Genomic DNA, 144,179 nt, shown 5'->3' with positions numbered 1-144,179 from the left:
ATAAAAGGAAAAAGGAGGCTGATTCGCGGATGAAGATGTTTTTAAAAAGAACATGCAGCTCCAGAAATAACCAAAACCGAACAACTGATCGTGTCATGATCTGACTTGGCTTGGAGGTGTATTTTGAGTTTCAGGCTGGGTGAACAGGTTTCCCCCGGTTACCTGGGCGGAGTCTGGAGGCTGCCTGCTGGCACACCTGTTGTGCATCTACCGGCCGCGGGTTCAGCGCTGCTTATGGAAACCCCACTTCTGTCAAAATAAAATCCTTTTTTTTGTCCATTGAATCCTGCTATTGAGTCCTACCTTTGTTTTGGCTGTCACCCCGTGACAGATCGGATCACTTTCTGCACTTTCACACTTCCGTGTTTCGGGTTCGGGCACCTTTCCGTAGTGGCACTTCCACTGTTCTCACATGACACCTTACACAGAATCCAAATACACACTCCTCTAAAAATATTTGAATCTATGTAGCTTTGTGACGAGATTGCACTATTCTTTTCCACTGCCAAATAAAAAAACAAAACGCATTATGCAGGTTGCAGAGATTGTGCAGCACCAGACTGGGCCGACATTTTGTTGAACATTGACATTCTTGAGGAATCTGCTCCTTCTCCCCTTGTGAATATTATTCATAACTTTAATAGTGGTTTAAGCATGGCTGATCCATTAATTGACACATGACTGCAGCATGTAAATAATGCAGTCTACGGCCATGTGTGTGTTTTTCCTTTCTGAGGCGGGGCGGCCGTTGCTCACAGATTAATCGGAGGAGATGACGCGTCCCAAAGTCACCTGCCTCCGTTGCTGTGAGCAAAATCCTAAAGTCGCCCTCGCTTAGACTCATACACATCTTTTTTTCCTGTCCTGTGGACACTTGCCATATCGACCCTACGGCGTGCCGCAGCTGCACACATCTGCCTCCCGCCTCCCGCTCATTAAACTGCTTTCTTTCCCGTTAGCCCACAGACAGGAAGGGTGCTTGAAACTAATCCCACACCCAGAATCAGCCATTTACATAATGCAGAGGACAGCGTGGGCGGAATGCAATCTGTTCGCTACCTGGCTGCTGAAGGTGTGTCGCGGTTGTTGTTGGAAATGGCATGCAGCGCTTTTTGTATTCATGCTGCGGACACTCGCTTCCTCTGGCTGCTTCGGCGAGCGGGGAACAGTGGGTTACTCTGAGGTGTGGATGTGAGACCTGTGGTTGACTGCTGGCCGGGGTGCTTCCGTGCCTTCCACGCGGTGTACTCTGGGGTGTAGGCCGACCCTGGAAAAAAAGAATAAGTGGGTTTTCAAAAATGGATAAAAAAGCTGAAAGCGCCGCGTGGCGGGACGTGCGTCCAGGCAGGCGTCTGGTTGTCCGCTCTGCTCTGCCCGGCCTGTCTTTGCACCGAGGGAGGGAACGTAAGCTCCACACTGAATGCATGAGTAAACCCAAAATATATGAATGGGTACGTTGACTGCGCGCTGATTTTCCTCACCTCGTGAATGTATTGACCTTATTTTTCCATGAATTATGTGAGCTCAAACTTTCGGTTTCATTTCATTGCCTGCAACCAGGCTGCTCCAGAACGTGCAGAATGTTTTAATTGATCGATTCATTTTTAGCACCTACATGACAGATTCAGATTTTCATGTTCATTCTTGCTTTTTCTCTGATGTCAATTCAACCAGCGGAAAGAACAACAAAAGGTGTTAACAAGTAGCCAACTGTTACATTTTGATGTAAACATATTGATTTGTGTATTTATCATGTGGAGCCACACACACTGAGCTTCCACTTTTTTATGCTCACTTGCTTTGATGCATTCCAACATGCAGGTCTCTGAGGTTGGGAAGGATCCATAGTTTCCATTAGGAATCATTTCTTGTCTGATCATTTGCTGAGTAAACATCCATTCCTTCCAAGCAGCCCATTATGACCAAAGACAAGGCCAAACTGTGTAAAAATCAATTCATCGAATCAGGTCAATGTAAAGCACATTATCTCTGATGGCAAAAGAAGATGCAAAGTATGGCTTTTATTATTGAACCGCTTTAGCAACATTCCCCAAGTAATAGCATTTAATGTCGTTTTAGTGGACTACCGTGAGACATTCAATGACGGAGGGACCGTTATCAGCAGCTTTCTCTGAATTCCAATTTGTTTGGAAGTGGGTCATGTGGTGTGCTGGGCTCCGACCAGGGAGGACACCGCATGTTATTACCAGAACCATCACAACCGTACAGGCGTTCTGACCGCGCTCTGTGGCCTTTACATGGCTTCCTTCGTTCACAAACAGTGGAACCCTCACAGAGCAGAACCCTTTGGGGTTCACCATCACAGGGGGAATGAAAGTGACCATAGTTATCCATCAACTTTCTGTGAAATATGCAATGAGGACATGGCTATGTACAGTGCAGGGCTCATTTTTATTGTCACCTTCCTAAAAATCATTTAAACAAAGTTATCCTTTTACTTACTTACATCGTATACCCATCATTACAAGCTGCTATTTGTAACGATGGGGTTGTCAGATATGTGTGAAAAGCATACAGTATGCTTTTATATTCACACATGTGACAACCCATCGTTTTCCCAGCAACATGAATAGATAGGGAGGGAATTTCTAAGGTTATAATACATCAATAAACATATTTTAAACATATTTTAATCCAAACAAGATATTACATCCTAATCATTACAAGCTGCTATTTGTAAGTAAGTAAAAGGATAACTTTGTTTAAATGATTTTTAGGAAGGTGACAATAAAAATGAACCTTATGAACCAACTTAGACAAAAAAAAGGGATCTATATCTACCAATTTGGATCATCAATGGTAATTAGTGATCAGGGAGCTCTTCGGGCTCTTTTGCTGCCTTTTCTTTCTCTTGGTCCGAGCGGTGACTCTTATGATCTCTATCTCCCACTTTTCACTGTGCATTTACTACCAATTTCTGCTTTGCTCCGATTGCCAACACACGTTCCGCCTCGCTGACTTGCTCCCTCTCTCAAGCTGCCAGACAGAATTGATTGATCGAGGCAGCTCATGGAGTTGATGTGTAACAATTTGGTGTGAATTGTGTATGACTGCACATGTTTTTATTGATGGTTATCGGTTGGAATATTGTTGCTGACGCAAATAGTGTTAGCAGCAGCTTTCAGATGTGTGGCACAGTCCAATTAGAAACTTCCTGGATGTGTCTTACCAAGACACATATTGTTTTACCAAGAACACACCCCACTCTGTTTAAAACACACCTCACTTGTGTACAGTGACCGCATTAGAAGAGTCAGGGCTCGGCTAAAAGTACCCCATAAGAAATCAGCTGATAGTTTGAGAGGGAAAAAAAACATTTTGTAAACATGATCTAGTAGAAACACAAAATCCACGCTAAAAAATCATGCCCCTTGTAAATAAATAAAAAATCCAGTATGAGTGTGTGATGTTTCAGTCACAACAGCAGTACTTCCTGTTTCCTTTGATGTTGTTCTTGCCCTTCGCGCCACCTCTCAGATGGCACGCTGTGAGCTAAACTTTGATGCAACTTCATTCCTGAGAAATAAACCATTTGATGTTTTGATTATGATGGTGGTAAGTGGTCTCTGGAGCAGACTGTGGGTGAGTGGGGAGCACGGTCGTCCTCCAATCAGAGGGTTGTCGGTTTGATCCCAGGCCCTGCTAACCCGCATGTTGATGTGTCCTTGGGCAAGACACTTAACCCAACATTGCTCCTGTAGCTGCGACTACAGTGTGTGGATGTTAGTTACTGATGGGCAGGTGTCACTGTGTATGGTTCTCCTGTCATCAGTGTATGAATGGGTGTGAATGGGTGAATGATGTCATGTAGTGTTGAAGCGCTTTGAGTGGTCAGAAGACTTATACAAGCTATACAAGTACAGTAAATTTACCATTAAGAATGTACTGTAACTGGTATAGAACTTTAGTGGAAAACAAGTACTGTGTGTAGACCCACTGAGCCAGCTGCCATGTGCACAGATTACTAGTCAGTTTGCTGGAAACTGTGTGTGTGTTCGCTTAACCCACTGTGAGGCTACCACTGCTCCAGAAAGCAACACTCGTATTCTATTTTTACAGTTTTAGTGTTACTTTGATTACCCTATTGCACAAGTTCTCCCTTTTCCACCTTCTATGTTCGATAACCTGATCAATTGTATTTTGGCACATCAGTTACTTGTCAGGACTACGTGAGCACCAACTGCGTCTTTGTAGGTTTTTTTTAACATTTCAGTTAAATTTAAATGATCAATTTACAGAACCATTTCATGCAATAGTTGTCAATCCTCCACCTCCGTCCCCGTCTCTCTCAAAATCTCAAGCGCACACACAGTGAGCAAGTAATTTATTATAAATAATTTTGCTTTAATCCATATTTGTCTGCATTTTTACTTTCAAATCCGCTAAATCCAAACACTGATGCTTTTGATGTCAATGTCAAAAGCTTTATTGGGGATTGGTGTGTGTGCTTGTGCACGTGCATCAGCACACAGCTCCTTTTGAACTCGCAACATTAATTGTCACTTTGCGCAGTGAAGTCCTGACAACGGTAAGTGAATTATTGACATTAACATGACAAAAGTCAATTTGTACACCGAACTGTAGATTTCTTAATTTTGCTTCCTACATCCGCCGAATTCTAAAGCCTCGGTTGGTTCCGATCATTAATGTCATAGCTGACTGGTTGCCGGCTATCTGGTCTAATGGCTACGTGACATGGTTTATACCCGTTAATTATAGAGAGATTATTTCCCGCCTTGGCGGTTCTGCAGAAAGCCGGGTGGGGGGGTGTACCAGCGCTGTCAGCTCTTTCTGCCTCAGGTCTTTGAATTGGCAGCTTCATTTGTTGTTAGGTGCAACCTATAGAAAGCCTCTTTCTCTCCCAGTAGAACAGTCAAGCCGCTCTCACCGCCTCGGCACTGTGGCTGCCCATCGCCGGGAATGACGCACTCCGTTCCTCGTCTCTGGTAGACACGGGACGCAGCTCATGTGACAGGAAGTGAGACAGTACTTCAACGGTCGCCATCAGAGTCCCACATCCACGGGTATTGGTGGATTAAGTTGTTCCTGTGAGACAATAAAGGCCAGACAGATCGGCCGTATATTACATTTCATGGACATTATTTTGCCGTTGAGCCTTGGCGGAGACAAGTGGGAGGGGGCAGGATGCGACACACCCGCAAAAATGCCGGCCGAGGCCCTGTACGTGTTCAAGGTTGATCCACCTCCTTGGGGACCATTAGAAACAACCTTTCAAACGGCCTGATTGGAAAGAGAGGCGCTCTGCATATCAACAGGAAGTAGCATCCCCAGAGGTTGGCGTGAAGAGAAAAGGTGTGAAGAGGAGCTGACGGAGGGAAGAAGTGCGAAATAAATGAGAGGTGAGGTAAGATGCAAATGAAAAAAAGACAAATAAACAGATGCCGCAGAGGAAGTGATTTAGACACATTTAAGATTATTTAAGGGGATTAGGACGGGCGGTTGTGAGGGAGGAGGCAGGTAAGAAAGGTAGGAATCACTTCATCTTCAACATACAGAATCAAACAAGGCCAGTGTGAAGGGCCACACTTCACTTCACTCAAATTACTGGCAATGAACTACATTTTTTTTGACGTTTGGATTTGATGCAAGTACGCTAATGACATCTATATCAATTATAAAGTGTCCCAAATTGCAATCCACAACATCATAACTGGTTGTATTGTAATATTGTGTGTAAGGGTTGTGTAAAAAAATATGCTACGTATAAATATTAATAATTAAGTAAATACTTGGGCAAAGGTTGGATGAACGTTGGTTTGCAAACATATCATTAGCACTGCAGGGGATAAAAGGTCTATGATATTTGCAGGTATTTTTCCATTTAGACACATCATTTCAAGTGAGAAGCTTTGATATTTCCTCATATTCGCTGCACCAGAAGTAGCCGTCTGATCAGTGCGCTTCCTTCCTCCCCGCACTGATTCACCTCAAACAGACCTCTGTGCCTATTTTTAATACAGGTCACACAACGGCCTGCTAAATGGCATAAGATATCCTCGTCTGAAGCTTCCTACGCCATTTGAAACGGGGAAAAGGCAAAGAGCAGCGGCGCCGCCTTTTGCTCAGCAGTCACAAAAGAAGAGAAAATAAATAATGGAGAGATGTAACTTAATGAAGACATCTGCAGCCAGAGGCCGACACCGCCGCGCTGTGTCACAGCAAAAGGGTGAAATATCACCTTCGGTAGGAGGAAAGTGAATTAAGCAACTCACACAGCAGACCTGAAGAAGAAAGAGTTTGGGAGGTATTGGTTCATCTATCAACACCATCTCGCTCTCTCTCTCCAAGGCGCAGGAGGAAGGAAAAAACCATCAGTCACCATTTTTAAACAACACTCTCTCCATCTTCGTAACGGCTTTACTTCATACGTCTACTGAGGAATCTGTGGGGGGGGGGCAGGATCATTCGGGGTCAATCTCAGAAAGCGGACAGAGGGGCTCGTCTCGAAAGGAAAGAAGAAAGTGCAACAGGCGGATCGGAGTCAGCATATTGACGGCGCGATGGATTGGGAGAGGGCGTGAAGACCTCCTTGTGAAAAAAGCCTTGTGTAAAAGTGCATTGAGTCAGCAGGGTTATCGCGCCGCTTTCTGTCCAGGCGCACGCGCTTACGGGGCCAACGAGAGAGAACACACGGCCGTGTGGAGAGTTTCAATGGAGACACAAGGAAGGTAGCGTGAGCTTCCTCTGCATCCGTCCTCTCTGCCCAAATAAGAGCCGGGAGGCAGCAATGCACGCACTAAAACCTGTGATCGACTGCAGCATTTGTATTCTCCCTCTGAAATGTGCCAGGATTCATCAGTCCGTGCATAACACCGAATCATTTCCCCAAACGGTAGGTAAGAAATATTCCGGTAAATAAAGCACACTATAACCATGGGCCAGACAAAATAAATCAAACTCCTGAGTCTGGAATAGAGGAGAGACTGACTTGTGGCTTCAGGCCCTGATTGGACTACAAAACAGATTATTTGAGGGGCACAGACAATGCCACCCAACCTTTCGCCAAAGTTTCTAGCAAAAGAAAACAACCACAAAGGGTGCCACGCTTTTGGTTATTAAGCTAAATTTACGGAGCAGAGGGTTGTACAACGTGACCAGGTAACTCTGTTCTTTTGGCTTATAACACAACTGTGTGTACTCTTGGCCATCCACATAGACCACAGCGTATGCGTATATGTGATTGGCTGTTTTACAGTAATATAATAGTTTTGTTTCTGTGGATGAAACCTTGAGGCAGCTAAGGTCGCACATCCTCTAGAGGCACAGAGTTAAAAAGACATCCAGTGCTCGGCCTCGGCCCCAATGGGCAATGTGAGTTGCGGAGGGGGGGTTGTGACAGCCTAGAATTAATTGACATGCCTCCGAGTGGTTGTTCTCTAATAACATATTGATCCACCAGGCTTGATATGCAAAGCATCTGCCAGGGAGTGTCGCTGGCGAGGTGAGACAAATGCCCTCAGAATACCTTCTTTTGCACAGCCGCGTTGATTAAAAGGAAGCATTTGAGCCTGTGATCACATGGTACCACATGATGGAACCACATGGAACCGCATGCTACAACCTGTCCTCATTAGCACATGACAAATGCCACAAGCTGTGGCGTCAATCACAAGAAGTCATTGACAAGTTCAAACCTCCAGACTGGAGGTGTTGTAGTTGTTGTTTTGCTCGTGGGTCTTAAGAGGAGACAATGTTCGCTTCGCTGCGGGCAAATAAATCTTTCTAATTCTTGAAATTCTAACCCTACTAAGCAGAACAAAGGCTCGCAGGCTCGAAGACTACACCCAACCCAACCCAAACGTGATGGTCACAAAACCGCTAGTAACCTAAATCTCAACAGCTTTTTTTCTTCTGCAACCCAATAAAGCAAAAAGGGAGTGAATAAGACACTACACACGAGGGGACACCATCACCAAAAAGGGTTCACCAGTGAGGCACTCAGCACCTGGAATCACAAAGAGGGAAACCGTCAAATGAGATATATAATATATTCAAAAACAAGAATTTACAGGTTCAAAAGACAAATCCAAAAAGAATATCAAATGATACAGGGTAAACGCAAGAAGACTAATCAATGATCACAATAATAACAAAAATAATCCAGGAAAGTCTCCCTTGTCATCAATCCACACAAATCAGCAACGTCCTTAAAAAGGGTCATTTTATCCCCATAAAAAGAGTTTGTTTTAAACCTATAAAAAGTAGGTTTGTTCTATCCCCGTAAAAAGCAGCAGCAGTCCAAAAGCAGTACGGTTCGGGATAGCCGGATGCCGAGCCCTCAGTGTGACATCGCTCCAGCACCGAAAGGGAAACTATCCGACACGCACCGTCCAACCTGCCACCGCCTGCACTATGGTACACAATTTTGCGCCACACCAAAGACTGCAGAGCGTCTGCAAAAACCTTCAGCCAGGCAACCCGGAAGCAGAAAGTTCGCACCCGCCGCCAGAGAGAGAGAGAGCGCAGATCTACCGATCCCTTATAGGGCAGATAATTAAAGGGACAAGACCGCGAATGCGCCAAGAGCAGTCGTCCTGCTACATTTACAAGAGCAAGGTCCTCCGAAAAGATCAAACATGACACTCTCCTCTAAATGAGGGCAAGGTCGCCATGGGTGAGGGCTCACTTAGGCAGAGGGATTGTTTTGGTGAACTCGGCCGCCACGGAAGCGCTCAACGTGACCTTCTCTAAACAAAGACAGAATACGGAAGCAAACGCTTCGTCCAATAGACGGTAACCAATAGGGTCGATCTTAGAGTCGGTTCTACCTAGGCACGGCACTGGTGTCGTAGGGGAGCGGGTACCATGCTGTGGATCAGCACCGTCAGGTTCCTTATTGTGTTCTGCCTGCAGGATCTGAGATGGACCATAGTGTATAGTCTAGACCAGCGATTCCTAAAGTGTGGGCCCCCTGGTGGGCCGCGAAGGTATTACAGGTGGGCCGCGAGAGGTCATTTACAATAAATAAATAAAGTTTTTTAATTTTCAAGTTTGAAATTAATATAAAAATATTTATGATGCGGCACATTAGTTATGTGAAACATTAGTTGATGAAGCACGGACAGATTAATAAAACAATAAGGCTCTTGCTCGAAACGGCTGCTCTTGTCCGCCTGTCGTTGTTCAACAAACGGGGCGCCCTCTTGTAGTATTAAAGTAAATATACCGCATTTTCCGCACTCCAAGGCGCACTTAAAAGCCTTTAATTTCCTCAAAAAACGACAGTGCCTTATAATCCAGAGCGCCTTGTATATATATGGATCAATTGGTTAATCGGTTGATCCATACTCGTTGTACACTCGGTCTAGGACGGTGAGATGCTGAGCGGCGTCTCCACCTAACAGCGAGCGCGTAGAAAACTCCTTCGAGCGCGAGCAGAGATTCTCCTTGGGAGCAACGAAGTTCACGTTCCGCAAGCGATCAAATAACTCGCGGAGACGAACTTTTGCTCGCGCGAGACGGACTTTTGCTCGCGGATGTTTGAATTTGGTTAAATTCTTAAGGTCATTTAATCATTATGTTTTGATCAGAGTTGTGATTAGAGGTTTGGGTGGGCCGCAAAAGATTTTCAGATTTCAAAGTGGGCCGCAGCATTCCTGAGTTTGGGAACCTCTGGTCTAGACGATACTCATTTAGGTTAGAGTGATATAGCAAATGAATGAATACCTCACGTTAAATTGCATTTCTTTGTTATTGTGTTATATGTGTAGTACACAGTACCTCCTGCAGATCTGGTTCAGGCACAGGTAAGTTACCTGTAGCATCCCAATCCTCCAAAGCTGATTAGTGTCGACAATAGTACCTCGGTCGGAGAGAACCAAGCCCACATGGTTCATTTAAATGGTTTCATTGATGCGTATGACCTTAAGCCTAATTTATGCTTCTGCGTTGAGCGAGTACCCTATAAGAGCGAGGGAGATCTCCGCAAACGTCGGTTTGCCGGTCGAGGGGAGCAAAGTTGTGGAGTAAAATACGGGACAAATTTATCCGCGATGAAAAGCAGCAGTGGCGATGCGCGGGGCAATAAAGTGTATGATAAATAAACAAACCAACGACTTCCACACACAAAGACGTGACTCTCTAGGTCATCTTCAACAGAAAAACGTTACTCCATCTATTGTTCTGGCGGTGAATTGCTCTGCAACACACGCAAGACTTTTAGAACCATGAATTGAAACGAGTGCGTCGACACAACGGTGCGTAAATACGCAGACGCAGAAGTATGCGCCAGCCTTTGCTCAACATGCCTCAGGTGCGTGTAACTCACTGTTAGCCTACTGCGGGCTAACGTGGGCTAACGTGGACTAGATATTCTAGTCATAAGCAAAACTTACAAATCATGTATTCTCAGTTTATATATTTTAACTTACAAACATGATTTGTTTGCAATGCAAGAAGTATGCTCTCAAAACAGTTTTTAAAATTTGCATAATAAAGACACAAATCTAAATTCATACATATGCAAATCAGTAATGAATTTTCCCACAGACCAGATGACAAAACACATTTTTATAAGCTATTGCATAAATAAAGTAACAGTGAGTAAATAGAAAGGTAGAACTCTGCATTAGCTGATGAAAGATGGCTGTATGTAACTTCCTCATAGAACAACCCCAAGGTACTGTATATTTGGATGCTAAATAATGATCACAAATCAATTGTTAACTTGTGTTTTCCTTTTAAACACAAGGGATGGACTGACAAGTAAAAACATCTAATTCAACTAGTCAGTGGTTTCCCAAAATATGTCTTCTTCTAAAATTGGTCCATCAGGCTTTTGCTAGCTGCACCGAATGACCCATGATCAGAACGGTCACGCTTCCAGCTCTCGGTTTCCGCGGCTGTGATGACAACAAAGAGCAGGCGGCCAATCTGCCGTCCGCGGCTGGGGTACAAAAGCCCCGTGAATCAAAGTCTCTCCGCTCCGCACTCCTCCCTTCGCACACAGCTCTCATTGGACAGCCCTCGCTTCTGCATTCCGACGTCTTCATTATAGTAATTGCCCGTTGAGTTCTCCTGCATTATTGATGAGCCCACACGATAAAAAAGAAAAACAAAGCAAAGAATATGCATGCTAAACAAACGCCCTTCGGCCTCCACGGCCCAGTAATTCTTACGTGTAGTGTCTGGTGGTTATGCACACAAGCCATCACCTTTGGGTGCTTCGTCGTTTTCTGACTGGAGAAATAACCGGAGGTGAAAAGGGAGACAATTACACACCGTCTCTGTGATGGCGCGTTTACCGCTCGCTTTTGTGGCCGAAGCGACACGGTACGTGTTGCGCTTGATTTCTTTGCACGTCTGCGACTCTGTGACAGTGAGTCCTAAAGCAGCACTCGGGTCACTGCCCGAAATCACAGACTCACAGTTGAATGCAGCTGCAGGGAAACAATGACTGGCGGGCCAAGGGGCAGCTCAGTGTCCAGAACCAAGACATTGCGACAAGAACCCTGGAGAATATCAAAATAAAAAAAAGAATCTGGAGCAGGCGAGAGCAAATGTGCAGGCAGTTAATTCAGGACTACTCGATTGGTTCATGAATACATCTTTCATCCATAGGTCTAAAGTCACCAAACGTCGAGAAGCGCAGAAGTGTTTCACTGCCTCCAGAAGCCTTCTCGCCCTCACAGGGAATAATATTCTGGCACGTACACAGCGACTGCGGCGCGCTGACACTACATTTGTGTCAGCGTTGCAATGGATTCGAGATCCCGATGCAACTCACCTGTCATGCCTCGCGCCGGGCCCCCGTCTGCCAACTCAAATTTTCAGAAGTCATAAAAAGTGGCTCTTATTTATGCGGAATGGCGGATTAGAGCCGATTGATAATTGTTTATGCCCTCGGCAGTGGTGGATATGTGTATTTCAGGGGGAAAAAAAGATTCACAGAAGGCCGGGGCTACAAAGAGAAGCAGGCAGCGGCAGGCGGGCGTGCAGGAGTGGGCGGGAGGTTTAGAGACGCGGGATGCTTGGTAAACAGAGGAGGTGCGCGCCTCCTCCTCTCCCCCCTCCCAGGCTCGGCAGAGACATCGAGCACGGGTGTGATGGCGCGGACACACGCGAGGTATGTGATCCACAGCAACGGGCCACCGGTGCAACCGCCGATCAAAGGGAACCCGGAGCGGGCCGTCCATAGGAATCATGAATATTGTGCACAAAACATACTAGTTTGCAATTGCGCATGCCTTTTTGAAGTAAAGCGACACTAAAAGCTACGATTATCTGATATGTACCTGTTTCTCAATTAGCATCATCATTGGAGCGCTGCGACGGCAGATACGGCTGTGGAGGAGTTTATTGACGACATTGACTTTAAAGAGTGCTTTGAAAACAGACGGAAGGAACCAATGTCCATGTTCTTATCCTTGTTCTTATGGGCTGATGGAAAAACTGAACCGGGGAAAAACTGGGCCAAATGCTGGGAAATTAATTACAAAAAGGTAATCAAAAGGGATTCTTCACAGTTATTAATGTCGAGCATTTTGTCAGAAATGACCGTATCATTCCATTTCCATTTTTACACCTCCTGTGGTTTCATCCAGACGGGGGAATCTTGAGCCGCTTAGTCCCTGCAGGAGGGCCCAGAGGAAAAAGGTTCACAAACTTCTGAGCCAATATATCATCTTCAAAATAGAGCCTCACGGACACTTTTGCACTGCGTGGATGCTGCAGCGCTCCCGCTACGTCTTGTGTATTCAATGTCTTTGACTTTCTGCCAAACACAACAGCAAACAAAGTGTTCTGCTCTTTACACACAGGACAACATCCGGGATTATTTGGCGTCTCTGTGCTGTTTCAGAGAGCAGCTTATGCGGTGAGTCACTTTTGAGCACAATGGATGCATATGCTTAACTTTTTTTCCTTTTTCTTGTGGACCAATATAATATACAATTTGTAATTGAAATATTTCCACAAAGATGCAACACATCAATACGTGTAATGTATAAGCCTTTTTATAAATAGTCTTGTTCCGCTAATGCTGTGGCACCTCGATCTGTCTGCACGACGGCGTCCACACTCTGGTATCAAATATTGAAAAATGACAACTTCCAGTGTCGATGTAACCGTATCTTCTTTTCTATCAATAGCGCGTGTCTCGGCTCCACCTCAAAGGTCATGGGGCGACTCCAAACGTCTCAGGTGCCGGCAGACTTTGCTAGCGGCCTCACACCCGGCCTCCGAGAAACTGAAGACCGGGTCCCACCGCTGATCAATGCCTTTTTCAGCGTGCCCCCCTCACCGGGCACAGAAACCACACGTGGGCGGCCGACTGCCCGCCCCCAATCCATCGCTCTCTGTGTATTTACAGCAAATGAAACATGCAGACGGAAAGACGGCCGACATAGATTGGCTTGTGGCTACGCTGTTTTGAGTGACATTTCATAAATGGAGCCGCCTCATGAAATAGTAATGAGCCAATGGCGATTAGCATTTAACTTTAATATGCCGTGATTGATCAGATATTCCAGTTTCACGAGCCCAAGGTTACGTATACCAAGACAAGCAAATAAATCCCACAAACAATACTGAAACTATTGGATGTTTTTGCTTTTAATGCCGCTTATAGGTCAATCAAAAACAACTTCTGCCTCCTCGCTAAAGAAACATCTGGGCATGAATACATCTGTTAAATAGGATGCGTTTACTTTTCTAAAAGAAGCGGGTCCATGTGCATTGGTGGGTACTTTGGTCACCGCCTACCCATGTTCACGTTGCCTAGCATCGGGTGCACGTGTTGCTTTAAAAATCCAAGGACGCGGCGTAGCTAGTACACACTTAGTATTCCAGCCCTGCACGCAGAGGGAGATTGCACCTGTACAAGCTGTTAGGTGATGTCTGTGTCACTCGGATGACCAGGATCTGTAGCCAAGCATTTCCTTGAGGTATGGAATTGGTTGTCTAGGGGAAAATCTGATTAGTCACCGCTGACAATGCAGAGACAAGGAAATTACTTTCTTGTGCATATCATTAAGGGAAAATCAATATGACGAATGTGGTGGGGGCCCGGGCCATTTATTGTGTCTGAGCTGAGGCCAAGGCGGGCCCTCTTTGCAGTGGCCTCTTGTCATTCCTTTAATTTGTTCTTCGCAGAGGGCTTCAGGTGCATCCTGCCATTTTCCTCCCCTCATACGACTGTACGTCTCCGACCTACGACTTAATTATCTCAAAATCAATTGTCTCATGAGGGAATTCAAGTGGTACTTCAAGGTGAGACTGCCTAACACATGACTGCCTAATGTTTTCATTACCTGCAGGGGATCTGGATTCAATTCTCGCACCACAATGGTGCAGAACAAGAAACTCGCCAACAAGAAACGGAACCAACCACTCAACCCCAAAATATTCTATGGCTCAGGTTTTTGAGTACTTCTCTTTTGCATGTGAAACGTTACAACAAGTAATTCAAAGAAGTACAATTTCAAGGACATGTCGAGAACCGGTTGTGGAGAACTTTTTAAACGGTTTGATCTTCCTTCTTCAAACTGAGCTGTCGGGGATTCCGGGCTGAGCTACAATGCTTTTAAATGAATTATACTACAAAATAGCCCATTATCTACAGTATCATTAAATTGATCCAAATGTGAAAGCTATTTTAATGCAAATCGCATGAGTAGCATTTTCCACCCCAGCTGTGTCTGAGGATGCTCTGGATTTAATATCCTGTAATCCACGCAGCAAAGTCCTCCATACGCTCTCCAACCACTTCTTATGACTACACCTCCTCTCCCCTCGCTCCGATTGAGCTCCATCCGTGTCCACACCCACCTGATACCTTCAGTGATTATCCTGAGATGCTCCTCCACCTGTCTCTTTATTCCCTCTGCACCCGTCGCCGACAGCCACAGGACACAAAGCTATGTCATTCAGCTCTGCTGCTGCTGGCACCACGTTAATATCCACATCTTTATTTGTTGACCTGTTTACATGAAGTGCTCTTGCAGCTTGCACTGCCCACAAGGACAGCAATAAATTTGATATGAATACGTTTTTTTCAAAAAGAAATTAGCCTTTTTATTGTTACCCAATTTTATAATATCCCTGGTACCCTGCAAGCAAAATATGTTGTTTTGACAGTGAAAGTGAAATCTTCCAATAAAAACGGATTAGCATCAACTATTATTGCTTATACATCTACACACATGAAATGGTTTTTCATTTCAACTTGAATTATATAATGGGACGGATATAAATCTTTTCAGCGTTTTTCATTAGTGTGTAAAATACAAGCTTTTCTCTCATGAACAGTTAAATTGTTAAAAGCCACATATTAATAAACAAATATACAGCTAATTTCTATTAATAGAACACTGATGCTATTCATCTGTTCCCTGTTCAAATATGTAAAGAAAACAGCTGTAGGATTTCCCATATTCTATTTCACTCTATTGAGAATCTTGTGTAAAATATAATAAAACCACACATCATCTTAAAAGATTAAGATGATATTATAGACAAGGCAGGGAAGCTGTCAGAAAGACGGCCGACTATTACATAGAGCTTGTTCTTGCGAAAGTAAAGAGTTCATCCTAGAGATTAATTGGTTTGAGAGAAAGGCACCATGTTTCTGGTTCAAGCTATGACATTTAGAGCCAACAAGGGAGTGAACTTCATTATCAAGATTTATGAAAACGATTCAGGTAGAACATTCCATTCACCCGTCCGATTATTAATCCCGTCCTAAAAAGTAAATTGAATTAAGTGGCGCATTATTCTCTCTATTTATAATGTCCATATTAGTTCTTTTATTGAGCATCAGTCACTTTTTTTGAAAAGGAGAGGCAGAACACAAAGCACCAAATGGAAAATGAATCGGCTTTGTACTGGGACCTCTTTGTTGGAGTAATAGCGTATAATTGAGCACGGAAGCTCACACTGTGGTTTTCTTTCTCAGCACAGTACTGTTTGTCTCTGTAAAGCCGGCTCTGGCCATTAGTGCACCGGGGAGATAAGGAGTTATTGAACCACTATTGATCGCACACTAGGAAAGTCTGGTGATTTATATGTATAACGTCCTTTTCCAAGGTAAGCAACCAATAAGTATCCAAAGGGAGGAATTTGGTGGTTGCCTGTGTGTTTGTGTTATGACGGTTCATCATGTTTCTTCATGGCAGTGAGCCGATGAAGACGATGCTAAACGATAGAATCAAAAACTGCCTTTTTGCATTTGCAAGAGCAGCTCGTGTATTAGCATGCTGTGATCATGAATACACGTGTCAAAATGTGTATTCACCTCATGCTGTAACAGTCCTCCAGTTCAACACTCCTCCACAGCTGGGAACCCGTCAATAGGTGTGGTAGCAATGTCAACATGAACATTATAGAGAATATTAAAAGATAGAGTTTCTAATGTTTACAGAGGGAGGAGGTGTTTACGAGAATATGGAGCCAAATCCAGGTCAAACGTTTGGTTCATTTGAAAAACAAATTTCAAATGAACAAAGTTTTATTGTTGAATATTGAAAAATGTCTATTCAAAATAAAAATAAGTGGATGAAAAATATTTTCGGGATGAAAATAGTTTTAACTCCGCTCTACATATTTTTTGGAATAAAAATGTATTTTTTCAATCTTTACTTATAATAGAGTGAATATCAAAAAATATATATATATTTTGGTTGCAGATTTTATTTCTTTTTGTAATTCAAATCTTATATTTTCAGATTCAAAACTTATATTTTCACTGAAGTCACTAAAATGCTCTTGAAAATGCTACCGAATGAAACACACACACTAGGACAGACCAACAGCAGCCATCAGCATAATGAAACCAGCAAATGTGTCCTAAATTATCTCATTTTGATACAATATACATTAATGGCAAATTGAACCAGACTGTTTTCTGAGCATTTTAGAATGTAAAGCATTATTTTCTGTCAGACACAATTCAGTAGAAGAAGCCAAAGTTAACTTTGATTCATCTTGGTCCACATTTGCCATAATTTGCCATCTGTGCTTGTTTAGAAGGGGGTGTCTGGCCGGGGATGAGAGCGCCTACAAATCCTCCTCAAAGTGCTGCTTTCAAAGCCCTGGACGGCCCAGGGAGGACTGACATGTGGGCGGTTTCCCTTCACACAAAAAGCCAGCAGACTTTCACATGCGGGTGCCCCTCCCTGACTCAACAGTTGTTTAATCACCAATCCTTAATCAGCTTTCCCCCCACACTTCCAAAGGCATGCATCATTTAGCAATGACACATAATCGGCAGCGAAAAAGCAGCGACTTTTTGAAGGGAATCAAAACAGAAAATCTCTTTTAATCACATTGTCGCGTTTCCCTCCAACGCACACAGGCGGTAGCGTGCTGGACTAAGGCACAGACAACAGGTCTGTGCTGAAGAACCCACTGGCTTCCGTTTCCCAGTTTCAAGGTGAGCATTACCGTGGAAACATCAGGCGTCTTATTACTCAGCTTAGCAGGCTCCCTTATTAAGGATTCTGGTTGGAAGCATCTTCTCTGAGAATCCTAATTAGTGGGACTTCAACAAAAGACGGAGGATTGTGCCATCTGCCTTACAAAACGAGGATTCCTCACTAATTAAAGACACCTAGGAGAGCAGTGGTACCTGGTTAGGCAGGCAAGGTGAGGGAGTTCATTTGAAAAACCTGCTGTATGTTCCTCTTTTACGAAGCCGGGTATGTTTCTTTAAGAAAGCATTTGTGTGTGTCTGTGTGAGAGAAACCGATCCTCCTGTCGAGTTGTTGGACAGCTGAAATATATCAGATAATAACACAATACATCCAATTTCAAATATGATACATTCCATTTTTACCAAAAAGTTATACATTTCTAAAAAATATTTATTAATGTCCAATGTGGGATAACTGCGCATTGCAATAACTTCTATTAAACTTAAATAAAAAAAATCAATTACACAAACTCAGCCCTGGAGTGCCTTTTACCGTTAACATCTGTATATGGTGATGTGACACCTTCCCAGCTACTAGCCATTCAAATAATAACAGGAGAAAACAGAGGTCTTATTATGCAATGAACTGGCCCCAAAATTATTTTTCTTGTTGAGGAGCAAAATAAATTTACTTAATTGATGGCTGTGAATAACAATTGTTCCACTTGAAAAAGATAACTTGTTAGAATTGAATTTGTCACAGTGTTCGGTCCTCTCTGCATGTCAACATTAAAAAAAACGAGGGTCAGTAACCGCGGCGTCCATTTCATGCCCATTGTACCTCTATCCAACAGGAGCGCAAAGAAATCGCAACGTTCAGGATTCTGTTGACAAATAAGTAACGCACAGGGACACGCAACACTGTGCTCTACACAAGTGCACCGCCTACCTCCCAAATGGACTTAGTGACATCGCTATTATAATACTATAATAGATGTCATGTACAAAGGCCCTCCTCTTTCAGTTATCTTTGGAACAGGCTTAAAGCTGTCCAGCAGACTTGCAAACACACACACACACACCTAAACACACACACACACACACACACACACAGTCACATATATCATCTCCACCATACACTGCAAATGCCCTCCAGACACAGGTTTCATTTGAACACATTCATTACCTTTTAATTGCCTCTAAATTGCAATGTGACCCATCACATCAATAACACTATCTTTGTAACAGCAGAAATGCGGAGCAACGCTGGGTCTGCATGCAAATAATTACGTGTGTGTGTGTGTGTGTTTCACGTGGAGACGCTTAACTTGTGCAGACATTTAGACTGTGTGTGTGTGTGTGCAGGGTGTAAACAGTAGCCGATGCTCTGTGCCTTCAGCTGCAGGAGTCAGCTTCTTTGTTAAAGGAGCGGCCATCAACCCGATGAAGGTGAATCAAAACGTGTTTCATCTCAATCCCCTCGTATTACTCGCTGTTGCTCCCCTAAACCTGCACTCCACGTGACCTTCAGGCCGTGCAGAGGTGACATCCCGCTGGCTGAAAACCCTACAAGGAAATCGCATTAAAGTGGCATTACCAATCACCAGGAATCTATTTGCCTTATTCTCACTATAATGTGCAGAGAATATGTTGAAACCCGGGAAACTTTTTGCCAGAGTGGAGCCGTACTCCTGAAAATAAACAAACAGCTCTGCCTGGGTGGTGCAGGCAGCTGTGCAGGGAGATGATAATTCCACATAAGCAGGTCTTTGATATACAAGTTAACCTGTGTGTGAACTCTCAGTACTAAACAGCTGGGATGCTTGAAGTTGCTTCAACTTTTCAAGCTTATTGATGTTAATACTACTTCTATAACTAGAACTAATGGTTCTAGTTATAGAAGTAGGGGTGGAGTTGGCCAGAATTCATGGTGCAGTAGGTAAAATGGCTTTGGGGTCTGGCATATTTTGGGCGCAGCCGTAAAAATAAAAATGATTGCGTTGTTCATGCTCGGGGCAGAGTTGGGCCGTGCTGCTGAACGCTGTGGGGAGAAGGACGCCGTTTTGGTTCGTTCCATTAATGGCATATTTGCTGATGCCGTCTGAGATCAAATACTTGCAGTGTATCCTCAGGTGCACAAGACTTCAGGGGAACAATATCAGCGTACAATAAGACACAAATCGTTGGCTAACCCACCTAAATAGTCTTTTGAAAGCTATACATCTCAACTGCACCAATCAGATGAAACATTAGGAATGTGAAGCATCCAAGGTATCAGTCATGTTTCCCGTCCGTGACTAAAGAGGCAAAACGTGCAATGGTGTTGAGCCAAAGCTTTGGCTTTGCTGTTGAATAGACCCTATTGGATTCCCCTCAGAAGTTGTGATTCATCACTTCCTTTGGGAGGAGAGTCGTTCATGCCCGACAGCAGGATGTGATTCTGACGCAGCCAATTCGTACTGTTTCAATTACTGGGATCGGGACCATCCCCTCCGAGGAGACGCGTCATGAATCGTTTTTCTGCCATGAGAGTAGTTCACTCGCTATCTCAACGCGTCGTGGAATACAGTCGGCATTAGGAGCCTACATGGAGGTAAGGCCAACAGTTACCTGAACACACAATAGCAGATCTAGCGGTTCACAATTCAGAGAGACATAACAACGTTCTCTTTACCGAAGGCAGCTTCGAAAGAGCGCAACCCCCCCCCCCCCCCCCAAAAAACAAAACGTCCCAAAAAATATGCTGCAGCAGCCTCTGTTCCTGGGCGGGGTAACTTCGTTTTGCTACAGCCAAGCGTGGAGCTGAGATAACGGTCCCCGAAGCATTCCCTCAAATCACACACCGACTCTGAACTCGGGCCATGTTGTTCATCCCGGCACTGCAGACCTGTGCTGTGAGCTGCATACTCACATGCCCATTACCTTTTTTGAGCATCGCTCGCCTCGGAATTAATTAAAGTCCAACACAGCCTCGTCTGGAGAGTGAAGGCGGTCCGAGCTGTTGTTAACAGCAAATCAAGGCCGCAGCACCTTCTCGGATCAGAGAAAATGACTCTTAACTGTAAGGCACAATTAAGTGGCAGAGCGCTCGAGGGTCTGCGGGGAAATCTTCAGTGAAGCTACACTTTTCCACTCAGTCTGTCAGCACTCATATCTCTGTGTGTGTGTGTGTGTGTGTCACAGGGGTGACAGACTGATTGTTCAGGTTGGGATGTGTTCTGGGGGATTGCGTCAGTGTAAAGATGTGGATCCCATGATGCAATGCTACACAAACTGGCACGAAAAGCGCATTCTGCCATTTGGTGAGTTCTATATTTTGAGATTTAGCTCTGCAACTCTGGGGTTAAGAGCTGATTGTTGCGATGCTCTCAACTTCCCAGGTATTGCCCGTCTATCGTCATGTGCTGTGTCATAAAATAGTCAAACTATAACTATCTTTTGACCAACTGATACCATCACTTCCCAGGAACTTCAGACTAATTTCTTGGCTAAGACCTACCATACACTGAGAGAGAGAGAGAGTGATCTAAATGATTCATCTTTGAGAAATCTATAAACAAATGTGGCTGTTTTTAAATATCTGTCATTAATCAAATAGGATTTTTTGTGAAGGAGAAAGTCCGAATTACACAAATGCATATTGTGTCCTGCAGAAGCTCGGACTGGAGCAGTTGGGGAAACGTGTGGCAGTGATACTACTGATGAAAAGACAAAGTTAGTACTGAAGATAATGTATGATTTTAATGCACACAACACCACAACCCTAAAGGCTCATATTTGTTTTAGCCTTTCCTTTCTTCAGCATTCATCAATTCTGCGTAAAGTTATCAAGGCCAATTGCACTCACTTATCGTCTATGGAGAGTTCAGGTTGGATTAAGAGTTTCTTTTTCAGAGCATTTTACACCTGCAGTGGTTGAACCTTTTGTTGGGAGCAAGGTGAAATTACAACACAAACGTCTTTTCTATGGCTTATTGCACACAAACTGCTAGTGGCTCAGCCAGTTATTTCATCACTAATGCAATGCTGTAATAAGATGATGTCTGTTTGAATGCACGTTTCCACATTGAACACATTTCTCCTGGGGCACATCGGCGAGCAGCCTTCAGTTTCTGTCATCTCACAGCTCCCCCTCGCTGCAACATTTGATCACGGACATCAAAATGATTATGACACATTCTGAGCTTTGCACAGTTTAACTGACTGCTTCACTTTTTGAATGTGTGTGGATTACAGGATTTCATTTTAAAATGCTTTTTAGGGTTTTTGAACGATGCATCAGCCAATCAGATGAACCTTATGACTTAGTTCTATTCTATTTAGAACATCCTAACATAAGTAAAAAAGTCAAAATTAGACACAACAAAAACTATACTCACACAAACCTTTACTGTAAATAAAGATCTACTGTTTTAACAATGAGAAGGAGTCAACACACCTTCTTTTATTTATTCCAAGAAATTATTCTATGAGTGCACCTTTTTGGATGTCAATCAAGCTGTAACATTTTATAATAACTTGTATGAAATATATATGTGTAGATCTCCAACTGCCATATCGAGTGCATTTATGATCCTTCAACCTATGAGTCACTCTTCCATTCCTTTTTGTAAAACCCTGTGAGAAAGGTGCGTTTCAAGGTTGAATAGATACTGGACCTGCTTGGAATTAGTATGTAGCGTGGGTCTGGTCCACAGCTCAGATCTTACTGATAGCGGAGTTAAGGCATCAGTTTGTTTCTAATAGTGCTTTCATAAAGGAGAAAACGACTGAAGCACAGTACGCTCGTGCAAGAAACACTGACTGTGAATTAGCTAGCAAGTGATCAACCTCATGCTAATGTCATTTCACACAATTCAATGGCACCAATAACCAGATGGCTAAAGAGGATTGAAAACTAATGCACTAAGACAATTATTTAATAAAAGATAGTACCACTGTCTTCATTTCACAGAGTGGACACTATCCAAGCCCTTCAGTCGGCTTAAGCCTCGGCCACATTAGCTGATTACCCGTTTAAGTCTCGCTTGGATCAGCATTCAGATCGATGATCAGCTGAAAAATCTTAAAAATGAAAGCTCAAAATGAATGTCGCGAGATTGTTGATGGAAAATCAAATTAGTAATTTGGGCAACTTCCTGGTGGGATATTACTTTGTAGAAAGGCCCTAAGCGATTAACTCCTATGTCTAATATTTCCGTAGTTGCTTCAGCCACTTGCACACTTAATTACTGCAGTCTGTACTCCACTTCTACATCCAGCTGCTCTTAGAAATCCTCTGAAATCAGTTAGACTGCCTGAATGTTTAGCCATAGTTCGTGGTTACTTACACCACGGCGCACCCCACCCGCCCTCACGCCCTCCACGCACACACACTCATCGCCACCATGACTAAGTAGGCAGCTGAATATTTTATTCATCGAGCGTTCTTGTCATCATGTAAGTCTGGGGGAAAAGAAAAAAAAAGGCAATGCCGGAATCAGGAATCATGATCCAGGAAGAGTGATAAAAAGGAGGCTATATATAGATGACAAATTACTATCCCAGAGAAAAACAGCTTTTTTGAATATTTCATGCGACAGACCTTCACTTTTCTGGTGGAGAGAAAGAAGAATTCCCTGCATTCGTCAGGAAAAGTTCAAATATAGATCAGTTAATTACTCCCTTGTCCTTGCGATGTGCGTTCTGTAGATCCGGTAACTCAATAGAGACGTGGTCTGTCGCGCACACACACACGCACACAACTACACGTGCTGCATACTGCACCTTCTCCTATTCCATTGTTTTTCAGAGTGTTTTTCCTGCACGTCCCTCAAACAGAAGTAAAGACTCTCCTTTGTGGATTGAAACGGCGGCGAGTTTGTGGCCAAACAGCAGAAGCAAACAGGTGTTTAGAAATCTGCTGCCTGGTGGCTCGCTGCCTAATTTCCATAACATGGCGTATTAACATTTTTAATGAATATTCAGCCTTTTTCTGCGAGCACCCGCTTGGTGGGTCTTGTTAAGTCATTCAAATGAAATTATAAAAAATGCAGTGGAGTGTCCTACATGTAGGCAGCATATGGTATTGGGAATACTGCTCATTCAAGTGCTTGGCTGATTTTTTGCACCACTGCCATCCAGCTGTCAATCACACTTTTGCTCCCGTGAACGAGACCACCAGATTCCAACGTTGAAACAATTGCAGACATTAATATTCATGAGAGGCCGATGATTTTCACTGCCGCGCTGACTGCTGGGCTTGAGTGAATGTCAGGAGTTTGACTTTGTTGTCCTGCCAGCTACTTCCGTTAAAGTTGCATGCAGTTTTTTTATGCTACTGTAATTAATAAGAGTTAAATATTTTTACTGCACCGGCACTGCCGGTGGAACATATGCTATTTGTCAAAACATGTTAGGCTCATCTTTTGTCACTCCGAAATATTGCCGCCTGTTAGAGTATCAGATGGAAGGGTGTGGGTGGGAATACTTGCTGACACATGCCTGTTGGAAGTTCCAGTGTGGTATAGTTTCCTTCTTGTGCACATGGCGTGGCGTGAGGCCACCTGGTACAGCAAATACAAGAAATAAAAGCCACTGCGTTCATGCATCCCTCTGAACGGTGCAATGGTACCCTGCAGCCTCGTTAAAACCCAATGCAAGTTACTGCCAAGACGAGTTGACATACACACACACATACACACACTGGGAGCCTTCTCTCCTTCACTGGTTTGTCTTGCAGAAGACGCGTCCCAGTTACCGCGGCGCCCTCCCATCTCCGCCCAATACTGCCATCTCTCTCCGCGAGGGTCTCCCCCGTATCACATGGGGATCATCCACGGGCTGCAGGGGCATGAGGGAACCTCTCACTGCTAAGTCATATCGAGTGATATAAGGTGACGATAGAGTGTAATAGCATCAAGGCCCCCATAAAGCTGCATTTTTGGTGATTAACTTGACCTCAAGGGACACTTACCATTATCCATAATAGGATTGATTTTACACTGAAAAGCCAAATTAGTTTGTTATTTAGATTAAACTCAATGTGGGCATCATAATCTAAAATTAATCTATCGAATAAAAAAAGGGCCTCGAGGGATGATGAAACCAGGGCCAACCATTGAGAAGTGGGTTTTCAGTGTTTGAGGACACTTCGACCGGATTTGAGAAGGAAGTTGTGAATACAGTGACCATACATCCAGGTTTATTCCCAATCGGCCTGGTTTCTAAGCCGGGTGTCTCGGTTTTTCAAGCTAAAACGCAGCGGTTTCAACACGATTGCAATGATGAAATGCTTTGAAGATAATTTTAGCACTTTTAGCACTTCCATAGACATTCCTCATGCTCAGCCCCGCTCGTAATTATATGAAGCTATAAAAAAAAAAAGCACCAAGTGTCTGAACACTGATTTGTCCGTAACACCATCAGCACACTAACGTCTAGCTGTTGTGCAGAAGAGAAAGTTGTTCTCCAAAGAGCTTTACAGTAGTAATTGTATCAGGGAGCAGTTAGCGGCGAGGTGTCTTGCTCAGGGACACTTTGACGTGGAGCAGCCGGGTTTGAAACCATCAACGCTGTGGGTATCGATGCACCCTCTGTAACTCCATGCGTCGCGGTCGCCCTATCCATCGCCAAGTCGCCCTTCTCTTCTGTCGCCGATCCATATGGTGTTTGCATAATGGTTCCGCTTTGGGTGTTTAGACAAATGTGGTCACCCTGGTCTATAAATCAACACTGTTCTGTATGTCAAATTCTTCATTTTACAGTTATGTCAAAACAGCAGCTTTTGAAATAATTATCAGCACACGAACCAATAAATCTGCAAACTGTGGTTCAGAAATGGTTTTGTGTCGTTTCCGCTGCCTTCATCTTCTTTACCTCATCACTTGCCAGCAGAGAGAAAAAAAAGCCAAATGATTTGGAAGGGAGAGTACCGCCGACTGGTTGACGTGGGAATTGCCGCGAGAGCTGTAGAGACAAATGTTATCCATCCCCATTGATCCGATTCCTCGCAGCTGGTGTCCTTGGCCACGAAAGTTTGTGTGGACGGTTGTGGTGCAAGCAGAGGTCCCCCGGGGGCCTCGGTGGCTTAATTAGGGCTCAGCCTCACGGCCAGTCTCGTAGTCAATCTCTTACTCGCGTCACCTTTCCTCCTGTGCCTCCTTCTAAGCCTTAATATGATAAACGGTTTCTTTCAGTAGGACACTGGAGCTGTCTGTGCCTCGGGGCGGAGGTACTGGTATGATGTGTTTCAGGAGGTTCAGTTGAAAGAAATTTCAGAATTTATTAGGAAAATTTGAAATGTGTCCATTTGTAGGTGGCAGGATGTTGAATCGTCCCCTCCTATGCAAGTGTCCCATACATTCAACTCTGGCCTTTTGATTCAATATTAAGATATTAATTTCCTAACTCATCAACCAGAACCATCAAGTTCAATGACGAACGACACGAGGGCCGTTAATCCAACCTTGATGAAGTCTCACACCAAAACACAGCCAGATATCTGGCCAGAAATTGTCCTCCCTTTGATAAACAGGTAATTATTGAGTCATTGTTGTTGTCGATCTACTATCCAAAGTATTACGGTCATTTTGTTCAATTTTGTGAAATGGAACCACATTTGAGCTGTCATTTTCTTCCTTTATGAAATTGTCTCTGTACCTCGGGGGAGTGGGGGGGGGGGGTTGCTGAGCCATCGTTTTAGAAAGCCACACACTTCCCCTCCAAAAACACACTCTTCTACTCTTAGACACTGACAAGCTCAGGAGAACAAATGGGAGCGGGGCGCCTTGCTCTAAAGCACTCCAACAATACGGAATAGAAGGGAAAGTTGATTTGCTCTGATATCTCAGTCTGGCAAAATCAAGTCTGAGCTGATAATAACTATCACATCGTCACTCTCCAAAACAAAATTGAACCACCGCTATGATATATATAAGACTGACCTTGGATTTACATAACAGGGTTTTTCTATTATTCAAAGTTCCTGCAAGAACACACAAGAAAGCTCTGGCACAAGTCCGGTGGTGACATGCAATCAGCTGCTGTTAATTCATCGTATTCATATTCCCTGGAAGGGTTCAAAGAAAAGATTTCCTCCACACGATTAGTCTTCCCTGGGCGTGCCAACTCTGCGCTCGTATTCTACAGGCACATCTTATCGCAACCCCAATCTCCATCTTAAGTACCCTCAGGTTACGTTCACATTAAATTAGCTCACATCAAAGCAATTCCGCGTCACAAGCCTTTTACGATGAAATGCTCTTTTAATTCTCTGATTACAAACAATTTACTTCATTGGGACGCAGATGAAAAATGATTAAGAGCCTATTTGTCAATGAAAGAATATTACATCAAAATAAGACGTTTGAGCAGATCGGGAAGACGGAGACCAGAGCTGGCACAGTGCGTCTCAAATGCCCGTGGTTCAAAGGATTCAATCAGCAACGTTGCGGTCAAAGCAGGTCGGCAAGGTTCCAGCGAATCACAGCGCACAGCGCGTTTAGAGGGCCCTGAGCGGCGGGCTTTCTGTATTTTGGTACACTGTGTCAAAATCTTGGACAACTCAGTGGAGTCTAAGTCTAAGACTAAAAAGGACACCGAGGAACAGTCCGCTTCAAATGAGATACCACAGTGAGGAACCGCCCGGCCTTGATTTTATGATTTATGAAGGAAAAAAAACGTGGGCCTTTTGAAAAGGCTAATGGCATTAACTGCCTATGAGAAACAAATGCAGGTGGAAGCCAACATGTCGGTATTGTCTTCAAAAGATGGATCACTTAGCTGTCTAATCGGTGATTTGGTATGAGCCTTGAATATTTGTCACAGTTGGTTATAGTCACTTGGGTGGCATCAGTCGCATTCAGTGAGATGGATTCCTTTTAAAAGGCAGAACTGGGCTCCACCGGTCACGTAATATTGATAGATGAGACAGTTTTGGGAAAGCCGAAGAAAAGAGCCCAGACAGATTATTACGGATTCATATTTTTTTTCTGATGCCGCCTTCATTGCAGACCAGCAACCGAGGCACTTACACACACACACACAGTTCCAGAAGAAAAACGTACTTTGGATTTGCTAAGTAACATATAAAACGCCCCGTCTCCTTCAGCCGCTCTCCTCCCTCCTTGTCATTAAGTTGCCAATCAGAGTTAGGGAGTGGCCTGGGATCCAATCAATCAAGCTGATTGGGAGTGTCAGGAAGTAGCTGCTTTAAGCAGCCAGAGGTTGCGCCTGTTGCAAACGCCATTTATCCGACACAGCATGTTTGGGCGGCATGTTAATTAGGGCGAAAGTCCTTGCTCATCTCCTCTCTTTAAGCCTCGGACTCGATATAACTCAAACTGCAAATGGCTGAGTCTATGGTGCTACTGATATGGGTTTCAAATGCCAACACTGACACTGCATTCTGACATTTTCAGTTGAGTGTATACTGATGTACACACACACACTGGGAAGAGACGGTGTGTGCGCTTGTTTATGTGACTGATTCCATTTGGATGCTGTGGTCTGTGGAGTGTTTTTAAAAAAAAAGCTTGTTGCGAGTGTAAAAAATATCTTTGCCAACGCACAAAACAAAATATTGTCTTTGCGTCACTCCTCTGCATTCCAAATATGGTAACTTCTTTTTATTGGCTGAGTAAAAAAAAAATTTGGCAACGGCCGTATTCCAAGAGAGAGAGAGGCGTCAAAATCACTGACCTCCAGGCTTCATAGCGGCAGGCTGCAAATCAATGGGTGATGTCACCATGACTACGCCCACTTCTTCTCTGCAGGCCACGCATGAGGCCAGATTTTGTAAAAAAAATAAAGATAATGCAGGGCCGTGACAATGACATGACAGACGATTTTAATAAATTGCCCGTTCATGAGTCAGGCGTCACCTTGTTTCACTGAAGAATCCATTATTTTTATTTTCTGCAGTACTCAAAATATCTCAAATATCCAAACAAATGAGAAAAAGCATAGTTAACCTTATTCAGTATGCCTCAACACTAGTTACGATCAGGTATTTGCAGACACAGAGCACAGATATGGTGTGTGTGTGTGTGTGTGTGTGTGTGTGTGTGTGTGTGTGTGTGTGTGTGTGTGTGTGTGTGTTGTCCCACTACGAAACGCAGCAAAAGAGATCGATGAGACAGAAACTCTCAACCGTCTTATTTGTTGATTTGGCTTCATATGGGCAAGTTTGTTATTTTGGTTTATTGCAGTTATTCATTTGATGTGGTAATTACACGTGTTGTAGCCGTGGGATGCTTTCATGCATCAGGATGTGATAGCAGGGGGGGGGGTCTTTCAATAAAACCAGCCGTTAGAAAAAGTAAATCCGACTGAGATGAATTCCTCGTACTGACTGGATGACCACGTCAGGGGGAGAGGTAACTGATGATGTTTTAATATATTTATTCAGTGCACACAAGGATTTATATGAGAAATCACATCAACATTGGCCTTGTTATTGCTTATTTAGTAATAATTACTTATGTACAGTAGGGTGCTGCTTAAAATATTTACATATTTTGTATTAAAAGTCATCTACAACCAAGATAACCACCATCAAACTACAAAAATGGTTCACTCAACGGTTTCTCAAGTTGTGTCTCAAGCAGCGTAGCTTGATTACTGCTCTTATCTTAGGGGTCGACCTTCATTAATAACGGTAGAGCAGGTCATGTACATTGATATGAAAAGCAGCGCCTACAGCCAGAGAGAGCAGGTTTGCATTGATTACCAGTGGGCAGCTCGAGTGGAGAATATGACCCGAGCCCCCTGAGCCACCTCTCCATCACCCCCCTCCCCCTTCCTCTGAACCAGTGCTGTCTGTCTCCCTGTGCTGTCAATAGAGCCTGATGGGCCTTTTAGACACTTATCAATATTTAACCAGCCTCCCCCATTGACTCAGCAATTACTGCCTAATTGATTTGAGATTGATTATCATCAGCACCATAATGGCAGTGTCGGTCAGCTGTAAGTGCTGATGGAAAACCTTGTTGTAAATTAAATGATCTTTTTTATGTCACCAGTTTGTGAAGTAGTGTGTGCGTGTAGTGGTGTGTGCGTGCGCGCGCGTGTGTGTGCGTGTGCGTGTGTGTGAATAAAGAATGAAAAGTCACTGTACCATGTCACAGTAGAACCCTGCAGACTTGTGTTGCTCCTCCTCCAGACACTGTGACACAGTTCGCCGGTTCCGTGGAACAAAGGCAAACATTTACATCAGAGAAGTCGGTGGGTAGCGACTTTTCTTTTAGATGGTGCAAAACACACGTTTAGACCATGAAGTTCATCATCTAAACTTTATTAACCCACAGCGGTTCTTTTTAAATGATCATTTAACAAGCAATAGATCCATATTGCCGGTAAAGTCTAGTGACTGCTCAGCTAACCATTACTTTTGCCTGATAAACACACTTAGTGAGAGCTACCTTTTCTAAAGCATGTTAAAGAGAGAGCACGGTTTCAAATGCTATCTTACTTGTTTGCACTACCAGAGACATATTGTCCTTAATTAGCCCCTAATAATAAGTTTAAAGTTCCCAGAGGGCCTTATAATGGAACTCGATAGCATCTTTTGTGCAACTCTCTCAGCCTGATAGACAGGCACATTTTCAAACCACATGCTTCCGGCTCGTATTGCATGCTTCCAGTAAGAAATGTATCACAGACTCAGAATAATACTAATTAAGGGATGCCGCTGGAGTCATTTTCTCAGACCCTAATGTGAAATCCATTCAAATGAATAAATCAAACTATTATTATTATTATTATTATTAAAACAATAATGCAAGAGGTTGCATTTAAAAACTAGATTGTGCATCAGATTGAACGTCATTAACTGGAGTGGACGAGTCATCCTCTGCTGGATATCCAGGATGAGAGGTCCCACTGTCTGCTCCTAATACATGAGTGAGGAACATGACGTGAGAATTTTCTGCTTACATCATTAGTCCAGTGATCCCACAATCAACTGAATACAACCGATTGGGCTATTTCACCTCCGGCAAAAATGCAAAGCTGGATCTTTTCACTCGTATGGGCCGCGAAAAATACTCTGTAGTTGATGCCAGTAACACTAATTAAGGGCGTTCTACAGTGTGTGTGTGTGTGTGTGTGTGTGTGTGTGTGTGTGTGTGTGTGTGTGTGTGTGTGTGTGTGTGTGTGTGTGTGTGTGTGTGTGTGTGTGTGTGTGTGTGTGTGTGTGTGCATAATATGCATATCCGGACAGCAAGGGGAGGTGCGTGAAAGCTTTCCAGGAAGTAAATTCATCACATTCATTCCAACGCTTAGGATGTTACTTTTTAAATCTTCCGAGACATTGTGACATTTGTCATTTCAGCAAGAATAGTTTTCACTTCCCGAATCTTCTGTGAAACTGTGTGAAAGTGTAGAATGAACCAATGGTCTGTGGAAGAAATTAATATCTCATTGATTTTGGTGCAGAAGCTCCTGATGTTGTGAATACAATTTCATTTTCCATTCCAGAAAGACGCAATGTTTCCAACTAGTCAGATCAGATTTGAATCTGTCTTATCCGAAAGTTAAGCCAGACCTATAAACATTATGCAGTAACCACTCTTTCTGTGGCACAGGCGTAAAATAAATACACAGAATGCTCAAAGAAACAAACCGTAGAATGTAAATTAGAGGGATATTTTGAGGGCATTTCTTTCAAAACTATTTTTCACATTTCTCTGACAAATTAAATAGGGTGAAAAAGGTTGGTGCCGGGAGTTTCATTCAGAAACAATTTCATTCAGCATGCCAAATGCCAATCATTACTTGGTCCAACAAAACACCTGCAGCTGTTACCTTGGCTTTTATTACCATTTTATTTTTGTTTCTTCATTCTATTAACTAAGGGGCGGCACGGTGGCGTGGTGGTTAGCACCGTTGCCTCACAGCAAGAAGGTCCTGGGTTCGATTCCGCCCAGTGGCCTTTCTGTGTGGAGTCTGCATGTTCTCCCCGTGTCTGCGTGGGTTCTCTCCGGGTTCTCCGGCTTCCTCCCACAGTCCAAAGACATGCTCTGGGGATCAGGTTAATTGGTGACTCTAAATTGCCCGTAGATGTGTGAACGTGAGTGTGAATGGTTGTATGTCTCTGTGTAGTCCTGCGATTGGCTGGCGACCAATCCAGGATGTACCCTGTCTATCGCCCGAAGTTGGCTGGGATGGACTCCAGCCCCCCCGCGACCCTGTGTGCAGGATAAGCGGTTTGACAATGGATGGATGGATTCTATTAACTAGGCTGCATAAGCATAATCACAAACTCGATCAGATACTAAACTATAATTATTAGATTGATCAATACCGATAATGACAATGAAAATAAATGTGGCAATTGCTTTGGTAAATTACCTGCACCTTTTGAATGTATTAGGTTAAAATTATTGATTTTTACCAATTTTCAAAACCGCCCTGTAACTGATACATCCTGACTTCAAGACGAATGCTGTAATACATTCTCCCCCTCTTAATCATGATTAAATCCTCACACACTGGTGTTCTCGATGTACCTGGTGCATGAAACATTGCCTCAAATATCAAACATTGTATGTAAAAATGAATAGACAACACAGGCCGATTGTGAAAAATACATCCAATTTCAGAAATCATACAGGCAATATGTACTAAAAATAGTGTGATTAAATCATTTTGATTTACTATTTGTTATTTTCAGATTTTCTATAATGGAAATACTATGAAATATTTAAAAACACACTTTTACTAAATGTCTTGCTAATTCAACTAAAGGGTTTCACCTGGTGAGCCAGCTGTTGATTCAGAACCCTATTTAAGTCCTTCCTTGATGCTCTTGACTCATTATTTATATGTGCAAATTATAAATAAGCTCCCGAACGTTTGACCCTCCAGGTAAAAAAAAAGCTCAAGGAAATCAACTCAACAAAAACAGATAACGTTAAAAAGGCACAAAAGGTAAATATTCATGACTTTAGTGAAGGGCGAAAATGCAAGTCGACCTAAACTGCTAATCACTACACAGAACAACGTGGAGGACGTTTATTCATGTTGAGAGAGAGAGAGAGACGCTAAATAGTCCCAGCAGGCCGAGGCGGTGACGTCATCGGGTGGTGACAGCAGACGTTGAAAGCTCGGGTAATAGTCAGTTCTAATGTGTTTTTATTTCACCTACTAAAGATTGGCCTGCTAATTACCAGTAGATCAAATTAGGTATAAAACCGTGTTTAAAGTTGTTGGATTTAACTCAATTTCCAGTCCTGCAGGCTTGCGTGCATCACTAATTCGCCCATGTAATGAATATTAACTAACTCTCTAAAAAGGGGGCCAGAGGTCATGAGCGTGTCAGTAAGGTGTTCTGCAGCATGCAGGACCGTGGAAAGCACAAACCTGCATTAAGTCCAAATTGCTTGCAAATCGTATTTCAATCAAACAAAGTAAAATCGAAGAGGAGCTCTCTGCAAAACGTTTGCCATGGTCTTTTCTTTACCCACGGAGCCGCGGGTCAAAAGGTGAGGGACAAAGCAAGTGCTCCCCTTTGCTCCCCTTTGAACATGACGCCTCGGTAGAGTGCGAGGACCAATGCAGGTCATTAGCCCGCTGGAATACCTTCGGCTTAATTCATCTCTGAAGTGATTATGACTGCACGGCAGGCTAATTAGGAGCTCTGCCTAACATTTTACATGCACTGTTTGTAAAGCGTTCACTTCCACTGATTAAATACAGACCCCCCCCTTAATGAGTGCTTCGCCTCCGTGTTTGACAGCAGGCCGACGACGCACAGTCAAGTGCGTATGTCTCAATTAGCCATGCAAAGACTATTGGACGTGTACATGCGGGCAATAGCGTCAATCTGAAACTTTCCATCTCAGCAGGAAAAAGGATCTTTACGTCACCGTTATTTCTTATTGTCTCATATTTTTGTCGCCAACCTTTCCTGCTTAACCTGATTTGATTTTTGTCCATTCCGCCGTCCCCCCTTCATCCTCCATCTTTTCCTCCCTTCCATGCTCCTGCTGTCCTTCACTTACGCGTTCTTTAAAAGTCATCCCGGGTTAGCTGGAATGTCACATCGCTCAAGTGTGCCCTCCGGGGCGGCTCCTGTTATTTTGAGGGGTCATGTACATTTATCCAAGCAATGAATGAGGAGGCACCCACAGGCAGGAATGAGAGGCCTGAGTGGAGCCGCAGCTGAAAGGACAGAAAAACAACCTTTACTTTCAGAGGAGAGGGTTTCAACATGAAGCCTTATTTTTTTTTTAAAGGTTAAAGTTAAAAAATGTCCGTTACTCGTCAATAGCCGCCTTTTGGCCCCGGCTCGATGGACTTGAACTTTTTGGCCACTCACCCAAGAGACTTACACAGATTGTTTTTATGAAAGGAAACTGTTGGAGTGCTTCAATCAGGAGAATGTATCCGCTTTTCATGTGGGACCAGGAAAATTCCCTCAAGAAAAGCATGTGCAATTGCATTGGGAGCGTCCCGGCCCTCTGAAGGTCCACTAATGAAATGCCTTCAGGGTCCCCAGGTTCACCTGTCAGATCCGAGGGGAAAGTCTGTGCTTGTTTCTCATTTCAGATTATTCCGACACCCAAACAATTACATCAAGTTGCATAATTTACAGTGTAAAGATTTTACACTGTACCTGCCGACACTGTTTTACACACGCGGGGGAAAGAAAAGCCAGCGAAAGAAGGTGGAGGGTTTTTTTTGTGTTGCCATTAGCCGCTGCCTGGAACGCTTGCAGCGGCTTTAGTGCTCATTAAGCGGAGATATAAGGCACTATCTCATAACGACTAAAGATCTGTTGTCTGGTAAGCACTAACAAAACGATTGATTCGTAAGCAGAGGAAAAGAGGAGGTCAGGAGGAAAGGGAGAAATTTATAATGAGAGCGTGAGAGGGGGAGGGAGGGGGGAGCCGTTTAGTTGGCAGACAGTTTCCTGATTCAGCCGGGCTGGGGAGCAGAGGTAGCTGTCTTCCCCCATGTACCTCATCTATCACTGCCTATTTTCTAGGAGACTCACCCGTTTCCAACCCCCCCTCCCTCCCCCCTGCACACGCTCAGGTGGAAGGCAGCGAGAATTCAATCTCTGCTCGCCTCACAGTCATCTGCTGAAATGCGTCCGTTCCTCCTTCGTGACAGGGTCCCAAAACTCAGCCACTAATGGTCTGCCGGGCCGGGGAAGGATCACTGCGGGAAGCAGAGCTTTTCCTCGTGTGATCTATTTCCAATCTGTAGTGTGGCACGGGTAGATCAGGGGCAAGTCGGACCGGGCTTCAAGACCCGCCGAGGGCTTCAACGGCAGGATCCTGAGGAACTTGTGATTGATTATATGTTTGTTTTTACTTTTTAAGTAAATAGTTTATTGGTTAAACGCTTTATTCTCAAATATTAGTTAATGCAGAACCGATATATGCATTTTAAAGTCATATCTCCAGTACAACCTTTGTGAACTGTCCAAAACCCATAATATACACCCATAATATTCATAAATGAGACAACATTAGTCCTTTTATGTTGATATGGCAAAACTTTTCACCGGCTATTAATCCATTGAAACCACACTAGCAGATCTGGACACGTTTCTGTTAAGTTGCCAGCACAAATTTTATTCACAGAAATACGGCTAAACACGCTGAAAATCAGACACCTTTGACATATTATGGACAAAAAATAATGTAGCTGCACGAGTTTGCACAAAGATAAGGAGCAACATGAGCATTTATTTTGAGCTGTTTTCTGGCTAAATCATTTCTTGTGGTTTTTCCACAATTGTAAAAAGCATCCATCCATCCATCCATTGTCAAACCGCTTATCCTGCACACAGGGTCGCGGGGGGGCTGGAGTCCATCACAGCCAACTTCGGGCGATAGACAGGGTACACCCTGGAGTGGTCGCCAGCCAATCACAGGGCTACACAGAGACATACAACCATTCACACTCACACACACCCATCTACGGGCAATTTAAAGTCCCCAATTAACCTGATCCCCAGAGCATGTCTTTGGACTGTGGGAGGAAGCCGGAGAACCCGGAGAGAACCCACGCAGACACGGGGAGAACATGCAGACTCCACACAGAAAGGCCACTGGGCGGAGTCGAACGCAGGACCTTCTTGCTGTGAGGCAACAGTGCTGACCACCACGCCACCGTGCCGCCCTGTAAAAAGCATATATATTTATAAATGGTCTGTTTTCTGGTGCCGGGTGGGTTAAAAACCTTTTTTTCAAATGAATGAACAGCAAAACAGCAAATTTGTCAGACCGGAGAACATAAACGATAAGCTAAAAGATGTTTTTTGGTGCTGCGTAGATCAGCGCTCGGGACCACTGCGTTCCATGCTTATTCGTGCATTTATGCTTTCACCGATTCCTGCAAGCAGTCGCAAAGACATCTGCTGCACGTCAACTACGAGTTATTCCAAAGGGAAATCCTAATTAATGCAGATCTTGACTCTCCCCCCGCCGGTTGCCACTCTGGCAGGCCTCGAGTCCTTCCACCTGCAACGCGACCTTTAACACCGGGGCCATGGAGGTGGTGTCAGAGCAGGGTGAGGGAGCCTGATCACACCCTTTCAAACTAAACCTGCCGCCTCTAGAGAATGCCAGCACAGGTTTCCTGGAATCCAGACTTTCCTCCTCTGTCCCTCGCCGCTCTTTGTTCATTTGCATAATCCCTGTGACACTGTGATTAATGACTCTGCTGTGATTTGCATATCTGTGTCTGAAATTGAGGACAGACTTTCAAACAGTAAACAGTCCAGCGAGGAGCAAACGTGTCCCAACGTGGTGTCGGTGGGACATGGGGGACCCCCCGGGAAGAGGGATGAGCGTTCTGCGGGTCAGATCACGAGCACGAGAGGCAACGCGCACGCGCACACTCACACACACACACACACACACACACACACACAGACAAGGCCTACAGGGGGCTTTATAACCCTCCATCTCCTTTTCTTTGGCTCTGGGGGCCCCGGTCGAACACAGGAGGGCTGGGAAAACGGGGACCTTACTGGTCCAGCTGCTACAAACAGTAGTTCAAGAACATGGAAGCCCCCCCCCCCCCCCCCCCCTCCCTAAAGAAAAGACCATGGCAGAGCTCTGGTTTAAGCATTCCTTGGACAGTGGCGGCAGATTGGGTGTTTGAGGCTTGTATCTGCTTCAACAGCGCCCCCAAGTGGGCTCCTTGTGATTTCCGCCTGACCAGATCGTTCAACGCGTTGAACGTCAATTTAGATTTTACTTATTGAAGCTGTATAGAAAAAGCTGTGTTTTTGTTTCTTTCTTGGTCCAAAGAAAGATGTGGAAAAGAAGAAGTGCAATAGAATTGTGTCCTCACATCAAATGATATGGAGCCTGTTAGAACTTTAACCAATTCCAATACAACACAGAATTTGATGCTATTAAAATAATCACAGTCATTCAAATAATGATGGTCTGCAAAACATAAAACTTTTACCATCAAAAAGCCCATGAGTGAATCTCCCCCAACGCTGTGTAGACCTTGAGGCTGACTGAGTTACACACACACACCTTGACATGCATACAAATCCTCACTGCCTCTGGGAGACCAAAGTCTGGAGACGACAAGCCTGCAATGAGGTAATGACATTTCCTCCTGCGTAATGTGGCCAAAGGCGTCTCGCTCTCTCTCTCTCGACAGGACAGAGATATCTGGGCAGCTCCGGTGACGAGCCTCGCTCTAATCGGCAGGTACAGCTTTCACTGCAGCTCAGGTCCCAACCACAGAGTAGCAGCTAAATAATTGAACAGGTGCAATATGTTGAGGCAGGATGGGGGAGGGAGGAGGAAGACCAACCCAAAATGTCTGTCCACTGCTTGGAGTGAAAGCCCTCAAATGTTGGTTTGGGCGAAAGTCTCTACTTTCCTCGCAGTTGGTGGTCCGGAGACATGCTAGCCTCCGCTCGAACCCCCAAACGCAGCCGCTGCTCTTTGCTGCTGTTTGTTTCATTAAAAATGTAATTTCTCAGCTTGGCCCACCGCACAAGTCTTGAGGTTACCATGACAACAAATTGAGATGTCATGCCAGCGATCTCACCCTTGTCTTACCTGATGTGCACAACAACTTCACGGCCAAACCGATCCCTGATTTCACAGGGGTGGTGGTCACCGGCGTGAAGTGAGGCAGAATGTGTGTGTGTGTGTGTGTGTGTGTGTGTGTGTGTGGTGGGTCGACTGACCTTGGGAGACGGTCCCCTGTGCAGGGTTTAAGGAGAGGGAGGGACGGATGCTGTGAAGCAGGTACACATGGCGAGTGCCACGACTGCAGTGAGCTGAAACCGACGCGGCGTCTTTGTGAAGGCGAGGCGCTGCCCTCTGACACAAACAACCAGCGCGCCGGTGTGCAGCCGCAGGTATCTCTGTGGACACGACGTTAGCGATCGGGCTCGGCGACGGGGGGGGGGGGGCGCCAAGGCAACCCGAAAAAGCATCAACAAAAGCCAGGAGAGAGAAGATGGCAGTTTAAAAAAAAAGAAAAGGAAACGCATTTAGAATTTCAAAATGTCAAAACATAATTTAGCTCAAAAGCAGCTAGCACATGAATTTTAGGATTCATCTAGTGTACGTTCATCTCTGCACACTGATTCACTTTTGCATTACAACTCTGAAAATATTTAAGGCAGGGATTTTTATGTCATCCCATCATCTGGCATGTATTCCCACTGCAGAATGCCGTATGTCGCTTCGTTGGCTCTATTCACCGACATTTGTTTTAGTTTTTTCTTCCAGAGAGTGAATGAAATAAATAAATCTGTGTCAAAGTCCTCTGCGCAGCCACTCACTCCCAAAAAGTTTGACTGTGCCAATCAATCAAATAATGTGTGTGTTTCCTCTCAAGAATGCCCGTCAAAGGAGGCATTATGGTGGAAACCTCCCCTGGCCCCAGAAAGGTGTCACAGTAAGCATCGGTTGTCAGAGACTTGTCACTGCCGGGTGGTTGGAAAGCATGAAAAAGACCCTCTCTGGGGACGAGAAGGAGGACGTGCGTGGACGTGTGTGTGTGTGCGAATGTGTGAAGGCTTTAACTCACTTTAGCCTGTTGCATCAACCCGTGTCAATCCTCCAGACAGAAGGTCTCCATCCACAGGGAGACTGCCGTATTATTCGCCTGGACGAGCCGTGCCAAGTGGAGATCCAAATCTGTGCCTAATTGAATGCTGACAGTTTTGGCTGACTCACATTTTGAGCTATACCCAGATTATTTCACTGAATAGGATTATTATGGGGTGAGGATTCCACCAAAAAGCAATTCTGGCAGACTGAGGGTTCAGATGCGACGTCGCTCACAGCTGACAGGAGGGCAACTCGGACACAGCCAAGGGACCCGTCTTAAAAGGCATTGGCCACCTGGCGGGAGATCCAGCATGGGGTCCTTCTCCATTCGCCTGGGGACTGCGTGAGGGAGCCTCACATTTTTGGCAGCGCAAAAGTGGCGGTGACCGATGGCAATTTCTGTTTTTAGAAGACTTAATCACGCATGGATCATGCGGCATTAGAGCAGACTGCCCACTCCTCCTGCTTCACGGGCTGAAACGTCTTTTGGGGTGGATTTGATTCTTTCAGCAGGGGGGGGGTTGAATCTAGCTTGGTGCACGTTCAGATAGTCGTCTGGAAATATCATTCATACACCGTGGAAGGATTTGGGGTAAAAGTAAAGTATAAGGCATCTGTGTCTCCTTTAGTCGGGGTTTGCATGATCACTTTGTGATGTTTGATGATGTGTTTTGACTTCAAATCTTGGCCCTTTGCAGCTTTAATTCCAATCCAAAATTATTTGTTATCGCCAACTCCCCCAACATGAAATGAAACAAGCCTCATGCCACAGGTTGAGTACCAACCATCACATTGATCTGTCACAGTATCCTCAAATTCAATTCATCACAAACAAACAAACTGAGATAGCACAGTGACTTCCTCATTTCCCCCTACGTCATCTTTTTTCAACGCAAGTGATATAAAATTATCATGTGCAAACAGGAAGTGACATGGTCAGCCAGGTTCGTCCGTCTTCACAAACCCACAGTTTGAACAGTTAGTGAAGAGTTGAACATTTAGTAATGCAAATGGCAATTCTGTTTAATGGCTACTAACAACAGAGAAGATGTTATTACGGAGAGATTATGGAACTATCCAAGCAGGTCAAACAACAAGCAGGCATCATTATAGAATAATATTCATCTCCGAGCCCAAACGACAGCAGCGTCTACCACGGGAGTCCTCCTCCTCCAGCCGAGCATGTGCTATTTCGGTGTGTGTCAGTTTTGATAAGGGACCAGTGGAATAAATTATGCTTTTCAGGGGTCTCGGGGGGGGTTGGCTTGGCTTCATTTAGTTCAGATAGCCTCTGTAGATTATCCATGTTTTCCAGGCCTGTGTTTCTGACAGGTCATTATTGTACAGCACACTGGGACCTACTGCAGAGAGCCTCGCGCCGCGAGCCCCACCGTGCACACACACACACACACACACACACACACACACACACACACACACACAGAATCAAACAGGCCGAACAGGGGGTGAGATATGCCCGCTCGTCTCATGTATCGGTACTTCGGTGGTGGACCTGATAGATCTACCGGCCCGGTTCTCCACGTTCATTACTGCTGCTTCATAGACGGGGGCGGGGGGCGCGAGGGGGGCTAAGGAGGACTCACTCTGTACCCACCGAGAGCAACGTGCGGAATGCTTGATGAATCGACGCCAAGCCGGCATTTTACTAATCGGAAACCTGTCAATATCAAAGGAGGAAGAAGGAGGGGGCAGAGGTTGACAAGGACTCCGTCGTCCACATGTATATTCTCTCTCTCACACACACACACACACAGTCCAGCCCTTTTTGCAGCTATAAAGCTAGAACTTGATGAAACTCAGATCAAAGTATAGCTTTTTCAGAGGAAGTTAAGTGCTATTTTGGCATAATACCACACTCACTCTGTAAATAAATTAAGAATCATCCAGTTTTGAAGGTTATTCTAATGTAAAAACATCTCGCTGAACAATATCTCGCCGATCCGTTTCATGCTTAGAAACCTTTTAGGGAAGAGAAGATGTTCGTAAAAACGGTGCCTCTGCAAAGCGGCTGTGTTTACTTTTCCACATTGCAAAATAAATCCCAATTACTCCCAGAGAGGCAGACAAGGGGATAGGAGGGGAGGGAGGAAGAGGCGGGGGGGGGGCAAACACAACTCCACTTGACCTCTCATAAGCCAAAATGATTGGGGCTTTGACAGAGCCCCGACCCAGCTGTCCGGCGGGTTGACTGGCAGACGGACTTTGCAGGGGGAGGAGGATGCTTTATCTCCCCTTCAAACCGAGACGGGCTGAAGAAGAAGAACAACAGCAGCCGTCTCATCGCCTCCTTGGAGTGAAGGCGCAACCGGTCCTCCCCTCAGAGAGTCTTGCTCTGCAGACTATAGCTCCTAATTAATGAAACAGCAAAGAACCGGGATTTATGTGAAAGCTCGATGGGGGGTGCGTGCACGGAGGGCCATTCATTGAGCGCCAGAAGTGCTAACAAATGACCTGACTCCCATTAAGGAGCATTAGAAGAGAATTTCCACAGCCGCACACAGCTAATATTTACGGCTAATTAATGAGGGTTGGCCGACTGTTTATCAAAAGCGTGACAATAGAGTGGAATTGCAAAGAGCTGCCATGGGAGTGAGTGGAGATCTAGATAGGATTAATGCAAACAAGGGAGAAATTGTTGATGATGAGGTTCCTGGCTGCCGAGGGACCATTGCCTGACATTGTGGTGCAAAGAATTAGGTAGCTGGAAACTACATTGTAGCATTGCAAATTGTGTCCCTGAGTACACATCCAGGAAACCGAGACGCCTGTTGAATGTTGAAACGAGCCCAGACGGAGAACCGGAGAGAGGATCACTCTGCAAGGTCACCGCTTCTGAACCTTCTGGGTAATTATTCTTGATACAAGGATTAATATCTAATTCAAGACGTAGGCATGTGTGACTCTTTTGTTATTAACTTTGCTACTGCGGGGAAACCTTTCAGGATTATTTCAATTCAGTGATTACTTTTGGCCTAGCAGCTGATTGCAAACTGTGCTGGTAGGTTTACTTACCACATTGATTTCCTTGCCAATATTGAGGGTAGAGCTCCCAGGACGTATCACCCTGCTTTCACCGCAATACTCTGTAAATCTTATTAGAGATGGAAGTTGATGGAAGCTCCATCCCTGCGCGATGCTGAGAAAGTGCACGAGGTTAAAAAGAAAGTTCAGCCGAGGTTGGAAAGATGTGGTCTTCAACTTATTTCTGATATAGTGCCGGTAGGACTGACACGTGACATAGGATGGTCTTTTATTGTGATAAAACTGTGAATTGTAATACACAAATAGAGATTCTGACACTATTTCAGATGTCTCTTATTAGTTTTTCAATTTATATTGTTGTGAATTATACGAACACATGTCTTTAATTGACTGTAATCAGTTGAACAAATAAGAATAATGACAACACTGTTTACCAATTTCATCAGCTAACATTAAATTGGTTTGTGGTTTGCGTCCAGAGCTGTTTGATATTTGCTTCTTTACAAACTTCTTCTCCTTGGTCCTTACTGCTACTTATATTTACAACATCCATTCGCACTCACATGGACATTCAGTAGAACGTGGAAACACCCTGGACAAAATTGCCAAAAGTGTTTGTTTATTATTTAGGGTTATTATTATTTGTTGTCTTTATGTTGTATGAAACCAACATAGAACACAGAAAAAACCCTCTTGTGTTGAATTATCAATGCAAACCAAAACCATCTTGAATTAATCTCCACCAATATTTATATATGCACCTCATCTTAGCTAACATTCCTTCAAAAGGCCATTAATTCTACCGCAGTAAGCTAGCTAGCTCGTGTGCTAGCTACTTCTGCTACCTGACAAATCCAGTGGCAATTTAAAGGAGCACAGCAACCTGGTTCACAGCAACTCAGTCTCACAGCAAAAGGTATAGTAGGGAAGTTGATAGTCACGTGACCTAGTTGCAACTAAAACTTTGTATTCTCACGCTTTCTCCCCAAAAGCGTGAGAATACCACGTTCCACAACGTAGCTATTACACGTTTTGCTGTGAGACTGGGTTGTGCACAGAGAGATCCACAGTTAAAGGCCCAGCTATTCCAATGCTTTAGATGCTGACTGTTACGGGCCTCTGGCCCCGCGTCTCCTTCTCTATGTTCTTGTTTGCAGATTGGAGACGGGTGGAGCTGGAGGAGACCTGTTAAAGTGACAGGTTGCACCTGTGGGTGGAGCTAGCCAGGTGTTAAAGTTCCTGATGCCCAGCCTGCTCGCTCTCTCTCCCTACCAGCACCGTTTTGATTCAGTCTTTGTTAAGAGTATGCGTTTTGTTTAAGTACACCTCTCACCACCTACACTTCTTATATGCATCCATGCAGTTCCACTACACCCCTCATATTCATACTTTCACACTTCACCAGTTTATTTTCCATTGTATATTCATACTTTGTTAGTTTTCGAATAAAACATTTGTTCTTTCTTTAAGTCAACGTGTGGACTTCCTTGTTTGTCACCTTCCATGAGCCGGGTTGTGATGACACTGCAGTGTAAAAAAGCAACTCTTTGCCAACAATATATATCAGATTGTTCCGACATATCTGCCACCTAGTGGCCATTAAATAATTAATGCTGCTGTAACAGCAAGTCCCAGTTAATGTAAAGTAGCACCATCTCTCTCGTGCGATATGTTTGACCTCTTAGCACTTTTTTTTTCTCCACAAAGCTCCAGCCTGTACGTTACCTATGAACAATCTGAGGACAGGATGCAGAATGTGATACGCTGAGTCAGGTCTCTGTTTGGTGTTAATGGTACTGACTCACACGGTGGATGGATATCCAGGCGGTGCCTCGCTTCACAGGCGAAGGCCGGCTTCGCTGTATCGTAAGCACAACAGTGTGGCCACGCACTGCTTGGCATGCTGCTCGGCCTCTGCGCGTTAGTCACACAGAGTCACCAGGGGAATACTTTCCACCTCTACTGATCACCGGCCTGCACCTCCCGGCCCTGAGAAATCAACAATCGGGATTTATAGATTTACCTTAGATTGGCTGTCCCGCATTTGTACCCCCATAAATACTTTTACAGCTTTGCTAATGCCACTGTTGGGAATAAACAAGGTTACGGCGGACAAGATGAGGCTGAGATTTAGCTGGCAACTCTGAGAGACGAGGCGTAATGTCAGAAAAAAGGGAGGAGAAAGCTCGCACTGGGGATAAGCACTTTATTGGGAAGCTGGGTGTGCTTTAACATACCGACACGGGCTTTACAAGCCCATGCAATAAGTGATAAACATCTTGTGCTCTCCCCGTTTCCACTGCGTGACAAAAAGCTGAACCATCAAGAGTTCAGGTGGGATGTCAAGATTTGCCAAATAAACTCCATCCGTGGGGCTCCTGATGTAAACAAGTTCAATAAGAAATTAAGATTAATAAATGAATCTCCTGGCTTAAATAAAACTGATGACCACGGTTGTAATTTTCAAAGACATTATAGATCAATTATTCAAGCACATTACTTCACTTCAGTTTTAAATGCTACTCATTCGGACAACTTCATGAAAGTTGCAAGGTTTAAAAGCATGAAATATGCATGGTCAAGCCATCACTCTCTCCATAATGAATACGCGTACCTCGGAATTGACACATTTGCTCTCGAAAAGTACACGCACACACTCTGGAGTTGACTAAGCACCGTGTGTGTGTGTGTGTGTGTCTTCTCACTATTTGCTCCTTCAAAGTCAGCGAAAGCTCACAGTAAAGTTGGACCAAGCCGGATGAAAGTCCCTGTCTCAGCAGGCCACTAACACAGCTGCAGAGCGCCGTCACCTCGATGCTCCAACGTCAGTGTTGAGGAACACAAAAAGGATTTCTGGGGAAATGTTGAGGGGGGTCATTGATTCGGTTTCTGTCGCCTCACTGATGTCTGCGTGTGGCTGGAATTGCCCACAGGCTCGAGGGGATTTAAAGCATTTCACTGAAATGCACTTTGATCACACAGCCTGATGTAATCGATCTACCCGGGGCCTGTATTTTTTAATCTCACGTCACCTGACCGTGGCGACAGTCACGCGTTGATCACTTTTAAGAAACAATTGATGATCCAATCGTCTTTGCCATTACGAATGACAAACCAGGTAGGAAGCAGCAGCAATCATCTAGATGCTGAGGAATGCTTAAAACACGGCATGTGCTTGGATATGTATGCAATACAAGCTGTGGCCCACAGGAGGCCCGTGCGTCCCAGCATGTGAACACACTGCATCAATCACCAACGTGAATCCCCCCCCCCAACGCTCACTGTCGGTCTTATTATCGCTCGAATGACAGATTTACAGCAGCGACACGCTGACACTCGGCATCGAATGGTTTCAATGACGTTTTAATTAAAGTGTCAGCACAGATTGTGCCACACAGGTGTTTTAGTTCTTCATCTTTAAGCTTTGGCCTAAAATGGCAAAATGTACAGTGACAGAGCGCAATACAGCTCACTAAGACTACTACTACTGTGTGGTGGGTTAATATCGGCTTGCTGTGATAGTAATGGTAAAATGAGCCAGGATGAAAGTGTTACATGTTGTTTTTAAAATCACGAATAAGACCCCATTGCGTTTGAGTCGCTTTGTACGTGTTGGCTCGAACATGAAGAAACAGAGAATCCTTTCCTGGTTTGAAACCTGGTTGGGCCAAATTCACCTTACTAACAACATGTACAAAGAAAGCGTATTTGATAAAGCATTTTTTTTTTAAAAGGTACACATATTTCTGAGTAATGGGAAATTTGATCTCCTTCATGAATCTCCATGAATGCAGCGCAAAAAAATGTCAGCGAGCAGAAGCCTAACGTGGCGTTAGAGCTCCCTCTGACAGCGGGACCTTTTCCCGCCATATCGCACTTCATCGATAGGCCGAGCCCCTCGTTAGTGCCTCTGACGGACCCTCGGGCCCCCCACAGCAACACAGCAGCCACGCTCATAGTGACGGAGTGACGTGTGCACGCCTGCGAGTTCAATAGTATTCAGTTTATTGGGGGGGGCACAAGCTCACTTTGCACCGTGGCCCAAAAGAAAACTTGACGATACAGCACAGGGGCCCCGCAGGTAAACTCAAGACATCAACGTCGCGACTGCAGGCGCCTGGAGACCTCGTGGCCCGGGGCGTGTTTGTGTTCCTGGCCTGTTCTTTAAAAAAAAGGATGGCGAGCAGAACGTCGCGCACTATTTCGTGCGGGTGACGAGCAGCAGTGAAGACAAAAAAGAATGAATAGGCCACACGTGCTTAATATCGGCACACCCGGCGGATCCCCAAATGAGAAACGCATCACCAGCGATGCCACCGGTGGGCGTTGAAGCCCTCGGGGCGGGACTATACGTCTTTATCTACGTCCACTTACAAAAGGTTATCGCCCCTATTGCTCAAACGCTACCCGACCGATGTCCTGGGAACTCTCAATATTTCCTCGGCGGTGGGCCCATTTGTCATCGTTGAGATGGCGGGAAGAGTGTGTGGGGGTTGGGGGGGGCACAGATGGGACCCGACGTGGACCTGTGATTGATAACCCCAGTGTGCGTGGATCTTAACCGGTGGGTTTTTTTTGTATTTTTTTTTAAGCAGAAGACATCACACAAAAGGAGGAATGCAATCATCACAGTAAAGAAACGGTCTAAAGCTCATCATAAGGAGCACCCAGTTCTTACATAATGACATTGAAGGGGGGGGGCAGAGGTAATTGTTTGTGGCCAGTACTCCCCTGGAGGATGTAACAATCACACCCCATTACCCCACCAGTCACGTGTGCAGATTACAGTCCTGTTAAATGAACCGCAAGCTACAATCTCTACGCCCTCACATTAAGGGTGTGTGTGTGTGTGTGTGGGGAGGGGGGGGGGGGGGGGGGGGTTAGCAGTGCATGCTTTGCATTGATTCGTTCTAAACAGCTGGGGGCTCAAATCTGGCCCGGGACATGTGTTAATGAAGAGGCCGAGGGGGGGGGGGGCTGCAAGCGATTCGATCAGTCCGGCCCTTCATCCTTCTACCAAACATTTAGAATACTGTTAAATATTACGAGCTCCAGACATCCCATTCGAGAAAGACAAAAGCCATAGCAGCACTTTATAGGATACTCACATTCCAGTCCAACCACACTCATAACAAATAACAAAGATCAGACGACACGAGCGTTCATCTAACAGAGCTCCTCACCAGTGGCCCCCCCAGTATTGCGGAGTCCACTAAGAGGCCCAGACACAATATGATTTTCAATATGATGGCTGCTGAGGGGAGAAGTTCACCCTCCAAAGGTTGCTCTCAATAATCACACCGCTCAGAGATCGTGAGCTTCATTCATGTTCCCTGCGGTGTTGGCAGCAGAGCCCCTCTCCACCCCTGCACAATAATAATGCGTAGTTCCCCGCAGCGGTGGTTGTGTTGCATTACGACCTGGAACTCACGTAGATTTTTATGTATGTTTAATTTTCTTTACTGGGGGACTTTATGTGTGAATGTGTTCACTCCGCCATCAGGCCTTTCAGCTCCTGACTAAAGATAATCTGTTATCATAGTGTGGTGAAGTGATTACGAGTGACATGTTTTAATCTGTGGTTGGAAGAAAAAACAAAAAAACAAGATTTCTTAATAAAATAGCTTTTTATTTAGTAAAAAGACGAGGGTGACATCTGACGACCATCCCCTGAAAATCAGTCAGACAGGGTAGAGAGAAATGTAAAGAGATGTTTGACACTCAAATAGCACATTCCTACTTAGTCTACACTTAAATTATTGTACTGTAATACTGTGAGAGACGATGGACTACGGGAAAAAAATGGCATTCAGTTCTCTTTTCAAAATGTAGATTTAGATCTGCCGATCCCGGCTGCCACAACAACTACAAACAAACTGTCCCCATTTTCTGGTTCTTTTTATTTCTCTCTTCCAAAGGATATGCCAGAATAAGGATACAAATGGTTCTGCTGGGCCACAATATCAAGCCTTGGCATCTTGAATAAATAAAGTGTAAACACAAACGTGAAAAGAAAACAGTTACACAAATAATAAGGCTAGTTCTATATTCACAGTACAGATGGCGTCGCGACAAGATGAGCGATCGCTCGTCATTCGAGCATCGTCTCCTTGCAGATGTGCTCGCGTCTCACTCACCTGCCGAGCTCATCGTGGTTTCGCTCCTCTCTTGGTAACTGTGTTGTCTTCTTTTGGTTTGGCGGATCGGGCGAATTGCTGAGAGTTTCATAGTTAAGGTCTGTAAACATTTTGGTCATGCATGTTCTTTTTTCAGGCAACACGTTTCAGCTTCTCTTCAGATCAGGAAAGGACATGAAAGACACAAACCGAATACCCATCCATCCACAAAACGAACAAGCATCACAGACAATATACAGCAAAACAACAACCTCACGGGGGAGGAGCCAGATGCATGAAAGGCTGTTAGACCCTTCTCTTTAACTCATGCAGTTTTGTGTTCTTCTTCCAGCTCCCTTATCTTTGTAGCAGTTTCTAGATGGCACTGGAAAAAATCATTATAAGGACTCTGAACTGGGACCGGATGTCCTCTGCCCACAACTGCTTAAGACAAATGTACCATATGAACCTTCCTCGCCCCCCCCCCATATTCCAGAGCGAACAAACCCAAGGCCTTAAAGCGGAGTGACAAACAAAAGCCATTAATGAGACTTGTGTGATATATTTTGCAAGTCGTCGTCGATTTCAATTTACAATGCTTAAGATGTCGCACTGTGTTTGAGCCTCTACATCAACCTGAGCAGAGTGCGCGCGCACACACAACACCTTAAAATCCATCAGCCACTGTGCCCCCCCCCCCGCGTTAATGGCTGAATGGCGACTAAAATACCCCTGTCGCCCGACATCACGCGGGACAACAAGGCACACCGCGCGGGTCCTTCTTTGAACCGGAAGACTAATATGTCGTCGGCGAGCGGATTGGTTATGGGATGCACATTAAAACAGCCTCAAAATCAATGGCGTTGTTCCATTAGACGAGGTCAAAGGACGATGTGCAATTATCGGTGCTGAGCTGAGGAGGAGCAGGTGGCGGTTCGGGGCTGCCAGGAAATGAGTGGTTTGCCTTTGGAGGGCCGATGCCAGCAGCACATCGGGGATGGGAGGTGTCCAGCCTTTATGTGACTCCAGTGCATCGTAAACAGAGTCTACTGCGTTCTATTCTTAAGGTCACTTGTGGGGAAACACTCCCCATATACGACGACATATTGCGCTTTTATCTCCGGGATTTAACAGAAAACGGCCTTGTGATAATGAACCGGAGGTGAATATTACGTCACATAGTGACCCGAGACGTGCTCGAGAAGTGCACCACAAACCTTTCCTTTGGGGTTTAGATCGATCTACGGATCCATCCATAGAATCTGTGTCCCAAACGCTACTCATAACATAACAGGAGGTGAAAGGATACGACGACGAGGGGCTTGTCGAAGAGAACGTAGCCGTTGGTTTCCCGCAGAGCTTTCTCTGCACTCTGCTCACTGGGGAGTCCGACGAAGGCCTGCCCTTTCATCCGCCCCTCCTTCATTAACATAATGTCAAACCTGAGGGAGAGAAAAACATACATTATTCGGTACGAGAGAGAGGTTGGAATGTACGACCTGTCCGTCAGTTCCAAGAAGCTGCAGGTTTCGCCCGAGCTGGTTAATAAACAATCGTGAACACCACATTCAACCGTGAGCTGTTCATCCAAGATTTGGTCCGCGGTCGCCCAAAAACTGGTGACTAAAACCCCTCCAAAGATCACAGCTGGATCTTTCGGTTCATCCTCTAGGTTAGTGTTCTCTACTCTCTTCGATGACTCAGGTGGAATATTCATTTGAAGCACTGCTGATGCGCAGAACATAAAGTGTCCCCCGTGACCTCTGTGTCAGGTTAGCTACTTATTAATAACACAACACACAGTCAGCATGAATTACTAAAAACTCTCAGAGGAAAGTGACAAATTGCTGAAGTGAAAAATAGCTCGACACGCACGCCATGTCAATAAGAAGTTTGTTAAGAGTCCGGCGGGTTCACGTACATGTTTCTCTCGGCGTCTGACGAAGGGTTGACGTATCTCCCATAGATGTACTTCAGGTCCTGGAAGACAAATGAGGAATATCACGAAGAAGAAGAAGAAGAATGCAGTGTGGATTCTGTTGATGCAGAAGTGACACGAATACATGTAATAAGAGGCGACATATGATGGCGTCTAAGGATATAAGCTGACCACTCCGCAACGAGCATCGTATCCAGTGAACCAAAGTGGGTCAAGTGCTATAAAAGTACCTACTTTCTCTTCCACTTGCTTTGCGATGTTCTTCACGTACAGTCTGCAGGTGGGCTCGCCCGCCTCGTAGTTTTTATACACAGACATCCTTCTGATCTCTGTTTGAAACAGAAAAGGGTTGTTGATCGGTTCTCTCCACTTCAAATGCCACTCAATTGGACCATACTTAGCTTAGAGAACCAAGAGGAATAAAATGATCCGGATTAAATATTGACAACAGTCCCGGTAATGTCAGTTTGGTCCCAACTTCACATTCGGTTTTGCTTTAAATATTAAAAAGGTATCAGATTCAGATGACACTACATCAATGGTACTCTACTACCAGCCGCTAATCACCAGCAGCACGATGTGTCATTCCAAAAGCCACAACTTCAGTTCTCCTCGTCCCCGGGGGGGGGGGGGGATTGTAATCTTAGGAAAGTAAAGCCCATCTTGAAACTTTTAGCTTGTCTCCCTCTCGGCGGATCAATCGGATTCTTTTGTCAATTTAATTCTCTGTACTTGGCCCTTTTTGTTCAGGGCTCTCACGCTAACAGCCACATTTCAAACAGAGTTCTGCGGCTTGCATCACTTGTACACAGGATGGGACGGGGGGGTTCTTTGAGAGGAAGGTTGACGTGTTCTGGTATATGGCAGCAGCAGCATCATTAACAAACATTTGCCGCGGTTTAAGACCCCCTCCTCTGATTACCATCTCTTGACAGCCGTCCTTTCTCCAGCTCCTTCCTGGAGACCACGTCCGAGGGGAGGTCCTCCTCCTCGTCGCTGTGCTCCTCCTGCTGTTGGGACGCCCGTGCGCTCGGGTAGAGCTTCCCGAAACCCTCGGCCTCGCCGGCCGCCGCCTCCTCCTGGCTGCCGCTCGGGGGCGGGGGCTCCTTCTCATCCGCTTCTGCTCAGGACACAAGAGGTTGAGCTCATAGTCTGTACTCATGGCTCCCGGACAGGGAGGGGGACACTTACACCCACCCCGCCTCGGAAGCGCCTAACAACAGCAGATGGTAAAGTCTGTAAACATGAGTTAGAAAGGCGGGGGGGAGGAGGAGGAGACTCGGGCAGACCTGTGAGGGGGCGCATGCATGTGCACGTTGTGGATGGAATTGCTAAGAGCAGTGAGTCTGGACAGATCAGAGGCACGGCAGACAAAACCCGTCACATAGCTGTGTGTGTGTGTGTGTGTGTGTGTGTGTGTGTGTGTGTTGGGGAGCTTTCCTGATACACTCTCAGCACACAACTAGATCACTGCTTTCAAAACCCTCCTGCCCCGTATCTGCCCCCCACCCAACTCCCCTTTCCATTTAAATAGCTTGTTTATCGGATCCCCCCTCACGCCCTTTCCCCCAAAAACACGACTAATCCAAAAAGCCACCTGTCACAGTTTATCTTTCCGCTGCCTTGAGGAAATCTTTTGTGTTTGACTTTGAGATCTATTTTACTTCTCGGCGGCCTGCCAGCGAGTGAAGTCGTAGCTGGAGAGAGGCGGCGATAAGGCGACCGGGGAAGAGCGCGGCCCGACACGCAACACCGACGGGGGCCCCCCCCAATGACATTTCCTCCTGCAGATAATAGCGAGACCTTTCTGCTGTGCAGCACCTGGCTCCATGGTAAGGGCTTTAAGTTACGAGTGTGAAAACCTGCTTCTGTGCGATAATAAACAAGATCTCTAGTCATAATCAAAGCCTTTATGGTGCTTTTCTTCCTCAAAAGAGAAGAGGGGTGCACTTTTCTTATGTGCTGCTGTGGAAGCCGCTCCTCCGCTGATTGGACGTTTACATTAGAAGGCGGCGCGTACGATTTAGTTTAATGCGCATTGGCACAAAGTTCCTCCCCGAGCTGCACGCCATCAATAACAGAAGAACGGGTGGATATTAATGGCGATTAAAGCGGAACGACCAGCAGATTAATCCTTTACCCAGTCGACAGGGAATTGATTAGCAGCTATTTATCATTTCATTCATTTATCACGCAAAAACTCCACTGACATGAAAATGTCCGTGTGAGCCCGACTACCACTCCGTTCGCCCTCCTCTAGAAAAGGTCGGTCGGACAAAGCAACAACTTCAAGGACCCCGCCCTCGGGCTTTGGGTAATTGTGATGGACATTTCTGACATGGATCCTTAAAAAACAAAAACAAAACAAGCAATAGGTGTCAGGAAGTGAATATCTGGGGTCACACACGGACACAGGGCTCTTACCTCCGCCTCCATCATCAGGCTGACCTGGCCCGCTTTCTTCCGCTGTGGCCGCCCCCTCCGGAACCGAAATGTGGAACTCAATCCTCTTCTGCCCGGCCGGGTGGGGCTGCTCAAATACATCAGAGGGCTGCAGCACCGGAGCACTGAGGACAGCAGGAGACAATCATCACTCCCCTCAAACAGCAGCCTCAAAAAAAAAGTGCCCACAATAAACCCCGGCTCCAGAGAGGCTTAACGGTCGGGATATTTCGTTCTGGTCGGCCGCCGATATTTCCCCCATTCCACAAACACGCAGCCCGGAGACACCGAGGCGTGTTGTGTAGTTTAAAAAGTGAGTTTGCTGCTTGTCATTAAGGAAGTGTGTGTGGCGCAGAAAAAAATACGCCTCTGAGCGGCAAAAGGGCTGTCTTCATGAAGAATATTATCTGGAGGTTTTTTAGCTGCCTGAGAGCTCCGTCTATGTGTGAGGGCAGCGACATGCGCAGGGGCCTCTGCTGGTACCTCTGAGAGTCTGCTTTGGGAGCGTAGAGTAGATCCTTGATCCTGGGCTTCTTTCTATTCGAAGCCGTTTTTGGTCTCATGGGTCTCTTGCACGCTTGGTTGACCAGGCCCATCAGACGAACGATCCTGAAATAAAGCAAAGAGAGGCAATAAGTAAAGGGAGGAACTAAGGACAGAAACACAAGTAAATACGAGGTCTACGCAGACGCCGGTCCTCTCCGACTGCTGCCCACCTCTCTTTGTCCTCGTCGTCCCCGCTCTCGTACTCAGACTCCTCTCCACTGGACAGCTCCATCTCCTCCTCTGGTAGCGGCGGGTAGTCGGGAGGGAAGGGGGGAGGCATGGGGAAGTGCGGCGCGGGAGGCTGGAGCTCAAACTGCGGAAACGTAACAAGCTGGCTGAGCTCGCGAATGCCTCCGGTTCACCTGGATAAAGACCAGCTGCTGGGGGGCCTGCAGCTTACTGGTAAAACGGGGATGCACGGCTTTTGCAAATACTAGCAGTGATGCGAGTATTAAGACATGGACAGCTGCATGTTGATCACTGTATGACCCCCGCCAATAATAGAGGATGACTGTGATAAGTGGTGTAGAGCTGTAACTGATGGTTACTTTATCAACTAATCTCATGATTATCTTTATTATTAACATTTTGGTTAATGTAATAGTTAAAAACATTTATTTATTTATATATATATATATATATATATACGCACACACTCAGTAGTTGAGTTTCTCTCCTCAAACACATCCTCTCTTACACGTTTGATTATTGGCCTCTTTAAAATAATGCAGATTGTCTGTCAAATGGATCCAAACCACCTACAACCTATTCAGCCATTAGCCCCGCCCCTCTGTCCCCAACAACCACGAGCTTACCATGGGGGGCCTGGCAGTGACCTGGCCAAAGGGACACGGTAAGTTCATCTTATTCATCAGATGCAGTACCTGTACAACAGGAAAAAAGAGAGTATTACAAGGGTGATGTTTGCTTCTAACGACGCATATCAAAGGCAGGCTGGGAGCCGGTAATATAAATACACTGCTGCTCTCACACAAGCAGCCTGGAACTCGGGCTCTGTATGTAAAACAGATTGCGAGGATTTTTGCATTTTCATTTGAAATACGCGGATCAAGGTAAGGTAGAGGCTGACGCCAGACAGCAGCGGAGACGGCTCCTCCGCGACGCGCTAGCACCACCAACACCCCAGAGGAGGAGCAGCAGCAGCAAGAAGCAGGCAGCACGGCTCCAAGGGAAATGTTAAACCTATAACTCATGCCTCCCACTTATGGTATATTATTATTACTTGCTCCCCAAATTTAAATTTAAAAGGCAAATGTTTGCCGTTTGATCTTTAAGAGGATGGATGGCGTTCAAAGACCTCTAGGATATTCATGTTTCCGTTTAAAAACGGGATCCTGAAGGCATTTTTTTTGCCACAAATTCACACTGCCTCCCAAAGAAGGAAAATATGAATACAGTATACAATAGAAATACACAAAGATGACCATTATAGGCATATTAAAAATGTGCCGGTATTGGACAAGGAATCAATTGACATGACAGAAGCAGGAGATACTCACTTGAACGTAAAACTTCGGTACACTCATGAGGACGTGTGTTATATTTGTCAGAATGCCATGAGAAGGTGGTGGGTATAAATATTTCAGAGTGGGATTCGATTGAAACGTCAGCCTGTAGGAGACACAAGCAGCGGAAAAGACAAACATGACTTGAAAGGAAAACGCTGCAGCTGCAACTGGCTGCCTCAAAAAAAAAAAAAGCTGCCGCCCTCGCTTCACAACTCACAAAATATACCAAAATAATGGAGACGCGTGAATTTGTGCTGCAGCCGGCGAGCTCATTCTGTAGATGACAAGCGCAGGGACGACAAAATGTAAACGGCCATTAAGGGACGTTGGGAGCAGCATATCGCGTCAGCACCAAAGCTTGGTCCTCGTGTAATAAGGACTTTTATAAGCCGAGACTTAAGCCTAATAAACAAAGACTTCAAGTGGTGCGGAGAGGGGGGGGGGGGTCCGTGTATGTTGTTAAATACATTGGCAAGATGACAAAGAAATCTCGTTAGCACTTCTGCTGCGGTTGTGAAAAATAGAGAAAATAAAGCCTTAATTCATAGACATTTAGGAACGGTTAAACTTTTGGATTTACCTTATTAAAAAGAGGATTTATGGGGATTAGAATATCGTAGACATGTTACATTGAGAAAATACTTCGGAAATCCAATTACGCCGCCCTGTTTATCCCAGTATAACGTATGTCAGAATGAAAACATCCCTCAGCAGTACTTCAACTGTAGGATTTCATAATGATTTACTGCTACGCACAGTACGAGTTTAAAAATGTACGAAACCCAATCAAGATATCACTCCAGAATATATTCACCATAAAGGCGCTACAAGCATCAAGAGGTGGCTGGTTTAGATATTATTTTAACCTGCGGTATCAAAGACCACCTGGTGCCACCAACCAGAAGAACAGACGGCCCGTCAGGAGCTCAGTGGCGACTCCAGCGTCTTGATTGGACGTGAGATCCTGCCGATTGTTTATTATCAGCTAGCCTGCAGGCACACCTGCATTTGTAATCCAATGTATCATGTGGGCGCGCGCCGCCGGAGAATGTTATGCGATTTAGTTTTAACCTTGCAAGATCGAACGAGAACATATACAGGACCTCAACGTGATGTTTCCAGTATGAGGAACGAGAGTGACACACTACATGACCCGCTGAGTATAACTGAAGCCTTTCAATCTCATCACATCAAACACGGGCAAGCGGCCCGACCAATTTATCAGCCAAATAAGCACATCTCAACAATGCAATTGAGGACTCATCTGACAACAACGAGATGGCCAATAACGCTTCCCAGGCATTCATCACTCACCCGAGGGTCGGTGCGATGCCCGTCTCTATGAGTGGAATGTTTGGCTGCTTGGTCTCCTGTTTCTTCTGCTCTTTCTTGACATTTTTACCTCTGTAGAGAAAAAGTGCACGTTACAAAATGAATGGGAATGTGTCATTCATCACCGGTGATCTTGTAATGAATGAGTGCTTGATTGCTGATCATTGAATTTAGCTTGGTGCTGGGAGTGTGTTCACACTGTAGCACTCGGTGTAGATTGCAGTTTACGACATGTTTAAATTGAGCTTTTCTCAATTTTGAGTACGGTTACACTGATTGCTGTTATTTTTGCCAACTTATAAATAAAAATCCACGTGTGGGGAAATCCGTGCTGGTCTGCAGGGCTCACAACACAATCTCAAGGACACCAACACAGATGCATTTGTTGCAAAAGTAACATTTGTCACGACTACGGCCTGCGCACATCAACAGCATTTCTTAATTCATATAGATCAGGCAACTTACTGGTCTGACACTGGTGGGTCCTTCAATACTGTCACATGATCTTGGTTTTTCGCAAACTCCACAACAAGTGTACGACCAAGGACCTCTAACTGATGGAGCCTGCTAAGAGCCTGAAACAGACGTAATAGTAAAAATGTTTTTTAAACATAACTTCGTACAACATCAAATGTCATACGAATACAAACCGCTTATTTAACTCGCCTTTGCTGCGGACTTCTCACTTCTATAGGTCGCAAAAGCGGCATGTTTCTGTGGAGAAGGAAGAGCGCGTTCAGATGAATGAATGTCAAAGTCACAAAGCTCAGTTTCAGTGAGGCGCAACCTACCAAACGACCCGTGTTGGAGAAGACCCTGACCGACTCCGCTCCGAAATACTTCAGGAGGTCCTCTTTCTCATCCTGCTTGAGCTCCGCTGGCAGGTGGCGGACGAGCAGCGTTTTGCTGGAGCTTGTTTGGATCTGGTCCTCATTCTTGTCCATTTCCCTGCAGAACAGCGGACGGTGAGACAGAACCATAACAGCACACACCAGTCTGGACCAATCACAGAGTGGGATCCTCTTCGTCACCATCCATTTTATTGACCACTTGGATAATATTTAGGAGGGACCAGAAGGTCAGCACTTTTACAATACGGCAATAACCACTAAAGGTAACCCGAGAACTTATTTCCTGATCCTCTGTGGTTTGGCCGGGTATGAAATGAAGTGTGCATCTTTCAGTAGGGTGACACGTGTTACTGTGATGCCGTTAGTTAACGTGCGAAACCTTTTATATTGAAAACGTGAATTTAGATCACCAATACTGTTAGATGTATTATAAATTAATATTCCTCAAAATAAATTATTTTATATTAACGGATTAAAAAACACTCCCAACGCTTTCTTAATTATCCGCGGCTATGGTCTATCAGACGTGTGTGGTTTCATTGATTTGAACAGAGAACGTTAGCTCCAGCCTTAGCTCAGTGCTACATCCCAGCTAAGCTAACGCGCAGGGAACCCCGGGTTAACTTTACCTTTTTACCTTGGCGAGGCCCACTTTGAATTAAGTTATGATTCCAAAACATTAGATGCAGCCACTAGTATAGTCCAGTAATGTTTACACAAGTTATTCGAAGCTACATTGACACCTTCCACGACATAACGTAGCATCAGCAAGCTGCCTCGCCTGCAGCCAGTAAACATGCACACTTCCGCCCACCCCGTCTTCTTCTTCTGCGGTGATTTCTGGTAGATGACAAATATCACCGCCACCTTCTGGACTGGAGTATGGATGCATCTTGGAGGGGAATTTCTCAACATAATGTAGTCATACATACTAATTTTGTATTGCTTGATAAAATGTCGGTTTTAGACATGTTGCTAATTGAGAATGGGCTCTTAAATAGCCACGCTCGATTTAGTTAATGGAAGGTAATGCAAGGATGCCTTCCAGTGGTCAAAGTAATCAACTGAAATGACTACATAATGGATGATAACCTTAAACATAACCCTCTAGCTAAATGATTCATTGTGAATGCATGTTATCAATAGTATTAAGTCGTTTTAATATTAAATATTTCAAATGCATCTTGAATTGTTGATGTGTAGTGTTATTAATAAAGCCACTATAAAGCCATGCCATGTGTATAAATTAGGAGGTTCTTGAAAGACTGCTAAGGGAAACACTTTGGGCTCTAATGTGCCAAACTACCTCAAGTACTGACAAGGTGTTATAACTTATTCTGATTGAGTGTAATTCTAACAGAGTAAAACAAAAAAATCAAACATTAATATAATTATTAACATATATTGGTTTCGATCTCCGCTTGTTGTCTACAGTTATGGTCACAAACTCTCCACATGACTGACATTCCACCGGTCACTCGCTTTCATACTTCACATGTCACTTTAACTGTCATTTTTCACTCGTCACCTTGTCACTTGTTGCTAGTGCATTGTATTTTTTAATATTTTTTAACTTTTTAAATATTTTTAATTTTTAACTTACTTATCTTATTTTATACTAACCCATAGCCTTATTCTACTAACCCATAGCATTAGCATTTCATTTTATTTTATTTTATTACTTGTGCACTGCTGTCTCGTTGTCTATTGTTACACTGTCTACTGTCACGCACCAACCGCCAAGACAAATTCCTTGTATGTATGACATATTTTGGCAATACATGTTTCCTCCTGATTCCAGACATCCCAACAACCCAGGATACTATTCTGAGTGTTAATTCATTTTCCAGAAAATAAACAAAAAACAATTTGACTACATTATTTTCATGCAAGCATGCCCTAATGAATGTAAAAATTGAATACAGCCCTGTACCAGTTTAGTTGCTGTCTTTCGCCAGCAGGTGTCAGACTTCCCATACAAAATAACAGCTCCTGCAGCAGTTATGCATGTGACATTTCAACTACCATCTGTTATCATATGTTATGTCTTACGACTGTGATTCCCTTCCAATTAACCTTGTTAGAACAGTAACCATGAATATATATTTAAAGGGATCACTTAGTGGAACATGTCCAGCTCTACCCCACAGACAGATTGGGTACCACCTGTGGAAGGCCTTGTCCCCCTCCTGCCCAGACTTATGAAGGCCCGTAGCTTCCCACCCCCACCCCGGAAAAAATCTGCCCAACACTTCTCGAGATGCCTCCAAATTCCTGGCCAAATGAAGCCCTTTCTTTGAGGAGAGACGCAAGGGCATTCCTCATCGCGGGGACACAATACCTCCTTTCACCGTGGCCTGGCTCTGAAATTTCACAGGTGATGGGAGGAACGGTAGACACTCGATACTCCTGCCTCCCTTCGACATAACGCATCACACTGAGGGAGAGGAAAGGAGAGAGAGGGAGAGAGAGAGAGAGAGATGCTGATCGGGAATGTGGTGGCTTGGGGGAGAGAGAGGAAAAAACGTCCGACTCAGTCTGTGTTGGTTCGGCTGTCTGTAATATTTGGGGGGGGGATGTAAAGCTGTAGATAAAATCCCCTCATAAAATGAGTACAATTTTAATATTTGTATGTTGAATAGGATTTCTGCCACACCAGAGGAGGTTGACAATGACAGCACTAGAATAAAATACAAGTTCCAGCCTCCATTTCCATTGAAAGGGGTTGGAGTACACGAGTGTTCAGGAACTGAAAAAGTGCAGTTTAGGGCTTCTGCTGCCTCTGCAGGTGAGCTGAGGTAAAGATTCTGCCTGAGAGACATTACAAAGAACAAAGAGGTCCCCAGGATGAATATTTATGTTAGTATTTAGATTATGCTCTCAAATCTGTAGAGACCATGTCTTATTCCATTGGTTTGGCATATTTTGGCAAATAAATGTTTCCTGATTCTTGTGATCTGTCTGGTGACAACATTCAAATATCTTCATCTTGTAGTGGTCTGACTACACTTCCAGCAGACAACCAGCAACCGTAACATTATCCGGAGTAGTGTTTCCGTCCTTTAATACATGTTGGGTCCACATGTCACATTCCTTTAAGCTCTGTTCTGGTCTGAATAAACTCCCAATGAAAATGTTTCTCTCTCTGTCTCTCTCTCTCTCTCTCTCTCTCTCTCTCTCTCTCTCTCTCTCTCTCTCAGCGTTTATGTGAAGAAACACCTGCTGATGCTACTGCTGAGAATACAACTAATGATGGCACTAAGAGTGAACCACAAACATATGCTGGGTAAAGATGCAAAAATGCACTTCAGAGCCTTTAGAAAGTGCAGGGTTGAGGACATTTTTCTGTGGATTTGCCCCTATGTTGTTTCAACCGCATTGCATTAAGCAGCTTAACATGTTCGTGAAAGTCTACCAGAAGACAAAAAATATATACAAAAAATCAGTGAGTGAAAAATTCTGGCTGGTTAAAAATATTTACATCTCGAAGTAATAGAGTGTGTTGGCTACAAGCAGAAATGGAATAAAATATTCACAAATATGTTTTCATTGACCAATCACCCGGAACTAAGGACAGCTTACTGTAGAATGGAGGTTTTATTTAGCCCTGCCCTCCTTTGCCACTTCCGGTCTAAATGTTTAGACACAACATCATTAATTGTAGTTTATGGAACAGAACATAACCAGAGGTTTAGAGGAGCAGCCCTCATCAGGTCCACATGGCCTCTGTATTCCCTGACTGGGCACAGAGGGAAGGCTAATACACCCGAGACAGTAAACTCAGGTCATGTCCAGCCTCCGAGGCTTTAAATGGACTCTTTCATGGTCGGGCCAATGAATGGGGCAGCAGGGGCCTCTGTGGTCGGATAGTGTATATTTGCAGCAGCCTGCATGGAAACTTCATTGAAAAACTCCGGTCCTGAGTATATCACGCCTCCATTGTGCCTCCACAAACATGCCATGTACAAGACGCGGTTCATTTCACTGGAATTCCCTATTTTTTTAACAACTGCATCAAAAGTCCGGCGAAGAAGAAGCCCCAAACACAACTCCCGTGTAGAACAGAAAGATGTCTTTCTGGGTAACATATAGTATAAATTGGTTAATTAGTGAGCTTTAAAGGTTCTGGTACAGGAGCACTTCGGTACTTTTTGGACACAGCCAGACTATTGTTTCTATTCTTGGTGCTAATCCAAGCCGAGCTTCACGTTAAAGAGACAAGTGTCGGGGGAAGTAGCAATCATCCCGTCTAACTCTCGTTAAGAAAATAAACTACAAATATGCAAAAAAGCCCCCAAATTCCGCTTGATGTCGTCTGTCCTTCTTAACGCTGTGCATGTGCGAGTGTTTGATAAAGCCCATCTGTCAGATTGGTGTGGAATGTCGGTGACTGTAACTGTCACTGGTTTCCAGACCTCACTTCTCTCCCTTTATAGCCTGTGATTATTCAGTCCAAGCTTTTATGATTACAGTAGCACACATGCCAAGCCGATTGTTCAAAGAGACAATTCATGCGTGCTCAAAGTAAGAGGCTACATGAGGCAAAAGGACATTTTGTCCTGATGATCGCATAAGACCAAAGCTCAGGTGTATATACATCCAAAAGTTGTCTAAATATGTCAATCCAAATCATAAATGTCAACCTTCATAAAAATCGATGCCAATGCCAAGATGCTGAATAGATGGCATTCGTCACATGTCTGTCTTTGGACGGATTATGTCCATATGATAGAGTGGAAACCGTGAGGATGCATTCATAAAACTGTGTAGTTGAGATCAAACTGATTGCAGAGTTTGGAGGTTGGTGTGGTCCAAGCACTGGGCACCAGATAAAAGAACATCCTATGCGAACAATACCATTAAAAGCAACTAATATTCAATAAATAAGCCATAGTGCCGTCGTCTTCTTCTACTAAATAAGTCTTCAAGTCTGAGTTCAAAATAACATCTTTCACTTCAAAGATGCATAAAATGCACAGTTATATCTCAATCAGCTACAACAGACACAACATGCTGTAGACTTATGGCCATTAAACTCTTGCATAACTGCATTGCGTTCATGCCAGAGTGGATAACAAAGCCCCCCTGCAGACACATTTATGGTATGACCCATCTAGAGTAGAGCATTGAAGATGAATGTGGTCCACAGATGTGCCCAAGCTGAATATTTCATTGCCATTTATTTTTCACGCAACAGTTCTTATTGCGTCTGTTTCAATGTTAAAGTAAAGTTACACTGGTCACATCACACATGTTGTCTTATACATATGCAGAGACGCTCTTTGTTAATGGGAAGTACTCCAGATAATTTCTGTTTCCCCTCAAACCTAAACAGTGCTTTCATATGAGAGGTGTGGTGTGCAGCAGCATATTCTGGATGGCACACAGGTTGATAATCATTGCACATAGTGGATATCAGGCAGAAATAACATGAAATTTGCCTACTCTCTGTTTAATGAGCACCTCCCAGCAAGCATTTGATAGACGGTGAAGAAGAGGAAATGTCCAACTTCAGCCTGTTGGGTTAACGTGATGTTTAGGTTCAGCATCAACCCAAGCCGCCACAAACTATACCTAACAACGACGTCGTAGGCGTATATTAAAACAGCTTATGAAATGGACCAGCCGTCAGACATCCATGCAAGCAGCAGCTGCAGCTCGCGTCGCTCGCGGCGTGATTTGGTTGATGAAGCCAACTACCGCGATCGGTCTCAGGCTGATTTGCAAAGTAAAGTATTCCCAAAGTCTTGCATATTCTGTTTGAGGGACAAGAAAGCAATCATCTGAAATGTTGCCGGTGAAACTGAACACCAAATTCCTCCATTTTAGGATCACCAGAAACAGGCATCCAACCGAAGAGATCATTTACATGTGCACACACTTCTGCCCTGCTCACCGTGATTCATGATAATGAGGCCTCTGTTTGTGCGACTTGCGCTCTCATGGCTTCAACCAGAACACTGCTTGACTTATCTGCTCTCTTCCTTGCCACGTTGGCGAAAAAAATGGCTTGGAAAGGTAAAAAGTGGGCACGGATCACACATAGTGTCACCCACCCCGAAAGGAGGGTGAGTGGGGCTCAGAATGCGAGGAATGCCGTCTGTAGATCCCAACACTGAAAACCAGCAACTACGGAGAGATACAATCAAAGGGTCCGCAGAGTAATGGCTCAGGGTCAAAGTGACATGGGGATTTATACAGGAAGCACATCTGCACGCTGCAGCCAGTGAGTTCTGAAGCACTTTTTGTGACAGAATGCCTCCATCTCCATCTTAAAAGGAAGCGTGGGGATTGGATCAAGAGCTGCAGACTTTAAAGACGATCCCCGCCCACTGCCGACCAAACAGCAAGACATGCACGACCTAAGGCCACCAAACTCGGTGTGATTCCAGCCGCAGCCACGGACTCATAGTCAGGGCTTCTCCCAGAATGCACAGAGTAACGCGGTGAAGTTGGCAGTGCACTGAGGGAACAGTCAAGCTCACTCCTGTCATTCTAACGTGGGGAGGATGTAGGAATCTGAAATTAGGATGCCTGTTACTTACACACGTCTCGACTTCTAGTCTCCACCACCTCTCATTGCTGGCTGCAATTCCTTAATTATAGAAGGCATCTGTTTCTGTGGGGGCATGATTTCTTTAAAACCAGGGAGGTGAAACCAGTCAGCCACTAGGCTACTGTACAGTGACATTAGTGAGCTGAACCAATGATAACAGTGGTGAACGGTAAGATGTAGAGTAAATTACTTATAAGTGCAGAATATACAAAAACATGAGTGAAATATTATGCTTTTTACACCACTTTACTCCGCATTCATCACGTTCTTAGCCAATAGCTGACAGTCAACTCTAAAAGCCTATGATTGTGAACAGTTGACACCTATTTTTACTGCTGGAACTGCTTTCTGAGAGTTTAAAAAGGGTCAGAGACACGAGCGGTCGGTGCTAAGCATTATGGACAGGTTATCAGTTTGATCTTTCTAGTTCACCCAGCAGCATCAGTCAGACCAGCGGGCCGACCGGCTGTGAGACGCATTATGCAGGACATGATCAAGCATCAATGGAGGGCAGCCGCTTGTGTGACAGAGATATGATGCTTGATGGACAGTGAGTAATTCTCTAAACTTATCTCCGTTTGTACGTGTAACAATTATTGTAACATTACCAGCCAACCTACTGTGTTTTGGTTGTGTAGCCTATGGCTATGAGCGTGTTGTTTCATCAGTCGCACACAAATGTCAGAATGTTAAGAAGTAAAAATCTAAACTTGTAAATAGAGTAGAAAAAAACTGTCAGCTTCTAGTGGGTTTGCAAGTAACGAGCTACTCGCATCATGCTTCAGAGACTCATTTTAATCACATTGGTATCTATGGCTAACAATGGCTCCATTGTATTGACGCGTGTTAGTAGCTATGCTAGCACAGCTAGCACAGTTAGCACACACAATGGACTTCTTTCCACATAAGCGACTTTTTGGGCTTTTTAAATGCAGGTGTAACCTATAGTATGATGATGAATAGCGACAGCTGTACTCCGTTTTTGTGTCCCAGGCCGCTGAATTTGTAAATAGAGGTCAATGTGAATACACACAGCTATAATAAAAGTAGACGACAAAACCTTCATTTTTGTCTGAAATTAAACGTGACATAACTGTTATTGAATAAGGTCTGTGGTAGTCCTGGTAAATGGTGACTCTATGACTTACATGGGAAAAGACTAAGGTTTTTCTCAAAGTCAAATAGAATCCTTAGTGGCTTGAAATGCATGTTTAAGCTGCTTTGAGTCGTTTTTGGTTTGCATACATCTGCTATTAATCAATAAAGTGATCACAGCTGAAGCATTTTAGTCAAATCCCCAATAGGTTCGAACTGAAACTCCCCCCCCCCCCCCCCCCCGTCTCTATTCTTACGACACGCTTTTTCGCAGCATACCTGAACGCTAAGGGTCTGTGCTGCCTTCAGGAGCTGTGCTGGACGAAATTGAAAAAAGCACGAGCAGCACAGAACAGGCAGCTCCGGCTGGAGGGGAGCGCTGCACAACTGGAGTTGTGACCTCTCCACTGAACTACCTTAGTGGTCAGACTTCCAACAGGACGTCAGAGAGTTCAACGGAGAATAGCACCTGAAATATGTTGAAATGACTGAAAACAGCACCGGCACCACTTCGGATCAGTGGTTACAATACATGATTGTGTGGTATGTGCACCAACTTGAAGAAACCTGTATCCTGCCCGACAGAATTTGAATATAGTGACGGATCACAGTGAATGCTGCGTCACTTTTACTCTCTGTCAAAAAATGAACCAACACTTATATTGGTACATAATATGGTCATCATATTTGAATGTTGATCCCTATCAAATAGCAGCTATGACTTCTCAGTGCATTCTCATGTATTTTATTCATACTGGTGGAAAACTCTGTTCTTCTCAGTTTTTTTACAGTTCTGAAAAATGACTATATGTGTCGTAATGACACTGCAATGCATGTATACAAACTGCAAATGCAAGAATAGCACGCTGGCTGCTTGTGCGGATGTACATTTGTGTAAATTACTGCTTTTGTTCTTCTTTTGTTTTGCACAGAATATATCAAAGGAGCCTTTGGTGTGGCTTTAGAGCCACACGGCTGTGTGGTTAAAATGACTCCATGGATCAGCATCTAGGAGGTAGTGGTGTACATGGTCTGGAAATAAAGCTAAAAAGGACTGAAGGGGATATGTTAATGTAGAGAAGCAAGGATCTCGAGGAGAAAATGAAACAAGCTGGAACATGCTAATCTATTCCCTTACATTCTAAAGCAATACGGCAGAAAGAGTAAAATAGACTTGCATTAAACTCAAATCCAAACTCCCGACACATCAAATGCCTACAAAAGCACACACGCCCTGTCATTCATAATATGAATGGGACATACAGTTTACCTCCTACAATGCATCACTCAGCCACACTGAACCCTGTCCCATAGGCTTCCATTTAGAGGCCTCAGTGTTTCCCCGCTGCCCCTGTGGGTGCACACTGCATGCTGTTACAGGGCAGTTCTCAACAACTCACTTACAGGGTGGGAGGGGACCACAGAGACGTATGAAAAGGAGCTCTGTGAGGGAGGCTTGACTTCTGCAGCCCACAGAGCAAACCAGGAAATGTGAGAAAGAAGATTTTAGTCAGTGCTGGCTAGAAGAGCAAACATATGCTCTATATTGGTAACAGCGCGGCGCTGAGGCACATTGTGAGTGTCCTAACTGCTCCATAACGGGAGTCATTACCAAAATAAAATTCTGCTGTTGAACTGTATTGTATTACACATACAGGAGTTTATCTTATTAATTTATATAATTGGGACAAAAGGATACACAAAATGATTCACCTGTCAGTATAATGTGATTCAGTGAAACTGCAGTTGAATCAACACCTCTCCGAAACAAACTGGAAACAGACAATATGCACAATAGCTGTACTGTAAACTGAGTTATACTATCCAGTTAAACGCCACATTATTAACGCACTTAATTGAGCACTTCTCACTTCACAGTTCCCGCTCCCTTTCCCCACTCAGCCGGGGTGATGCTCTGCTCTCTTCCCCCCTGTAGCTGTCGACACCCAGCGTCTGGCCGCTGCAGCTCCTGTAGACTTTTACTAAACGTCTCTTCTGAGCCGTGCCGAATCAGTTTCACAACACATTATATTCACAGTGTAAAACCTCTAACCCTCAGCTTGCCTCCTGTGTCGGGGACGTTGCAGCAGAGGGTGGACGCTACATTTGGGACAGGACATGTCTGCTGCCTTTTTTTTTTCTTTTCTAAACCACAGCCTCACATGCCGAGGTCACGCAACTATACTAAATTTACAAATCTTTCCTGAGGGCTTACTTAGGATTAACCGTGACCAGGTGGTGCAAAGGTAGAGCTTCACCTTCAGCTTTTTATTATTGGGCTGGAAAAGAGAGCTGCAGAGAAGGTAAAGTATTGTTGAGGGAGGGAAATTGCACTGTAACTATTGTGCTGTATCAGTTATGCACCGCAAACGCATAGATTGTTAAACTAAGTCAGTGTAAACCGTCAAATATTATAACAATCCTTTTATTGTTGTTGTTGTTATCTAGTGGCTACTCGCACAGATATGAATATCCTTATTACAATATGTCTAAATTAAATGTATTTCCAGCTGAAAAAAAACTAGTAAACGCTCTTTATTCACAAATTGCAGAATGATAAATAAATGATGTACGACACGTAACTCGCAAATGGCAACTGTGTTAATAAAGACTCTCTGACAATGCCATGTTGTAATGCTACTTTAGATTATCGTCAATACATCGGTCTTAATATTGTTGTAATATTCCTGCTGTTTTTCTGAAATAAAATAAGCACCAACCACCTCCATCGCCATCCCCATACATCCAAAATAGAGGAAGCATTTAGTGAGATGTGACTTCTGCAGTGCCACACACGGTCGACCACATTGAAAATACATGGTTGTCCCGGTCAGATTGCAGCGTGTGACAACAGAGAGCCATCGCAAGAGCACAAATACATCTACAAAACACCAAAAACCCATGACATAGAAAACGTCCATACAAATGAAGCACAGGCTTTCCCACACACTGAAAAAAAAAGTCTTTTGAATTTACATGAAAAAAATATGTACATCGGTTGCACATATTATATTCATGTTTAGTCAAAATGATTCATTTCTATTTAATGTACTTAATTTTTATTTGTAAAACAAACATGATTTTCTCATGTAAATTCAAAATATTTTATTAATGTTAATTGTATTAAATTATTCTGATAACCCAACTTATTTTTTTTGTGTTACTTTAAAATGTCCCTTTTATGTTAAGTGTATTCAATTCTCACCTATTGAAGCAACATGAGATTTTAATGTGACTTTAAAATGTCCCTTTTATGTTAAGTGTATTCAATTCTCACCTATTGAAGCAACATGAGATTTTTATGTGAAGTATATGCAATGTTGTTCTGTTAAATTAACTTCCTGCTTCCTGCTCAAGTTAGTCTGATAATGATCCTGGATACTTTTCTGTATAAATTCTACATGCTAAAATTATTTCTGTATGGCGATTTCTACTAATCTCTTACCTACAGAATTTACTCCTTTAACATTTTTAAAATAAATAAGGCAAAACCAAAACGTTTAGTTTACAACTGTATTGTCATAGAACAATAGAAGATTCAGTGTAATGTATACACAAACACATGCACACATTCACAAACAAATCTCATATTAGAACAAAGCACCTTTTTCTTTCACAAGAAACACTTGGTATGCAAGTTATCAAGAGTGTGTAGTAAACATTCATGACTGCTACAACCTGAGACAACATTATTTTGGTCCTTAAAACACCTTCTGAGTTACATCAAGCCAGCATCAAGAGAATACTATACAGCCAGGCTAATGCAGGAATGTCGTGCAAAATATGTGCAAAAAACATTACATTTACAATTTCTTAACAAAAGAAAAGGACACATGTAACAACCATTATTGTCCTGGCAAATGTAGATCTTGTGCTTGAAAACTACATTTGGTTTTGAAAATAAAGTAATACAATTAAGAGTTATGGCTTGCTTTCCCACCACTACTATAAGTCAGTTAAGAATGTGCAAAATCCAAAAATCACCTCCAAATTTGAAAATAGGGTAAACGGTTAGAGGTCTATTAAACACATCTGACAAATGCTGACACTTAAATGAAAAAGGCACATGACCCTGCGAAAAAAAAAGAAAAAAAAAATACACTACACTTGGTAGCGGCCCATCACAGAACATGCAGGTGACTGGTTCCAATAATCCTACTGAAAAAGCAGCAATGGTCCATATTCCAAAACAAGATGGTGAAACGGTTGTATCCATTTTGCCATCAAATGGCAACAGTTCACTGATGGAGTCTGTTTTTGAGAGCCGGGGCTTTCTTTGACAGTGTGTTGCCGTCCAGCTCCATCACAACCTTCTGGAGCACTTCAGGAGCACTTCAAACGAGTACTTAAGTTCAGGAGGGTAGTTGAGGTTCAAGGCATACATTAGGCAAAACAACATGGCAGCATAGTGATATAACTGATCATGTATCGGTATACATGTTAGAAGCCCTGTTAGCGGCACAGCTTATTATAAGCACGATTTGGGCTACATCCGCCATTGCACAGAATTGTCAACAAAGCAGTTAGCGGCGCACATTCTGACGTCAAACACAGCGGATAAAGGCGTACACTCTGACGTCGCAAGGCAAAAAAACGGTTATACTGTCCACACAACACTGCAACCGTCGTTTCTGAAAATGCTCACCCTGGCCGGAGTTTTCAAAAATGTTCGGTTTCTGTGCCCTGAAACTGCCTTTTCGTGTGGACTGAAGGCCGAACCGCGTAAAAAAAGTCACTGTTATAAAAATACCCGTGTTCGTGTGGACAGGGCCCAAGTCAATGACGCGCAAAAAACTCCCATGCTGGTATAACCGAGCAGTTTAACATTACCTTTTTCTCAGCTTTAGTTTAGAAAACATGAGCAAGTTGCCCTCACTAGCATAACGCGAGTAGAAACATTAGCTAACCTTTGCATTGCTCATTTTTGCTAGTCATTTAAAAATCTCTGCTCGACGAAAATAATGCCTCGAACAGGACTATCTTTAGCATAACGTTAGCTAACGCTAGCGAGTAGCAACATTAGCATTACCATTGACTATCCATGTAGCGAGTGGTAACGTTAGCTAACTTTGACTGACATTGACTAATTCCTGCTCGATGTTATACTGGCAGATAAAAACCTCAGTTTAGTCAAAATTGTGCGACTAACGGGACTACGTCTGTCTTTGACTAATAAATGATACAGTGTTATTAACTTTACCGTGTGAAAAGCTGTCCAGACTTTTATGGTCCAGACGGATGAATTCCTCCGACTGGATTGAAGAAATGGCGCACAAAGTTTTCCCTTAAAAAACCTGCTCCTAATGGGCGGAGTTTCCAGATGAAACATAACAACTTCCTTTCTTTATAACATGACTGAAACATAAAAATTAAACATCCCTGAAGATTACAAGAATTCTACACGATTTACATATGTTTAGAGGAGGAACATAAATCAATTGTGTTATGTATACGAACTGTTCATTTGTTAAGTGAACAACCCCCATTTCCCCCTTTTTTCAGTGCAGACGACCTAAAAGTACCAAAACAAAGTCTGTTTAGGCTTCTTTTAAAGAGTTTCATTCCCATGATAACTAAATTCTGAAGTGTAATCATTCTTATTTAATACTGCGGTAAAGCCAAAAATAATGTTGGCGAACAGAGGGAACTTTTTCTTTGCAGGTGAGTAGAGCGAGTGTGGAGAAAGAGCTCTTTATGCTGTCCTCCGTGCAGTGTGCAAACAGTGACAGACAGTGGCGGCTGGTTGGCTTGAGTGTGCCTGTGAAAAGTGCTTGTGTTTTGATACTGTGTCAGGTAAAACTCATGGCAAGTACAATAACTTTTCTCATTTTAACATGTGTACAGTATTCGTGAAGCGGGTCTCGCAAGAATATTTGAAATGAACATACATTTTAAGAAAATGAATTAAAAATCATGACTGGCCTTTATATTTTTGTTGTACAAATAGGGAGACCAGTCACATTTTGCATCGACATGCATGCATATGCATGCACAACATGGAACCGTGCGCTGGCAACAAATGAAAAGTTATTGAGGCATTCCTTCAGTTTTCATCCACAAAGAAAGCTATTTCTAGTCTGCTTTCAGTGTGCTTTTGATCATTAAGACACCTTCCATCCATATATTTTTTTTTTAAGTAGTAAACAATAAAACCAAGAAGCACTTTTCTCTCTTCTTATTATGTCAACTTGTCTTCTGACCTGTCTCTTGGCCGTTAGCTGTCACAAAAGCGTATTAAAATGTATCTCAAATAGCTATGGATGTTCCTTTAACAAAGTGCAGTTATCATTCCAACCCACAGCACATATAATATGACACTAGTTAAAAACAGGAGTTAAATAATGTCATATATCACAACTTGGAAACAGCAACAGCACTGTGACTATTTTTATTTGTAAATCAACTTCACACAGTATTGGACTATTAGACTAGGTTGTTAACATATACAGCAGTCTTATCATTTTGCATGCAATTGAAAACTGTTGGTACAGCGATGAGGAGTAGAACTGAACATAATAGTTCTCCTAAAAGTACAGCTGCTAGTGCATCTACTGAGCTAACTCAGCTGCAGCCAACATGAAACCTTTCTAGAAGATCCCCAACCCCGCATATACTGGTCACAATGTTAATCAGACTCGCACCATTGTCATTTTCCCCATCTGAGAAATCAAATACAATTGTGATTTTGTATTACGTTCTGTTTACTTCTGTATCATAACGGGGAAATTGCTATTTGTTACGCCAAATCTCATGGACAACTCCCAATTTCCGATGTCACCACACCATCTTTCAAGTGCATCTCCCCCTGCCGTCAATTATTTTATGAATGGGTATCTAAGAGAGGGAAAGACCGAGAAACCACTTCCACAAGAGCCTAAGAAGCTCACGATGAGAATCACTGCGCCTGCTCCCTCAACCCAGAGAAAACGAGATGTAGACCCCCTCTGCCCGGACACCGATTGGTCCCAGAGAAATGTCGCTGCCTCCTGCCACTGGCCGTTCAGGAGGAGCATCTGATACTGTTTGGCAGGAGACATGGTGAGCCGGGACGGCAGGGGAGGACGAGCTGGCTGACAGACGGAGCCTGGTCACGAGCCATGAGTTCACTGGAGTGAGCCAAGAGGTACAAGGAGCTGACTGTCCTCATCGAGCGACCCCTGTTTCTGAAAGGCCAATGGATGAGGGTTCCTGGAATCTTTTGGGCCCCCTGCCATCACTCTTACAATCACAATCGCATTAGTGTTTTTTTAAGTGCAGTTCAACTTGCCTTGTTGTGTCTTGTTTCAAGATAATCACACAATCACTTGAAACAGGGTAAACCACCGGGATCATGTGGAGTCATTGCACAATGTTGTCAGATGATTGCATTTGTTCTCAGTGCAGGTACATTTAAAAGGCATAGTGACCCTTGAGTCTGAAATAAAAGTTTGATTGATTGATTGAATAACAGTCCGTTAAACAACTTAAACAAGCCATCATCTTGAGTCTCTCACTAAATGCCTCATGGCAGCTAAAGCCATCTTCTTAGTTAGTAGTGCATGCTGCAAACTCTTCTTTTGTATAGGAGATGATGCACTCTTTTGTGCCTCCATATCCTTTGCACATCTGGCACCTGAGGGAAGCCCATCATGGCATCATACTTAAAACATTTAGTGCCTCATGGCCTGAATGGAAGCATCTTCCCTTCAAAGACGCTGTTGTCTGTAGATTTATTTTTTTATATCGTCTGTCCTGATTCATTGAGGTGCTTACTTTTAATTTGTCACCCTGGCCCTGCAGGACCAAATTTCACCTTTCCCTGTTTCTTCTTATTGATGTGAAATTGATACTTGATTAACATTTGCATTCGGGTTTAGAATAGTGACATATTTATACTAATTCTCAACCTGCTGGATTATCCCGTGTTTGTACAGTGAACTGCAAGGATTTCCTCACACCACACGAATGCCAAGACGCAATCAATCTCAGCATTACGTTTCCAATTGCATACAATCGAGGCTTGCTCGTTCCTATTTGGCCAATGTTCTACAATGTGATATGGCTACTATTCAATTCGTCAAATTCAAATGTTTGTTCTTTTTCAGTCAATGATTTGATGTAGGATCAGTAGGAAGAGTGGGCCACGCTGAAGTTTGGGTAAATACTGTATTCATGCTGCAAATAACAGCAATTATTTCCAACAGCTAAGGCGGTGTTAGATAAGATATTATCCCAGAAACACCCTGCATGCGCAGCTTCGTCCTCCCCAGGTCGCCACCGCCTTTGTCGCGGTGTTGTTTTGCGTCTCTCTCACCTCACACCACTCTGGAGAGACTCGAGGGCGCATTACAGGAGCTAATGGGAGGACCCGAAGGAGAATTTCCAGCCCCGTGATTTGCTAATCGGGGGCTGGCTCCCTTGTCATCTCCCTGTAATCGTGGCTCTCCGGTTCGTGGAGCTCGCCCAGCCCTCCTGCCCGCGGACGCACCAAGTGTACCGACTGCACTCCGTGCGTTTTGGTTAAAGCCCGACTACCTTCACTGTGAAGGCTGGGCACTGGGAAGTAGGATCGGGGCCCTCGGCGTGCCAAGAGAGAAGAGGCTAAACTCCCCCACTTATGGCTTTTTTGTAGGACCTCTTTTTTTCCCATCATCATTGGGATTGTGGAAGGGACGTCGTTCAAATTCACCTCAAGTCGCGCAAAACGTTTGATTCGATTGTGGGGCGCCCGACCATGGAGATGTGGTCCACAAGGTGGAAAACGAAAAGGTGGTTTATGGATTCCACTGTAACTGCATTCGTCACTTTAACGCTGGTTCTACAAGGCGCCAATGTCGGAGCAGGTAAGATTCTCAGCACCGAGGGTCCCAAATAAACTTTATCCAGCTGGAGAGCGGGTGGGGCGACGCAGCGCCGAGCGGTACCTGATGATGGAGATAGGGGGGTAATCAGATTCACCTGGACACGGTGGCGTCTCCTCTGTTGTACTTTGGCTTTTTCAGCGCAAACACAGTAGTTACATTGAAGCCAGATTCCCCCTCTAATGCCCCCCCCCCCCCCATCTAATCGAGCGCTATCGTGAAAGCCTCCAACAAATAACTTACTCCAAACAAACGGAACGCTTAGGTACAGTAAAACGGGCAACCCTCCCCCACCCCCCACCTGTTTAAACCATACATTTTGCCACATTGCGGGCTGCTGTTACGCATGAATGGGAAGCGTCCGCTCAGAAGGTAAAACACCTCGCCAATTAAATCCATCCGAACTGCCATGTGCCCACGGTCACGCAGCTCGCGCTTTTTAGGATTCACTTGGGCTGAAAGGAAGCTCATTGTTTTGGGGGGGATTTGGTCCGCGAGGTGGATGTGGACACGGTTAGCGGGGTGGATTTCCCCCAGCCAGACGGCACGGGACGCACACCAGACTCTGGTGAGTGTCTTTGCGTTTACGCATTAGTGCGAGGATGAATATGTGGAGCCAAGTGACGGATCTCGATATCTGTCAGTGCAAAGCGCCTCTGGGTCTGCAGGGGGCTGAGTGGGCAGGCAGGTTCACCCTATCTCCACACAGCCCTGGTCCACACTGAAGCCCCACTCTTGCCCCCCCCACCCTCTCTCCCCTCAGCCCCCTCCTCCCCCGCTGTTGCCCAGCTCTTCGCCGCAACTTTGCACTTAGATGTCTCGTCGGCTGCAGGACAAAGCTGTGCTGTGTGAGCGGTGGGAATGCTTCCCCTTTAAGTACTGAGCAGTTATCTGATGATGGTCCTTGTTGCACTTCCCTATGATTTCAGAGCCTTCAAAGAGCTTCATATCGGCCCAGCCTGCAGCCACATTCAGTCATAGGGTTCAGGATTACATAGACATCACACTTTGGCCAACGATCAACTCTGAGAGGGTTTACTGTTGCATACAGACACGGGCAGAGGAGAATTTAGTTGTTTTAACGTGAGATGGAGTAGATTATGCTACGGCTTCTGAAAAGGGTTCATGAGGAGATAACTTTACGTTTAAACCAAATAAGTTAAGTTAAATTAAGACATCTAAAAAATAACCTGATGATATGATTAATACTTAAATGTCTACAGCACAAACGATAATAGTTTCTTTTCTTTCATTTACAAACTTAGAAAGTCCTCTTTCTGCATGCTCAGACAGTCATTTTACCTTAACATTGAGAAATGTCACTTTTCCAAAACACATCGACTCCTGCCTCCTTTCAAAAATATTTCAAACAATTAACCGCCCTTTGTTGCGGGGTGTCAGTCAGTCAGAGGTGTTTCGGCAGGGTGCCCTCCTCATGTGGCAGTGTACAGACACGTTTTTCTCAGCCCCCGGGGCGCAGGCATGTGCATTCCAGCAGACAAAGCGAGCATTTCCCCAGACCTCTCCCTAATATTCCCGGCGAAGAGTGTCAACCCATCAGCTCCTTGCTGGACGTTTGTTGTGTGTAGCTGTCACATTTTCATATCCATTGACGGATCGCACAGTGACAGGCCTCTCCACTTCACAAACCAGAAACTTGAAATTGTGCTAAAAGCGACACTTTTATGCTCAAGTTCTCACAAGAGATCTTTTTCTTGACCTGTACGGATTTAGGAAAAACACCATGTGATGTGACTTTTTTCTAATTCCATATGGAGGCATTCAGTAAATGAGTTAATGAGAGGAAAAGCAAAGGGGTGCGGATGCTTTGAAAAAGTGGGTAGGTCTCCGTGAAGTTTCTTTGGTATGACACCAGCATAAAGCTGTCTTGTTTTAGCCGGCAGCATGGTGGAAGTTAATGGAAGAAGAGAGCGAGAGTGGAAGGGGGTGGGGAGGGAAGGGGGGGGTTGTATAGAGAGAGATTCAGGCTGAAGATATTATTAGAGTCTCAGGGAGCTGCAGGCGAAAAGGTCTTACCTGGTTTATTAGCCAATGTCACATTTGTGTAACAAAAGCTGAGCGCAGAAAATGACAAATGGCCGGAGTTGAAGATATCGTATCAGTTTACTTAAGCCGTACATACCATGTGACAAAGGAGGAGCTCTGGGCCTCTGTCCGAAGACAGGTGGCATGTCATGTCGCGAACACACTGTTTACATGTACGCTTGTGAACACGATGGAGATGACATCAAATGACTTGATTTTTGTCCATTGGAAACGTCTCCTGGCTCCTTCCTTCCCCGCAAATTAATAATGGAGGCTGGTTAGCATGAAGTTAGGGTTGGTAAGTGTTTACGCTCCACTGCAGACTCAAGAAGGTCCATCTCCTCATGCCCTGAGCCCTGCTGGTGGCTCCATGGCCTGTTTGCTCAGGCCCGAGGGCGAACTCACACCAGCTCCTCAGATGCACTCTTTTAAAACCTGTGCACACTTATTTGGCCACCTTAATGGATTGGCCCGTATTGACGTTTTCTCAGCACCTCCGTGTGAGGGTCGTAGTCCGGCCACATCTGGAACATATGAGTCCTGGAGTTTGAATTGAAAGCAGCTCGGCAGGAACTCACAATGAGGTCCTCAGTTCACTCTCCAAAGTAAGTAGCCGGTGGATCCTCACAAGCTACAAAAATGCAGAGTTGTCCTTAGCAATCGCCCTCTTACGGAGAGACCGTCTGATGTTTTTGCATAATTTTGTTTCTCTTTGTCTCCTCTGAGTCCTGTGTTGTATTCCAGTGAAGACCCTCATTGATTCTTACCTGGATGATATTTGTAAAATGGCTTGCTGGGGGCGTTATGCTGATTTCAGTGTTTGCTTTACTGGACTGCTTACAGTTAAGAGTCCTGTTTAAGGTGCTAGAAGATAAGGACACCACATGGCAAGACAATTTATAGGAAAATACCTCCAGCATGATAACTTATATTCATATATTTCAAAAACCTCAAGTGTGACAAACTCAAAGCGATGGAAGGATTTTTGTCCTTCCATATTCTGATGCCACTTGTTCTGAATAGTGAGCTCAAATGCTATTGTGATGTGCACCAGCTATCTGGTGATGTTGTATATGATCTGTGGGAGGAATGCTTGAAGCAGCTTCATCTTCAATAGCATGAATTCATGTTGGAACCAGATGTTTTCCTAGAGAGATTGAAACGGGATTTGCCTTTTTCCTTGCCAAAGATGAAATGTTGACCAGAGAGTGTTGAGCGTGGCACTTATTGTTTTTTTTTTTTTTGTAAAGATCTCGCTTGTATCAAGCAGTTAAAGAAACCGAGTGATTTGAACTCTGCTTGCCAAACAAAACAGTGGCTCCGGAAAGGTGCTTGCTGATGCTTTCAGACCTTTATTTACCTCACAAAAACAGATTAGTGTTATTTTATTTAACAAGCTGCCATTGTACTGCCTGGTTTAGTCGGACATTGCGATACTCTGTGGATTGAAGTGAGCACCTGTTTTTATTTTTTTTATAGGCTTTATTTATAATACTCACATACCTTATGCCCAATGAACCCTCTCTCTCGAATTGTGGTCTACAACAATAGAATAACATTAGCTTCGTCTTGTATGATTGTATTGTTCTAAAATGAGGCTTGCGAATAAGGTTTATAGTCTTATTTTGCATTCATTTTCAAATCAGAATCAAATGTCTCTAACGTACAAATGGCCCCGCTAACAGGGTTGGATTTGTTCCATATCCTGGTCATCAAGCATATGACCTTCATGGTGAGAGTGCTGTGATAAAGAGGTATAACTCTCTATGGGCACCATCGCCACACAGGCTCCTTTATACATTAGTGCATCTGATTGAAGAGGATGGAAAACCCAGTGAGCCTCTTTGTGAACGTTATCACGGTAAACCTATCCAGGTGTTATGGAGATCTCTGTTGGCACATTGTTCATCTTTGGTTGACAGAAACACTTCCTGTCAGACGAGCCTTCAAAGCCACAGGAAGGGGACACTTAACTATTCAGACATGTGTTGTTACTTAATGCTAAGCTAAATCACAGATCGGGCATATTGTGTCCACGATACTGTTGGCGCCATTTTGTTCGGTGATGGTCATGATGAGGGAACCTGTCTATTTTGACTGCGCTGTGCTTATTTACCATGACAAGAAGACCACGACAAATGTATTTGAGTTTGAATTGAAATGAATACCAGCTGAAAATAATCTACTTTATTACAGAATGCATTTCGTCTTCCATGTACTGCACCAAATGTAGCTTTCAGAAACCAATGCTATGAGCTAACTGATGTTTTCTGTGCTCCCCTGATCAGCAGAGCCAGTGGACTTACTAAAACTATTAGGATTTCAAAATGACCCCGAAGGAGTGACAAAAACATCAGGAATTTGCACAAACCGAAGAGCGTCGAAGCCGGACTTGGCTTACAGAGTTACCAAGGAGATCCAGATCAGTGCCCCCACCTCACAGTTATTCCCTGGTAAGAGAAACCTTTGTACTAGTCTGCAGTTGGAGGAGATTAAATTGGCTAGTGTGTTTAACACAAGTCTTTTGACAGTGGATTCTTTGATTAACATTGTTAAATAAGAGGCATTGCTGAGCAAAACTTTGTTGTCCCACAAAAGCATTTAGATTAAATGGTAGACAAAGAACATAACATCACAATTAGTTGATTTTCGCTTTACATAAAGACACTAAAGCAGAGGTCCTGCTACATTAACGTCAATGGGTAATAAACAATATACTGTATTATGAAATAGAAAGGATAGTTCTATTAAAATCGTGTCTTCTGTCACAATAACTCTAACCCCTCAACCCGCCCCTTCCGTCTTCATTTTGGTTGTGCAGGAGATGTTTTCCCTGAGGACTTCTCCATCCTGACCACAGTGCGCCCCAAGTCAGGCCTCCAGTCCTTCCTGCTGTCCATTTACAACACGGAGGGAGTCCAGCAGCTGGGCGTGGAAGTGGGACGTTCACCTGTCTTCCTGTATGAGGATCAGACTGGCAAGCCAGCGCCGGAAAACTACCCTCTCTTCCGTACTCTCAACCTTGCTGACGGAAAGTACGTCAACCCTCAAGCATGCACTCACACACTAGCACACTGCGCTTCCCTCATGGCACTGCGGCGTGCCATGAGGGAAGCGCAGTCGTTGTGGGTCTGGGATGAAAATGCTAGATGGTGCAAGGGGAACGTGGAAAGTGTATTCCAAACGGATATCAAACGTGTCTATGCCATCCAGGCCGGGCCAATTTATAGCAGTGAATGATTTCAGACAGAATTTCTCTTACTTGCAGCTGATACAGTTTGACCAAGTAACTGCAAGACAGACAAAAGCAGACAAGAACACAACTCAGATCTTCCCATATTTGCGCCACAGGTGCTCATGACCGGATTATCCATCTCGTCGGGGGTCCATGGGCACAGAGGCGGGTCAGAGACAGGGAGACACTGGATTATTGGGGCACAGCAGGGACTGCTGTGGGCAACCCGACCTCATCCATGAACTCAGTGCCTCTGTTATTTTAGAGAAGGGGGAAAGAAGGAGGGGGAAGTGGGCAAGTTGTAAACTTCCTTTTCACCCCCTTAGATTACCCCACCCAACCAGAAACAGCGCTGCTAACCTTTTAGCATAAACCTGATTATCTGCTCCCCCGGCTCAGAAATCCCAGGACTCTCACTCAGAGCTGAGGTTTAGCTGACATGAGCCAAAGGGCAGGCGGCGAGTGGGAACAATGAAGCTCATAGGCTGTTGGGGAAAATGCACCATTTGAAATAACATATGTTTGGTCTTTCAGCGTTATTAAAATTAGTTTTCACTAACTAAATGGGCTCTGTGAGGATAGTTTGCATTTTAAGCTCCTTGAAGGAAGTCACAACTCGGTCACAATATTTATGCGATTCTTTGATTTAATTTAAATTAATTTATATGGATTTGATGAGATGTATTGCGTACACAGTCATGCTAGAGGGAGGCTTAACTCCTCAAAAGTCTCTTTTCAGGAATAGTTACTGTGAAGGTGGCAACAAAGAGAAGGAGTCCACACTCACCATCCAGCTTGGTCTTAGTCTTGCAGGGCTGTATTGTCCAGTGTGTACTTTGGTGACACAATGTCTAAGGTGCAGTGTTCTCTTTAGATGATTTTTAACACTTCTTTGATCCATTCCAGCTCCAGACCATGTCCAAATCTTCATTGGCTACAGCTCTGGCTGTTTACAGTATGCAGCCCCTGTAGATGTATTCATTGTTACTTAGCAGCATATGCCAAGCTTGAAAAGAGAATCACAAAGATGATATTCATGAGGTGAAAAAGAGCATGATCCTTTATTCTAAAGGGAAGGGTTAGGGGGGTGAATGGGAGGATTTATAGTGACCTGGTACAGTGCAAATCCACAGTGAGATCTGATTTAATCATTCCTTCCATTTTTTAAATGCATTTAATATATATTGGACTTTTCAAAAATAACGTTCTTCTTTCATCATTATGCATATGAGAAGGTTGCGAAACAGTTTGCAGCTGTTACAAGTTTGTTTTCCTCTGAGCTCTACTGCCCACATGGAATGTGTCCGTATGATCTGGCGGGGTGTTCGAATGAAGCGGACATTTTGTCCTTTTCCGATCACCATTGAAATGTATCATCAGATTTATGAATATTATATCTGTGATAAAGTATATTGCTACAGTGAGCTACAGTGTTGCCAGGTCTCATCTTCCAGCTCAAGACAATGTTTTGACTGTGTGTCTCCTGCTCTGGCCAGGCAGGCCTTCCTGGATTCTGACACACACTTTCCACAATGTTCACCATGTCTGTCATGCCGAGTAACCCAGGAGGAGGATTAAGTTTTGAGTTTAATGAGTGTAATCCCGTGTTAAACAGGGCCAGAGTGTGGGGGCAAGAATGTGGTCCACTGCTGCCTGGTATGCAATAGCCCTTAAGTGCAGTAGCAAAATGGTCCAGAGGTGAGGGAGGTGTCAGACTCACCTGTGACCTTTGTTGACCCTTGACGTCTAAGGATGTTGTTGAACGATGTGGGTCCATACATGACTCCCAGGTTCGGGATTCTTATAGCATTCGGTTCTGTGAGCCTAATGAATTTCTCTCACCTCGAGGTGTTGTGATGTATAAGCGGCGATTGATAATCCTATTAGAAGTGCTGATAAGATTTCCACAGAAGGTAATCAACCACAAAAAGATTGTCTAGAAAGGAACTTCATGTTGCCGACTAAACCTCATAAATAAGGAATTGTCCTAATTCGCACATGTTTTTTAGATGACATCATCCTCTGACATGAGTCTATTCCTCACCTCTCCCTGTTTTGTCGTTTACTAGGTGGCATCGTGTGGCCATCAGTGTGGAGAAGAAGACGGTCACAATCATTGTAGACTGCAAGACGAGGATCATCAAGCCTCTCCTCAGGAGTGACCACGGCGCCATCAGCACCGATGGCATTACCGTGTTCGGCACCAGGCTCCTGGATGTGGAGGTTTTCCAGGTGAAGTTTTCAGCGTGTATGATGATGCCCATGCTCGTGATGGATTTGCATGTGATGCATGCTGCGACGTTGCTTGGTTACCGATTGGCAATTGAAAAAAAATGTTGATATTTATTGTGTGAGAGATTTAAAATGTTGCTTTGTCTACGGGAACTTTAAATTAAAATCCCATCGAGACACTCTTTGAGATGATACTGTGGAACAGACCTGGTTTCTGGATGCGTTCAAGATTTTATCTGAGGGCTTTCCACTAGGTTGTTAGTGATCCAGTAGAGATTGATAATAAAGCAAACCACTTCTCAAGGTTTCCAGCTTTTCTTGGTTTTGAACTAATGCTTAAGCGCATCGGCCATTTGCTCAATGTGCTGTTGGTGTGAGAAGAAGTTACTACTGTATACTGTATTTAGTGATCAAATGGGCACATAAGCAGCGTATAAAATCACAATTGACCAACTGCGAGAAAGAACTTAAGGATCAAATCAAAGACAGTTAAATGAAAGCCGGATGACTGATACTCATCAGATGCTACCACACAAGCAGTAGAGGCTGATACCATGGCTCTCAGTCTAAGTGAGATGCTCCTCACAGAGTTATTACCTCGTGAATGCGTTTTATGATATTTGGTCAGATTAGGTCAGATTTGGATCGTGACCAACCAAGCAGTTGGTTGTGGCCACCTTTGTGCATCATTGTTGGTTGTTTGTATGTGTTTCTCTGCTAACAACACACAGGTTCTTGGTTAACTTCTCAGCTCCTCTTTACATTGTAATTAGAGGCCTTCAGTGCCATGGGCCTGTCATGTGTTTCAACATAACTGGCGATTGTTGAGGTATTCTCTTGGATTGACTTGGATTGACACCACTTGATGGTTTGCAAGTGGAGAAGGGACCCACCGATCTATAACTTGATGAGATGGATTGCATCCACAATAGTATTATATTAATCGAGAAAAGACAAGTGCACTAAACTCAGATGCAGCTTTACAACCCTTTCTTGGCCATACAAATGTGTCCAATTAATAACAAGTGTGAAGTGCAACAGCAGTAATGTATTATCATTGGTTGAAGTTGATCAAGATATTATATCTATATCATGTAAGGACATGTTGTATTGCTGTGAAGCATTTTGAATGAAAATAAACAGAATTGTGATTATTTTGACTGATAATGCAATTGCGTTATTATTCAGAATATTAGGAGGATAACTAATTAAATAATATAATATTTTTTGCAATTTAAGCCACTATTTTGCCATTGCTGTTCCTCGATGTGAAGTCATTGAGAGTAATGCAACTATAAATGATTAGAAATGTATATGGGCAACGTTCTAGGGTTTAGGGTGTGCTCAGTGATTTGATCCCTGATTTGATGCTTTGAGACACAGTTCACCCAGAGGTGGACGCTGGCTGGGGGTTACTCGGATGTAAATAATGACTGACAATGACTGAATTGTCATGACACATGGTCTTCCCTCGTGGGAAGTAAGCACCACTAAAAAAAGCTGTATAGTGGCTGTGTTTGCCTGTGGTTGTGAGTGCAGATTATTTATGGGCAACAGGAATGCCTAGTCATTATTCTGATGCCAAGTTTGAATGATTGATGCTGCTGCTGCTCTTGATTTGACACCATTGGTTTTAGTGTACCTTGTCAGTGCCACTGGGAGAGAGGGCTCTGTATATTTAAAGCCATGCTATGTGTGCCTGCAATGATGCTCTTCATATCGTACTTTTGATTGCAGTAGGTTCTCTGTTGGATCTCGTGCTACACTGAGGTCATATGTTGATGCCAAAAATGTTTTTTAAATAAAAACATTGATTTTGTGTTCGTTTGAAAATATGCTGCCACCATAAGGTACCAACCTATGTATAAGTTACATCAGTTTGATACACAAAATTATGTTAAAATATAGTATATACATTTTATTATATATAGATATAAACATACTAGAATGACAACAGTGTACATTTTAATTGACCTGCGTTAGGAAAAACATTAAATCAGCAGTACCATGTAGCTGCTGTCGCCTTTCTGACTGAATGAGCTTACTGTGCCACATGACTCAATAAAGGAGAAATAGAGCGAGTGTTTCCGAGGTGTTCCGAAGTTTTATAAGCAGATCTGCTTTCATATCTGCTGTCAGTTTTGATTAGATTCATGAGAGGGCACTGAAACCGGCATTTGTACCAAACAGTGTGTCCAGTCAGAGGTCGGCCAGTGGAAGGGCTGAAAATAGGAGCCATAAGTCAGTCAACAGGGTCTTCTCTGTGGGGTTTTTGGAACAGGTCTCCTGTCTGTTCTCTGTCCCTGCTCCCCTCAGAGATCCACAGAGCTTGATGCATGCTGCGATACACGGAAGAAGGAAATACCTCGGCCTTCTGCGTTGATGCCGGTGTTGCTGTTTATAATGAGAAAATAAATGGTCAGTCAAATCAGTTTTGCTGAAAGGTATGCCCAGGAAATGTTGCAACACAGCACAAAATACATAGACCAGCTAATCGAAGTAACTATAGAGTTCCTACTTTATACCGTAATCATAAACGTGGTAGTTGTTGATTTCTTGAGTGTTTGATAATAAAGTCAGCCAAATAACATTTGCTCCTTAAGTCACATTCGTTTACAGACTGACCCACATTTTTCATAAGCGTCTATTCATGCGATACCTGCTCCAGGTTTGAGGCGACCACCGTCGCAAAAGGATCTGGTTGAGATGAATGGGAGTCTTTCATTCCCCCGTTAGGCCTTCCCCATTTCCTCCGCTGCATATTCTCCCCTGCTCACCACCTCGTCCTCCCTCCCCACCTTGAGGCCTCCCTACCTCTGCCAAAGCCATGAGACCGTCTATTCATGCCTCGCTGACATTACCTGTCTGAATCGAGCACACTCATATGCATATCTGCCCGTTCCCTGGAGGAGCTGCGGTCCTTCGTGTGTCCCAGCCACACTGCCAGCATTGCCAGTAAATGCACTTGTCTAAAGATAGTATTGGTGTGGGTTGGATATTTTCTTATATTATAACTGCCAATGCAGTATAACAACATGCAAATGACACACCACAGCTATGATATGGCTCAACCTTTCTGTTTCAAAGGGTATTTCTTATAGTTGATGCTCCAACTGTCTGGCATGGAAGCTCGTATTGTCCTTCATAGAAAAACTGTACTGTATTGGCTTAGAAGTGACCAATTGTTGTAGAAAGTTGTCTAATTACAGTCAGCTATGGCTGGACTGAAGTTATGTTGCCCTGGGCAAAGGTATGTCCAAGGACCAATGGTGACGACTACTTCAGATTTGGCCAGTGATGCCCAGAAATCGCCCTGTAATTACAACATGTGGTTGGGTTTTGGTACGAAAAGGACATGACAGCTGTCCATTCAAGATATCTTAAGCAGAGGATTGTGGGTCAGAATGGACAGAAAAGCATGCTGGCTTGCACGGTGGTGAATGCGACCAGATGTAGCTGTAGACATCCAGGTATTTATGACATTTTATACTTAATACACTACATCCTCTTCTTGCATACTCTCCTTTACCTTTGACCCCTGCATGTGTATTTGTATGCCCTTATGCCTTGTGGAAAGGCTGAGGTCAAGGTGCTTTAAGAAAAAGTGTTAGTGGTAATAGTGATGTCGTTAACATCAAGTTCTGAAAAGTCAACACACGGTTAATACATATTTTTGAATGATCACCCAGTTTTCCGGTTCCAAACTGAGAAATTGCAACAACAAAAAGATCACAGTCTAAAAATTGCCACTATACATTCTGTCATCCCTTTGATATAATGAATTATCATATACTCCAATGCATAATTAGCATCTAAGTGCTTTATACGCACTACTTCAAAATGAGCACTAGCAAAAAGGCATGACAGAGTAGGATATAACAGGTACGGAGCAGCAAATTGATCGCCACAAGGATCCAAATGGTTCCTAATGATCTTCTCTCTTTCAACCTGTCTCTAGTCTTGTTGACCTGCGACACCGTAGACATTAACACGCAGCCTCGTGGGCCTGTTTCTCTTCCGTGCTGTAATGTAGCCAGGAGGGGCATATTTCTGGAGCTCTGGCTTTGCTCCAAGTTGCCAGGGGCTTTTGTCTCAGCAGTCCACAATGGAAGACATGTCCAGAGTCCCAGCATAACTCTCCCCAGGTGTTTCCCAGCACAAAACATCTTTTACCGTTTCAGCTGCCGTCTCTAAATCCCAGCCTGTCTGTCTCTGGATCCCTATCGGTTTCCCCCTTCCTGGTTTGAAATCAGGTTCTCACTTGCCTTGTCTGAGCTTCGTGAATTGATGTTTGATTTTTTTATTTTAAACTGGAGAGTTAAAGGAAGAAACTTGTCCATAGGAGTAGAATTTCTACCGGTAAAGAGGTTTAACTGTAATACTAAACTGATTATATTACTCATTTAGTTGGTTGATAAAACCTTTAAAAGTTAACTAAGTCTTCTCTTGACCCCATGTACATTCTTCGGTCAACAGTTGTACAGTGATCTGGTCCAGAGGTTGGACACCACGTCTCCACGGGCCTATTTGTGTGCAGACTGGTGGCTCTCAGACATGGACTAATTAGAGCTGACTCTAGGCAGGGTTCAAGCACGTACTGTTGGTCTTAGGGTGACACATGAGGTAATACATGTCACTTTAACTCAGAGAACGGCTTGATCTCTCCCTCTCTCTCGCTCTTTCTGTCAAGCCTTCCCAAATGCACTCATACAAACACTCAGTTGAGGCCTTTCCCGGCTTGCCCCCTAGGTTTGCTGCTGTCCCATACAACTCAAACACATAGAAGAATATTGTGCATTTCAACCGACTGATGTTCCAGACTGTTGAAGTGAAATGAAGCTCTGATTACACATAATCAAGGATCAAATTCGTTACAAAGTTAATATCTGGAGTGGGGTTAGAGTTAGGGGCAGGTTTGTGGGGTAGGATGTGTCGCTTGTTCTAATTCTAATTTTGGTGTCTAAATGCACTGTTTCTCTATCTTCATTGACTGATAAGAATTAGTCAGAGATGCACGGATTCAATCAGTGAGGGAAATTAAGTTCCACCCTCACAAAATCAAACATGAAGGAAACTCTCAAACAGAAAGCTGTCGGGCCATATGTTGATAGATTGTGAGGTAGAGAAAGTTTGAACGAGAAGAGCTGCTTTCCTATGGGACAAGCCTTGGCACACATGTGTTTATATACTAAGGTATATATATTAGCAATCCATAGATCTAGTTTTAACACAGGGTAGACACACACACACACACACACACACACACACACACAAGCGTTCTCTTGACAAGTTGCAGCCTGCTTCATTTCTCTCGTGTTTTTCTGCTAATAGTCTATTCTGCTCTTAAACGTGTACTGCCCGAGGTCATACAAGTGCATCGGGATTTCACTCAGGCATCTCTGTGTGCTTTCCAGCCAAACATCCTAAATAAAAACTTGCATCTAACGAAACTCAAATTCCCCTGGATGCTGTTCATTGTGTATTTTTGCCTAATATCTTTAAAAATAAATTGTACGGGGAGATGCTTAATTTATTTATTTTCAAAAGGTACTGCAACACTAAAAGGTATGCTGAAGAGTAAACCTTGCTGAATGGGTATTTCACTCTAGCACGCGGCCGTGCCAGGTGTTGTCTGGGCTCTACGTGTGTATTGGAGTTCCTGAGGTAAACCCCTGGCGCTGATAATAATAATAATAATAATCTTCCTAGTGTCTGAACTTAGTTTCCTCTCTTCGCCATGTGAGTTTGGACTATGTAGGGTGTGTGTCAAGCTGTTTGATCAAACCAGAAGGGGGATTTACTCTGCCAGACTCTATAAGTGTATGGGAGCAAAGACATCACATCTGCAATTTGAGATTTACATGAGCAAGACGAGACATCACCCCCGTATGGGTGTGTGAGCAGCATCGTCTAGTCTGCTTCGAGGGATCTGGTTCTAATGGCCCTTGTAAATAGATGATGTTACAGTAAATACATGTGCCTGAGATATGTCCCTGTATCCATTTATGGGAAATAACGCAAGTTTATCCTTCTGTTTTCCTGCAGGGTGACATCCAGCAGCTGCTGATAGTGGCTGATCCCAAAGCAGCGTACGACTACTGTGAACACTACAGCCCCGACTGTGACACTCCCCACGGGGAATCTCTGCAGGCCCAGGAGCCACAGGAAGAGGTCAGCCAACCACGGAGGGTGGGGGGCATTGGATACATCAATGGAGGGCCCTGACTCCTTTCTTTTTTCTTTTGAAGACGAGATATTGAAGAGCTTCACTTCGACCTGCGTTTTGCTTACTGTCCGTATCTCTGGCCTGCTGATGCCTTTGACATGCAAAGAAACCAAAGCTTTCAGGTCTTTTCCACCGTCAGTGACTAGATTATTCATATTAAAAGGGGTCTATGTTATAGTTCATTAATTAAATAACTAAATAGTAGCAAAACATACATTTCTGTAGTATTTTGGAAAGTTAAGATAATTTTTAATTATAAAAAATGAAAGCAGCGACCCATTCTGTTCGTCTAAACTTCTTCTGCAATGCCTATTAACCACAATTGTTAACTTAGAATTCTTATTCCGGTGAGTAAGAGTTGCAAACAAGAACAAGTAACATATATACGTATACACATATGTACATATATACGTATATAGTTATTTCATATTTCCTCAGTAATCCTAAAGAGGATTACAAGAGGCAGGGTGAAACACTCAAGGACACTTCCCTATCTATGGGATATCAATGCGTCTGAGTCTGAATTTAAGTCAATGCTTAACTCCAGAGAGTTCTACTTTGTTCATTTATTTGTCACATCATTTAAAGTAATTAAATCATGTTATCATGTACAGGTGGCATGACTTTATGACTAGAAGCTGGGTTTTCCCCTTCAGTTAACTATAATACATTGTATAGTTTAATTTTCTTTCCCTTTTAAGAATCTGCGAGAAACTAAATAAATAAGACACTTTCATCCTGCTGAACTTAGAAGTTCTGCATGGTTGCAGTGAGGAAGTTGCATTACGATATCCTTAGAATGCAGCTGGTATTTTTGTCCTTGAGGTTTGCTCAGTTGTTTTCCTGTGTTTTACAAGCATCTGTCTACTTGTTTGAAGACGCACATGGTTAGTTTCAGCAACACCTCCCTTGTTTACCATATTTAAACTATTATCTAATTTAGTAGCTTTTGGCTTTGATTATCTAAAAGGTTTTGAAAACTCATAATATGTTATAAAAGATACAGTACGCGTCAAAGGTTTGGAAACACCTTCTCATTGAATTGAATGAATTTTTGACTGGGACTGTACACTATAATGCATTATAGTATTACACCTTAGATGTAACTTTTAAACATGTTGCATGGCTATGATGATATATGTACAAAAAGTATCATCTTCCTGCTTCCAGAAAGATGCACTAATGCTAACGCTAAGCACTTTCTTCCTTCCTCTCTCTCTCTCTCTCATCCATCTAGTACACTACTGACGATTTAGATTACTCTCAGTTCTATGAATACTCTGAGGGCGCCACAGACATCGCTCCAACCGATGAGTATTCTGAGCCTCAGGTAAACGAAAAAAGGAAACAAAACAAAAGATGTGCTTCCCGTGTTGTCTCTTGTTGTCCGTCATGCGTTCCCTCCTTTAGTTCGTCTTGTGACGTCTGTCTCAATGTGGTGTTCATGTGCACACAAGGATCCAGTAACTTTGAGTTATCAGCTTAAACAACAGTATTTTTGATTAAAATATTGCAGTCCAAAATATTGATTTAACCCACTACAATGAAAAATAATGGGGGTGTCCTGACCTGGTTATGCCTACTCTGCTAATGACCTGAGTGTGTGCATGCAAACATACGCCGTGTGTCACTTCTCCTTTTCACTGTTTCATCAGGCCGCTGCCTTCTACCATCTGCTTTGATTGTTCTTGTTTTGTCTTTGCGTTTCAGCATGTCTTTAAAACTATTGTGTATATTGTATTTAAATATCGTTTAATTCATCATAATTTTACTTTAATTTTAGTTTGGAAACTGCAACCGAAGCACTTTGGCTTTTTTTTTTATTACTGCAATAGCTACAAAGAGTTGCTGAGAAGCAAATCCCGTGTGTGTTGAATCGGTCGCAGATAGACGTCTATATGTGCCCGGAAGCTCTCCTATGTGTCACATGAAAGGCCCGGTCCTCGACTGTTGTGCGGCATTCTTTCTACCCAACTCACACAGATTGTGTTGGTTGGGAAGGACTCCGCTCAACAGTCGTGGATTGTGTTTTTTTTTTTTTTTAATAACTTTCCACTTTTGAATGTTCCATGTTTGTCTTTGTGTTCTTCGTCGCCGCCACCTCTTCCAGAGAAAGAAACGTAGTGTCTCCGTGAAAAAGAAGAGGACCAGAAAGTCCCTCAGTAAAACTAAGGCCAAGCCCTTAAACTTCTTTGCTGCCAAAAAATCTGCTGCTAAAAAGTTTGCCGCTAAGAAGAAGCGACAGATGCCTGGCTACCAGGCCACAGCGCCAGCACGACCCAGAGGCAATTTTAGGGTAAACGTCCATGTAAAGATGAGACCAAATCCCATCAAGATCTTCCTGCCATGAAGGGAAAATCTGTGATGACACACGTGTGTAGAAGTAGCCAGCTTGAAAGGAGCCCATAGCGAATAACCCCTGGGTCGAACCTTCGTGTTAACCTTCGCTTTACATTTCTTTCCTTTTTTGTTTTTTTTTCAACATGACTCAGCCAAACAATGTAGGAGATTACAATACAGACTTTGACTACGGAACTGTAGATGGTACTCAAACTCAGTCGCCCTTTGCCACCAGCGGACCGGAGGAGGTAATTTTCATCTTTATTCTCATATACTCCTAAAAACCAGTGTTAGGTTGTTCGGGGAAATGCGAGCCTGGATGATTTTGCCCAAGGAAGTATCTGGTATGAAACAACAAAGACACAAAGTCTCTAGACTTCATAAAGACTTTGGTGTGTTGCTGATGGACAGGGCAATCATTTCTGTCATGCTAAAGAGCTACAACCCAAATGTTCCACTGAATACACCATTTGGATCCCAGCGATGAATTGCATGCTTAGAAATAATGTGGTGGAAACTGAGGTTGTTTTATGTAGCTTGATGTTGTGTCGTAAATTTTTGGCCAAGGCTGCACATGTTGTTAAATCTCAGCAAATGAATCCATTAGAGCCATTTAGACACAGAACGTTAATCTAGTCGTGATGTGAGGCATCCAGAAGAAAGTGTTGGGATATTAGAATTAAGAAACAAGCAAATGCCAAGCTCACTGTAATGTATGTAAATAGTATGATTAGAAAAGGAAATTTGCCTGGGAAACATGTGAGCCTTCAAATGGAAACCACTCAGACTTTTATTGAAGTAAGAGCCAGGAGCCAATAGTAGGTCCTCTGGTATTTAGAGACGGAGCCGTTTGCTCAGAACTGTCGCCTCAGTCACGCTGGCTTGTCTGTTTTTATTACCCACACAAAAAAAGTAGAGAGAGATGACACACTTTGCAGCCTCATCCAGGATTAAAAGAAGTCCATGGTAGCAGAACCGGCCTCAGCCCTGCCACTTACAGCAAATGATAGTGGAGATTTTTTTTTAAAACAAAAGAGATATGCCCTGTCCATCACCTCTTGAGCTTGGTTTTGATCACTAGTTCTGCTAATTAACTGTTTAAGAACTATGATCACAGAGTCTCAAATCCCCTCACAGCCAGCTATGAATGTGCATTCCTACTGCAGTGTTTGACAAAGTGGAAGTGATTCCACAGGGCATTTTAAAAAGGTAGTTCAGCAATAATGACCGTGTAATTGCATTTATTTTGCTGCTTTAGCTGAACTGTGATCTGTTTGGAATGAATGGGGATTGCGGTTGCATTAACTGTGCCAAATGCAGAGTGTAGCAGGGTAAACTCACAGGTGGTTCAAAAGATGTTCTGTCCAAACATATTTGATGACTAACAGATGGCCATTTTTTAGTCGTTTGTCCCTTGATGCACTCTGTAAATCTGCACAGCTCCTGCAATCTGGTGATTCATGACATTTCCATGACAGATATTTCAGTCTTTCTTCACTGTCTGTATCAATAATATGATGAGAAAGAGAAGAAAGCTGAGATCAAATTGACATGGAACTAGAACAAACTTGTATGTTTATTCAGGCATTTTGGTAACACTTTATTCCCTTGTATTAAAACACCAAATGTGTTGAAGGGATTACTTGATTTAACAGAGCCTATTTGTAACATATACAACCTCAAATCACTATAACACAATACTAACTCAGTTTTGCTATAAGATAACTCAAGATGGTGATGCTTTTATGAATATATACAGTGTTACCATTGTTATTTAGAATAGTATTTCCTGCATTTTAATGTTAATGTCTTTTCAATTTGCTTCAATAACATCCAAAGTAGATTTTTTTTGCCTCACTTGCTTAACTAACATCCTTATTTCCTTGATTGCTCACCATTATCCCCCTGGGTAACACCTGGAAGGCTGTGGAGGAGGATGCTGTCGGTGCGTATGTCACCGAGGCCCCTCCCATTGCTCCGGAGCCCGTTGTACCAGAAACGGGGGACAACTTGGACACTGGTGCGGACGCATATGACTTTAAGGAATATGACCTAAAGGAGTATGACTTGGGCGAGGTTGACAACAGGGTGTATGAATACGGGGCGTACGATGAGTACGGCAGGGCCCGGCCCGATCCCACGGACACTGACGATGAGGAGGTGGGGCCCGGGGTCGCTGCTGAAACTGACGTTTCTGGGAGCACCGTAAGTACCACCACACCCCCCGGCCTGGCGACTGACGGGTGTGAGCATGAGCGGCACGCATTCAACGTCTCTGTTTGTGTTGTGGACTCACTCTGTCTGCCGGCGCACGCCTTCCTAGTTGGTTGCTTGGCAATGTGTCATTGGCGCGTTGAGGCGTCGCGCCTTGCCGCTGTCTCACTGGTGTGCGGTCGGGGATTTGACAATTGACAGCCGTGAGAGGGAGAATGCATGCTCGCTGCGTTTTCCTGAGAGAGGGTGCAACCGATTGGCTTTTCATTCAGTCCGTCACGTTCTGACATTATTCGCACTTGCACATTTTTGTCCATCCTGTGCATTCACACGTACCCCATTAAGACCCGCTGCCCACACAACCGCCCCAGCAGTCAGACCGGGTCCCTCCCTCTCTTCCTCTGGCGCTTTAGCATCACTCATAGGCAGCCGTCTGCACAGTGTGCACACACTCGCACACAACTGTTATCAAGATGTTAATGGTTCTTTTCACTTCCCTCACAAACTTTTGAACTTTTTCCCTCTCCAACCACAAACGACAACCACAGCGAAATAGTTAACATCCTTCTCTTCACTCCGTCGGTTTTGTCCAATGGCCCCAGTTCTGTTTAAATGAACCCAATGTCAGGACACCATCAGACATCATTTTTGCGTCTGTGTACCTGTTTTTTTTTACCATATGAGAACAAGGTCTTTACTGGTCTTGTACACCCGTATAATAATACCCTTCGAACACACAGCCAACCCTCCACTCCTTCACCCTCAAATACACAATGCAGCTGAACCAATTCACTACCATACATTAAATACAGTTGTGTTCAGCAATTTATTTAAATGTACATATTTTGCAATGCTGCACATAGATTAAAAAATAAGACGCCTGACTTTACTTGAGTGTGAAACCTCATTGTGGGTTAATATCCCTTATTTTCTCTTTCTCTGTATATGAATCGGTTTGTTATTTTGTAAGGTTTGCATGACAACGCCGTGGCAATGCAATGACATCATTGCTCCATTTCAAGCACTTAGAGGTCCTTCACAACTAACATTTTGCTGGTTTGGTTCCATCATGTTATCTCACTTTCTGTTATTCTTGATTCACATAGCTATAGTTGCAACTGAACATATGATCGTTCAAGCACTAACACACGTTCTTTTCCCTGGCTGAACGGCCTCCTCCCCGCTCATCATTGCTGTTCATTCCCCTGTGGACTATAGCTGCTGTGTGACGCATGACACCTCTGCTCTTGCTCTATGACTGCAGGTTGCCGGAGGAGCCTATGGCCAGAAGGGAGACAAGGGCGAGCCGGCGGTCATCGAGCCTGTGAGTGATATTATCATGCTATTTTTGTTCTAATCATTACCTTTACTTATTGAGCAATCTAATATCTTTCAACTTCAGAACTACATTTGTACTGCTTCCAAGACTCTTTATATAGAATTGGTCAAACAGCAGCAGAATTTCTCCCAAATTTCTCTTGACAGCATTTGTTATATTGAATTCTAATTTTTTTTTTTTTTCAAAGGGCATGCTGATTGAAGGACCCCCAGGGACTCCTGGCCCAGCTGTGAGTAGTATTACAAATATACAAGTCAGCTCTGTGCATCTGAAAGCAATTATTCACCAATATTGTCACAATTAAAGAACTGGTGGGCTGACTGAGTTGTCTCTTATTAGGGTCTTCCAGGTCCCTCAGGGCTACAAGGACCCCCAGGCCCCTCTGGAGACCCTGGTGACAGGGTGAGTTGTGATTGATGCCCCAAAATCAGCTGTGTGTGGATATGGCAACTAAAATCTGGGTTATTACTATCGGCTTACCAAAGTACACAAAAATCATTGACTCAGTAGTAGTATAAGTTAAACATAAAAGCCCAAAATGAATGACATTTCAATGCTGCCAAAGTAGATATTTACTGTTATCTTACTATGTGTCAGCATTGACAGGCATTGACATTGTTTGGGTATATAAGTATTTGTCACATCATGGGTAAGGAGTCTGTTAATTATGTTTTATTTTGTTCCTACGTAGAACCCTTTAGATTTTTTTATATCATATGCAACATAAGATATGTTACTGGTGGGCAGGTGACCGATAAGATTGTTTATTGGGACTTGTGCAATAGTTTAAACAGTTAAACCATCATTCTAATTCAGTGTGGAAAGCAAACGAAACAGCAGTAGCATCAGCGAAAATATTCTTGAGCCACCTTTGCCTTAAATAGAAGACTTCACGTTTAACACAGCCATGCTGTGATAAGCTCACTTGCACGCAATAATGTTCTCCAAAGTGCCTAAGTGTGGAACAGAGTGGAGTCAGTGCAGGGAAGTAGGTGTGTTTGAGCAGTCTCTACCAATATGTTCATACTTTTACTGCCTATGCATCATTGCATACCTCCCGAACACAGTGAGTCCCTATAGATGCAACAAGCAAGGCACATTCAACCCATCAGATGTATAATGGTATGGCCTCTTGAAAATGTGGAATGTCCTGTTTCCCTCGGTACGAGGTATCCGTATAGAGGGATTTAACGGCTTGCTCTTTGAAATGCCTTTCCTTCTAATTTGTAAGGCAAACTCCCACACACACACACACACAAACAAGAATGAATGGAAAGGGATGTTGCTTTTGGACGGTAGACAGCAACGTGGTTTACAGGTGCACAGGCCTAGTCTGTGTGTGCTGGAGGAGGAGCACACTTCCAGCATGTAGGGCCTTGTGCTCCGTCTGTGTGTGTCCTCCCATGTGTGGTGTGTGCGTGTTTGTGGCTCTGTTTGTCTTTCCATCCATATGACTGCCATAAGAACTTATTTAAAGGATTCAGGATCATGTACATTTGCAATTAGCAACATCAATCCATGCATATGTTTGTGCACTTTGTCTGCACTTTTTTTACCCTCTTACATTTTGTACTTGTTATTACCTGAAATTCTAAAGAAGCAACATGTGACAAAGCCAGCAAGAAAGCCAGAATGGAGCAGGCCATCAGTCAGCTTAACTTACCTAATGAATTATGGAATTCTATGTTTAGATGTGATAATATATACAATAGATTTAGATAAATAAAATTACATATTTTTAAATAACCACTGACGATGCAACACAGGATTAGGAAAAATAAATCTCCATCCTCATGTCATCCTTTTCCTTCACTGTACGGGAAATCTTACAAAGTTGATCAATTCACAAATGTCACAAAGTTGATCAATTCACAAATGTCCCCCCATGTATTGCAGGGTCCTCCTGGTCGTGCTGGTCTGCCCGGTGCTGATGGTTTGGCAGGACCTCCTGGTACAATGCTGATGCTGCCAGTAAGTACACACCAGCCGCCCTTATATGTATGATTCCATAGCTGTACTCATTCCCAGGGTATTGAATAGTACAGACAAGCAGATTAATGAATGGTTTTAATGTATGCCTGTGTGTGTGTGTGTGTGTGTGTGTGTGTGTGTGTGTGTGTGTTTAACAGTTCCGCTTTGGTGGGGATGGTGAGAAGGGTCCAGTGGTTTCTGCCCAAGAAGCCCAAGCTCAGGCCATCCTGTCCCAAGCCAGGGTAAGTAGAAAAGGTCACGTAAAAAGCCGCGGGAAAACAAAGTGCCGTCGACAACCCCCCACCTTGCTCCCTACACACAGCTGTAGGGGGAAAGGAAGGGAGGCTGCATTTTGTTGACCTTGCAAGGCTAAAAGGAGACATGCTGAAGAGCGAAAGCATAAAAAGGCCACTTTAAACAGATGGACTGAAGAGACTGTTAAAAATAGTTTGGGGGCTGCCGTCGTGCGGGTGGGCTGAACCAACAGGTGTAGAAAGTATCTTCTTGTCTGTTAGTTGGAATGGAATTGGTTGGATAAAATAAATTAAAATTAAAATCTGCATCTTTGAGGTTGCTGTACCATGAGATGTACTGTGGAAAAGGAAATGTAAAAAGTGTTGGTGATATAAATCACCAAGTGCTATTTTATAATAGCCTTACATTTTATTGATTTGATTGTGTTCTGTAGAACAACATACACAAAATAGTAACACTTGTCTGGAGAGAGTAGAATGTGGAACCGGAGCTGACAGGTGACAGGTTTGGTCGTGGGCAAAAAACAATGTATACAAGCGATTTTCTTCCTCAAATATGGATGTATCAAAACATAATTTGAAGGGACTTGGTGAGGTGGAATTGACTCTTGTTCATGCTTGTGTTTCTGCCCTGCAGCTGGCTATGAGGGGACCCTCGGGGCCAATGGGGCTGACAGGACGATCGGGGCCAGTGGTGAGTCTCTTTATTTTGCGGTTGTTTGTAGAATTTGATAATCTTCATTTTGTAATTTCCTGCACTTGTTTATCGCCCTTCCTATTATAAGTGCATATAATAATTACAATCGTCATATGTGCACATGACATTCTTCCGGATCAATACTCTGACACAAAATCTTGCAAACACTCAAAGCTTGATGGTAAAGGCATTCTACCAATACTGAAGGAATGGCTTTGAGATTTAATACTCTTGACTGAGAAAATTCAGTTAAAATTAATCGGAAGAGACCAGAAACCTGGTTGCTTGTGCAGAATTGTTGCTGCCTCAGCGTTTGGCTGCTCAGTGGCTACACTGCCCCAGTGTTCTGAGCTACCAGTTGCGAGACATATTTCATTCTGTTGTTGGACTTCCCCCTCCTCTTCTTTCTTGGGCTTGTTGATACACGATCCACTATTTATCTGCAGGAGTAGGCCCTCCAAACAACACGAAGGATTACCCTCTGTTTAATCGGCTCCTCTCAAGTTTAAGGCCAAGCACAATGATCAGAAATCATATTGCAGTAAGCAGATTTTAAAAAGCAGTGGATGATTTTCAAGGAAGGGGTATCTTTTATCTGTACCTGCGTAGAATGACTGAATTAAAATACATTCAAGTCATGTCAGGATTCTAAAATGTCTCTCTGTAATCAACAAAACACCAGCTTTACCTGCAGACAGATTACAGCATTTGCCCCGATGCTCTCTGACTTAACCAACAATTCAGACGTGCATTATTGGAGGCCATGATAATACTTTTGGTACATCATTACTAAAACAGATTCTAAGCATTAATATGCTAAAAACAGGATTTTGTCATCCATATTATCAGGACTTGGTGCCAGCTGCACATAATCTATTATTAAGCATGAATAAGTAATATGAGAATTTAAAGGGTCTTAACTATGCACACCTCCCAGGTATGATCTCTCTGGGAAGTCTGCATCTTTTTACATTCCATTTTCAAATGAACACACAAAAAACAATGTGCAACTTGAGCTCAACATCACCCTCTGCTGTTGACTTTACACTATTTATTTATTTTTTTCCCCTCCTCTCTCATGCAGTAAGCAGCATTTGAACAAAAAGTATTAATGTTTGGTTTGTGTCCTCCCCTCAGGGACTACCTGGTAGTCCTGGCCTGAAAGGTGATGCTGGAGACCACGGCCCTCAGGTGAATATGAAGGGATGATGACAATAATGAGGATGGAACATCATTCTCATTAGTGCTCTGTCACTAAGTGGTCCTTGTTGGTCTTTGCAGGGTCCCCGTGGCGTCCAAGGGGCTCCTGGACAAGTTGGCAAACCTGGCAAGAGGGTGAGTGAACTCTGTGACCTGCTCCCCTCTCAGTGCGTGTGTGCTCACATGTCCGTGTTTGTCGTTGTGCGAATGTTTGCACTGGTCTCTGCTCAAAAGCCGAGAGGCTTACTGCCAGACCAACAAACAATTGCTTGATATGCGCTTAAAGGCCTGCCTCCAATCCTCGGATCAATGGCCAGGCAGCAAATCTGTCTGAAAATGGCAAAATGTTAAAACTGGCAGCGGATGTGGGAGGGCCAAACGTCCTGACCTAACTGATTACTAATAAACATGGACCATAAGCACGATTCATAGAACAATTGTCACAAAAGTCACAACATAGTAGTGGAAAAACATGTAAATGAAATACAAACGTTGAATAGTACGGTAAGAATGTTTTACTTAGTATTTGGTATTCTTTTCAAAAGGTATTTCATAATCTCTCCAATGTAGTATACTGACATTGGGCTTTATATATGATTCCTATATTGTCCATATCTTGATTTCTTTTACAGTGCTGCTTAATATTTTATACCTGGATTTTTTGTTCAGTCAGAATAATTTGATGAATTTGATGAGAATGAGGATTGTAAAAAAAAAAGGCATTTAGTCTTAAACCAATCTCACTCCAATACAGAGTTATCAATACACAGGCTTAATTTTTCTTCTATATTTTTAAGGGGCGTGCCGGAGCTGACGGGTCCCGTGGAATGCCCGGAGAGCCCGGCTCCAAGGTACCACATGCCATCACACAACCTTTAATGTTTAAGCGACAAATGAGACAATTCTAAAGTTTTTCAGCGAGCATTCTGCAGCCCATAATGACTGTGTGACAATGCTGTGCGGCCTGGTAACATCCTTTGCTGTTCTTCCAAACAGGGTGACCGAGGCTTTGATGGTCTTCCCGGACTGCCTGGTGAAAAAGGACACAGAGTGAGTCCAGTATGGTAGCTTTCAGCGGTCCCATTTTTAAAAAATCATGCGTCAAAGTGTAAAAGGTTTGACATTCTACTGTTGCGGATGCGACTAAAGTTGAATACCATAGAGATTTGTCCACAGTGAGTAACAGTTAACCAGATTCTGAATGAATCCTCATGATTAATAGATTAGTGTTTTGCATGAGAATAATCCACAAAAGTGGCATTAAATTAAAATTCTTCAGTTTTCAGGATTCGAATTCTCAGTTTACTATCAACTGATCTTTTAGATGGTAACGGCTTTTGATCACCTTGAGGGACATTTCTGTGTGTTGAGAGAATCACTACAATGTTTAAGGGAATACTTGAAAAAAATCATTTTTTCATACCACTAATATATGTGCATAATTAAGATTGACATGGAAACATGTAAACGGTAGCGTTTTATTGAAGCTTGCAGAATGAGCTGAAGTTTATAAAGTCGACTTGGAAACAGAGATCACTTCACTGTTGTGCTGGATAAGGAAGTGAAAATGAAAGTGGGTCATATCACTATAAACTGAATGAGCCTGATGACTTCTAACGCATACGTTGTAGATCAGTGAGAAGATCATGAAAACATCAGAATACAGAAAAAACATTAAAGCTTTATAAAAGAACAATGATGCAGCATATGTCTAGTATGAAAATGTATGTTACACATTGCATATGTAAACCAATAAGTTCATAAAACCAAATCTGTACCCCCCCCCACCCACCCTCTTCTACCTCAGGGGGAGCCAGGACCAATGGGACCCACAGGTGCCTCTGGAGAGGATGGACAGAGAGTAAGTTCTTGCTCTTTCAACCAGAACCCTGAATGAATTCTAAGCTGTTTTCCCTCCACTGAGGTGAGCCATTAGCATTCAGGGACATCAGAGGAGGTCCGTCGACTGAGCCCCCAGGCGGCGTCAGTTGGGCGTAAACAAATCTACTGGGAGGGAGGGTTTGTGTTTAACCTTTCCTCCCAATGAAACTAACTACCCCACTCTACCCTCCACCTCCCCCCTCGGGTGGTTACCACATCCAACAATGTTTGGTTAGGTTGAGATTAAGCCCTGGCTAATTCAAGTTTTGGTGAGCTTACGATTTCAGGTGATGAATGAGTGTCAATGTTTTATTACAAGATGGCAGTATTAACTGCAGATTGTATTTGTTGAAATTACTGGTCATAGAACCCAGAACCTCTGCAATGGCGATTCTGACTTATGTCTTTCTCTTCCCGTAGGGCGAGGACGGAGAGATCGGGCCCAGGGGATTAGCTGGCGAGAGTGTAAGACTGCTGTTAGGACATCCCAAACATATGTGATTCCAACGTATAGCAACAAGACCCTGTTCATTCGTCTTCTGATGTCTGATGTCGCTTTGACAAAAGTATCCACCAGAGGACAGTGATTCATCATTGTTCAGATCATACAACATGAAGCATTGCTTCTCATTCTTCATAGGGTCCTAGAGGTTTGCTGGGACCTCGCGGTCCTCCTGGACCCCCTGGATCTCCTGTACGTACCATCACCTTTATCAACCGTATCTGCAACATTATTTCTGTACAAAAAAAATATACATTTAAGGTAACACGGGTCAATGTTGACCTGTCGTTCACAGGGTGTTGCTGGAGTTGATGGTCCTCCTGGTGCCAAAGGAAACATGGTATGGTCTATAACGTTGCACTGTCTAGGTTAGGCTGTTACATGATGAGTAGATGTGGCAGGATAGCGGGATTAGGTGTACCGAAGCAAACTATAGACTTATCTCCCACAAACTAAAGTTAGGAATCGACTGAAGCGTGTTTACGTGCTGTACTGGTTCATACTGTTGATTGGCACAAGGTTGGATCAAACCCACCAGCTTGTTGACAATGACACTAATTTGTGTAATTCAAGTGGCAGTATTTGGTACTCGGGGACTAGTGTTTGTTTTTGACGGGCTCCACCTACTTTTCAGGGACCACAAGGAGAACCAGGCCCACCCGGGCAGCAGGGAATCCCCGGAACACAGGTAAACAACCCCCCCCCCCCTACCCCCCCCACACCTGACAGCCGATGACAACGGCAAAAACAGAGTGCAGTGTCGATGCTAGTCCTTATCGCAAGCTTGTATTGCTGACCACCAACTGCCTACACAGAGGAAAGCAGCGCTCCCCAGGCACCGTGGAAAGGGGAATGTTTTGGGGTTTGTGCAGTTGAAAGCATCTTATTCATGTTGGTGGAATTCCTGCGTAGCTGCCACACCTGTTGGAGCAAGCCGTGCCTCAAATTACCCCAGCAACACACACACAGACCCTCCCCTCCCCCCACACACACACGCACACACACATACCTAAAAAGGCATATATAGGAACACATACACAAATATTTAAGTGCATGCAGTAGCACACCCCTGGTAGAAGGTGATATGCCCAGAGACACATCTCGTTACACACACAGACACACAACCCTGTACTTCTGTACTTGCGAGGATACTCATCAGTATACTGCCCACACACACACATACAAAGGGACTCGCTTAACAATCCCTCACTCGCTCAGCTATTTACAACTGCAACAAACTCGTCAGTTTCTTCTGTGTGTGTCTATGTGTGTGTGTGTGTGTGTGTGTGTGTGTGTGTGTGTGTGTTTAAGCATGCTTATTGTTGCCATAGCAACATAGTCTCATTTCTATGTGGCTCTGTCTCACAGGGTCTTCCTGGTCCTCAAGGCCCTATCGGACCACCTGGTGAAAAAGTATGTAACCGTTTTTTTTAGTACTTTTGCTCGATTTTGATCTAAAATAATGCTAATTGCTAGTGTAAGAAAGTCATGATTAGCAAAAGTTGATCAATAATCTACCGTTTTTGCTATAGATTGCTAATTACTATCTATCTATTTCACCAAACGGAGCTGGTCATTTTGTACTTTCTCTGCTTATCAACCTGAATGTGTGTAGTGAAACCAATTTGATTAGCCATGTTAATAAGGGACAGTCTGCTCTCTCATACCAACTTAAGGTCACAAATGATGGTTTGGATTTTTGGACCCTGTAGATACTCTGATAAGATAACTGTGGGCTGTCAGCGCTGTAACAGAGAGTTCCAGTTTATAACCTCTGATCTTTTCCCCCCTGTCCAGGGACCTCACGGCAGGTCGGGGTTGCCTGGATTACCTGGAGCTGATGGGCCTCCTGTGCGTGCTCTTATCACCTGTATACGTACATAGAGTATATCAGTATTACACACACACACACAGACAGAAACATGATTCCAAAACCTTTGACAACTCAACAAAATATTAAATAGTAATTGGTGAATTAGTAAATTGGTTGATGTAGAGGTTTTTTTTTAACTCAAAACCAAACCAGATTTGGTGACCTGTGATATCCACAATATCAACACTGTCAACCCAAAATCAAGGTCAGGTAGTTTATGTGACATTGTTTACTCTATAGATCATTTCAAACCATTCTATTCAAATGAATCGCTTGCCCCCTCGTGTAAAATGGTATTCGTGTTCATAATGGGAACAAAATATTTTATATTTATTGAGTTTTCTTTTTTTTTTTTTTAGATACAAACATGACTACTAATCCCCCGGCTAAAAATGTAACCAGCTGTATGATGCTGCATTTTAGACTGTATACAGTTGTCTATTCATACAGTTCTATTCTATTACATAGATCATTTTGATCGGTTTATGACACACACAAAGCCTGTTTGTGAAAAACCACACAACTGTGCCTCAGAAATCTCTCAAGGTGACGAAATAAATGAAATGTGCCTTTGAGTTGTGTTATTCTAGCCCTGCAGTAGCTCATGTCTTTCCCCCCTTTCTGTCCTCGCTGGGAGAGTTGTGCAGGCATCCCTCGGTAGCCCTCAGGCCCCATAGCCTGGTGATTTACAGCCTCCTGCCTCAGCCACACACCTCCAACGTGAGGTGCCAGGTGTTTGCAGCTATAGCTTTCCATATGTGTATGCGCGCAGGTGTGTATCGAGCAGGTTGCATGGGCATGTCTACCTGCCCCATCCCTCTGATACCACCGTAGGCCGCCACACAAGTGGCTGTTAAGGCACAGAAATGAATTGTGCAGTATGAAAGATACCATCATGTGCACTCCGATGTGTTTCATAGAGAGGGACGGGGACAAACATGTGTTGTTGGGCAGAGTCAGACAAAAGGTTGAAGTCATGTACCACGTGTTATGTGGTTTTAACACTACCAGGCTTTGTCTTAAAAAGTTATATGAAGGTTACTCTCTTTACCAATGACATGCTCGTGAGGTGGCTGGAGTCAGGTCACCCCTCTCATCCTCATATATACAGTATGTCTTGGTGAATGCCTGACCCCACGGAGACAATGATGCTCATCCCAATTGATGGATACTGCAGTGTTTGATGAGACAGTTCAACGTCATACATTGCTGCATCAACTAGCAGAATAACTGTATTCGGTTTTAAAACAACAACATTGGAAAAAGCACTTCTAACCACTTTGCTTATTTCACAGGGTCATCCCGGTAAGGAGGGTCCACCCGGAGAGAAAGGAGCCCTGGTAGGTGTATTCATGAAGTATTTCAATCATTCAGGTGAGATAGGTGTTTTCATGCATGTTTGGTGCAGTGGAAGACTACCAACATGTCTGCAGACTAAATGAAGTGTGTAAAAAAACATTCATAGTCCTTTAAATCGACTGTGCTACATTTAGATAGATAGACATATACTTTATTCATCCCATGGGTACATTTTCAAAAATCTGTTATGTAGAGCACAGGTAATTCAAGATGAAGTACTTACATTAGTTAAGGTCTTGGAAAAGATAATACGTGATCTCAATTGAAAACTTTTGGCTATAGTATTCATAATCTCCTAATATACAGTAACTACAATTAATTTGTAAGTAATGTACTACTCTAACCCTGCACTATTTCACTCTGCAGGGTCCCCTAGGTCCTCAGGGTCCTATTGGTTATCCCGGCCCTCGTGGTGTCAAGGTACAGTTTCATTTGCCCACATGATCAGCTGTTTTTACGATTCCTCACTAGATAAAGCCCATTGTTTAATATATTGTAAATGATGGTATTGTGTTGCATTCTTTACATTATGTTTGTAATATTATTAAAATGATCTTCTCCTTTCCAATAGGGTGCAGATGGTGTCCGTGGTCTCAAGGGCTCAAAGGGCGAGAAGGTAAACTTTTTAAAATGTTAAATTGTTTCTGCACAATTCTTCATTTCATCTCCCAAATCTCCCCGAGGTGCCAAAACAGGGTATGAATCATATGATCTATGCTCATGTAATCCCAAATTGGAAAAAAATGCTCTGCCTTTTGTCAACACAGATTGAGTAAATATTTGAGCCCATGATGCCAATAGAAACTATTTTACTATTACTGCTGTGCTCAAATGTGTGCCTCTCAAGCCGCAATGACAGAGACATCTCTATCTTATGTTAGAAGTGCCGTTTAAAAAGTACTAAAGTTTCAAAAAGCTTTGCTTATCCTGTGTGTCAGAGTGTTTTGTTCCCAACTTTCCTCACTGTGTGACAAAGGTGATTAAAGCCAAAAAGAGTTTGCGGTCCACCTGTAAATATACTCTGTCTGTAGCTCTGTCTGTCTACCCGTGTTTCCAACTTTGTTTTGGCTCTTTTGAGCTGAAAGTACCGCGCAGAGGTCGATAGCCATTTTCAGTGGAGACAGAGGCTCTCTGGGAGTGACCCTCGATCACTTGTTCAATGTAAAGCTGTCAGGCTCCAGGCTTTTTTGGTTTCAAAGAACACTGCAATACATCTCAAGCACTTGTGAAGCGTGTGACTGTGTGTCTGTCCATGTGGAATTTTAACCAAGCTGCCCTGCATGATATTTATTTAAGATCAATCCAGTTATTCATTCGTAAACAAGCATTATCCGACTATTGTTCATTTCGTTGTTTTTATTTCATTTTTGTAGAGATTCCAAAGCAAAACCTTGAGGACAAGGGGTTTGTTATGAACATAGGATGCTCATTACTTCATATTTGTGTGTGTGTGTGCAAGTTGCTGGCACCAAGCCTGCTCAGCGCATCATGCGTCACATAGCATAAAAAACACAGACAAGTGGCAGATTAGAGACGGAAAGTCTTCTGCTGAAGTCAGTGTCCAAAAGTGTTCATTTGATTGTGGTTATGAAACGTTCAAATACATATTTCACAAAATGAATCCTGCCTTACCTTTGCTGTTCCACCATCTGGCCAGCAGGTGGCACTATCAATCCTGCCATTCACACAGTGAACAAATGCTGGCTGAATTTTTAATAACAGGTAATGTCAGAAGACTGAATAGGTTCCACAGCGAATAATGATAAAAATAGTCAATTTCAATGTGTTGAAAATAAACAAATGCCTCAGACAACAATAAAGTGATTCAAAGGAACAATTGCTGAGGAATGCAAAACTTCTTTGTGCCTCATTTTAGGGCGAGGATGGTTTCCCAGGTTTCAAGGGAGACATGGGAATCAAAGGAGACCGGGTGAGGACCACCATCTTTCATACGAATAACGTCCTACATGTCCAGTCATATCTTTGGTCTTTACATGACGCCGATTTCCGTACATTATTGTGAAAGTCTCTGTATGTGTTTGGGTTTCAGGGCGAGCTTGGCATGGTTGGGTCCCGGGGAGAGGATGGTCCAGAGGGTCCCAAAGGCCGATCTGGCCCCAACGGAGACACAGGTCCCCTTGGTCCTGCTGGAGAAAAGGTAATAGGGCTCAATGACCAAAGCTGTTAAAAAGCCAATCTAATAATGATTTATTGTCATCTTGATTGTGTTATTTAATGAATCTGTGTTGTTGGTAGGCTGATGACATGTGCTGTTATTGTCTCTCAGGGTAAACTGGGTGTCCCGGGATTGCCTGGTTATCCAGGAAGACAAGGACCAAAGGTAATTTAGCATCTCTCTCACATCACTAAGGGAGTTTTTAATTGACTGAATCTGCATCAGCGTGCTCTGTTTTCCGAACTGTGAAGACATCACAGCGATCAGCGCACACGGGCGTATCGCAACAGAACAGTACAGAACAGAACTCACTCACTGAATCATGGGAATCACAATTATCGGACTGTTCATAGGGAAAAATTACAATATACGTGGAAGATAACCTGGTTTTAGTGGAGAATCAGCAGAGTGGGACGTTCAAAGATAGAGAAGTGGGGGGAGAGGAGCTTCAGTGCAGATACACGCTGCTTGGGACCGTCCTGGGAACGAACAATGTCCCTTGTCTTTTTTACAGCCGGTACCTGCAGAGATGTTGGTACCACTTTCTAATAGAGCAGTTATCACAAAGGGCTTGTACGTAGTCACTAATTGCTTCATCAATGGCTCATTGACATGCTTTGAAGATTACTATATTTAATTTATTGAGGACAACCATGTTTGAAAAAAAGTCTTGCTTGTGCTTATAAGTTAATCAATCGAGTTGATTCGAAGGAAGTTATGGTTTGTCATTGATCGTATTTGTGTTCAATGTCCTAAATGCAACGTGTGGTGAGGTGATGCAGAATGGGTAAGCTGCTTTTTAATCCGCTCATAACAGTTTGAAAAAACAACATGTCACCTTGTCTTGTGTTTACAGGGGTCTTGTGCTAAGCCATTTGTTTTCCCCTCCTTCTGTATATATGTGTGTGTATAATTATATAAGTTTCAGGAATTTACTGGAAAAACCTCCGCTACTCTGCTTGCTTGAGAAAAGTTGTACCGGAGTGAGGAGAGTGTGTTTGATATATTCTCTTGGAAATGTAAAAAAAAAAAAAAAGCTCCACGAATGTGCTTTTCATGTGGAATAGAAAAACAACAATAACAAATAAGGAAGTGTTAACCTCACGAAGTGATGTAAGAAAAATGCCTTCAATTTGATGCAAGGCCCCTGGTGTTAACTGTGAAACAGCACTGTTTAACTGTAGAGATGGAGCTAGGGTGCAGAGAAATACCGTACAGGACGAAGCCTCATCTTCATGCACACCCTGACCCATCCAGCGTCCCTCTCGGTTCCCCTCCGTGATATCTTGCCCTCTTATTGACAGGGCTCGAGTGGTTTCCCTGGGTTCCCTGGAGCCAACGGCGAGAAAGGAGCCAGGGTAAGAAACCCACCGACAATACACCCTTTGCCTGTTTGTGTATGAAAAGCTCCGCACTGTCAATTCCCTGCACAAAAGAAAATAGATTCCTTTCATAAAGCCATCTGTATGGTGACTTGGCTCCAAAAAAAAAATAATATGCTGCAGCAAAAATCGATGTTGAGGAGAGAACAAAAGACTTGGAAACAAACAAGCTTTCATTGACACTTTCTCCCCATTTTCTCGGAAAAACTAAGTTGCACCAACACAACTTTGTAGAGAAAGAGGTCACAGTACAGGTTTTACTCTCAACAGTTGATATTTCTGGTTCAATGCACATTAAATAAATTAAAATTAAACATCAATTTCAAATGAAGGTAGTGGTAGTAAGCCTGAATCATTGATTGGACGCTACATTACAAAGGGGGGGGACATTACATTACCTCACTCATGCCAAAACTAGCTGCCAGAAGGATCAACTTCATATATTTTTCCCAAAAATAAAATGGTGGACTTAAAATCAGACCGTTCTGAGCTATTGTAGAAATATTGCTGCATTAGTTGACAGGCTGTTTCTGCAGCTTTCGGGAGCCAACTGGTAGATTTAATATCACTTAGCCATTTATTTGTTCTAGAATTGAATGAACTACTTTCTGTCTACGTTGCTATTTAAATGCAACCTGCCGTTCTCTTTTGAATAACGATATAAGCCCTGATATCCCAGAGTCACATTTTTGGTTGTCTTAGTCTATTTATGTAGATTAGGAAACAATTTGTTCTGTGGCTGTTTGGCATTACTATACTGGAATTGAGCCCCTTTGTGTAGGACAGATGTCTGTCAGGAGGAGATCCATGATGAATGATGAAAACAGGAAGTACTGTACATGTGCGTGCCTAAAATGTTCCTCTGTTGTCTTGACAGGGCCTTGCAGGCAAAGTTGGTCCAAGAGGTCAAAGAGGTCCAACGGTACGCCCTTTTTAAGCATATGATTTACATGATTAATGAATCTACTGTAATTAAACAGCATCAACCCACACTGCGTACATCTGATCTACATGCGTTCTCATGGAGTTTGAGGATTTGACTGAATGTCTGTCTCCATAGGGTCCCCGTGGCAGTCGAGGAGCCAGAGGTCCAACAGGAAAACCTGGTCCCAAGGTGCACAGCTATCCCAAGCTTGATTTGGGGCTTTTTAATGGACTGTGAACCATCAAGCCGAAAAGAGACTTGGCCTACGTTAACATGACACACTTCTGAACATTACTGCTCCCCCGTGCCAAATATGCACAGTTTAATAAAAGATACCTAGAGACAAGCCAATGATGATTTGTGGTTGTGTGTTGCAGGGCACAGCGGGCAACGACGGCCCCCCAGGCGGTCCCGGTGAGAGAGTAAGTCTATTAAATTGTCTCAGGCCCTTCAGTGTCGTCCACCTCCAATATGATGATATTTAGAGCTAAAAGGTTATTTAGTCACCTTGAAGGGATTAATGTAATTTATTAACATTAAGTGTTGTATTGACCTTTAAATCTTGTCCCATTGGTCGAACCCTTCATGGTTCTAAGCACAACGTTAAGACACAGATTGGATAGAATAATATACAGGAGGGCACACTTGTGTACTTCTTTTGTCGCATACTGGACTTTCCTACAAAGGCAAGAAGAGAATTTAGCCTTTCAGCTGAAAAGAATAAGAAAAAATATATTCAGAGTAAAGCTTTTGACTTATTCAATTTTGATCTATGCATCTTCCATCCCATTAATATAAATTAATTATTCGCTCTGTGAAGTTTTACTTGGCCCAAGACAAATGAGGATCTTTACTGGTTCGGGCAGCTCGTAGAACAGCTGCTGTATTTGGGTTTCGCTCTCATGCCATGTTCCTGTTCCTACCTACATTCATGACACAGCAGCGTTTTCGTTTTTTTATTTTTTTTATCCCTTTGCTTTGACATTGGTTCTCAGAATTGGATTTTAAAGGACTTTTTGTAACTTGTGTTAGTGGCCAACTCAGTTGCAAAGTAGAACATCTGTGCTGTTGCTTCACAATGAAAGCTTTCCAGAAGGGCACGTCATTCAAAGTCTTCTGCTGGAAATTTAGTTAGATTTGCAGTGGTGTCTTTTGCTGTGTAACAAAGCAAATGGGAAACATTGATTGAATCTAGTGAAGAATTCGGGGCTGCATCAGATATTTTCTTATTCCCACAGGGGGAGAAATTGATATTTATAACTGTGACAAAGCACAATCAGAGAGTTCATCAGAAAACTAAGCCCCCCCTCTGCAAGATGATATCCAACATGTAAGGGCAGCAAATAAAGTAGTAAATAAAAATCCAACCACTGGGAAGAATGAATATAATTTAAAGATTAAGTTCAATTAACAAGTCAGCCTTGAGGCATGTTTCTAGGAGAAAGCAAAAGATTGAATCAATTTGTACCGCACAGTTTATATGTAAATTATTTAATATCACTGAATCCTAAACCGTCACGTTACTTCAAATGAAGCTGTTGAGTAGTCATCTAAAACCACTTTTTCCATTCATCAACATATTTTAACGAACTTTAGCACATCATTTTAGAATTGGATCGACGTGGCTTTAGCTTATTTACAATTATTTGTATGTCGTCGTTTTAAATACTCCTAGAAACGTACCACTAAATTAGCACTGAAAAAAAGCCTTTTCAATCTTTTGGCCGCTTGAGTGTGCTCGCTACCTCAACCTGGGAACCGGGACTCCGCTGGCTGCAATAATCTTTTAGAACTAAATAGCTTTAATTTGCTTCCTCAAGCTGCTCCCAAAATAGTCAATAGTCCTATTTAATAATTAATAAATTATTAATTAATGAAACATGACTTCTAGCGGTGTTGTGATATGACAATACACATTGACAATATCCACATTTCATTTTAGAAAAATGAATATCGTCAAAAAAATATGTACTGTTTTGAGCGTAATATCCTTGAGGATTACACATTAAACAAAGTTCAAGATTAATTCAATTGATAGCATAATTATTTTGCAATTTCTGTAGAGAATCTGATATGTTTGGTTTGTTATGGCCAATAGTTGGGCCAAGTATCCTTCGCTCTTGTTAAATGTGTCACTGTTTTGTATCTCTCATTAATCAGTAATCAATTTTGCTTGTCTACTGCAGGGGCCTCAAGGACCTCAGGGACCAGTGGGCTTCTCTGGACCGAAAGGCCCCCCTGTAAGTAGTTTGCCTTCCTACACACTGTTCACACATACATAGATCCATGTAGTGTAAAAACAAAAGGTGAGGCTGCAGCGTTTGCTTCTAATTCCCAATGCTCAGTGTCCGCTCTCCTCCTCTCGCTGTTTCAGTGGCAAATTAGCGCAGCGCCTAAACATTACCAGTCAGAATCGATTCAATTTGAAGAGTTCAGGGGCGCAGGAATACATCGCAAAATCCCAAATGTGCAGCGATCATTAGTCTAACTCTTACTGAAGAACAACACAATTTCTCAATCCCCAATTTAGGCAGGAGACAAGCAGTAATTTGCACCCATCGATTCAGGTTAGATTCATGGCTGGATGTTAGCCGCCAGCGAGCGATGTTGTTCCTTTCAACAGAAGCTGTTATCTTTTCATTAGTGTTCTACAAGTCCATCTATGACATTACTTCCTGAAAACAATACTTGTCCCATGTATCGCGCCCACAAAGCCTTTACACAGTGGTGCAATAATACCTTACAATGTCTTTCATTCCAGCACTTGCAATGGTCAATGTCATAGTTCCAGTATTCACAGTAGATGATGAGGTGATCGTGATGCATGTACCTGGTGACCTAGTGAGTGTGTTTCTGGATTTCGAACAGGGACCACCTGGAAAGGACGGGCTTCCCGGACACCCTGGTCAGCGCGGTGAGACGGTGAGTAATGAGGAGTGTTTGAGCTTTCATTCCCCCGTGCGGGTCCTGTTGTAACGTCCTGCTCAGTGTCCAAACTGGAGACCTCGGATCGACCCGGAAACACAACATCGCATCATTTCTGGTACACCAGCGTGACACTTCACAACTATTTCCCTTTCCCCGAAACGTTTAATCAGAAATATCCTCTTTGTGCTCGGGCTAATCTCGTTTTAATCCTGCTAAAATGACTTTTTGTTGTGTTGATGGCTGCTGCTCTCTCACTCATTCCCTTTAAGGGCAAAGCCGCCGACGAGAGCTTATGAGCCCTCATTCTTCAAATTGCTTTTTCGACTGAAGGACGGATCTGATCCCCCCAATCAGTCGACTGCTCTTCAATTGAATCTCCCCACTTTTCCTCCTCCAAATCTTATCTTTATTGCCCTTGTACGCATGGGATTACAATCAGTGATTCAACATCTCAGTTGGATGCCAAGGAGGCAGACATGTCTCTTATTAAAGCAAGACTCTAAAACCAAAGCCCAGGCGAACATCGTCTGAGGCTGTCTACTTGTCGCGCACGCGCACACACACACACACACACACACACACACACACACACACACACACTTTATTCTGTCTGAGTAAAGACAGATGGCTCAGACTCCAATCTCACCCGGATGGACGTGAGGGAGTTGGGCAACCAGACTGATTTGAGGCAGTTCCCGGCCTGTAATAGTGTTGAAGTTTACAAAAATGCAATGGAATGCTGAACAGAGATGGTCCAGTTGCAACACGGCGTCCTTGTGTTGCATTGCCTGCTCTAAAATAATTGAGTAATAATACTGTAACTGAAGTATAACAAAAGCCAGAAATGTGTTGCATCAGCACTAAAATTGTGGTTCCTACAGGCTTTTTTTTTAAAATGAGCTTAATGAGAAACTGCTCTACTAAATCTGAACTGAAGATGCATTAATGCATAGATGGTGTACACCATTTGACGCAAGATTTATCTGAAAATGAACAAAAAACAAAGTAACCTTTGACTTGATCTAGTTGCCATCATGTTTTCCACTTCGATTCCCCCGTACTTGGTATGCATCAGTGCACCTTGGTTTGACGACGCTCAGAGGCCTGTAAATTCTACCAAAAGCTTGACAGATCATCGCCTCTATCATTAAAGCTTTCATTTCCGCCTGCCTCTTTCCTATAGATAATGTGATGCACACACGAGCGCTTCCCTACCTTTGCTGCTATTCAGCGATAGGGTCTTCATTAAGGTGTTTATGGCTGTAGATTTATGTGCTGATGAGCATCCAATGTGAGAACAGATCACAGCAATAAAGATGCGTACAGGAAGGGATTCACTTCAACATAACTTGCATTTGAGGAAGTGCAAATAATGAGCTGAACCGGTGTCTGAATCGGGGGGGATGCCATGGCCGCAGGGTTTCCGTTGAATAATACATCACCGTGAATCACAACTAATCGATCAATGGGCCTGGAGTCATGAGTCAGCCAGAATCGTTCCTTCTAAAAACTTTGTTGGGTGGTAAGATAATAAGTTGCGGTTGAAATAATTTAGAAATGCTTTACCTCAGTGAAAATTGATTTTGTGTGGAGTTCGACAACTGAGGGTCTCAAAAGATCAAATGGAAATCAGCAAGATATTCAAAAGTCAAAGTAGGAAAGTTAGTGGGCAGCCGACACTCAACCCATGAGGTTTGTTATAGAGTCTTATCGTCATTCATGCCCTTCTGTCTTAACACATTACATATTTATATATCTGGGAGATAGATGTTTATTTATTTTGAATTATAAAGTATGTCAAAGATAAGAAACCTTTATCTTTATACTCCTGCTGTGTATTAGTTTAATCAGCATCTGGCCTCCAAGCTTCACATTGGTTTCATATTCGGGGAGTAGAGGGTACGAGGAAGGAGACTCAAGTTAATGCAGATTGGATCGTTATATTCCCGGCAGACAGAAGCTTGAGTTGTTGAACTTCCGTCTTATTTTGCTCGTCGTTTGAATCTGCCTATGCATATCCACAGGGAATGCTGTAGTGCACTGTGAATGTGAACTTGTGATAGAAAATTGAGCAAATATTTAATTGAGTTAAAATATTTTTTCATCAGAAAATGCTTTTTTCTTAAACTCAGTAAATTTCAACCTCAATGCAATTGTCAACAACTATATTAATGTAGTGGTAGAAGGAAAACTCCAAAGCACATCGGCGGAATGATAATGCTGATCGACTGATGAACTTATGGCTAATGTAATGGCTGCCAGATGCCTGATTACACATTCAGCAGACTCAGAGTGACATTATCATCCCATCGGAGTGAGGTGTCTTGCTGCAGACTTGAGTAAGCACAATATTCCCGGGCATTTTAGCCCTCGTGTGGCTCATTAGCTCTCATAGAAACCTAAAGGGGTCACATTACTTTATAAACCAGGGGCCGGTGAGGAAATACAAAAGACCAGAGCGATTGATACCTCATTAATAGATCTAGCTTTTCTGGCACAATGTTATTATTACAAATACATACAGAAAGGGTGATTGTGATGTTGTTGTTTTTTCAGGATCCATCCTGATATCCTGGTTTCATTCAGTGCAGAGACCTTGTTAACTGTCAACTCTCACTCTTTTTCATTTCCATTTCTATTCATCAGTAAAGGGTAAACAAGCTGTTAAATGCAATATTAATAACTTATCAATGAAAAGATCAAGGTGTACAATATATAAAAAAGAGGTTCAGGTGCCTTCAGCTTTTTGCTAGTCAGCATTGTAATGTCATAAAGTAAATCCTTGACATTTTAATATAACCTGAAAACTCTTTGTTTCTACATCAAGGTAATACCAGGCCAAAAGCTTAATCCAGTTTATCACCTCAGACATGTTCAAGGGGAATCCCTATGCTTTCATTACCTGTGTTTCGATAGATAAACTGTGTTTTATCGTTATTTTAAACCGTATGAATAAGACTTTGTAATGATTTCTTCAGGGTTTCCAAGGAAAAACTGGTCCACCAGGTCCCGGAGGAGTTGTTGGGCCCCAGGTAGGAGCAATTAATGATTAAAAGAAAACCTTACATTTAAATACATGTTTTTATGTGACATCTGGAGTATATTGTTATACCTCTCCATTAGGCTTATTGATTGGGAAAATGCAATGCATCCAACAAAAAATAACAACCGCTGTTTAAAGTAATGCTAAGATTGAAAATGGTCTAAATTATTAATATTATTATCAATGCAATAGGACTTGAATATCTATTCTTCATGTTGTATTATGTTGAACTAAAAATAACATCAAAATGTGAATGCACCATAGGGGCCAACTGGAGAAACTGGTCCCGTTGGTGAGAGAGGCCACCCTGGACCCCCTGGCCCACCCGGTGAGCAGGGTCTTCCAGGTGCTGCTGGAAAAGAGGGCGCGAAGGTATGTGTCCAGTATACTTTGGTGAAGGCGACATAATTACTCATTTAAATTGACGTTCTCATTTGCTTTGCTACTGCAGCATAGTTATGGAACAGAATAACTGGCCCCACTGCTCTATTTCTCTTGTGGATACCTATACTATATTATGTAGTGATCTTTTCAAAAGAGTGTGCCCTGATTGTCTTTATTTGAGTTGTGCTAGTTATACCGAGAGAGGAAGCCAGTGAGGTTGATGGAGAGATCAACGGTACAGAAGCTGGCGGCAAATTGAACTCACGCGGTTGCAATTCTTGTACATGATTTTGCAGATTGGGCCAGCTGCATGCACAGTTATATTTCTTGGAAGGCATGCAGCGCTAAAAAGGCTTCTGAATTGCTTAGAGAAAATCGTGAGAAAGCAGAAATAAATCTGCTGCAATTAAATCACCCACAAACACACCCCTGCCAACACCAAGGTCTCGCCGTTGCTATCCGTGCGCGAGAATGGGGGTGCACTCCCGCCCTGGCTCTCTCCGCCTCGACAATCGGGTGTCCATTAGGAGCAGACAGTGGCGATTTTCTAGAAATATTGGCTGCTTTTAAACAAACCTCTGACTCCCAGGACCACTGAGCATGCCATGCCCCCCAGCCCACTCCCCCCCCACACATCCATGTCTTCTGCTTTCTTTTTCGCCCTGTCTCCTCGCCAAGCAGACAGTTTCATCAAGTCCGTCAGCTAACTCCAGACCCGCTGCCGCCCACCAGCCCATTTCCCTCCCCACTCCGCCCAGGTCTTGGCAGCAAAGCCAAGACCTCCGCATGCATAGAGCCAAATCCTTTTATACCTCTCGAGCCCACTCTTGTGTGTTCTGGGCCTTGATTGCAGAAAGAGTCAGACAAAAAATACAAAAGAAAATCAAACAAAGTGACTTTTTCTGGTGTCAAATGTTCTCGTAAAGATGCGGTTTATGGGAAGTAAATACATGTTTTTGGTATGTTGAGCCTGATTTTTTGAGCAAGATATAACGATACAAAAGTTACTATACGATATTATTTATAAAAGACATTTCAACATAAATCTTCTTCTTCATATTCATATTTGTATTCATATTACTGTTGGTATATGATGTGCTTTGCTTTTCAATCGAAATTCCCTTTTTGTAGAGTTCTCTCTTGCTTAGTTGCAAGCTGTATAGTGCTGTACTTCTTAATCACCTACAGCGGCGGACTCGCAGGCAGAGGATGTTTATTTTAGCAGGGTGGGCAAGCCGTCACATCCTTTGCTTCTGCAGACCAATGCTACACAATTGGAACACCAAATCACTATGTGAATGTTGAATGTTAAGGATTTTTTGTTCTTAGCATGAGGTAATCTAAAGCTAAGCTATTAATTCATTTCTTTAAGTCTAAATCTGTGACTCTTTGCTCTCAATCTGTTTCACTATAAGGCTGTGATGCTGCTGCAGTAATGACTGAAGACCAAAGGCTGTTAAAGACACTCCCCGAGAGAGGGACTCAAACAAAACTTACACTTATACATTATGTATTTTCTAAGTAAACTACTGTGGGCGGTTTTAAAAGTGACATAAATTGCAGTCTAAAAGGAATGGAATCATCATAAGTAGGAAGCAGAATAGATGACGCCCAAATACCCTTCTTACACTCAATTTGACGAATGCACCACTTGTCAATCTTTGCCTTTAACTTTAAAACTGGACACACAACGACAGTTGGAGAAACCCTTTCAGGTTCCTCGCACAATAGAACCATAATCAGTTTCACAATACATTTGAGGTGAGCAACAGTCCGTTCAACACAGACGATCATTTTCTGCAGCATTCTAATTTTGAATATAGTCAGGTCATCTAAGTCGATGAGAGAGACTTCTTATAGTATGTTTCATCACCATATAGTCAGTTTGTGTGTGGCTGGTATTTAGTTTTTCCTGCAGGAAATGTTGCTCAACAAAAACATATTGTTGCATTTAGTTTAATAACTATAAATCACTTTAAGGAAGTTTAACACAAACATGTGTGCTTGTGTGAATAGGGAGATCCGGGACCACAAGGATCCTCCGGTAAAGACGGTCCTCCAGGCCTTCGAGGTTTCCCTGGAGAAAGAGGTGTCCCTGGCGCCACGGTAGGATCTACACATCCCGCACCTATTCATCGCGTTTGCTAGTAGAAATGGACAGAACATTGCTACATAACGAATGAACCAGCATCCATCTAGAGCCATTTACTTCATTAGACACACCGGCCCTGGAATTCACTCGTAGCAATCAATCCGGTGCAGAGGAAATCCAAAGCGACACCTTACAAATGAAGGGTGGTGCCTCCGCATCGCTCCAACTCCACCGACACCACTGTCTTAACCGCCACAATGCATCGTGGAGCTCTATTATAGACGTAGGGTGGGTAGGTGATCCATCTGCACAATCTTTTCCTAATGTAACGCGACGTGTTTTTCATACTTCAGCGGCGGCATCTTTTGGGGGACAGCAAAGTTATTTGTTTTTCTCCGTATGCATTATTTACTTAATACATTATTAAGAGGGACTGTGCAATTAGACTGCGGTGGCGGGGAATGGATATGCTGCTGGAAGGGAGAGCGCTGTGCTGCCCGTATCCTCAAGGTCAGTCAGACTCTGCAGGCCAGCAGCACTGCTGATTGTTTTCTGCCATTGTAATTTACTTGCACCCAGCCAGGGCCAGCTGAGACTCATTACCCAGACTGCCATGTGCTCTTTTGTGGCCCACCAGGGACCCACACACACACACACACACACACACACAAACATGCACGCACAGCATAGGCTTGTGGCAAACATACAAGACCCACACCTACAACATGTTATACACGGGGGCTGCGGAGCAGGGTAATTGCACTCAAAGTCTGAAGCCAGAAGCCGGGGTACAGAAAACAGTCCAGGCTCGATTGTGTTTCAACACCTTTGTTGTCAGATACCAGAGAGAATGCATCGGCTAATATAAAGTGTTCAATTGTTATGTCAGGAAGGACCTAAGGTTCTTTTGTTTGTTCTTTTCCTCAGGGCCCTGCAGGTCTGAAGGGGGGAGAAGGGCCCCAAGGTCCACCTGGTCCCGTTGTAAGTACACTGTTACCAAAGATTGGTTTGCTACTCTTTCATCTCTCTTTATTTTCTGACATTTTCAATTTGATGGGTTACTTCATAGCATGAGGGCTCGTGAAGTATATTTCATTTCTCAGTGAAGCTGAGTACCATGTTTCAAGTACCAGAAGGCAGTCAACATCTTCTTTGGCTTTAATATATTTTGTCTAACTGCTGGGCCCCTTTCATCATGGCTTACCTTTTCACCTCACCACTGGTTTTCATTTGAACTACATTACGACACTATTTATTCCTTTTACTACAACGTCTGGCGTTTGGTGAGCGTCGTGTTCTTAGTCTGCACAGGAATGCTGAAGCTATATTAGTGTATACTTCTGTCATTGTGTAAATCCACCTTAGCACGTAGGTTAAGGGCCTTGCTCAAGGACACCACAACTCTAGGGAATGATAAGGGAGAGTCTTTCAGCAGGAAGTAGAAGTGCTGAAGGTGAAAATGAGCCGACAGTAAAGGTGGCCACGGGAGAAAATCATTATGGTAAAATCATTCACTATGCACCAAGTGTACCAAGTACATGCCTAATGTACCTACAATAATCTCATCAAGCACCCTTGGTCACGTAATCAAAGTTTTACTTATTAATTTTCCAATTAAAGCATCGCCAAATTCCATCTTGTCCCACTGAACACAGCGATTTGTCTTTGGCGCGGCCATGTGCTCCAGGATCTGGTATTAAGATTGTTTGCATCATTGCTTCCTGGCACACAGAAACAGACTCAAACAAACACACACACACACACACACACACACTTAATACTAGGCAGCCAAGAGAGCCTCCATATGGTGAGTGACAGCGTGTAGTCATCCCGGGCGTTGCTCCTGCACATGGCTCATCAGTCCCAAAGGTTGCGTGTGGGTGCTTCACACCAGCTGTGTGGATCCTCGTCAGGCTGCCGCGGAGACATCGAGCGGCGTCACATCACTCAGCGGGCGAGGCCGACGTGTTGGGCTGTTGCTGTCACAATTTGCATCAGTTTATGCATGTGAAGCAATGCGATCACATAACACCAGCTGCTATGAAGTAACACAGTTTAGGATCATCTAATTGGCCCTCATCATTATCTTCAGACATCTGACATACGCTGTGAAATTTGCAAACGTTAATGTTATCCATTTCAGTTTAAAGTCGTGATGGTTGAGTTGGGCCACTAATTCTTCTCCTCAATAAAGTGTTCTGCTGAGGAGAAACTTATAAGTAGTTATGTAAGCATGTACATGTTGTTTGAAAAGGTTTACAATATTCTAGCTGCAATGTGACTCTGCTACAGTAATTACAGCCCTGGAAAATTAATACATTTGTAACTTCCCACTCGAGTCCAATTACTTAAAATATTAAAGTAACCTGTAGTATAACCTTTGGTTGTTTATGTTGTAGACGTTGTGTCCGCACACTTTCTCTGAAACAATCAGTGTTCTAAATGTTGGATTATCAAGACATCGTGTGCTTTGCACCCCTCACTCTTCCGTGACTGAGTACACAATGTATGCATGTATGCATGAAGAGGTTTACCAACAGCAAGGAGCTTCATTACTTATTCAGTGGTGATGATGGAGCTGTTAAAAGAAGCAAGGGGTTATGATAGTTAGATTTAATTTACTTACTTCTCTTTGTAGAGGTGAACGCATAGGTTTATAGGTTTCCACCAGCATTGAATGTTCATCTCTGGTTTCAGAACAGAATTAAAAAGCCTCCAACAATCCTTATGGGAGTAGTATAGAATAGCGGTGCAAATGATAATGATCATCATAACATCTGTATTCATAAAGACACCATGAGTTCATTTGGGTGCAGCAAAGATATAGATACATTTCTTTCAACATGTCTATGGATTCAGCTGAACACCTTTCCTGTATATGGGCACTGAAGTACAACAGCGTCCTCTTTCCCTCAGAAAAGCTCTTTAAGGATGTGAGGTGAGCTGCTCGGAGCTTATATCCGACGACACGTCAGCCCTCCGGCAGCAGGTGATGCTTTCAAGGAGCAGCGCTACTTTAATAGAACTTTAATGCCACCTGTTACTTTGGGTTGCTTAGGCTGGTTTTCGTTTGAAAAGGGTGTTTGTGTGGGTTGATCCATTAGCAGTTGGACTCAGTTGGGTCTTGCTTTGTAGATGTCTTAATGGAAAAAGTTATTGTTCAGCATATTCTGATCTAGGATCAGGCTGGCAACTTCTTGAACAAATGTTTCCTTCCTAAGAAGAAAATTGTCTTCTTCCGTTTCATTTACACTCATCGTCTCCCTCCAATTTTCACCCCCACAGGGTTCTCCTGGTGAAAGAGGTCATGCTGGCTCAGCTGGTCCAATAGGTCTATCTGGTAGACCTGGTCCTCAGGGGCCCCCAGGTCCCGCTGGAGAGAAGGGAGCACCTGTAAGTATTTATGTCTTTTATACAGTTGCCGACATGAATCTTTCATCTACTCTACATCCTTCAACTTCCTTTGAGCTCTTCTGCTGGTTGTAGTTTTGTTAAATATAATCAAAATAAATGTCTTTGCCTCTTCTAGGGTGAGAAAGGACCTCAAGGTCCTGCCGGCCGTGATGGTGTCCAGGGTCCTGTTGGTCTGCCCGGTCCTGCTGGACCCCAGGGTCCACCTGGAGAGGATGGTGACAAGGTCAGCCGCTCGTTATCACACCCCGTTGGCCCAGTTACAACTACTTTTCCATTCCCAAACTGGGATGGATTCTTTGGGACTAAACCAGAATGCAAATCAATCTTCACCGCCATGTTCATACTGAGGCCATCTGCATGGAAAATATGTTCTTCTTGCTGTTGCTAATCCATCTTCACAACCAAATGCGCCAGCAAACGCATTTAGAGGAGATGTAAAAAGGGAAAAATCGTTGCTGGTTCTACGTCCTGCAATCATTGTGCCCCTTGAGGTCACTATCAGACGTTGTATTGAGTGGCCAAACAAATACCTCCGCAGAGGCGAACAAATAAGATTGTAAAAAAAAAAACTCAGATGGGATGAGATTTGAAACGCAGATATAAATGCAGATACGGGTGGTTTGTGTTCATCTAAGGTGAAGCTTGTTAATGGTCTTCTCATAAACTGTTGAGAGAAGAAGTGACACTATGCTGAGACGTAGTTTATGTGTGTGCTTTCCTCTTTTCCCAGGGAGAGGTTGGAGAGCCCGGTCAGAAAGGAAGCAAAGCCGACAAGGGAGAACAGGTACAATATGGGAATCAACGTCCAATCCTTTATACAGCAATTTCTCACAATTATTTAGGAGATAGTGATTTATTTTTAATTGTTCTTTTTACATTTCAAAATACAAAGCCACACTTTTACACTTTTCTGTTTGTGTTTAGGGTCCTCCTGGCCCTGCTGGTCTCCAAGGTCCCATAGGTGCCCCGGGTCCTGCTGTGAGTAGAGTTGTCCTAAAAGACCGTTGAATGTACCTGGACCACATGCAACTGTGTGACAATTGGTTGCACATCAGCTGCGGCTTAAGTCCTTGCAGCCTCCGTTAGTGTTTTGTGAAGACCTGTCACTGAGCCCTGATTTTGTCATTTCTTTAGCATCTTTAATATTAGTGTCCTTGTATCTTCTCCACGCGGACATAAATGAATGATTCAATTGTGTGTGCGTATGTTTTCTCAGGGAGCTGATGGAGAGCCTGGTCCCAGAGGACAGCAGGGTATGTTTGGACAGAAGGGAGATGAAGGCTCCAGAGGTTTCCCTGGACCTCCTGGTCCCATCGGTCTGCAGGTTAGTATCGTTCACCTCAGACGCGATCTAGAATAACTCTACTAACTATTGCAAGCCTGCGTCTCATGCTGCGAGTCAAAATTAAGGTAATTTATTTTACCATAGCAGACCATTTGTGTAAATGTTGAGGGTACACTGAGGCCTTTAGTCAATGGAAATCAGGAATTTATTGTGGGAATTTCCATAATTTGAGATCATTGAGGACATTGGGTTGAGACACACAGAATGAACACTGAGGCAGTGTTTATGTGTGCAAAATAAATGACAAATGGAAGCCAGATCTAAAGCTCATCATCATCTCTGTGTTGCTAAAAACACTAAAACAAAAGTTACAAAGCTTTTAGTGTCACATTCAGTTCTAAAGACTTATTCTACAATTGATAGTTTAATAGTAATGGGTCATAAATAGAGGATCTGCTAACTACAGTGTGGTAATGCTTCTTTTTTATGCTGTTGTTTTCTTTGTAGAATGAGCATCAGTGACATGAAACAGGACATTAGACCATTATTAGACCATTTTAATGGACATTTTAGCTTTATATACATTTGCCATCCTACCTCTGCTGTGTGGTGATAGCATTTCTCTTCTGTAGTCTTGCAGCCTGTAACTTTTGTCCTACGGGTCATAGGCGATGTTTTTTTTTTTTTTAACTCTTGAGTGATTGTTTCAATTATTTTTCTAAAGACTTAAAAGAGCTTTCATTCATTCATCTGATTCAATGAACTGCTTGGCTATACCATACCGTCCAATAATTGCCTGTTGCAAGGGAAGGAAGGGCTGATTAAGCATGAATACGAGATGGGGAAAAAGACGAATAGAGAGGACTGCAACAAACAGAATAACTGAATAACTACCTACAAGAGGTGAACAATATGTCTTTTAATTTACTCACTGCCTTTAGTAGTAGTATCAGCTTCCAGTGATGACATCAAAAGGATGCCATTCCAAACTGCGTGGGAATACAACACAGTGTGACATTCAATTCACCTCATGCAACAGTGCCAACAAAGGAGGACTCTCCTCCCCTTCATTCCATGGCAATATCCATTCTCCATCTCCACTAGAATAAAGGCTTTAGGATGCGAGGCATTCTGCTGTTTACTATGGAGCATCTTATGGTATTCATAGGCGTGTGGTTCTGTAGAATCCACCCATCCAAGGACATAGTTTGAGCCAAGTTTCGACTGAAACTATCTAAGATAGTATTAGTGTGAAAAACAAATACCATGAAACATAATAACCAATCTAAACGACAACCAGGCTAATTATGTTTTGTATCACAGCAATAGAAATTGAGTGAGATAAGATCTTCCCATCCGTAATAACTTTTCTCTAGTTAGTAATTCCATGCTTTTTTTAATCGTAATCAACTCCTTAATATGAACACGCTAAGAGTTTACAGCAGAGATTGGGGTCATTATCTTGATGGAAATACATAGACTACTACTCATCGTTCCAAGGTACTATCCTATTGTCGCCGGGTTGCATTCAATGGACTTTTAATCGGTAGTGATTCACTTTCCATCGCCATTCCATTAATTGTGTGGACTGACCTGCTCGATAGTCAGTTCCTCATTGAGACCACATTTACCATGCTGCATAATTAGAAGCCGCCCTAATGATCTCAGACTAGAGGAGACCTTTACACAGATGAGGTTTCACAGCATGGAAGGAATCAGCAGGCAGCTACAAACACCTTTTAGGACCCACGGAAAATACTTGCAAGCGAGGAACTATACACACATACACAACACATGTAGCGCACTGCACACATACAGTCACTTTATGGTATAAGCACATGTAGAGGAATGCGTTCTTTTATTCCTCCCTTGCACCCTTACACGTTACACTGATGACAATTTGAATCTGAATCAAGAACAAACACACACACACACACACACACACACACACACCGAAGGCGATGCAGGTACGGCAATTTAATCACGGCAATAACCAAAATGTCAGGCAGCAAACGCACATATGAGGTCTCGACCTCACTGCTCATTTGCCGTGCATGAGTGAGCTGGATCTCCGCCTACGCCTTTGAGTTCAGAAGAAGCGGTTACTGACTACAAAAGGGAAAGCAAACAGCAGAGGAGTCTTGTCTTACATGTTAGTGGGTAATAATTTAATAATCTGCCCTTCGCAGATATGAGTGTGCATAAGGAAACTTAAACAGAAAGGCATGCTAAATTAAAAAAATACTCATGTCTCATACCTCATTCAAGGAGCAGTTTCCCAACAATTCTGAACATTATCTGTGGACAATAATTCAAATGACTACATTTTCTTTGATTATGTTAGTCATTAATTCCTTTTGGGTACAAAACATTGATTGTTTTTTTTATGGTATGATCTGATCTGGCTCAGCTTATTCATTGAATATTTAATTTAACAGTGTAGGACTAGACTGCACTTAAAGGATGGATTCAAGCGATTCATTTATGCATGTTCTGCCCCACAGATATATTTAATATTTCAGTGCATCCCCACATTGTGTCGCAGCAGTCAAATCAAATTAAAAAATAAATAAATATGATGCAGACATTTGTTCTAAATGCATTCATCCCCACGCAAATGTAAATTGAGAATAAACAATATTTATTCATCACATTCTGCTTTTAACGTAATTATTTTCTTTTCTGATAATATAATTATGTATTCATTTTTGTTTTCCTCAGGGGCTTCCTGGACCTCCTGGTGAGAAGGGGGAGAACGGTGACGTGGGGCCCATGGTAAGATCCTCATCGCTTTCTTGTAAGCACTCTTATAATAGTTTAATGCACTTTAACAACACTGTTTCTTTTGTGCAGGGCCCTCCTGGTCCTCCCGGTCCCAGAGGTCCTCAGGGTCCTAGTGGAGCTGACGTACGTATGGCTAGTTGATTAGCAATGTGTACATGAATCTAATCATCTGCGTGCACTGAAAATGATCTGGTCAATGTCAAATAAACTCAACTTCATCTGTCTTGCAATGCCTGAACAGCATCAGGTGTCTTCTCCTACGGGGACGGATGTTGACTCAACTCTTTTATTCCTCGCTGCAGGGTCCACAAGGCCCCCCGGGTGGTGTGGGCCCCATGGGATCCGTGGGAGAGAAGGTACGAGTAAACTCGACACCCCAGGGTGGTTCTGCCTGTCTAACGCCATGTTGCGTGTTACCTGAGGAATTGCTGGTCTTGCAATTTACAGACCATCCAGCTGGCCCCTTTTGTTGCCACATGCCGGACCTTCATTTCCTATGCAAAGGATTTTTGTCTGAGTTAGTGCCTTGCCACTATTAATGTCAAGGCTTTACTGCCATTTGGCACGGCAGTTGTATTTTAGAGTATGAAGTATGAAGGGCCACAGACCCCTTTGAGGGGTCACTTGTTAAACAGCAGCCTTTAACCCCCCCTGTTTCAACTGGAGTTATAGACCTAGTTTCATGTCTGGCTTTTATTGATAACATCATCAGGAGTTCGTATGTTTTGTATGACTTGTTTGTTCAAATGCTGCATCTGAATTCATAAGCACTTCACGTGTGAGGTGGGAGGTTTGTCATCCGCACACTGACCTTTGTCCAACCGCAGGGTGAACAAGGTGAGGCCGGAAACCCAGGACCCCCCGGAGAGGCTGGAACCGGGGTAAGTGAGCTCTGATTTATTTTTTGCTAGTTTTTCAAATGGAAAATGTGTTCCACGAATGTATAATGTTTGGATACCCTTACGTATGTGTGTGCCACCAGGTGTGTGTACAGTACATTTTGTTCGATTTTTAGTCTAACACCAAGCCTGAAGGAATATTTGTAGGGCTCTACATGAAAACATTTTGAATAGTAGCTCTCTATGCAAGGAAAGTGACACCACGGGGAACATCAGGAACATATCATATATTTGTGGGTTATCACCAGGAGAGCAGATACTTACTTCTACTTCGGGCACTACAGTGCAAGTTTTTTTTTTTTTTTTCTTTAGTGTGACATTTTGTATTCATCACACTCAAACTAATCGCTCCTCACATTGAGGGAGGTGGTTCATCTCCGCGTGGCTCTTCGGCTTTGCACCCCATGTGCACGTGGTCGGCCAATTTGAGTCCCTTCCAGGACTCTTAAGACGTAATTACCAGGAGGACACGGCATGGTGCTTCTGTCCTAAAGAGCAATCATTGCAGCCACCATGAAGCAAGTTGGCGTCAACACACTAGACACCCATTTTGCTGAGTACAGCTTTTAGCCGTGATTCGCCCTGTTTTATGGCCACAAAAGAGCAGTGCAGAAGTGAAGGACTCTGAAAGTGTTGTAAATCCTCTTCACAACAATACATTCGGATTGTTCTGATGTAGTACGGTGTTTGCATAGTGAATGTCCAAAATTATTTGAAGGGATTCTGAAATATTTCGACCATTTGATTAGCTTTTTCAACATTTACCAAAGAGCCGTCATTGATGGCTCTATTAGCGCTGCTGCCTCGTTTATCATTATCGAGGCACAGCAGCAGATTGAAAAGATGGCCCATCTCCAGTGGGAGTGGCAGAGGAGCATGATTACACGCATTCATAATGTCCCCTGCTATTTCCCATCAAACCGCTGGTGTCATTGACATTTCCAAAGTCAGTGTGCAGCTGAAGCCCCTCATCATGAGCACATTTGAAGCCAATGGCTTTCAGATATTCTGGTTTCACTTTTGGTACTGATGGCTTTGGGACAATGCTAGCTCACTTATAACCAATACGGTGCAGAAATAAATTTGATATTAGGTACTATTAACAAAAATGAATTGAATTGAGAAATTATTTATTGAAATAATCTTAATTTTGTCAGGCGCCATGTAAAATGTTCAACGTGATGGCTGCAATCACTTTTGCTTTGGTCTCATTTCACATCAGCACTGCGTGCCATCCGGAGCTGTCTTTGTCCACACTGAGATCGGCTCTCTGTAGAATTGCTCTCAGCAGGATTTGTCCGCACGTCAATTTTTATCCTCCGTTCGGTTCCATGTAGACTGTCTTGGCTGCACCCTGTGGTACTGTACTGATATAATGACAGCCCCCAACCCCCACCACTATAGGGACCTAAAGGCGAGAGGGGAGAGAAAGGAGAGGCTGGCCCCTCTGGAGCTGCTGGACCTGCGGGTGCCAAAGGACCACCTGGAGATGACGGTCCAAAGGGAAACCCTGTAAGTCTGCCAAAGGAATCTCCAAATGTTTTCTATCACTTCTAACAGGCTGCAATGTACTGCCTTAAACAAAAGGGTCCGAACAGCCGTCAGGCTGGCAATTTTATTCTACCACATGTTCAAGAACTTATAAGCCTTTTTATTGAGGGGATTATATGTTATAGCTGCGGCATGCAGAGACGCTTTTCTTCATAAAATGCTTTCAACAGTCGTTACCAGGTATGCCAGGACTAAGCCACTGTCAAATTCCTATACATGTCCTTAATACCCGTATCTTGTTTCTTTTGCTACACTGATGCATTTTCATATCTCTCCATTAAAAGGGACCTGTTGGATTCCCCGGAGACCCTGGTCCTCCTGGAGAGCCAGGCGTTGCTGTAAGTATTAAATCCTGAAGCAATATTTACTCCATCTTCCGTCCATATGCAGTAAATGATTTAGTTTTTTGTATTGTGAATCATCCATAAATGAAACAGTATAATGGTTAAAGTATAGGATAAATATTTTAAGGGAGAGACATTATCTAACCAGCACATCTCTCTCTTACAGGGCACTGATGGAGAATCAGGAGAGAAAGGAGAGGATGGTGAGGCCGGTCAGCCGGTAAGTTGTTGTATTCTCACATTATTTAGATAGAACAAACGACTGCATGAGTATATATTATGGACTATAAAATGCAACTTTCCTAGTAATCAGCTGCTTCCCAAAAATGAGTTAGAATGCGTGTCGTTTCCTTTTATTTTATATTATATTAAAACACCAAAATGTTGCATGCAATAAAAGCTATAATTGCATCGCAAATTCACACTGCAGCATTGTAAATCATTATACTCACAAAGTACTCGAGGATCAATCAACATCTGCTTTGCAGATTCATTAAGTTTGATTAGAAATAAAAACCAAACCATGATGTCCTAGCCCTGTGTAGAGCACAATTAATCACACCTCTTATTAACATTCATAAATGTAAACGAGCCTTTGCTATTGCCAAAGACAAACACAGAGATATTGTATTGACTCCAGTAATGTGGCATATTTTATTTATGATTGCATGCTGAAACGCTCAGGTGGAAAATTGTACTCGGAATGTATATGAAATGTTTAACATCTTATTGTGGCTCAGTGTCGTTTCAAAAGGAAAACATACTCAACCTATAAAACAACTCAGTAACTGGCTTCAGTCTTCAGTTCTGTCCAATATTTACCAATGCAAAGGTTACAAAATAGGTTGATTATTTACAATTAACTTAGAGAGAATTGGATGAGAGTGAATCACAGTACGCATTGTTTCAGGGAGTGACTCATCCAACTTTGTCTTAACGCCTCTGGACTATCCTGAGGTGGAATTGGCTTAATGCCAATATGCTCTGTGTGTTATTGTCCTTTTGACAGACATAACGACAGATCTAGTGAAGCGTTCTGCTCTCTCATCTAAATTCTTACCAGCACCGACTCATTTATTACCACGACTTGTTGTATCATCTCTAATGGCATCATGCGTCTTCTCTCTGCTTGCCTGTTTTCAGGGACCCCCAGGTCCATCGGGAGAAGCTGGCCCACCTGGCCCACCTGGCAAGAGAGTAAGTCTGCAGGATTCCATTAAACACCCTGAGAAAGGCCAGTCCGATGGTTTTTATTGTTGCTATTTCATCATTACAACAGTGAGCTGTCTGGACATGAAATCTTTCTTAGTGTTAAAACCATGACCCCAAAAGTCCATGTGAAATATCTAAGGCCTTTTTCTGAAAAGGTAAAGGGAGTGTGCATCTGTTAGCATTGTTCTGTTGCTTCACGGCCAACAGATCCAGCCTTGCTTTGCAAGAACTCCCCCTCAACAACTCAATCTTGGCAGTCAAGCAGCAGAAATTCATTTTCATTAAAAGAAGAGTGGGGAAAACAAAGTGGTGGATTTAAGAGGTTAAGCCGCCGTGCTGTCTGCAAAGAAATCTCCCTCAAAGCCCATTCAGAATGGAATGGCAGGATGAGAGAATCATGAATCTTTTTTGTTTTCCTCTTAGCAAGAAATTGAAAAGGTTTACCGAAAAATAGCAGGAGCAAGGAGGGGTGAGTTCAAACCTCATCGACGGCAGTGGGAAGAAAGCGAGAGAGATGTAGCAAGCCTGACACATTATTGATCCATGGCTGTTTGACTGACAGTCAGAGCAAAACAAAGGCACAACATGGACGTGGTAAAGTGTGTTCAGAAGTCATGATGTTTCTAAAGTGAAGCCTTTATTGTGTGATAATTACCACTGGGCAGTTTCGTAAACCGAGGATTCTCAACAAGGTTACAAATCGAATTGTTAGATTTCATAAAATAGCTCATCAACGTTGATCCGACACATTCCGATGGTGCTACAGCAGTGACGATGACGCAGATAACGTGGTCGAGTAGTTGTTTTCCATTTTGTGATGAGCTCCCTTCTAATATCCCTCCACACAGAATGCAGTATCCTGCAGTATGAAGTTGAGATAAGCTGGGTGAAATATCAAAGCCAGTAAGCTACTGTTTGAACACACACATCTGCACGGAACATTAACGTATTTACAATACTATGTCAAGCTCCACATGAAAATTAGCAGCCATTCTCCTGAATTTGAAAGAAAAAGTCACAATCTCAAGTGACTGGCTGAATTTCAAAGAACGACATGTCATGCATTTTTAAACCAGGGTTGATTGCTTTTCTAATATGCCCAATGAAATTTACATCCTCAGTATTTAGCATGGCATCAGCTTCACTGCAGCACCAAATGGTCTAGGGATTATGGTTAGGTAAAGGACTATTTTATCACTCATAGTTATTTAATCACTGGGAGAAATAAAAAGGACCCAAGATGATCCCGGCTGCTCCCCGACAGGCTGCTCCCTTGAATACATAATTACAAAGAGCAGTTTAGGATATGTTGGCCCATGGTGCAGAAAATTGCAACAATCCTTAAATCTCTCCAGCACTGCCTCGGATTCTGAAAGTCAATTTAGCGTAGAAGCGCCTTCTATATTAATCTCACTGGCTAATGCCTGAACCAGGATATGTATTGAACTTCGCTTCTTGAAAAAAGAAATGTCTAAAAGTTATCAGCCTCATCTTGCTTTTCGGCAGTTAAAGTCACGTCTTAATTTTCGAAGAAACTGAAAACAATTTTCTGCAGTTAGAGACAGCGAGGAAGTGCGTCTCACGATTAACACACCCACACATTGACGAGCTCCTGTGTGTTTGGTGCTATTGAAATGTCTCTTTCTGCTGATCAAGAACCTGGCTCTCCCCCACCGGTAAGAGGTACACAGCCCTAGAAGATGAAAGCACCGAGCACTGGGGGGGCGAGCTCACATCTTAGCATCTCAGTCAACAGCACTCAGGCGTCCATCGTCGAAGATGAGAATGGAATTTGGATGGAGAGTGGTTTTGAACAAGGACGACTGGAGGTGGAGTTGAAAGAAATCTTTGTGGGCCTGAGAGCTCCTGCCCAGTCAGACAAAGACAACCTGCCAGCTCTCGGCGTGTTTGATGAAAGGCTGCGTGTTTTATCCCACAGAGAAAACACCTTCTGTTGCACTGCGGGATTCTATGTTTTTGGTGACGAAGAACAAGTTTCTCAAATAGATCTTACTCACTGAAGCGTGTGCACATTCAAGAGCTTCAGATTATCAATCCTTGCAACAAGTACTTACCGGGCAAGACAAATGCTGAATATGAAATCTAATCAAATTAAAATGAAATACCAGTTGTTGTTTTTTTACACTTTTGTACACTTACAAAATCGAGAGAGAGACGTTGCGGTCACGCCCTCTAACCACGCGGGTACCAGTGCGCTTCACTAGTGCGCAGGATGTCAGCCTCTGAAATACTGTGGAAGGTCAATTTGTGTGCTGTTGTTGTGCAGTAAGGGTGTGTGTTGAAAATGCTAAAGCAGTGTCTTGCCATCCTCCTCAGGGACCTCCAGGCACCGCCGGATCAGAGGGCAGGCAAGGAGAGAAGGGCGCTAAGGTAACCAAATCAACTCATCCTCCTCACAGTAGTCATCTCAGCGAGTCCATTGGCCGCTCGCCCGATTGTCTCCCTTCAAATTAAAAGCATAAAAACTTTCAGTTTCATTTTCACCATAGGTTATTGGATTAATGAAAATGTATGAATCAGTAAAACTGAGATTGTTTCTCGCATTGGGCTGTGGCTTCAAAAACGATAAAAACAGTTAAGCTCCAAAATATTCAGTCATCATGCTTTTCTCTTTTTAGTCTGAATCCAACCCAAATTAAGATTCTCTTTGTTAGCACTGGTTTGACAGCAATCTCCTTGTTTCATCAGTGTCTGAATCTATATCTACGATCTGCTGCTGTGTGATGGGCAGGATCAATCACCCCCAGAATGTGCACACTGAATATAAATGACATAGCTCTCATTTTAGCTCATATAATAAAATACTAGGATATGTTTGTTTTAACTGCTTTATTTATTGCCGTTTTTTATATTTTTATTAAAAAAAAGGCCTTGAAATTCTCCAAATCAGGATTATCGGTGTGGTCGTAATAATTATGGTAATGCACTTTGCATCTGAAACCTGATATTTTATTTTCATAAACCTTATCCAGTCTTGACGCTCTTCCTACGGTAGTGGCTGACTCTGATCTTGAGGCCATATTCATTTTATCTGGAACACAAAATGAAAAGATGTCGGGATAAGGCGGCGTATAACGCTGTGGCTGTTCTGAGCCTCATTCGGAGGAACAGGAGCACTTTTTCTCATTTGATAACTCAGATTCTTGTTTACTTGTCACCCTTTCACATTCTGCGCATTGCATGCTCTCTCTGTGGAATTTAAATCTGTGGGTGTCCAAAGTGCACTTTGTTTATTCAATTAATACATCATTAATCACTACATATGGATTTCAAGCTGCAGCTTTTGATACAAATACATTAAATTAATATCCGTTGTTCTCTACCTTGAGCCAGGTAAAATAATCTTTCCTAATAAGAATTCCTAAATTGAGTAATATTTCTCATGCTTTCGCAACATGTGCATACAGGGTGAGGCAGGTGCCGAGGGTCCAGCGGGTAAAACCGGACCGGTAGGCCCCCAGGGGCCTTCAGGAAAGCCCGGTCCAGAGGGTCTGCGTGGAATCCCTGGTCCTGTCGTAAGTCTAAACTACAACAGCAGGTCTTTACCTGTGATACACCGCATACGCACGCAGCTTCACTCTCAAACTTCACAGACACACACATAAAAAGGCATGATGATAGACTTCATCGGATAATCAATACACCCATTTGGCTTATACATTAGTTTTGCTTGTTTATACCAGCACTCTTTTTCCCCCCCTGTTTGGGCTATTAATCATCCTGCTGAGCACAGCAAATCAATGGCAAGCCAGAGAAAATACAGGAGGCTCTAATGCTCACTGAATGCCTTTTTACAGGGTGAACAAGGACTGCCCGGCTCCCCAGGACAAGATGGCCCGCCTGGTCCCATGGTTAGTATGTATAATATCACCCTCCCTCTCTTCCAAGTTCTCAAATGCATTCTTCCTGCAAGAGTCAGAGGACTTAATTCAGGTTAAGGAACGGATGCAGGACTGTCGCTGAAAGTCCGTCCTGTAATAAATGAAGGTTTTACTTCTTTCTATACAATTTAAGACATTCCTCTTTTGTTTTAAAAATCATTTATGTTTCTCTCACCTTATTCCCCTATCTTTATTTTCATGTCATGTCTTGTGATCAGACAAATTTTTGTCTAAAATGGATTTTTAACATGTTGTTTAGGGTCCTCCTGGTCTTCCCGGACTGAAAGGTGACCCTGGCTCCAAGGGTGAAAAGGTGAGCGTCCCCTCTCTCCTTGTGTCCTACCGCAAATCGCTTTTATTTCCCGGTTTCCAAATAGGCTTGAAGAAGAGAAACCTCAAAGCAGTGAGAGGAACCTTGGGATCGTAATCCAGGTTCAGACTCCAGTCAAGGCTGCCCATCACGAGCACAATGCTTCCCGGGTCCAATTGATCAAACGTTAGAGGTCTTTTAGAATTACAAAGTGGTGTTTTGTAATAGCGCCTATGTTAACGTTTAGGGAACAAAATGAGTTTTCCACATAGCTGCTGTAGGAGAAAAGCTCAACGGGATTGAATATGCAGCTAGATGTGATGTATCACTCTAATCTGCCTAATCCTGCTCTTTTCTTTGCTGCCACTGTCAAATCCGCTGGTGAAATATAACTGCAAAGTTTATTCAGACAGCATGCATTACTCCATCTAAATTGCCTCCCACACACTGACGTGATGGCTTGAGAGGGAGCAGTTTAAAAGCACACAATAGAGGCACTTTTAATGCAGTCAAATCATTGGCGTTGGTACGAGAGAGCTTGCCTATTTCAAAGTCATCATCTGTTATTTGAGGATTGTATGTGAGTATTTTGTCTTATGTTTTTTGAAGGTCTCTTTCAAAAGACATTTCAATTAAAAAACCTGACAATTCATATCGTAATGAAACATCGCTCTTCACAGCCCCACAGGTACATTTGGAGCTTTTGGGAAGAAAACCAATTTGAGTTTTTTTTCCCCATGTCAGACATGTAGGCCGTAGCTTTAAAGTTTGAGTGAACAAAGAAACGTTGCCGTTATCTTTAACTGTTTTTGTCCTACAGGGTCATCCAGGGTTGATGGGCCTGGTAGGACCCTCTGGTGAGCAAGGAGAGAAGGGAGACCGAGGTTTGCCCGGGCCCCAAGGTTCCCCTGGTGGCAAAGGCGACGGTGTAAGTAATTGATACGCTCCATTGGCACGTTGATCCTTTCGCCCTCCTGCCCTTCCGTTGTTGCACACGGTCTCCAGTCACTCGCTGAAGAGTAAGAATCACTAAAATAGGCCGTGCAGAGCTCACGCGCACAACAATGCACATCTCTGCAATCACAATATCCCCCCAAAACATTTGCTTTGTTTTGGATTATTCGTTCCTGTTGGTCAAAGCGTAAACACAATAACAATAACACAATACACAATATTAACAAGGCTTTTGGACTCCCCTTCACTGTCAACACCGATTTCTGTTTGAAAACCTTCCATTTTGTTGTTGGGATGTGATTCAGTGTGTCTGATGCCTGCTGTGATAGTAGACCTGCATTGTGGAAAACTATGGGCAGTTTCCTATTCAGATTAGGATCTTTCTCAAACACTGCACCAAAACAGAAATCCGTCCACAGAAAGTTGAATATAAAGGACTTCTGACGGCCTTCATCCATAAATAACACCTAAATAACACCTGAAGGTGCTGTTCTGTCTGGCTGGGGCCCTCGCACTGCTCTGGCTCAGTCATTTAAGGTGACAGGTTAGATTAAGTATCTGGACATTAAGCCTAATAAAATTGTAATTTCCCCTTTTGTCAGAACACAAGGGCTTCAAAATAGTTTTCACTCGGTTTATCATTTCTATTTTAAAGACTAAAAATAGGTGATGGAATAATGGGTACAGGGTTTGGCCTTTTCTTGATGCTCAAATGAAGACATCCATTTGAAAGCTCGTTATGCATTCGTTCAGCTCATGAATACGTATCGCTGGTTCTTTGCCAGTATAGTTTAGCTGTTTCATTTCTCTCACTATTCAAGTGCCACACTTTTCTCTCCCATGACTATTTGATATATATTATATATGAAATTATATATATATATATATATATATATGACTGACTTTCTTCTCATTTTTTCACAGGGTATCAGTGGATCCTCTGGTCCCATCGGCCCCCCAGGGCCCCCTGGTCTGCCTGTAAGTCTCACTGATTCAGACGTTCAATCAGTTTCTACACTAAAGATAGAATGACTTACTATGTCCCATCTCATACAGGGTCCTCAAGGTCCCAAAGGGTCCAAGGGTTCAAGTGTGAGTACTATCAGTATTTTCAAATGCATTTCCTGACTGTATGCCGGATTTACCTGAGATGACGTGTTTCAATGCATTCTGCTCCCAGGGGCCTGCTGGTACAAAAGGAGACACTGGTTCACTTGGTCCTCCTGGTCCTCCTGTGAGTATCAAAGACCATTACTGTCTCTGATATTACCACAAAGTTCAAACTGTCCCATTGTAGAACATCTGAGGTCAGTCTTTTGGTAAGAAATCTCTAAACACTTTTCCCACCACACCCTGCAGGGCCCACCGGGTGAAGTCATCCAGCCCCTCCCTATCCAGTCACCCAAGAAGACCAAGCGCTCCAGTGACATGCAGTCCGACGCTGCAATCATGGACTACGGCGAGGGCATGGAGGACATCTTCGGCTCCCTCAACAACCTCAAACAGGACATTGAACGCATGAAGTACCCCATGGGCACACAAAACAACCCTGCCAGGACATGCAAAGACCTGCAGCTCTGCCACCCAGAGTTCCCTGATGGTAAGCTCAACCGAAGCTGGGGTGCTGGATGTAAAAGCAGAATTTATGGATGAGCATTTCCCTCTTGTCAGTGTAATTAACCTTGTGTAATTAAGACACTTTGTTCAGGTTGAGACACCTTTTAAAAAATGATACTAGTGAAAAACCTAACTTCTGAAAACATTAATTGAGAACACTGCTCAGGAAAGATTAGACTCATCGGTGTAAAAACACTTTTTTTTGTGTTTTAGTAAATATATGGTAACATGGTAAAGATGTGCCTACTTAAAATGACCTCCGTACTATAAAATGCAAACTGGATTAGTGAGGTTGATAGTTAGACTGGATATCATTACTCATTTTACTTCTCTTAAGGGGAATATGCTTGTCAAAGATTGTTGCACATTAATTACACCCTGCTTCTGACATGATATGGCTCATTCACAGACAGATAAAAACTAACAATGGAGAAATGGAGCCATTTCACAAAAGCACACCTGATTCTGAAAAATGCCTTTAATCCATTTTCCGTGGACGCTAGTAGAACGGGGTGTGTGATTGTGCTTTGGTTCTCCGTAGGTGAATATTGGATTGATCCAAACCAAGGCTGCTCCGGGGATTCCTTCAAAGTCTTCTGTAACTTCACCGCCGGAGGCGAAACCTGCATCTATCCAGATAAGAAGTCGAATGGAGTAAGTGACTTTGGATTCATAACTGCCTGTTTCTAATCACCGTTTCTCATTAAATATTGATCCACCGTGTCAAAGCAACACATCAATAAAAGGCACAGCACGAAGCCTAAGTTGTCAAAGACAGCCATTTGATTTGCTCCGGAGCTAAGCTTGTACGTATTTGATATTCACAGTTGTGCAAACAATCCATAAAACACCAAAAGGCCAATAGCACAGAATGATTTGACTCTGCACACCATATTTCAAAGATATTAAAATGGCATAGCGGTGTATCTTCTGCTCCCAGATGACACAAGATGATACTAACCTTTAGGCTTTAATGCTCACATTATAATTCCTATCAAAATATAATGCCGAAGATCATTTTTAGTGTTAATCTGCCTTTTCTGGTTTTGTTTTCCACAGGTCCGAATATCTTCATGGCCCAAGGAAGTCCCTGGGACATGGTTCAGTGAATTTAAGCGTGGAAAAATTGTACGTGTTTTTTCCCCTCTTCTTTCATCCAACTTCTTCCGTTCACCACACAAAGCAGAAAATCCTTCACTCAGTCCTAAACTAAATGGATTGCCTCATCTCTCCTGTGTACCTGCTCAGGTGCACTGCAAAATGCCACGCAGCTGTTAATAGGCTCAAACAGCAGCACGACCCTTGAAATGGGGAAGCAGTGACCCAAAGAAGAACGCCCAAACTGCCTAATGGTTAAAGTGTGTCCATATTTTAGGCAAAACCAGAGCAGAGAGAATTCACAGTGCAAGGGCCATGCTTTTAACAAGAACAGGATTGGCTTTTAGTTTAAATTGTCTACATCCTTTTTGAACTAGTGCCTACTTTCCAGTTATTGTCATGACAACTCATTACAATTCTCAGCGCTCTCCATATGAAGAAGAGTGCATAAATAAAACATTAAAAAAGGATTCAAGCAGAATGCCTCGATATTTTAACATTCCAGCATGCTTCTCTCTGCCCTTGAACAGTTTAAATCCTCTCAGTAAACAGCAGCTACTTGTTCTTGTAGTCAGAAATGAAAGAAAACTAGTTTGCCCTGCTCCATCAAAGTGGTGTCATGCTGACGTAGTTCAACAGAGAGAAGGCGTACAGTACAGTGCACCTCCTGGTAGCACTTTAAATAGTACGTATTCAAGGTTCACACAGAGCCACTGTTGCAGTCGGGGTCACAGTGGTTCCGTCGGTCTCTCGTGCAGATTTTAGATTCCTGCTTTATTAAAAGGAGATCAAAACAGACGTTGACGTTTAATAAACTGAGACTGAGAGTTTACACACATTTGCTATTAAATCTCTGGTATTTAATGACCACACAACATATATTACAATGAACCCTAACCCCTAACCCTAAGTTTGTCACATTTCAATTGTTCAGTTATTTCAATGTTATTTGGGCCAGTACACTTAATGTCTTACAAAATTATACATTGGGAGTTTAGCTGCTTCTACCATTAAATTGTAATCTTTTATTTGCCTTCAGCGTTAATAAACAACAGACTTATTATCTCCCTGGCACCCAAACCCCTTTTTTCTTGAACTTCAGCTGTTCACATAAACTCTATCAGGCAGTCTAAGTATCTTCATCTCGCTGTATGTTTCAGTAATGAGGCCAAATGCTCATGTAGATACAAAAGCTGATTATTGGAGATCTAAACAAATGCATCATCTATGTGTACATACTGACAATAAATAGTTTATTTCCCATTTGAAACGTGTCCGTTGGGAAGAGGCCGAGTTCTTAGTCTGTGGCGTCGGTGCTTTCAGCGTTGGAGAGAAGCGTTGGAGAGAAGCGTTGGAGAGAAGCGTTGATTCGTACAATTTCACATTCGACACTTCTTCTCCTTTTGTCCTCAGCAACACACCTGACATGACCTTCCCTCAAACGTGTCACGGCTGTTCGTGGTCAGAAACATCCGTGAAATACACTCAGCTTCAGACTTTATGTTAGGGTGAAGGGTTAACGACTGCCCGTGGCCCCCAACCAAAAGCGCTACAAAAGATCACATATACGGAAATGACTTACAAAAGACCTGCGAGCCACTTCAAAATATGCAACCCGGAGGTGTGGAGTAGAACAGACGAACGCCACTCCAGAAATGAACACATCCCTCTCTTTGCCCACCAACAGCTCTCCTACGTTGACGTGGATGGAAGCTCAATAAACATGGTACAGATGACCTTCCTCAGACTACTGACAGCCTCGGCCCGGCAGAACTTCACCTACAGCTGCCACCAGTCCGTGGCGTGGCACGACGCCACCAGCGACAGCTACGACAAGGCGATGCGCTTCCTGGGCGCCAACGACGAGGAGATGTCCTACGACAATAACCCTTACATCAAGGCCCTCTCAGACGGTTGTGCGGTAAGTCCCACAATACCGGTTTCCTGAAACGCCATCTCCCGTGGTGGAATGAGAAAGAGCAGGTAGCTGATGACACAGCATTTCCTTCCCAGTAGCTCAGGTCAAAAGGAAGCGGAGTGACGTAAACGATCAGCTTGGGTTTTATGCAGTTGCCGAAACATGTGGCAGTATGTGTGCTTTTGTATTCGCGTGTCTAATTGGTCCCTCTGTGTCTCTCTGTCTCTCGCAGACGAGGAAGGGCTACGGAAAGACTGTGATGGAGATCAACACTCCCAAAATCGATCAGGTTCCCATCATCGATGTCATGTTGACTGACTTTGGGGACCCTAACCAGAAGTTCGGGTTTGAAGTCGGGCCCGTCTGCTTCCTTGGCTAAATACAAATGAAAAAGAAGGACTTGATGGGGCCAGCAAGGAAAGTCAAGTTGAGACGTTTTGGGTACCACCAAACCCCATTTCTAGCCCCCCCACCCTTTTCTATGCCACATGCAAGTTTTGAATAAGAGATGGTGTAGCAAACATGTCTTTCCATGTATGTACGTGTAACCCAGGAAAATACTTGTTGCCCTTGTAGGGCTCGAACCACATGACTTAACCACGTTATGGAGCAAAGGTGAAGGACATTTGAACGCGTGGCCGAGAAGGGTGAATCAGAGGTAGCCGAGGGGGGAGGAGGGGGGGTCAGGCGACATAAGGGGACACAGACCTCCTCTCCGGATTCTCAAGGTGCTGTATGAAAACGACTACAATGGTGCTTGTTCAAAACACACAAAAATATAAAGAGGTGCTAAGAAAGGAGGTGTATTTTCAGAATTATAAAAAATTTAAAAAACTGTAATTATTATTTTGTAAAATACTGTTATTTCTGAATCCACTTTCAAAACTTGCATGTGTATCAGATTCTGCTTCCGGCTCTTTAATTTCAATGTTGGTTCAAAAATACACAGTTCAAGTTAAAGACATCATCCATTCGATTTATATTGATATTTTTTGTTCAAACACATACCGTGTATTTGTCATAAAGCAAATAAAGCATTCAAACAATTCTCTTTTGCTAAATTAGACTGAATTCCCTTTGTATATATTGATAGTCCCGAGCTTGAGGTTATTTGCTGTTTTGCCCTTGCGACCGTTGGTGAAACAGCTGGAAGTATTACAGCAGCACCTGTATGGCAACATCTCCCACTAATGTTGTGCTCCTGTGCTAGTAGGAAGCAATCATTGCATTCCTTTTTCCATTATTTAATTCTATTTGTCGTCTTTTTTTTTCTGTTAATTTTTCTGACAGGCTTTTTATTTTGGTTGTATACCTCAAACTTTCTTGATAACCTGTAAGATGCAAGGATGCTATGCCCTGTATATACCTTGGTTAAGCAATTAAGTTTATATATTTGGGTGGGGATTTTTTAAAGAGAGAAATACGTTAACTGTTAGACATCCACTGTTCAAATCCTTCTGTGAATGCAATGAGAAGCCCTATAGGTGACCCATTTTTGTAACTACAATGAGAAAATGTTTTGATGTGCTTTTTATAGTTCATTTAAATATTAAAAAACTGGATTCTAAACAACAGTGAACAGAATGTCTCAATGGTTTGTGTGAGATGACTTGAGTAAATCTACCTATACTGTACATGTCAAATGCTTTAAATCAAGGATCTGTTACTTCAACTAAAGTCTCGGGGCTGGTGAAATGCCATCGCTCCTCAAACCAATAAAGAACCATCTCCCATTAGTTCCATCTCATTCTGACGGAATGGAAATGCAAATAAAATGTCTCCTTTTTTTGTCATAGAAATAATGAAAGAAAATGGATATGCTACTTATTTCCACGTTCTTCCCAGGAGGTATCGCTAGGTGTGAGGTATAGTTCACTATGTGATCGTGTTTGCACACACACACACACACACACACACACACACACACACACACACACACACACACAAAGCCCTTAAACGGCCATAAGTAGTTTCTTTCATTTATATGCAGTATTTTCTCATACGAAGGCTTAACATACAGAGGAGGGATATGCTCCGGTACAATAAGGCTTGTTTCTTTTAGCACAGTTATCTGTGCATATGTGTGATAAATAAAATACCATACCAATTCTTAAATCGAATTTGCCTACAGAGCTGTGTGAGATGTGTCTTCATGAGTGTTTTGATTGTTTCCTCAATTGTGGTAAAGAGGCTGTTGTCTGTGACAGAGTCCAGCAAGGGAGCGTCCCGCTCCCACACGCCATCCAAATGGTGATGATCACATACAAACGTGACAACAATCACACGTGACCGGTGAATACGTGGTGCTTCTCTTTAGATAAAAACTGAAACCGCTCAAAAAGCACCGGCTCTGTTTTAAAAGCTAAATTTACCCACCAGCCCCTCTAAAGGTCTTTGACGAACACACTGTCAACAATTTCAGGGAAAAGGGTGAGAATTGACAATAGCTTCACATTTTGGGCAATACTATTATTCTAATTCTTGAAAAACGTTGTGCGTTTCAATCCTCTCTCATGTTTGTACAGTATTATAAAGCTTAGCTGCCATCTGCTTCTGTTCAAAGGTCACAAAAACATCTTACACATTCCACCCTGGGTTTTTTTTTAAAGATCTTTTGGGCATTTGTAATATTTCCTGTCTTGTGATACTTGACTACCAAAGCATTCCACAGCTTTGTTGTTTAATCCATAAGAAGTCCAAAGAGTAAAAAAACAAGAATAATTGACCAACAATTGATCGTGACATCACCCGCCCTCCTCTGCCACTGATCTGCTTACCAGCCAACCTCCCTCTTTAAGCAACAGCAGTAGCCAATCAGAGGCACGGTAGGGAAATCCATGACTTCAACATTCATGGAAAAACAATTGGGAAAACCAACAAATTGGCTACATTTCTGCTGGTTGCCTGGTGTCTGCTCCCAGCTCCTGTAGATTGCTGCTGTCATGACGCGTTGTTTTGATTGGTAGTTTCTATGTGGATCAAACAACCGAGACGTAAATGGGAACAGGAATTAGTGAGCTTTAGAAGGCAGATTTTCACCCTATGAGCTAGTTTCCCTGTTTGCAGGCGTTATGCTATTGCGAAACCCCTCGCATGTAAACAGACAACAACCTCCTGGCAAGAAAATAAATTTTCTCAAATGTCGAAAGATTTTCAGCTCTACCACTTTATCTTTCAGATTACTTTGGATCGATCCAGAGTGTCCAGACTGTTTCTAATTATGTGCAACTGAGTTGGTTGTTGCACTCAGATTACTGCGATCATGCAACTCATCGTCTCTTCTTGAAATTATGAAGGCCCCAAAAAGGTCTAATTAGTATTCAGTCCTCCTGAGGCTTCTCGTACAAAATGTGAGCAATGGGCTGTCAGGGTTGACCGCCGCTAAACCTTTTATTTTCTCCTCAAAGAGGGCAGAAGAAATCCACATAATAACAACTGACACATCTGTGCAGAGCAAAAGAAATGGACTTTGGAATCTCCTTTTATCTTTCTTTCTTTCTTTGGAGAAACGACCAAAGAAAATACTCATGTAGAACCGAACACAGAGAGCGAACAATCAAGAAATCCTCCCTACGGCATCCAAGGAGAATTTCCCCCCACACGCATGTTACTCTTCATTAATCTTTTGAGTAAACACTGTGTTTGTCCCTGCAGATTGCAGCACTTGCATCCTTTATAGTTCTTTTTACATATTCAGGACGTACAATTTATTCAAATGAAGTAATCAAACTTCTTTGAGTTGTTGTGGAAGATCATAGTAATAATCCCCTACATTATCATATAAATACGTGTCAGCACGCAGCCACTGATTTCCTTTCCTCTTTTTTTTTAACTGTTCTGGATTGTTTAGAATAAGGAAATGAGAGGGGAAGAAGAATCCATGGCTGAACAGAAACAAATATCAACTAAAAAAAAACGTTCTTTATTGTTTGTAAATGGATGCAAATATGCGATCACACCGGAGTATTAGGCATCCAGCACAAACACTGCAATAGTAGGACGACAAATGCTGAAGATAATCTTCTTGAAAGATGTCACATTAAAACAGTAAAGAGGCAAACACCCATTTTTAATGCCATCTCACCTCAGGGTCTCCAGTAGCTGTAAGTCATACATATCACCTCTTCTTAAACGGATTAAATCAAGGTTACAGTGACCAACCTGACGGGTAGAAAATTAGTCCTAATTTAATGAAAACATTTTCATATACAGTTGTTACATTTTCAAAATCCGGTATTCCAATCACATCCAGTGAGTCAGCTTCAGAATACGAATAAGAAAACAGTTTAAAGTCTTTCCGGTTGCTGAGACCGTATCCGTAAGAGGTGCATTGGATTAAGTACAAAAATGTTCAGGATGCAAAAAGCTAACATGCTCATGCTTAACCAATGTAATGGTTACGATGTGAACCACGTTAAGCGTTCCACACACACACACACGGTAAATCTGAGGCTGACAGGAAATGTCTTTTGCCGGTACTTAGTCACAAACTAAAACATTGGACATTTCATGTCGCCTTTTTTTCTATTTGCTGTTAATGATAAAAAGGGCTTGAAAAAAAAGCCCGATAGCCTAAATGTCGGCAGTAAATACACGCAGCGGAGGAGTGCTTTTCTGTTGCGCTTTGATGGCTTATACATCAAGGAAGAAGAAAATTAATTTAACGTTTTGTACTCAATTTTCAGCATTTTGAAGTAAAACAAGAATAATGTCCTTTATGACGTTCCACAAATTTTAATTTCAAGCTTTAATTGAATATGTCTCGACTGTCAGAGTTGGAAACAGTATCAGTGGATTCTGATTGGCCAACGGCAACGACGGATGGGTTATGGCCGCCATATGTACCCTTCACTTTGACTTTTCCAATAATTTCCACCCAAAGCCGTGCATTACACATGCAGGCGGAGCGCCCGGCCAGCGCAGATAGGGCGTGAGTGGCAATCACCTCAAAGAAGGCTCCTGGCTCTCAGCTTCAAGCACTTCTTAGAAAGGAACGTGGGGGGGATCTGCTGAACACACCGAATGGCTGGAAAATCCTTCTTCTGGACTCCAACTGCTCAGTTACCATCACAGCCATTCTTAACAAACCGTGGGCATGGATGTGACGGTTCTCTTTCACAACATTTGACAGTTACGATTGTCAGGCCGCTGTGCAGGGTTTCTGCTGTGAGGCTCTGCTAAGGCCCTCCGATCCGATGCCTTTGGGACAGGGCTCCAAGGAGGAAACCCAAGAGAATTTATTGTGCACATGCTGAACTCCTGTCAAGAGAGAACAGGAAGGTAGAAAACAAAAACTGCATTACTCTCCCCTTATGTTTTCCTGACATTCAGGGTGCATCATCAACTAAACGGGGGATAAAAACATGTGAAACATAGTAGATACATTTGGGATTCTGGAGGATATACGTGAAAACGCAATTTTGCTAAAAGAATCCCCTCATCATCATGGTCCCTCACCTGAGCTTTTGTTTTAGATAAAATCCCGCATTTCATCCATGTTGTTGAAATATACCATGCCATTAAAAGGGCTTTTTCTACTCAAAAACTCTGATAACACCTCATGTGACCTTTTCTCTCTAACTTTCACTCACATAGTCCACAACAGGAAGCAAAGCGTTGCCTTGCCCTGTGGAGTTGCCTCGAGCGATTACATTACAGCGTGTTTAGCGGCTGATATCTAATTACTTATTTTTCTATTTTAAAGTTCCCTGCCTCTTGTGTTCTGCATGTGTCGGAGATCCTTCCTTTGTTGGTTTTGCCGCCTCTGGGATGCTCTGCTCGCCCTTTCACAGCGGAACGGCTTGCAGAATAAATCTGTATAAAATCAGTGATCTGTAAAAAATCCTGTATCCTGTCTGGGTAATTGTTTTACAATTATATGGATATGTCTGTAATGTTGTGCTGCTTGTTTCCTCCTGGTTCCGTACTTTACTGAAGCTTCATATTTAAGCACAAACACAGCAGGCGGTGTTGTTCTTCTAATCCAACTCTTGTAAATTAGACCAACTGGCATATTCCTCTATGCATGTCGAACTAATCAACAGGAACACATATTCTACTCATAACGATTCCCTGATGTTTATCATTGGTATCGGCTCATAGAAATATTCATCAGTCGCTGACACTGTGTGACTGATAGCGACTGTTGGGAAAGAGGAACTGAAGACTTTTTCTGAGTGCATTGTTTCGGTGAGCCTGGACTCCGGGCATCAGTCACTCTCTGAACCTCCTTGTGGAAAAACCTTGGCCAGACATTAATGATTCATTGGACTGAATGACAGTCCCGTAGTTGCGCTGAACAGGCACCTAGCGTCTCCGTTCTTCCTCTCTGTGTGTTTGCCTTTCAAAATCCTCCAGTGGACTTTAAGGCCAAATTTGAAAGAGCGGATAAAGAAGCAGAGGGAGTGATCAGAGACGCGCAGCAAGTGATTGTGAGCGAGCCCGCAGGCACATGCCAAGGCTCCCCTCATTAGAAAACCTGCGAGACTGTCAACAGCGCACCCACAGGGACCCATCACAGGGCTCGCCCCGTGAAATGCTTCAAAGGCACGCGCTCATTTCAATGAGTTCAGATGAGCGCCGCTCCGCGCTCGCCCTGTGTTGTGTGCGTGCATGGCAATGAATCCCAAACAGGACAACAGGCCCTCTGACCTCCCTACCAATAAGATCCTGTGCATCTCCTGGGAGGTAGCGAGCCGGCAAGCTCTTAAATAGCAGGTAAGGGGACAGGCGTAAAGATTGTGTTTACCAGCCAAGGACAAGGGAGCCAAATCTCTCGGGGGGGGAAACACTGCACAATAGATCTTGGCAGCACCTGTTAAAACATTTAACAGGAAGACTTTTCAAAAAGCCATTGCTTTACTCAAAGGCAGTGGATCTCAGGGAAACCGAGGGGGAGAATGAAGCCAGAGTCTGTGTTTGAACTTAATATTGAACTAATAATGTTGGACAAAATCTGACAATAAGAAGGACAGCTGCATCATACTAAGCCACAGCTTAATGTCCTTCCTTTAATACTGATTAAATAAGTCTTCTTATGCTATTCTGGCACCTGCTGTGGGGGCGTGTGTTCAGAAAGAAGAACATTGAGTCAATGTTGTTATGGACTTTGAAGCACACCTCGGCTAGCATTGTGTGTCCAACTGAATGATGGTGCATTATTAATTCATTTCAAATGCGGATAATGAGGCTAATGATTATTTGGGAATTACCACTGCGTAGGGTGTACCAGTGCAAAAGCAGAATTCTCCATGTTGTCTTTGTTTAGCTTTTCTTTCTCAGTTTGGCAAAATAATAAGTCCCGGTTGTTTTGTACAACTTTATGGCCAGTGTTTGGCATCTTCAGATACTCATTCAAACTCTCCTGCCAAATAAGTCATCACATTTTAGAGCACTATATAAAAGTTATTTAAGATTCTCATCTGTTGTAACTGCACCTTCCATCCTTTCCTTGCCTGAAGGTTGCTTTTTTCTTCAACAGCTAAAGCTGGATGAATTCTGTTGGCTGAATTCTGTATTGGTTGATTTTGTGGAATAACACCAATAATGCACTGTTGGAAATTGGATACCTGGACGTTTTAAGTTTAGTTTTTTTAATGCTTTCACTGACGTAAAAAGATTGGTGTCAAAATATTTACACAAATGCAATGAATAGAAACGCAAGTTCATGTTTACTTTTGCTGATTTAATTTAGAATTAAGTTCAATTTAGCTTTCAATTTGTGTACTAGTTTTAGTTAATGTAACTTCCACACCTGAATTCAGAGGGAAATATAGTCTTTATTCCCCAGTTTGTTTTACAATTGTAGTTGCTTGTTACTTTTTAGATCTTATTATAGAAGCTAAACCATCCACAGCACTATTCTAAAACTCTGCACAGGCCTTTCATGCATCAGTACAAACAATGGAATAATAATATAGCAATCT

The 144,179-nt window shown here is 43.3% G+C and overlaps 2 protein-coding genes across 13 annotated transcripts; one reads left to right on the top strand and one right to left on the bottom strand.

Moving 5' to 3' along the window:
- Positions 1-47,029: 47,029 nt before the first annotated feature.
- rnpc3 (RNA-binding region (RNP1, RRM) containing 3) lies at positions 47,030-57,021 on the bottom strand. 4 transcript variants are annotated; one of them, XM_040167254.2, is made up of 16 exons: positions 56,806-57,021; positions 56,117-56,273; positions 55,992-56,039; positions 55,791-55,900; positions 55,308-55,397; positions 53,985-54,096; positions 53,280-53,348; positions 52,635-52,777; positions 52,402-52,527; positions 51,901-52,043; positions 50,399-50,596; positions 49,711-49,805; positions 49,459-49,517; positions 48,847-48,979; positions 47,559-47,636; positions 47,030-47,398 (listed from the first exon to the last, which is right to left on the bottom strand). In XM_040167254.2, exons 2-15 carry the CDS (start codon positions 56,267-56,269, stop codon positions 47,568-47,570), a joined length of 1,548 nt encoding a protein of 515 aa, XP_040023188.1. In that variant the 5' UTR covers positions 56,270-56,273; positions 56,806-57,021; the 3' UTR covers positions 47,030-47,398; positions 47,559-47,567. The 4 variants fall into 4 exon arrangements, with proteins under 4 accessions (XP_040023188.1, XP_040023189.1, XP_077951768.1 ...); XM_040167255.2 differs by having other exon boundaries at positions 47,030-47,091; positions 56,806-57,015; XM_078095642.1 differs by having other exon boundaries at positions 56,814-57,008.
- A 15,112-nt stretch (positions 57,022-72,133) lies between these two features.
- Positions 72,134-137,833, top strand: col11a1a (collagen, type XI, alpha 1a). 9 transcript variants are annotated; one of them, XM_040167208.2, is made up of 67 exons: positions 72,134-72,649; positions 77,002-77,166; positions 77,535-77,748; positions 80,018-80,180; positions 86,226-86,351; positions 87,644-87,736; positions 88,899-88,994; positions 90,670-90,951; positions 92,225-92,284; positions 92,487-92,528; positions 92,639-92,701; positions 94,196-94,270; positions 94,429-94,512; positions 95,162-95,218; positions 96,359-96,412; positions 96,503-96,556; positions 97,219-97,272; positions 97,418-97,471; positions 98,229-98,282; positions 98,723-98,767; positions 98,943-98,996; positions 99,100-99,144; positions 99,439-99,492; positions 100,173-100,217; positions 100,602-100,655; positions 101,973-102,017; positions 102,403-102,456; positions 102,608-102,652; positions 103,913-103,966; positions 104,087-104,194; positions 104,324-104,377; positions 105,517-105,570; positions 106,472-106,516; positions 106,655-106,708; positions 106,897-106,941; positions 108,706-108,759; positions 109,388-109,441; positions 112,426-112,479; positions 112,755-112,862; positions 114,891-114,980; positions 115,894-115,947; positions 118,252-118,359; positions 118,496-118,603; positions 119,111-119,164; positions 119,305-119,358; positions 119,597-119,704; positions 122,387-122,440; positions 122,519-122,572; positions 122,752-122,805; positions 123,277-123,330; positions 124,753-124,860; positions 125,184-125,237; positions 125,410-125,463; positions 126,387-126,440; positions 128,793-128,846; positions 129,884-129,991; positions 130,274-130,327; positions 130,617-130,670; positions 131,488-131,595; positions 132,546-132,599; positions 132,678-132,713; positions 132,802-132,855; positions 132,981-133,221; positions 133,780-133,892; positions 134,298-134,366; positions 136,024-136,257; positions 136,487-137,833. In XM_040167208.2, the coding sequence occupies exons 1-67, from the start codon at positions 72,541-72,543 to the stop codon at positions 136,631-136,633; spliced, it is 5,412 nt and encodes a 1,803-aa protein (XP_040023142.2). In that variant the 5' UTR covers positions 72,134-72,540; the 3' UTR covers positions 136,634-137,833. The 9 variants fall into 9 exon arrangements, with proteins under 9 accessions (XP_040023142.2, XP_040023144.2, XP_040023145.2 ...); XM_040167209.2 differs by having other exon boundaries at positions 72,237-72,649; positions 77,005-77,166; XM_040167210.2 differs by lacking the exon at positions 87,644-87,736.
- The last annotated feature ends 6,346 nt before the right edge of the window (positions 137,834-144,179 follow it).

This window comes from Gasterosteus aculeatus, chromosome 21 (genome assembly GCF_964276395.1).
Source record: "Gasterosteus aculeatus chromosome 21, fGasAcu3.hap1.1, whole genome shotgun sequence".
Classification (NCBI taxonomy): domain Eukaryota; kingdom Metazoa; phylum Chordata; class Actinopteri; order Perciformes; family Gasterosteidae; genus Gasterosteus; species Gasterosteus aculeatus.
This window is presented reverse-complemented; position numbering and strand designations above follow the sequence as displayed.

Bases quoted from the DNA above. Each gene is read 5' to 3' on its own strand.
- col11a1a (XM_040167208.2), top strand. From the start codon at position 72,541: ATGGAGATGTGGTCCACAAGGTGGAAAACGAAAAGGTGGTTTATGGAT. The intron at 112,480-112,754 runs GTAGGAGCAATT...AATGCACCATAG, and splicing joins GAGGAGTTGTTGGGCCCCAG to GGGCCAACTGGAGAAACTGG. The intron at 126,441-128,792 runs GTAAGTCTGCAG...CATCCTCCTCAG, and splicing joins CTGGCCCACCTGGCAAGAGA to GGACCTCCAGGCACCGCCGG.
- rnpc3 (XM_040167254.2), bottom strand. From the start codon at position 56,269: ATGGACAAGAATGAGGACCAGATCCAAACAAGCTCCAGCAAAACGCTG. The intron at 50,597-51,900 runs GTAAGAGCCCTG...TGTCCTGAGCAG, and splicing joins GCCTGATGATGGAGGCGGAG to AAGCGGATGAGAAGGAGCCC. The intron at 47,637-48,846 runs GTATCCTTTCAC...TGAAACTCTCAG, and splicing joins TCGACAAGCCCCTCGTCGTC to CAATTCGCCCGATCCGCCAA.